General features: G+C 39.4%; 1 protein-coding gene and 2 non-coding genes across 3 annotated transcripts; 2 read left to right on the top strand and 1 right to left on the bottom strand.

Annotated features, from left to right (window-relative positions):
• Window positions 1-1,528: 1,528 nt before the first annotated feature.
• RASSF6 (Ras association domain family member 6) lies at window positions 1,529-50,217 on the bottom strand. Its single transcript, XM_042934007.1, has 11 exons — window positions 50,024-50,217; window positions 38,959-39,057; window positions 23,490-23,568; window positions 19,182-19,321; window positions 13,399-13,496; window positions 11,890-12,074; window positions 7,929-8,030; window positions 7,535-7,586; window positions 2,529-2,647; window positions 2,325-2,422; window positions 1,529-2,223 (listed from the first exon to the last, which is right to left on the bottom strand). The coding sequence occupies exons 1-11, from the start codon at window positions 50,215-50,217 to the stop codon at window positions 2,148-2,150; spliced, it is 1,242 nt and encodes a 413-aa protein (XP_042789941.1). The 3' UTR covers window positions 1,529-2,147.
• Window positions 50,218-58,592: 8,375 nt separating this feature from the next.
• LOC122218758 lies at window positions 58,593-58,695 on the top strand. Its single transcript, XR_006202090.1, has one exon. It is a non-coding gene; the product is annotated as a U6 spliceosomal RNA (small nuclear RNA).
• A 54,353-nt stretch (window positions 58,696-113,048) lies between these two features.
• On the top strand, window positions 113,049-113,150 carry LOC122218765. The gene has a single exon (XR_006202096.1). It is a non-coding gene; the product is annotated as a U6 spliceosomal RNA (small nuclear RNA).
• The last annotated feature ends 4,903 nt before the right edge of the window (window positions 113,151-118,053 follow it).

The raw sequence follows: 118,053 nt of genomic DNA, 5'->3' as shown, positions 1-118,053 counted from the left end.
GAGCGACCCAGACGCCCCACAGCTTAATTCTTTATATTAAACTTCTCCTGCTTAAATTACTGTGTTTCTGTCTCCTTGCTGGATACAGTTGATCACCATTAAGATACAAGTCTCCTCTCACAACACACCTAGTAGCTCTTTGTATTTCTTCTGTGATTTTACTTTTCATGTCTTTTTTCTTTTTTTCTATCCATGTCTTGGAATTTTTCTTACATATCCTGTAGACTTTCAATATATTAATGATTAATCTTTTGTCATTTAGGAAAGGCACTTGACACTATTTTAAATTTTTATAAGTATACTGAATTTTAACAATTTCATTTGCCCTACTTTAGCAAGATGAGACTTTTTCTGAATTTTAACAATTTCTTTTGCCCTACTTTAGGAAGATGAGATATTTTTCTTTTTTCTTTTTTTAAGTTTATTTATTTATTTTGAGAGAGACAGGGTATGTGAGCAGGAGAGGGACAGAGAGAGAGGGAGAGAGAGAGGATCCCAAGCAGGCTCTGTGCTACCAGCACAGAGCCTGACGCAGGGTCTAAACTCATGAACCGTGAGATCATGACCTGAGCTGAAACCAAGAGTCAGATGCTCAGGCACCCTGAGAACATAATTTCTTATTAACCGATAGCTGGAAAGATAATGATGCAAGCCTCTGTTTTCCTCAATAAAAGATTTCCTAGGACTCAAAGGTCACAGCACACTTTTACCTTCATTGAGTTTAGGTTTCGGTTTTGGTGACACTAGGAAGTAATAGCTTTGTCTAAAAATGTTTCATATTTTAATTTTGATAGTCTTCGAACTTGGGCTTGTTACATACAACTTTTTCCCTTAGTACATGTAATGTAATCAAACCAGGTAACACAATGCCTATGAGGAATGTGAAGGAAAGTGGTTTAGGGAATGGACCAATGTTGCATAAAATTCCATTTTAACATAGAGTTCACAAATAAAATCATAGGTGATACTTGTGGCATTACCAGTTTTTTGTCCCCCCTTTCTTCAAGTCAGTTTTAGCAGACTTTTAAGTATCTTGGGAGTTGTGGGATGAGTTGTCTTGGAGAAAAAGAGCAGAGCTCCAGATTCCCTGCCTATTTTTTGCTACAACAGTTGCGTTATCCTTTGTTTTCATCTGGCAACAAATGGTTATTGTGGATCAACAATGTCCTAACCCATTAAACGTATTAAGTCTCTGTGGTATACTTGTTTGGAAAAATAATGAAAACCAGTTTAACTGACTTTTTAAAAATGCTTAAGAACTCAGGGCACCTGGGTGGCTCAGTCAGTTAAGTGTCCGACTCTTGATTTTGGCTCAGATCATGATCTCAGGGTCATGAGCTGGGAGGCCCACACCAGGCTTTGTGCTGACTGTGGAGTCTGCTTGAGATTCTCTCCCTCTTCCTCTGCCCCTCCCCCCTACTTTCTCTCTCTCTCTCTAAAAAAAAAAAAAAAAAATGCTTAAAAATACTTTTTGAAAGTCATGAGAAGAACAGAAAAAAAAAAAAAAAGAAGAGTTCGGATTGAGGAAATTGCAATTTGGATTTCTTAACAGAAATCCAATCATCTTTTCTGTCCCAAAGGACAGATAGTTCTGAAGTTACAAATAGCCAAAAGCCACCAACCATATAGAGACAGCCCTGGGTTGCATGAAGAAGCTAGAGTTTGCACGGAGCTGAGAAACACCATCACTCACTATCAGACTCCTTTGTAGGGTAAGAGTGTGCTTCCTTTTTATTTCAAGAGCTGGCAGCTTTTACTTCTGAATCAGTTGTGAGAATCCGTTGATGATTTTTTAATTCTCTTGACAGTTCAAGCTGAAAGAAGTTTACCGTACATGATATCTGAAGACATCATTTAGATTCAAGTTCATGGAGTGGTTTACTATAAGAAAGTATTTTGGATACACAGTATCCAAGCGTGTTTCAGTTCCTGAAACAAATTCCAGCTCCTTTCAGTGCAACTGTGAAGCCTAGGTAAACTCATCACTTCAAAGGGAGACAAGCTTTTTCAACATTCAATTTTCCACAGATTCAAGTTCACAGACATTTGTATGAATGCAAGTATGGAATTTGTGCATTCATCAAATAGTAATATCCCTCTAATTTTGCTAAAGCGTTTCAGAGTTTCAGCAATTACAGCCTGGTCTGCTAAACGGTTGTCTCAGTTTTTACTACCCGTTTACTTTGGAGACATTTCATTATAATAGCCTTTTCTGTACTGAATCTGAAAAGGAGAAGGAGAAAAAGGGTATTAAAAATTGAACACAATTTGTGCGCTGAACCTCTTATAGGAATAGGCACCCAGCATACATACTCCCAACTTACTTTGTTATTGTTCTTTGAATCTCTCTTTTCTCTTCTTCATTTAATCTTTGAAGGATGGATTCCAGGAGAGGGAAATGAAAGTTAATGTACTGAGCCACCTGAAAAGGGAAACAAAACAAAACAAAACAAAAAAGAATGCAGATTCTGTGAGAGGTGCTGAGTCAGGAGGAAGCAAAGAGAGATTCAGGGTGACAGTATCCATACATCACTGCTAATTTCTTTTTCATCTTTATCCATGAGGAAAATGCGAGCATTCTCTTTGGAAGGTCCCTGCACGAGCCTATGCAGTAGCGGGACATCTGTCTTCTTTAGCCGCCTCCGCTCTACAAATGAAAACAGGAATCAACTATAGTTAGCAGTCCATCCTAGAGAAAAAGAAGAAAGACAAGTTGTCCACTCATTTTCTTTCTTTAGCTCACGTGGGGAGAAGACCTAAGAAGAACATACAACAGGAGGCACTCATTCAAAGGAGTAAATTAAAAGTAAAACCTTTAAAAGAACCCAAAGAGAACTTCTTTCTCTTGCTAGATCTTAAGGTTTGATTTATATCTCAGATAATTCAATCTTGCCTTTAGCTTGGATGTTCAGACAAATCTCCAGTGCCATTTATGCTTTTACCAAGCGACACACCTAAAAATTCTTCATCATTTGTCATTCATTCATTCATTCAACAAATATTTATTAATTCTTTCCTAGTTCAGTTAATGTATTTCCATCTTTCCAGTTGTTTAGGTCCAAAACTTTATAACTATCCTCAATTATCCCTTTGTTTCTCATCTCAATCAAATCCTTGGATCTTCCTTAAAAACTTGTTGAGAATGTCTTTCACATCACAGGTCAGTGTTTTTATTATTTCATTCATCTGTGGGCTTCATCCATGCCAAGATAATGAGATGAGAAAGGAAACAACTTCCAATTTGGTATATTCCAAGAATTTCAAATTTCCAAAAGTTATAAATACTCCCACTCACAAAAGCACTTCCAACTTTCTGTCAAAATAATTTCACATCTGTCATTTCATTTTTATCAGAATGAAGCACAAACAGAACACTGTGTCCTTACATTCGTCTCCTTTCCTCCTTTCTCAAATATTTTTTGAGTTCCTACTATGTGTCAGGCATTGTTCTCTGTGCTGGGCACCTTCTAAAACAAAGCAGAGTAAAATCCACTTACGAAACTTACGTTCTAGTGGAGGACACAGACAATAAGGAGGATAAACCAATAAAACATATCATGTATTAGTGATAAGTACTCAGAAGAAAAATAAAGCAAGGAGAGGGATAGAAAGTATGGGTCTGTGTAAATAGGTGTGTACAGGGGACAAGTATGCAATTATTGGTAGGGTGGCTGAGAAAGGCTTCACTGAAGATATAACATTTGAAAACAACCAGAAGCAGATGTGGTATGGAACCATGGAGCTCTCGGGGAGGTGTGTTCCAAACACAGTAAGTAAATAAGTAGAGCATCCTACAGGTCAGTGCATGCCTAATGCTATCAAAGAGCAGCAAGGGACCAGGGAAGCTAACATAAAGATGAGGAAAGGAATATTAAATGTTGAAGTGAACAGTACTGGGACCAGCATAAAGACTCTGGCTTTATTGTGGGAAGGGAGACCCCTGGAGGATGAGAAGTGATATGACATTGTCTGACTTCTATTGTTAAAGAACAATCTGTCTGGGTGGGGGAGAGGGGAAAATGGGTGATGGGCATTGAGGCACTTGTTGGGATGAGCACTGGGTGTTGTATTTAAGCCAATTTGACAATAAATTATAAGGAAAAAAAAGAACAATCTGTCTGCTATGTTGAAAGAGACTGAAAAGGGAAACGGGTAGACCAGTTAGTCCTTTCTACACTGTCATCTAGGAAATCAATTATGTCAGGCACTTAAAAGTTTCAAGAATCAGAACTGTGCTCATCCCCTGGATGGGACTTACCCCAGGAAAAAGTCAGTCATATTATCCGTTCTTGTTTCCACAGAGTCAGAGTTCATTGTTTTAATTCCTCCGCATTTCTGAGGCAAGGCTACAGCCCCGGTAATTTAGCTCATCTTAATAACATACTAGAATCCTCTTCTGACCTCTACATGTGGTATAACTGCCTCCTCTGTTTGTTGCGTTCTTAATATTCCAGAGCAAGGTTTCTTGCTTCATGAATTTGCTTCTGGGATAATTATTAAGAAATACATATTCCCAGACTGTTCCTAGATCTGGAGGGGTTTGGGAATCTGTATTTTAAATGAACTTCTCAGGTAATCCCGAAGTGCACTAGAATTTGAAAAACACTGTTATAGATCCTGGGCTTAGTAGATACGAGGTGTTAAAATGAACCTGCCTTTATTTTCCAGATTAATACCTAAACAGGTGCTATAGGTTCCATTCTTTTCTCTGTTCCTGATCCCTAAAAGGTGCTACTTAGGGTTATCTTCTGTTCTGGATTTTGTGTGCAAGCATTTTTGACACGAAAAACAAAATAAAACATGATTTTCACAGATAAAGTTTTAAAGAACTACAGTGTTGTGGTGAAAATAAACATTTTTTTTCTAATTATAAAAATAATTCAAGCTATCAGGGAGGGAAACGAGGGGGATATATGTACAAATTTTCAGTTATTATGTAAATAAATTCTGAGGATTTAATCTCCAGCTTGGTGACCAGAGTTAATAGTATGGTATTGTACATTTGATAGTTGCTGAGAGTAGATCGTAAGCATTCTCACACATACCCAAAAAGCCTTAATTATGTGATGTGAGGATATGTTAATTATCTTGATCTTGGTAATCATCCCATAATGTATATGTGTATCAGATCATCACATTGTACTTTCAATATAGCAATTATATTTGTCAGTTATTCCCAATTATTCCTCAATAAAGTTTAAAAAAAATTTTTTTTGATGTTTCATTTTTGAGAGAGAGAGACCAGACAGAGAGCAAGTGGGGAGGGGGTTGAGAGAGGGAGACACATAATCCGAAGCAGGCTCCAACGTGTCAGAGGGAGTGCAACGTGGGGCTCAAACTCAAAAACCACTAGATCAAGACCTGAGCAGGAGTCGGAGGGACACTTAACTCACTGAGCCACCTGGGTGCCCCTTCCCCAGTAAAGTCTTAAAAAACCACGTATGCTACTGGAATTGAAACTATGGGGAAAAGTAAAAGGCAGAAAGTAAAAATCACCTGGAATCCCAGAACCCTGAGACAATCAGCCTTACCCTCTGTGTGGCCAACCCTTCGTATATCTCTTTATGCACACACACAAACACACAATACGTACAGGTGGTCATGTCATACTTGCTATTTTTATCGCAGACATATTTAAAAAAAATGATTTACTTGTTGTTTTTGTTTTTCCTTCTGTGCTCCTCCTCCTTCCATCCTCTTTCCTGCATTGTCCTGACCCCCTAACGGGGTAAGTGGTGTCAGTGACTTCATATTTATCATTTCATACCTTTCTTCCTGATCATATGATCATATATACCCGTATATTTAAATAGGGGTTTGTAATTCCTCTAGAAAAATGGGATCATATGGTATACATTTTTAGTCATGTTGCATCTTTCATGTAATATATATTATGGAATCCCTTCCATTTAACTGGTATAATCTGACACATTCCATTTAATGGCTGCATAACCACTTATTCAATCATTCTTCTGTGATAGGTGACTTTGTCTTTAATTTTTTGTCATTATAAATAGCCTTGCACATAAATCTATAGGTACTGGTCCTTTTAGTTTTGTGGAATAGATTTTTAGCAGTGGCATTGCCAGGTTAAAGGGTACTTATACTGTAAATTTTAATAATATTGTTAGAATGAGTTCCAAAAAAGTAAAAACAGCCATATTTTCACCAAAACTGCATGAAAATACCCTTTTACCCTTCACCACACCACACATAGGTAGAATCCTTCAAAAACATTTCGCCAATCCGATAAATATGAGATAATATTGCGTTGTGGGTTCTATTTTCATTGAGTTGTCTTTGTTGTCACTTTGCTAGAACTATTTGATATTGTACGTATTAAATTTTTATCTGATATTTTTCATAATTTGCTGTTCCTATCTTTTACATTTTTATAAGTCTGTCTCTGCTTTTTATTTATTTAAAATTTTTAAACATTTTATTTATTTTTGAGAGACAGACAGAGTGTGAGTGGGGGAGGGTCAGAGGAGAGAGGGAGACACAGAATCTGAAGCAGACTCCAGGCTCTGAGCTGTCAGCACAGAGCCTGACGTGGGGCTCGAACCCATGAGCTGTGAGATCATGACCAGAGCTGAAGTCGGACGCTTAACCAACGGAGCCACCCAGGTGCCCTTGTCTCTGCTTTTTATTTTATACTTTTAGTTTTTTCCTAAACAATTAGAATATGAATATATACACACACCCTTAGAATTTTTAAACTTTATATTATATTTCTTACATTTAAGCTTTAAATTAATAAGGACTTTAATTTTGTATGTTTGAAGATCCGACTTCCATTTTCTTACAGTTTTCCTGGTATCAAAATGTATTATTTTATTCTGTTCAATTTCCAGCTCAAACATTCTGACACTTAAACTCTAACTGGAGATATTTCTACAATTTAATATATAATTTTTTTCAACTTAAGAGTTTTCAAAAAGATCATTTCACTATTGCCTTAGATTTTTCTCTAATCTCTCTTCCATCCTGTTCCCAGCACCCCACATATAGCCTCTTCCCAATGCCAACCTTTTACTCCCTACCACCAACTTCTGCATATTTTTCTCTACTGAGGAAGAGAGAACGCTCCTACAGTGTGTCAGACACTGTGTAAGAAAGAGGTAATAACAAGATCAGAGATAAATGGTATGCATTGATGACTGCAGTAAGAGCTAGAAGGAGAAGGGAAAGCCAAAAAGAAAGAGGTCCAGAAGTCAAGGACTTCAGTGTGTAACAATTCTTTGGAACTCTCCATAGACTCTCCCAGGCACTGACTGCCATTCAGGTAATTTGATGTCTGGCCAAAAAGCAAACTCTTTTGTATTATAAACTCTTCTAGGATATCTTATTCATAGGTTATCCACCTCTGAAACTGTGCAATATGAATAATCTTCTAAAATACCCTCCCCACTTTTCTTCTTCTTCCCTTCCTTCCCTTTCTTCCACAGAAAGAGGGTTAGCTGCTCTTGGGCCTCCCCTGTGGACAGAAAACTATAACACACTGGAATCATGTAAAAAGAGGGATCACGCTTACCTCCTGTTGCAAAAATAATGTAAAGTGCAAAATCCTGGGCACTATTTTCAATCTGTCAATGGAAAAAAAAATAAGCAGACATGAGTTCTTTCATATTTGATTGGTCATTGGCAGATGTTTTCTGAGCCAGCCAGGCCCCAAATCTGTATATTTTTCCTCACTTTTGTTATACACTTTTAGACAAGAATCCTTTTCTGCTCCCTGTTGAGAGAATAATATAATCTCTCAAGGCCCAATTATGAAAAGGTGTTATTCGTGAGAAAGAATTCTTCGGAAACGAACCATTTAATTTATATGTACATGTTCATAGGTCTTTTTCAGAAGAGTACATTTATGTACCTATAGTTAACTTATATACAAGACAGTTACAGCTCAGTTTAGTGATAAAGATTACCTTAAATTTTTGGAGAAGTTGCTCAATTACTTCTTCAGTTCTCATATTACTGTTTATTCTGACTTTAGTTTCTGATCCAAAGGCTGGAGTGAAAATTGATGTCTAGAAACAACAAGAAAAAAATATTGCCATGGAAATTCTTAAACTTACATCAAACTAACAAGAATCAATATGGTGAAACTGGCCTCCTTCTCCTTCTCCTTCTCCTACTTCTTTTTTGAGGAGCCCAATATTATATTATATTATATTATATTATATTATATTATATTATATTTTAATACTTTATTGTCAAGTTAGCTAACACACAGTGTACACAGTGTAGTCTTGGCCACCCCTCACCCCCATCAACCCTCAGTTTGTTCTCTGTATTTAAGAATCTTTTTGGTTTGCCTCCCTCTCTGTAACTTACTTTTCCTTCCCTTCCCTTTATGGTCATCTAAGTTTCTCAAATTGAGAGTGAAACATATGATATCTGTCTTTTTCTGACTGACTTATTTCACTTAGCATAATATCCTCCAGTTCATTCTTTTTGATTGATGAGTAGTATTCCATTGTGTGTTTGTGTGTGTGTGTGTGTGTGTGTGTGTGTGTGTGTACAACATCTTTATCCATTCATCAGTTAATGGAAGTTTGGGCTCTTTCCATAATTTGTCTGTTGTTGAAAGCATTGCTATGAACATTGGGGTACATGTGCCCCTGTGAATCAGCACTCCTGTATCCTTTGGGTGAATTCCTAGTAGTGCTATTGTTGGGTTGTAAGGTAGTTCTATTTTTAACTTTTTGAGGAACCTTCGCACTGTTTTCCAGAGCAGCTGCACCAGGTTGCATTGCCACCAACAGTGCAAGATGGTTCCCATTTCTCCACATCCTCGCTAGCATCTGTTGTTTCCTGAGTTGTTATTTTTAGTCACTCTGACCAGTGTGAGGGGGTATCTCAATGTGGTTTTGATTTGTATTTCCCCAATGATGAGTGATATTGAGCATCTGGTGAAACTGGCCTTCTTATGGGCAAAGAAAGAAAAATCACAAATTACCAATTTAAAAGTTTTGTTTTCTCGTGTTTTCTTTCTTTGTTGTTGGATACTATGCATCCTTTTAAGCAACTTTACATTGTTTCTAGAATTAAGTTAGGTAAGACATCATTTGAGGATGTTCAAAACATTTTCACTAGATAATCATACCATTCTTCAATGTGGTTCAAATATTTAAAATAAATTAACTATAACTAAGAACAAATAAAACGTAATATTAATAGTGTTCCAAGACTCTAGAAGAGGGGGGTGGTGGGTTCAGCAGACATGGAGATGGGTGGGTTCTGGGTGGCTCAATGGAATGTTAGATAGATGAGCCTTATATTGGGAAACCAGTAAATAAATGTCAAAATAAACACTAAAGTGCATATATGCACAGCACTTGTGTGAGTAGAAATATGGATATGGAAATAATTTTTCAAAGTAGATATATGGAGGCCGTCTGGAATAAACTCTTGCTAAGTATAAGAAAATTCAATGTTTGTGGACATTGTGAGGCATTGATGAATCACTCTGTGACACATAAGACCAGTGCTTATGAGTTCTGTGGAGCCCTGGAGAGCCATACGTTCATCTGGCACTAAGGCAAGGATATGTTACATATGTGGCTTGATGTTGTCTATAAGAAGAATCTTTATGGAGTTTGGCAACGGCACTAGATTAGGATTTAGGAGAACTGGATCATAGTGTCTTCTAACTCCAACTTTGTCAACTCACTTCACATTGAGGCCTAAAGAGGCCTCAAGGATTTCATTTGTAAAATAAGAGAGTGGGACTAGATGACCCCAAGAGCCCATCTAAAGTACCAACATACAATGAATTTGGAATCATGTTTTTCAGAGTTTTAGATTAGTTTTGTTGGCCAAAACACAAAATGAAATAAAATCGTCTATCCTTATTGCACGGATAGAAATATACCACAGGTCAAGTCAATAGTCATAACTTATATACAAATATCATAATCTAACCCTCTAAAATGAGTGTTATTCGTGTCCTAACAATATTGGTGTTCTCGTGGGGTATCATGATATAAAAACACATCTAATGACTCTATCAACTTAAACTCCTAGATGCCTCTCACTGCCCATCCATGGATAGAATGTTTTTTGGGTTTTTTTTTCCTGCTAGTTATTACAATGCAGCGACTGGCATCTGTATGAAATATGTGTAGTTCCAGCTTGATCTCTTTTAACGAATGACAATAAAGCTAATGTAAATTGAGTTCTTCCTTTGTGCCGGACGCTGTGCTAAGTGCTTAGCTCCCCTTATTCCATTTAGTCCCATCAACAACCTTGTAAAGTAGGAATGATAAAGGCTAAGAGATGGAGGTAGTTTTAAACTTTGCTCAGCAAGAATTTGAAATCAGGTTGTCAAGCTCCAGCACCCAAGCATTTAGCCACTACACCGTGCTGCCCACTTAGTGCCAATTTCATTCTTAGTACAGGGGTCCCATCTGGAAGCCGCTCATTTGGAACAATGTGGCTTTCACAGCCTTCTTTAACACAAATCACCCCACAAGATGATGACACGGCGTGATTCGGAGAAATAGAAACCAGGACAATTGGTCATTGCACATCTATGGGGGATTGTCAAAATTACTTTATGGCGAAGGGTAAATGCTTGAGCCAGGAAGATATCTAATTTGAACAAAGAATTCACGAAGGAGGTTTCTCCCCACCAGTCTCCAAAGGCACACTGTGGATATGCTCCCAAGGGTAGAGGAAGGAATAAGGTAGAAAGCCCTACAGGAAAAAAGCTTACGATGAATGAGTTAACATTTTGTATGAAAGGGCTTAGAATGGTACCTGGCACAGAGCAAGTGCTCTTTAAGTATTTATTAAATGAATGGATGAATAATTGCTGAAGTACCAGACAATGAAAAATTTGAGTTAAAAAAAAAAAAAAGACGACACATTGCCTACCTTCGGCAAAGTGAAATGTCTTACAAAAACTGTGGAAAAGAAACACATAAATTTAACACATTAAGTGAAAAATCAGAATAAAAATTATGTCAGAATAAAAATTATAAACAACTAATCCTTGCATAAAAAAATATGTGTATATGTACAAGACCTGGAAGGAGATGTTGACAAGATGAGAAGTTTGATTTATTGGAAGAATAGGTCTATGGAGTTTTTTCCCCTCTATTTAAATGTTAATGTTCAAATGTACTTTGAACCAATCTCCATCGTAGCATTTATATTATTCTAATGTCATTTGTCGATTACTGATTTCTTTGCCCAACACCTGAGCTCCATGCTGGCAGAGGCATCATCGGAATCATCTTCAGATCCCCAGTGTTTAGTACAGATCCTGCCACTTAGATAGGGCTCACTCATCACGGTGGTTAATAACGGTTCTGGAGTCAGACAAAGCTGGATTCAAGTTCCGATCTGCTACTTAAAAGTAATGTGACCTAAGACAAATTACTTAACCGCTGTGAACCTCAGTTAACTCATGTAAGGTAGGGAAAATAATGGTACCTGTTTCAAAGAATTGTTTTAGTGATTGATGAGATAATCCATCAAAATCCAATTTAAAACAGTTTAAAACCTAACACATAGAGAGTACCCAATAAATATTAAATACACTACCACTATTTTATTAGTACTATTTTTAATTGTAAGTTGAATTGAGTGGTGTTGTTAAAATAGACATCATTTTCGGGGGGCACCTGGGTGGCTCCGTCGGTTAAGCGTCCGACTTCAGCTCAGGTCATAATCTCGCGGTCCGTGAGTTAGAGCCCCGCGTCGGGCTCTGTGCTGACAGCTCGGAACCTGGAGCCTGTTTCAGATTCTGTGTCTCCCTCTCTCTGACCCTCCCCTGTTCATGCTCTGTCTCTCCCTGTCTCAAAAATAAATAAAACGTTAAAAAAAATAAAAAAAAAATAGACATCATTTTCAAATGACATTAGAGGAATCAAAACTCACTTCATGGTTATAGAAGTGCCCATTAATAGAGGCCCTATGCTTCTGTCTGTCTTTTCTGTCCATCATTGGAGGCTTCATCCTTTTTCTCACCAGGGTTGCTTCACTCATGGTTCGATAGAGCAATGGGGATTCTGGCTCTTCATCTGCATAAGCCTTCAGAGTGCTACTGGGATAAGATAAATAATCTAGGAAGAATAAAGATTATAAGGCCATATCATTTAGCTGCCTACCTCTTTGGGTGAATTTGTATATGTATTTAATAAGTAAATATGCAGCTAAGCAGTGAACTATAATGCATCAAACAGTGGGAAATAGTATTCCATTTAACCTCGGGATTTTAAAGAAGTTTCTATTGTAATTAGAGTACCAACCCATAGGCATGGGAGATTTCATTTTCTTCTAGCATTGGTGCTTTTGCAACTAGGTTTTTGTGGTATCTCTGGTGCCAAGACACCATAGAATTCCCTTAGAATTTAGAATTAGAAATCAGAATTCCCTTGGGTTTAGATGAGTGTTTTCAAAGGGCTAACTGGAAGGACCCTAATATAAAAGATGCCAAGAGCCATCACACAAAAATAAGGGAATCCTGGAAGGAGTATCATGGTTGTTATTGAATATGGGTTGCTACAGAGACAGCAGAGAAGACTGACTTGAGAAACGTTTGGAAAAAATAACTCAACATCGGAAGTTGTTGGTACATTCATGAAGGTAATGTCGGCAGGGTACTATTTTCAGTCTGAAGTCAGCTTGGTAATACGGCCACCCCAGAAACATGAACTCTGCTCCCAACCCCAGTCATCAGCTCCTCCTTGTATCTCTACATATTATATGAAAACCAAATCTATCTAAGATATATGACATCATACTGGACACTTATCAGAGTCTCAGTAAATGACAGCTAGTAATATTACAACTATCACATCATCATTATGACTACTGATGTCACATGCCATAGGAGCTGCCATTTACCATTGGTTTGTCATGTTTGATATGAATTCATTTGATGTTCAAGTTGATTTCTCTTTTTCAAATAAATGCTTGAAACAACTATTAAATATATTGACTCCAGTATATTTGCCTCTTTCTGGGAAGTGTTGTCACGCAAATATCCATTAACTAAGACATTCAGCTTCTAAAAAGATGTAGAATTTAATGTGAGGGGCTTGGTCTGATATAAAAAGCTGCTGAGTATAATAAATGATCCCAACTTTGGGGAAAATATTAAAGAATTTTATGTATACAAGTTTATTCAAACCATTAGCTTTCCCTAACCTAGTAAATCTAAGTGACTTGATGTAATTTTAAAAATCATCGTATTTTTATGTAGTAAAGTTCTTAAACATCACATGAGCACTGTAGTGACTTAAATTAGTATGATCCTAAGAGATTTTTTTTAACATAAGAGTTTTATTAAATAGTGGTGTGTAAACTGTTAAATTTCAGAGAAACGTTTAGGATTTGTGATTTACATAAAAAATGTCTCTCCATTAATAAAAGTTTGATACTGACCTTCTTGGGAATCTGTTCCTTTAGATGCTGGAATCTGGGTTCTGTCCAGCTCACTAATACGGTAAAGATCATCAAATTCCCCCCAGCGTGTCATTCCCCTGAAAAGTAATAAATCTTGTAAATGGCATCAATTCTATTCATAATAAGCCTTATGATGATTTTCAGATTTAGAGTATTAATATGATACTGAGGGACTATGGTAGGCATATCCTAAATTATAACAATTTTATGATATTATTAAAATTATATTTATACCGGGATGGTCAGTGGGTATTTTAAATAATTCCTGTACTGATTTTGAGCAAATCTGATATAATAATTGAGTAAACCCTGAAATACAAGGTTATATAGATTCTCTAAAATGTGTGTATGCAAATGGAATTAGTGGAAACCAACATAATCCATCATTACACAGATACCTTACAATGCTCTTAGGAGAGTTTAGATATAAAACTGTTCATTCTGCCAACATACTTTGAGTTCCTATTGTATTCAAAGCATTTTTGGGTAGAGTGGCTCTCAATAAGATGCGGTGCCTACGTTTAAGGCTCTTTACCACTAAGAATGCAATTTACAAAGGAGGAAAGTGTATGGGAGGCTTCTTTTCTAAAACATGATTTATATATAGGACACTAACAATTTTCAATGCATTCTAATAATTACAATACATAAAACTGGGCAGCTACTTATTTTTACCAGCTGGACCAACAGTCACTTTTACTTCATTTATCTGGTCTTAGCCACGTCACTTCTCTGTGTCCTTATCTATAAGATGGGGATGATAACAGTGTGAGGTTGCTGAGAAGATTAAGTGGGTTAATTTGTGTAAAATTCTTGAAATAGTGCCCAATACAGAGTAAGCACTCAGTATGTGTTCAAAGTTATCATTTTCATCGTCTTCTTCATCAGAGTCACCTGTATCCATTTCATGATGGGTGAAGAATCATTAGGGATCCAAGATATTCTTGGGTTTCTCTAGGTTAATGGATACTGTTATTGCTGGGATTGGTCTTATTCTTACTAAAAATCTCTTCCATAATGTCTGTTTTCCTTATGACCACAGACTGTAAGTGGTGGCATATGCTCTATCCAAATGTGACATTTGTAACATTGCTTCTATCCGAATGTCACTGGTGGCAACAATAACAAAAAATGCTTATTCAGACTACTGGTGGTGAATATGACAAACACGAGTATTTTCTCCTTGATCTTTGAATTCTTTTCGTGTCTTTTTACAACTTTTATGTCATTTGAGTCTCATAATAGTCTTATAATGTAAACAAGGTAATCTTAACATATTTGTTAGTTAATTTTTCAGTAAGCTCTACTATCCAGAACATAGCCAGTTAAAACACACGTAAGAAAAGTCCAAGAACTACAGGTAATAATAACTAACCCAAGGGAAACCTCTTCAGGTCCTGACTCAGATTCAAGTTATTCTTACGGTAGATAAAATTGCTCATCTTCCCCAATCGCTAGGAACTTAATTATCAAGAGGAAGCAGATGCTGTTATCACAGAAAGAGTGGTAGTCATGGGAAAAGCCCAATATCAATAAAAAGCAGAAACTAAAACGGCAAGGCAGCCTGATGCTATTTCATACGGGGGAAGATGAGAAAGCCCAAGAGTGCCTGGCCAGTGGTATTCTATAGATCCTTGGTAATCTTGGTAGACTGGACACTTGTCCTCACTTTCTTACAGTTTAGTGGCGTCACACAAATACAGGGGACAAACATGGCTCCATATATGAGTGTCTGGCCCTTTCCCCTCTCTACCCATCTTAGCAGAAAACACCAATTTTGAGCTCTGGATTGTGTAATTTGAAGAGTCACCCACGCGCAACTGTGCACATGGCTATGCTTGAGGGCAGTTAACCCGGAGTCGTTCAAAGAAAACTAGGTGGAACTTTATGCAACATCAAATAGTTTAACTTGCTCAAGCACAAGACTGTTAGCATTGCCCTGACCATGCTTCAGGATGTATACGTTGGTAAATTTAAACTGTGGGCAAGTTTTCAAATGAGTTGCAAAATAAAAAAGGAGGTAGTAATTTGATAGACAAACGGGATGTGGTTATTTTTCTACCTGCGCTGGGAGAAAAAAAAAAACCTACACTATAAATGTTATTCAAATGTACACCTGTCCAGTTTCTGCTCTTTATGTCATTCTGTCATGATTTGTACAAAATGTGCGAAAGCTGATTTTAGAAAGATTAAAAACAGCAATGAAAACTAGTGCAAGTAAACATAACCTCAATAAGGCTTGGTGGTTTTGTTTTGTTTTGTTTTAGGTTTTGAAAAAATTTCAAAACAAAATACTTGGACCAGATATGAGAGATCAAAGTACTTCCCACAGAATTGTTTCCATAAAGGATCTTAAGGGGTCACAGTTCAAACAGACTGATTTATATTTAAGCTTCTACCACTCCCCTTAAGCTAACTCAGTGTGACTCATTTCCAAGATAATTAAAACAAATTAGCATGACAAACTGATGATTCTCTCAATGGGTGAACAGAAAGACAAGATCACAGCCCTTCCTGCAGCTGAGTACACAACTTCCACGCCCGTCCTTTATTCTACACACACCCACTGAAGATACCACATGAGTGACCATGTGAGACCAAAGGTAGAAGTTCTGCACACAGGGGCTCCTGGGTGGCTCAGATGACTGAGCATCTGACTCTTGGTTTTTGGCTCGGGTCTTGATCTCACTGTTTATGAGTTCAAGCCCCCAGTCAGTCTCTGCACTCTGCGGAGCCTGCCTGGGACTGACTCTCTCTCTCTCTCTCTCTCTCTCTCTCAAAATAAATAAGTAAAACTTAAAAAAAAAATTAAAAAGTTCTGCACACAGAAACCCAGTATGAGAAAGGAGAGTTGAGGAGGGTTATAGAGTGAGGGAATAGTTCCTTTTCTTTTATTTTTTTAATGTTTATTTATTTTGAGAGAGAGCATGTGCATGTGCACACGTGGGAGGGGCAGAGAGAGAAAGAGAGAGAGAGAATCCCGGGCAGGCTCCACACTGTCAGTGCGGAGCCTGATGCAGGGCTCAATCTCACCATACTTGGGATCATACCTGAAGCCAAAATCAAGAGCTGGACACTTAAGCTACTAGGCCACCCAGGTGCCCCTAGTCCCTTTCTTTATATGATTTCATTCAAGGCTCAGAATTTAAATGAATGCTACCTTTAAGGATGGCAACCAGAGTGAAGGTGTCTAGGACCAGACTGAAACAAAGACAGGACCTTAGGTGGTTTTGCACCCCACTAGGGAACAGAGGCCAAGGAACAGCCACTCCAAATTATATGCACCTTCCCGCTGAGTGTTCAGCTGCTTCCCACGGAGGATTCTTGGCTAAGGAATCGTGACTGAATCTAATCTTGCTTTTGAGTGTGAGAGCAGTAGGATCTCTTTCTGATAATTCTCAACCTCCAGAAAGATCTGATACACCACAAGTGTGCCCTTCACTTCATATGTTCTCCTGGTAAGTTTCATTACTGTGGTAAAGGGCAAGCAAAGTTTTCTAGGGAATTCTTTCTCAACTTTAAACTAAGGGAGGTAATTCCTCTTTGGTTCACAGCAATGTGCTGATAAACAATGAAAACCACAGTTGGTGTCCATGGAAGGCACATCGTGAAAATATTAACTTTTAATCTGCCACAGTATATGGACGGGCATCAATATCACTTTGTCTACCTGGTCTCTTGAAACTTTTCCCCACAGTGAGGATTTTTAGGAACAAGTGTTTTGAATTTTAATTTGAAAAAATTAAAAATATCTTGGGGGTAGCTATTTTTTTTTAAAAAGACAATGTGATAATACAAGTACCTTACTGTATCTCCTTGACATCTTCCCTTAATGTGCCATACTTATTAAGTTTTCATGACTCAAATAATTAAATTGCATCAAAAGCAGCCGGCTGCTCAGAGAACTTTGCAATGAGTTTTTCGGCAATATGACTAATGATAGCTAATTTTGCCAAATTCATTTCTTGTGCAGTTATCTAAAACCAGAGCCCAGGGGTAATTTCTCCTTTTAAAGGATGCTCCTAGTCACTTAGAATCATCAGCCCCATCGGTCACCTAGGACCTGAAGGGGAGGGTTGCAGGGCTTCATTAGGCTGCCCAAGTCTGTGGTCCCCCTTCCGCTCTTCCACAAATACTGGACCCTTCGCCCATGGGCAACCCTTAGCCTGGATGGGAGACTAGTCAGAAGTGGTAGACAGAGGCAGTTTTCACAACAGAGCAGAGGTGATGTAACTACCAGGATCATGGGGGCTTTATTCAATTTTGTATTTCGACTCTCTTCATTCCAGGCAAACTGCTACACACCCCAATAACAGACGAATAAGGCATGCTCCGTACCCTGAAAACGCTCACAGGCCAGAGCACGAGGTGGGTGCATAAAAACACAATTAACGGCGTGTTTTGAAAAATTGCCAGTGCACCTAGGAGAGACTGTAGGGTCAGAAAAAGGCTTTCTGGAGAATGTGTTACCTGACCAGAGTCTCCTAGGACTGAGAGAGGGGAGTCAGGCAAACGATGTTGAAATGCAAGTAGACTTTCCAGGAGTCAGGAAAGTAAGAGACTGCATGGCATGTGTAGGGAATTAGGAAATGTTCAGAACTGCTGGATCATGTTTGAGAACATTGGCAAGGTGCAAATCATAGCGGGGCGTCCAGAGAAAAAGTGGGGCTTCCCTCAAGGCGATCCTTGGTTTTCCTTGCTTATAGCCCAAGATCAGATTGAGGAAAAGGTCCTGGCAGCTCTCTTTCCATCCCCTCTTCCTAGAACCCCAGCCCATCCAGTTATAGATGGCAGGATGGGAGAGAAGGCTCGGTCCTCCCACAGACGCACAACAGGGGGGAGGAGTCAGAAAGTTAAGGATTAAAAAGGAGGGAAAGTGGGGAGGAAGGAAGAAAAAAAGAAAAAAAATTACATGCACGAGTCCTTCTCAGAGTATTTATTTTTATAAAAATTGCAAAGGATAATGAAAAAAATCAGCCCAACTTAATGTATTCAAGGTACAGTTGCATAAACCCACACAGAGAACGGTTTCACATTGTTACTGAGCTCCAACTGCATTTTGTTGTGCCCTGTTGAACAAGATCAGGACAGTCAGGTGGAGCATAATTAAATCTCCTTTCTAGAAAGCAGGAAGAGCCCTCTGTTCCAAGGAAAAGAGAAATTTAAATTTTACCTCCCCTTTTGGTGACAAGGCCAGGCTAACGGGCTAATGAAATTTGTCTTTTCTAACGAAGAAATGCAATCTTCCAGGAGAGAAACAACACAGCAGAGAGGTAGACCTGAGGTCCAGCCCAGTCCTGCTACATGGTAATTAGACATTTTGCACAAATTACCGAAACCCTGAGAGCTCTGGGTTCTGAACACCTACTTCACAGAATTGCTGGGGATTAAATGAGATGGTGTTAGAAGCTTTAGAGCTCCCATCTTTAAGAGTGCACACAATAAATGTAAGTCAATATGAGGATGATCTAAGGAGTTAAAATGTGAAAGATAGGGGTGCCTGGGTGGCTCAGTCGGTTAAGCGTCTGACTTCAGCTTAGGTCATGATCTCGCTGTTTGTGAGTTTGAGCTCCGTGTCGGGCTCTGTGCTGACAGCTCAGAGCCTGGAGCCTGCTTCGGATTGTGTGCCTCCCTTTCTCTCTGCGCAACCCTCCCCCCCCCCCCCCCCCCCGCGCCGCCCGTTTGTACTCTGTCTCTCTCTCTTTCTCTCTCTTTCAAAAATAAATAAACATTAAAAAAAAAAAAAGTGAAAGATAGCTTACCTTTTGGGAAAGACATCTGGTGATTTCAACCTAGTAAAAGAAGGGATTTGTTTCTCATCTTGTATTTTTAGCTGTATAGGCCGTTTTACTCCCCAGAAAATGTCCAACATTCCTTCAACAATTAGTTTGCCATCTTCTGTCTGCAGAAGAAACCAATCATCTCAAACATTGTTTTTGTGTTATTTATAGAAGGTTAATCTTTTAACTGAAAATGGAGAGATCAAGTCTATAAGACATTTTAATAGATAAAAAGAAATTCCCCGATAAGGTTGTTTGGCTTTTCAATTTATCCTCAAAATAATTCAATTTTGGAAACATTCTTTTATTTTTGAAAACAGCTCTAACCAGTAAAGTAAGTCATAATGGTAATGATATGCCCACCAGAGGGCAGAGCATGTTAAAATGCTTTCTGAACTCCAGGATTCTTCAATGAGGTAGAAGTTTAATTCTAGTCAACGTAAAATTAAAGCAGAATTGAAAACTATACTAAACTAGAAATCAGAAGAATAGCTCTTCAGAGATTTAGTGGCTATTTGCTCATTTCTGAACAGGAAATTTTTAACTCACGAAATTATTATGCAGAATGAGTTAGAAATGTATGAACAACAGTGTAAAATGTATAACAGAAATTACATATTGGAAAAAATCAATAGCATTTGACTAATTTTTAAGTTGGAAATGTAACAAAAGAAGGAAATTCCATGCAAACACGGACTGTGAACACTTACTTATTCTGTGGGTGTAAATATTAATGCCAAAGCATAGTCGCATAGAATATATTTTCTAATCTATTTTTCGTTTGTATATGTAAAAGTCTTTCTGCTATTAAAGTAATGCTATCATTACAGAAATGATAACATAAAAAATGGTTTCAAAAAATACAGAAACCAAGAAAAATCACATTCCAACCATCCAATAATTACTATAACATCCAATAACTACTGTTCTTATGAAAAATCAATTATCAGAAAATGTAAAGGACTTGTTATTTGAGAGTGTAATGAACACTCCAGACTCTGGAACCGGATAGACCTGTGTTTGAACCTGGGCTCTGTCACTTCCTCACTGGGTGACCTTAGACAAGATGCTGAACACAGTTAAGCCTGCTGCTTCTGAAGAATGGACATCATTATAGTCCCTAACTCATAGGACCTGATATTTAATAAGCACTTCATAAATGTTGTTGCTTATTATTTCTTGGGCTGATAAACTAACTTCAGAGTCACTCCTGAAACAAAGTTATGCCCTTTCTCCCGCTTTTGAGTTCACATTTCAGATTACTGAGAGGTCAGGATACCCATCAGTTGTTTTGAACAACCAAACATAATTTGGTCTTTGAAATGGCAGCACATGATGCGGGTCCTACTTTTAGTTACCGATGTATAGCATCCCTTCTTTGTTTAATTATACTTCAACTGATCCCCTACATCAAAAACTCACAGAATAACTGCTTTTCTGAGATGATCGCATTCTTGCTTTCAAGAAGAAACACTCCAACTGTTATCAGGCAACGTTAGGTTTTCTCATGTAAGGAATATCAGAATATTTCTTTTCGAGACAGAGAGGAAGAGTGCACGTGAGCCCACGAGCAGGGGAGGGGCAGAGGGAAAGAGAGAATCTTAAGCAGGCTCCATGCACAGTGCCCAGACCGATGTGGGGCTTGATCTCACAACTGTGAGATCATGACCTGAGCTGAAATCAAGAGTCGGATGCTCAACCGACTGAGCCACCCAGGTGTCCCAGGAATACAAGAATATTTTTTTTAATTTCACAAAGCATCTCTTTATAGATGAACTAAATATGTCACCGAAGGCTTGTTTACACTAATATAATCTCATTGTCTAAATCCTTAGGCTTCTTCTCTTCTAGATCTATACCAGTATCCTTGGCAGTCTCTAAGATCCTTATATGCCATCTCTAAACTAATAGCTTCCAACTTTATATTTCTAGCCCAAACCTTCCCCCTAAACTCCAATCGTCTGACTGCCTTCCTGACATCAAACTTAAGATGCTCCTAATTAACTCTTGATCTTTCTCCCATGAATATTTTCCTCTCCAAGTCATTCTGTTCCCATCTGCGTAAATAGCAGCCTTATCCTTCCAGTTGCTCAGGCCAGGAATTTTAGAGCCACCTTTAATCTTTCTTTTGTACTCAACATCCGATGCAACAGCAAATCCTATGAGCTCCACCTTGAAAATATATCCCTAACGTGACTACTGTACTCACTATATCTATCCACTACCATGGTTCTGGTCCATGCCATTTCATTGTTTGCCTGGATTACTGCAGGAGTTTTCTTTCTCATTCTTCTCTTGGCCTTTCATATATTCCCCATAGCTAGAGAGATTCTTGTAAAGTGAATCCTTTCAGATAATGTCACTGTTCTGCCCAAAACTCCCTAGTGGCTTTCCATCTCATTCCAAGTACACGCTCCAGTCTTCACAACGATCTAAAGACCCAGACGCTCTGGTGCTTTCCTCCGCAGTTATTTCTCTAGCTGCATCGTCTACTAATTCCCCATTCCCACAAGCTTTCTGCTCCACTGGCTTCCCTGCTGTACTTCAACGACACTAGTTCAGCTCCGGCCCCTTGTTGGGGCTGCTGTCTCTGCCCGAATGTGCGTCCCAGAGGCTTCTGCAAGGTTTGCTTCTTCACATCTTTCAGAGTCTCAGGTCAAATGCTCCTCTTCCCCTTCCCCACTTAGATCCCTGAGCTCTCTTCCCTGCTTTGCTGTTGTCCCTGGCCCTTATTACCATTTGATATACTACATATTTCGTTTCTTGTCGGTGTGCTCTAGTGTAAGAAGCATCGAGGCAGGATATTATGTCCCATTTCTTCATTGCTTTATCTGCAGCTTTTACAACAGTGTCTGGCACATGGTAGGCAACCAATATTTGCTTAATTAACCAGAGATTAAGAAAGCTACATGTCGTCCTCCATATTGCCCCCTTTAACAGTGTCTATTAATGAAATTCAGTCAGAATGCTTTGAGAATTCTGGACTCTCACTTCATTGACCAGTGAGTAAAGTTGGAAAGGTTAAAGCAATCTGACAGTCTCACTGTGGACTTTACTTCACTTAATTAAAAAAAACAATTAAATGACTTTTGTATGGTAAATTGAACACTGATTTGCAGAATTGGGAAGAACATGCCTCACATTATATGTTCATAACATCAAAATTCGAACATTTTCCTCAAGGAAACAAACTTCTTCACATCGTGAACTTTGTAGAAACTTGAACTAAAATATAAATAGTCATTTTTTTAAAGTTTGGATTTTTTCTTAAATTATCTTTACAATGATATAGATTAGAGATCTAAGATATAGGATGATATTGAAATAATTTAAAATTAGGCCCATTTCTTTGTAAAGAGATTAGTTATTTCCTTTTTCTATTACATATGGGCAGGTAACTGAAATATTCAATCAAACTAACTCATTTAACTTCACTAGTAAAGGCCAGAGTGGCTAGTAAGTTTCTCTGTGTTCAACTGCAATTTTAAGTCAAACCACAGTGGCCTAAACTCAATGTTGTACCATCAAATGTGAAGATTTTAATAGGAGGTACAAAATTCCAATGTTCCTTACGGCCAGGAAGATACCGTAACGATGTGAAGCGAGTCCCATTAGAATGCAAGGCTAAGTGGAGAGATCTGTGGAGAACGAAGCATTCAAAGAAGGAGAAGAAAAGGAAGAAAGGAAAAGTCTAAGGCCAGTTTGCACTCCTAAAAATACTTTCTAGATTCAGGACTTTTCTGAAGTGTTTCTTTCACATTTTAAAATTTGTTATTATACCACAGTACACAGTCATTGGAATCTGATTCATCTTAACCACCAAATCAAACTATGTTACAGCCTGCGTCGTATTTATTCGAGCATTTCCCCATTGATATGGACTGAAGATACTCTCTCCATTACAAATGATGTCACCACGGGATAACACCACCTTCTCTATCTGTTCTGGCACATTTGCAAGAAAGTATTATAATAGCTTTCTAGTGGAACTGCTGTTCAAAATCTATTCATACACTGTTTTAAAACTAGAAAGTAAACAGGTCATTAAAATGATTTTTAAATGCTTTTCCTGTCCCCAAAGCTGCTTAAAAGGTCACATGTCCCAGGCCTGGGATTTGGTGATAGAGTCTAAATACGAAAGTCATGATCCAGTCAAAGATTCACCTGTTTTTCCAGACCACTTGTGCTGCTAGATTATAGACTCCAACCCATCCTGATTCCTTTATATAACCTCTATGGAATTTCTTTCTGTGAATTAAACTGTATTTTGCATTAGTTTCATGGGCTTACCTGTCCACATAAAATATGCAGGTTTTTCTGGTTCTCGTAAAAAATGTTATAGGTCTTCAATAAAGAGTTGAGTTGTTCCCTAAAAAAAGTTACATTTGGTTATACTCATGCCCTTGGACAGTAAAAGGCAATAATATTCATTCAGCTCGCAAAGGTATGAGATAGAAATGGCTCAATGGAATCCTTACTGTTCTGTGGTTTTACCTTAATGCAGGTCATTGAAAATGGAAGTCTTCCTGGGACATCGACAAATGCTGGAGGGGCTAATTCACAAATAAATCACCAAAGGAGGGAAAATGAGGGGAAAGTGGTGAGAAGACTGTTGGTTGACAGGAGACAGCCATAAAATAGAGATTTGGTTTCACATTTCTTTTTGGTTTTGCAACATTTAAGCAGCCTACATTAAGCACGTAGTATGTGCCTGACATTGTGTTTCCCACCAGCGGTATAGTCACAGTTCAGGAATGGTCACTGCTCCCGAGTTACTTTTCCTGTGAGGCAGCTGGGCTCGTGGGAATACTGGTTCCTGACACTCTTCTCTCCTCTCCCCTGCCACCACAGCCTACGATCCTTACCCTACCTAACCTAGTGGTCCAAGCCATCCTCTCATCCCTGGATTACTGCAACAGTCTCCTAAAAGCCTCCCTGATTCTGTAGTCTGTTGTAACAGTAGGTATTATTTTGGTGCAAATATGATCATCTCTCCTTGGCTCAAAACTCTCCAGTATCTTTTAAAAAATGTTTTTAAGATTATTTATTTATTTTGAGAGATAGTGAGAGCTGGGGATGGGCAGAGAGAGAGAGAGAGAGAGAGAGAGAGAGAGAGAATCCCAAGCAGGCTCCTCACTGTCAGCACAGAGCCTGATGTGGGACTTGAACTCACAAACTGTGAGATCACGACCTGAGTTGAAATCAAGAGCTGGACGTTCAACCGACTGAGTCACCCAGGTGCCCCTCTCCAATTATCTTTTCCTTATTCAGAATAAAAGCCAATAGCCTTCTGGTGACTTAAAAGGCCAGATGTGATTTGGTCTTCTGTTTCCCTTTGATCCATTTCCGACTATTCTTTCCTTCACTCACTACACTCTCTAGCCACTGGACTCTAATATTCCTTGAATATGTCAGACACATTCTCACCTCAGGACCTTTGCACTTGCTCATCCCCCTGTCTAGAATGAGCTCCCCTACCCTACCCCCACTGTCACACTGTTAGCACATTTTCTTTAACGTTTTACTCAGAAGTCCTTTTTACAAGGAGTCCTTCCTGACCACTTGATCTAAAGGTCTGCCTTCTCCCAACATTCCTATCCTGCTTTCTTATCTCTGCTCCTTAGTCACCATCTAACCTTACACGTATTTTACTTATTTGTCTTATATTCGGTCTCTCTCACCGGACCGCAGCTCCATGAGAATAGGTGTGTTTGTATATTTTGCTTGCGCTATGTTCCATGTGCCTGGAAGAGTGTTTGGCACATAGTAAGAACTCTATGAACACTGGTTGAGTGAAATGATCAGAGAAATTCTTATTACTAAAAATGGAAACATGCCAAATAAAGGGGGAAAAACATCTTTACATAAACAGTTTTATGGGGGATGGGGTGGGAAATCTCATATTAAATTTCCAAATATATCATTTGTTAAAATTCCTTCAATCTTCAATATCTGTTTCCCTCCCATAAGAATATTGGCTCCATGAGGGCAGCAATTTTGGTCTATTTTATTCATTACTGTCTTCCCAGTGCTAGAACAGAGACTTGATCAGAGTAGGCTCTTATTCAATAAAGATTTATTAAATGCTGAACGACAGAATTCATGTATATTGATTTTTATGCTTGATATCATGTAGACATACTCTTTCCATCTGACTTTGCAATTTTATTTTATTAAAAAAATTTTTTTAATGCTTATTTATTTTGAGAGAGAGTGTGAGCAGGGGAGGGGCAGACAGAGAGGGAGACACAGAATCTGAATCAGGCTCCAGGCTCTGACAGCCCCCAACGGGGGGGCTCGAACTCACGAACAAGGAGATCATGACCTGAGCCAAAGTTGGACACTCAACCAACTGAGCCGCCTAGGCGCCCCTCACTTTGTAACTTTAATACACAGATTTTCAAGGTTCAATACACTTCAGTTGCCACATTAAAAAAAAAAAAAAGTTCTACAGAATTCCTCCACGCTATGGTTCCATTTCCAACTGAGTTACTTTAGAATTTCAATGTTAATGAATATTTCTGTTCTAAATATCATTGCACACACAAGGGATTCGTTCCCTTGGAGTCATTACTGTGGGATATCTCCTAAAAATTATTGTACTGGTGAGGAGCATGAACACTTTTTATAGCTCTCATTATTGAGTGCTAGGGCAGCATATAGAAATTTCTGGTTCACTTGAGATGCAATTCCTGATATGCTGAGCTGTGAGGGTTGTTATTAAGGCAAATGAATTTTTATATAATCTTATTCCCTCAGCTTCTGTTTCTGATAAAATTGCATAATAGGATATGGTACAAATATCCTTCAAAGTATTTACCTAAGAATCATGTATAATTAGAAAGATATTCTCAGGGAACAAGCCACTTGGAAAATGTTTCTGTACCTGAACCGAACCTGACTAAATCTTCCTCTACAGAAATAAGTCTCCAGATGACCCAGGGAGTCAGCAAACTGCGGTCCTAGCTTGTCTGTTTTTATAAATAAAGTTTTATTATAATGTAGTCACACTGATTTGCTTGCTTCTTGTCTGTGGCTGCATTCCTGCTATAAATGCAGAGTTGAATAGTTGTGACAGAAACCATATGACCCACAAAGCCTAAAATATTTATTATCTGGCCCTTTACAGAGAGGGTCAGCCAACCTCCACCCCTCCCCAAGTATAACATAGGCTGTTGCTGAACACCACAGAAGTCATCCATATTTTTCTTACCATAGGCAGGATCATTCTGACCGAATATTAATGAGACTTTGAAGGATTCTGGGATAAAGTGAAGAATTAGACAAAAAAAACAAACAAACACAAAACCTCACAAGTTATGTAAACAACTATAGCAAAAGTGAATACATTGCAAATATTAAAGCACCATTACATTTGATTTGTATATCCCTTCCCAGAGGAACTTTTGAAGATGATTTTTTTGCTCATCTGATGGAACAGTGGGTCTAATAGAACGCTGGTAGTAATGAAACCCAGCCTGCAACATTGTGATCTTACGCGTTGGCACTGAAGGCACAAGGGCTTAAGAAGTTATTGTCAAGTCGATCACCTGTATCTGCAGACTGATTCAAACTGTGTCTTCCAACAGTGAACGGTCATTCTCTCATACAGTCATATAGTCACCGTGTGAGCTCCATCGAGGGCTTTCATTCATATTCTGAGGATGGGTGAGAGTTTCAAGGATAGATGCTTCCTACAGTGAACTTCGGAAGGGAGGGATTAAACATGAAGCGTGTGAGGAGCTTACCAGGCAAAAATACCTTTCACAAGGACATGTAGCTATTTCCATAGTTTTTGTGGAGGAAGCTCAGAGTGCCGGGATTCTAAGGGTAGAACATGTAAATGGGGAGTGGTGAGAATTGAATAGCTGAAGAAGCAGGCAGGAACCTCGTGAGCCATTTTAAGAAGTTTAACATTCGCCCTGCCAGCAGGGGGCAGCTACGGAAGGTTCTAGGCAAAAGAAAGACATGATGATAAGGGCCACTAGGGAACTTACAGAAGACAGATTTCAGGACAAGATGGAAACAGAAAGATGTTTGGGACTATTGGCAAACAGTACTGGGGTAGAGGTGCATGAGCAAGGCTGTGTTCTATGGAAATGGGGTCAAGTGTCCCGCATGTACAGAAGGGTCTGAAGTCTAGATGGGACCTATACATGATTTAGGACATCTAATCACTAAAGCGCTATCTAGGCAGTCCCTAGTCAGGAAAGGGGACAGGGATTTAATACACTCTGTGCCTTGTCAATGGTAATTATAATAGATTTTTCTGGGTCCATTTACATGTCACATATGGACCTTCCTTCCCCCATCAAAAAAGGAAACAGGCATCTGTGTACCTTTTCCTCTCAGCTGCCAAAAAAGCTCCCCACCCAGCCTAGATCAGACCACTTAGCAACTATTCAGCTGCCCTAACAAAGCTATAAAATGGGTGACAAGAAATAGATTCCACATGCAATCTTCTCAGTTTACAATTCTGTGATATTTAGAAGTCACAGAGATACCCAAGAAACAAACATCGAATAGCCTATACAGTTTATGTTTGATACCTAAAACAATGACTTTCTGAGAGCTTGGTTTTTTGGAACATGAAATACCGCATCATAATATATAACAAGGTGTGTGTGTGTTGTTTTTTTTTTTTAAATTTTTTTTTTTAACGTTTATTTATTTTTTTGAGACAGAGAGAGACAGAGCATGAATGGGGGAGGGTCAGAGAGAGGGAGACGCAGAATCTGAAACAGGCTCCAGGCTCTGAGCTGTCAGCACAGAGCCCGACGCGGGGCTCGAACTCACGGACCGTGAGATCATGACCTGAGCCGAAGTCGGCCGCTTAACCGACTGAGCCACCCAGGCGCCCCAAGGTTTGTGTTTTTTTTAAACCACACAGTAAATAATATGGATTAGTGTTTTTACAAAACTGAGGAATGGCAAACTTCCGTATAAACTGGACTTCCAACCTACATGAAGACATAGGATCATAAGCTTCCCAAGACGGAAGCTGGCACCGTCTGCTGGCTGGGCAGAAATCACATCTTGATAGTTGCTGGTGGACACCCAGAATTATTCACCGCAGCTCGTGAAGAGTGTCAGGCAGGAGAGACTTGATACAGGGGTGACAGGTGCAGGGGAACAATGCATAGGAGGGCCCCAGGCTCCTGTTCCTTTAAGGCTCCCAGGTTGGTTTTATGAGCAATAGTGGATCCAGAATTCACTGTAAAATGCTTAGGTGAACTTTGTACTTTGTGGCCCGAACTGCAGCTGCTCAGCAGATGGGAATTACCCACATAGTGACGTCTGCCATGAATAATGGACTTTGCAAGAAATGAGCTCCTCAATCTTATCATGCTACTGAGCTGGCCGGAAGAAACCATTTTTATTTGATCTTATAAAAGTGTAATATCCATGGACGTGGGACAGCATGACGGATGGAACGGAGTTACGCCCTGCATCCATAGACAGAATGGATGTCAAATATTAGTGGCAATAGAATTCTCTCTCTAGTTTCAGTAATGATTTGCAATGTAATTAAGTGGATATTCGATCCCTTTCCTGGCAACCAAAAACCCTGGCCCCCTCTTTGCTAAGTGATTCTGACTATTTGGACCCGATAAAGGCAAATGAGAAACACTGTTGTACAATGTAACCCAACACAAACTTCAGAGGCTACACATGACACAAACTAAACCAGAGAAAAACACAACCCAACTCAGCCACCAAAGGCATATTTGGCCACGGCTGAGCTTCCTGACTTTGTGTTACTTCTGCCTCCTGGAGACTTGTCGAAAAGTGTCCAGGCTCCAAATCCGGCCGACCCTGAAATGCATTGTGACAGCAGTATTAGAAACAACATCCTGCTGTGCATATTTCCATGTTTAAGGACAGGAGCCTAAATCATTTGAAAGAATATCTTCAAAGAGTTGAAAAATTTAGGCAGAATAAAAATGCTAACTTGCTGCCTTAAACATTTAGTTTTCCCCATAACACACATGGAGTTTGTTCATAATGTTAAATTCTAGCAATGAGATCAACAATTTCATGTTAGGTTACAAAACTGAATTTAAAACTTAATATGTTTTTAATAAAATAGTTATGAATTAAGCATGGAAAGGTAACAAATTGACCATTTTTCTGGGAAAAAAAGATTGTGACTTATTTTATGGGTCATAGTTCTGTATAGTTTCCAAACTTCATATAATAAGTGCATAATGCATTTATAATGTTGTCATAATTTTACTTCCAACAAAAATATAAAATAGGGGCACCTGGGTGACTCAGTTTGTTAAGCGTCCAACTTCGGCTCAGGTTATGATCTCAGGAGTTGTGAGTTCGAGCCCCGTGTCGGGCTCTGTGCCGACAGCTCAGAGCTTGGATCCTGCTTCAGATTCTGTTTCCCTCTCTCTCTCTGCCCCTCCCCCTGCTTGTACTCTGTCTGTCTCTCTCTCAAAAAATAAATAAACATTAAAAAAATTTAATATATATATATATATATATATATATATATATATATATATATAATATAAGCTCCTGTATGTTTTTGGAAAGGTGGAACCAGGAAATAGGAGGACAACAGAAAAGAATAAATGGAGACTTATCATTAAGCCCTATGCCAAGACAACCCATCATTCCATGTTACTGATATCCGCATGATGTCTGCAAGCAGAAGCAGAATTCTCTTAACCCGCTTTATCCTTCATTACTGTCAACTTGAATCCTGGAATTCAAATCGCAAACTTCTGCAACTGTTCTATAAGCGGCTACAGCTCTGGGTCTTTTTTTGCCTTTAGCCTCAGCTCCTGGCTCAAAGAAGAAAGAAGACTACCTTTCCACCTTTGCATAGAGACCTTCCTCAGCTGGCAAAGTAGGTTATTCACATTTCCATTGCAAATGAAGGGATTGGATTCCACAGTTTGAAAAGAGAGAAGTTGGGAAGAGGAAGGAGGGCTGTTTTGATCTGACTGCAGGAAAAATGCAAACCCTAACTGATCAGGGACCTCTGAATTTGTCTGCCTCTCCCGGCTTCCTTTGAGGAGGCTGCTCTTTTTGAAAAGGAAGGGCTTCTAACATTTTTAGTAATTCTGCTAAAATATCAGTAATTGTTGCTGGCGGTCAGGATGATGGTGCCCCTGACTTGTTTGCTTTGTTCTCCCAAACGGTTCTATCCTTAGACCTAACTCCCTCTTCAGAGCTGACAACCCACAATAAAAAGGGCCTGGGAGTTTCGTGAGCTCCACTAGTAATCTAATCAATACGATAGTACAGCCAGACCTGCCTCTCCTCCACCACACTCCCCCTCACTGCTTTTGGCCATATTGTGACTTTTGTATTTTCTGGGCATTCATCTTTTCTTGATAACGCCTGTAAAAAATGGCCCTGGAGCCATTAGTGGATAGACGTGTCAGTTTCTCTCGGGTCCTCAACCCCTAGAACTCAGCTAAGGGCAAAAGGGTTAAAGATTAAGGAGTAATTTCATGGTATTAAAAAGAAACTGGAAGTGATGGCTAGTTGGTAGATAACAAAACAAAGAAAAATGCCCAAAGTGTTTTCTTGAGGATGAAAACTCTACCCTTGAAGACAGGGGGTTTAGCTACTCAGAACAATGCCACTGGGCGTTGATAAGACATAAAAGAGGGGATAAGAAGGGAGAGGCAAAGGACTGTGCCATTTGTTCAAATACCGGTGCTTCTGAAGGAAACAAGAATGTGCTCCAGATCTGATAGCGGATTTTTGAGAGAATCCTTTCATAAGAGTAAATCTCAGTATTTGATATATTAACACACTGGCGTGTTTTCCAACAGCCTCAGACGAGGGAAGATACTTATCTATTCCCTTTTCCTCTATGGTTTGGCTTCCAAAGATTTTTATGAAAAAGATTAAAAAAAAAATTCACAACCTACTATATTCTAGTTGGCAGCTGCGAGGAGCTGCCTCCGTGTCAGACCTTGTTCTCTGCTGTCACTTGCAGCAGCTGAACCCTTATGGGCAGCCCGAGCAGTTTGTGGACAGGGAGGAAAGAATGAGGGAAGTCTGTGCTCTGTCTTCTTTGGCCGGAAACACAGAGAAATATGGCCTTTGGTTCACAGCCCTAACACTACTCACAAATCAGGACTGATGCTTCTATTTCTATTCCAAACCGAAGTAAGGACTTGAAACCACCTCCACTTTGATGAAATAGTCCGTTTTCTTGTTCTGGCCGAGTGTTTTGTCTTTTTAAAAAAATGTTTATTTATTATAAAATAAATATTTTAATAAATATTAACAAATATATTTATTAAATTTATTTAATAAATATAATTAATAAAAATAAATATTTATTATTTATTTTCAGAGACAGAGCGAAGAGGAGGGGCAGAGAGAGAGAATCTCAAGCAGGCTCTGCACTGTCAGCACAGAGCCTGACGTTGGGCTCAATCCCACGAACCTCGAGATCATGACTTGAGCCAAAAATCAAGAGTCAGATGCTCTTCCGACTGAGCTACCCAGGTGCCCCTTGCTGTAGCTGAGTGTTTGGAGAGAACAGGTACTGACTTATGTATAGTGGTAGCACTTTGAACCAGAGACCGTATTTACCTGTTTCCTTGCTTTCTCAGTTCCTGAGCCTGCCACATTCCTCACTTCTGTCCCCCTTTCCATCTCAAAGCCAGCAATGACCATGGAGTCATTCTCACCAGCCCCACTCTGACACAGACTCCCCTCACAGAGCCCCCTTCCTGTCTCATCTCTAAAGACCCTGGGGATCACATTGGGCCCATCTGAATAATCTCTCTATTTTAGGGTCAGCAGATTGGCAGCCTTAATTCCCTTTTGCCATGCAACTGTAAAATATTCACAGGTTCAGGGGAGTAGAATGTAGCCATCTCTGGGAGGCCATTAATATGCCTGTCACAGGATTTAAGAGTGGCTCCTCTCATATCATCTGAACACATAGGAGGCATCTTGTTAGAAATTAAAATCTGTATTTTAACCAAGATACCCAGGAAATCTGCATATATATTAAACTCAAGAGGAGCGCTGATGTAATCAGTTTGCCCTTAGATATGAAACAGTATTTAAGGGTAGCACATGTCAAAACACTGAGCTCCTAATTTAGTTCTTTGAAGTTTAGTTCCCATAGGAATGCATCATCAGCAAGAATTTGAGGGATTACTATATAATAGATGATGTAATAGATGCTAGCGATACGGCAAAGTATACAGTGAATGAGACCCCCTGCACTGATGGGACTTACATTCTGAGGGGGAGGAAGACAGAGGAAAACAAAAGAGCAAAATACACTAATTTTGGGGGCGTCTGGGTGGCTTAGTTGGTTGAGCGTCCAACTCTGGCTCAGGTTGTGATCTCACGGTCTGTGAGTTTGAGCCCTGCTTCGCGCTCTGTGCCGACAGCTCAGAGCCTGGAGCCTGTTTCGGATTCTGTGTCTCCCTCTCTCTCTCTGACCCTCCCCCACTCATGCTCTGTCTCTCTCTGTCTCAAAAAAATAAATAAATGTTAAAAAAAATTTTTTTTAAAGAAATACACTAATTTTACATAGGGATAAATGCTCTGAGAACAATAAAACAGGGTCATGTGACGGAGTGCATAGTGGAGGAAGTGTCAGCAAGGGTGATCAGGAGGCCCGCCATATTAAGCTGAAATCTCAATAATGGGAAAGAGCCAACCATGTGAAGAGTCAAGGAGACTGTCCCAAGCAAGAGATGCAATGCCCTGTATACAAGACTAAGCTTGGCATGTTTGAAGGAGAGAAAGAAGGGAAGAGTGGTTTCAGATGAGGTTCTAAAGGTCCTCCAGGCCAGATCTCTAGGGACAGGGAATGGAAGCAGGAAGCTGCTGCAGTTGTCCAGGCAAGAAATAATGGTGGCTTGGACTAGGTGGTGAGAATTGTTTGGATTCTGGAGGTGGAGCCAATTAGATTTGCTGTGGGGCTGGGTATAGAGATGAGGGAATGGCACAGCTGGGTTGGTATGTAGCTTATATTGGGGTCTTACTCTCCCATGAGTTAAACTTTCATTTCGTTTTTTTTTTTTTTTTTTTTTTTCTAATCCAAGTCTTATACATTTTTGTAAGCCAGTTGAAAAGTAAACACAAGTGTGCCACACAACTCTGGTCATTACTGGAGCACACACAGGCTGGCTGTAAAATAACACCCTTCATGTATGAACAGCTGGAGGCTTGTGTGCTTGTTGAGGATGACGACCTTGGCTCCACAGTCTGATGCCCCTTGTTCCCTAGGGATGAGGAAATGATCTATCTACTCTGTTAATTCATTAACAGCCTCTTGGACCATTAGGATTGTTAACAGAGTGCCTGAAACACAGCAGGTGGCCAGTGATCCTCGGGGCCAAGCACATGAGCATGAGCTGAAGACAGGAGCTCTCCTGACACACAGGCTCTTACCTCGTTCTTCTATGACGCTGCCATGACTTTGACCACTGATTCTCCTTACGTTTAAAACAATACAGGGGCACCTGGGTGGCTCAGTCGGTTAAGCGTCCGGCTTTGGCCCAGGTCATGATCTCGTGGTTCATGAGTTCGAGCCCCGCATTGGTCTCTGTGCTGACAGCTCAGAGCCTGGAGCCTGTTTCAGATTCTGTGTCTCCTTCTCTGTCTGCCCCTCACCTGCTCACACTCTGTGTCTGTCTGTCTGTCTGTCTCTCTCTCTCTCAAAAATAAAGAAAACATTTTAAAAAATTAAATAAAAATTTATATTAAGGGACCTCCTTGTTTTTCCTCTGGGTGTCCTCCATATACTCCACACTCTATACAGAGCATAGAGAACATGACATAGCATTTGCTGTGCTTAACATCTTTAAACGTCTTCCCATTGCTCTTGGGATAAAAACTACAAATCTTTATCACAGCAGGGGAGGTCCTGCTACGTCTCTTTAGCCTACTTTGAAGAGATGCATTTCCCTGTGTCTTGTACCTCACCCACACTGGGTCCCCTTCACTTGCTGGAACCCTGACCTCTCTCTGGCCATGAGGACTTCAGGCAGACTCCCTATGTCAGGAATGCTCTCCTGCTCACTTCCTTAAACTCGTTAGCTTCCTCCTTGGTCAGATATCGGGAGCCCCACCCCACCACCCCCGCCACTGTTTAGGCTAGTTCCTTATTCTCTAAAGGATCCCTTTCCTTCTGAACATCTGCGTCAGTTTGTTATCGATCAGGCCTTTAGACCTGAAGTTCTCAAAGTGTGATTCCCAGACCAGTAACATGGGCACCACCCGGGAACTTCGACATGGGAATGCTCACGCCAACCCAGACCCACTGAGTCACAAGCTGGGAGTGGGTCCTCAATCTTTAGTGTAGCAAGCCCTCCAGGTCATTCTAGTGAAGGCTCAAATCGGAGATCTGTAGCTCCAAGCAGCTCTTGTCTTTTTTTGCTCAAAATTCCATACCTCAGTTTCTAGCACAACTTCTGGCTTGTGGTGTGTTCCCAATAATTATTTGTTGAGGGAATAAAATATAGAAAATTAAACCCTGACCTATTTTTAGAGGGGAAAAAAAAAAAAAACCTTTACCAGTGCCACCACTTAACATATCCAGAAATTCAAGTAAATTCCATAAGTTAATATATTTCTAGTCTTTGAATTTTGATTTTATCAGATGCCTATTGAAATATTTTCAGTGTATCTTAGACAGATGGATGATCTGACCAAAGTGATAAAATAGGTAAATGTGGAATAAGTAAATTGGGTTGGGAATAACAGTCACATTAATATGCTTCGTGATTGTCAATGCTCATTGAAAAATATCCGATATAAGGAAAGCTTTAAAAAATGAACTTTTTGGGGTGCCTGGGTGGCTTGGTCGGTTAAGCATCCGACTTCGGCTCAGGTCATGATCTCACAGTCCGTGAGTTCGAGCCCGCGTGGGGCTCTGTGCTGACAGCTCAGAGCCTGGAGCCTGTTTTGGATTCTGTGTCTCCCTCTCTCTCTGCCCCTCCCCTGTTCATGCTCTGCCTCTCTCTGTCTCAAAAATAAATAAATGTTAAAAAAAAATTTTTAAAAAAATGAACTTTTTTCACATATCTGGGGGGACATTATTCACCTTTTTTTTGACATAGTAACTAATGTCATTAGTATATCCAATTTTTCATTATGAACATTTATGTTATTTTCATTAGGTTATCAAACCTCATAGTGGAAATGTTAAAATAAATTTTAAAAAACGATCTCCATGTAGAAAAAATTTCTCATTTTTAAAGGAGATGGTCCCAACCATGTCTTGAACTTTTTGTCCCTGACTTATTTTATTAAAAAAAAAAGTTTATTTATTTTTGAGAGAGAGAGAGAGCATGAGCAGGGGAGGGGCAGAGAGAGAGGGAGACACAGAATCGGAAGCAGGCTTCAGGCTCTGAGCTGTCAGCACAGAGCCCCATGTGGGGCTCAAACTCAGAGACTGTGATATCATGACCTGAGCCGAAGTTGGACGCTCAATCGACTGAGCCACCCAGACGCCCCCCTGACCTATTTTAAAATCCTGGTTCCTTAAAACAAATGTCAGGGAGCGCTCTCTTATCCTTTATTAAAGACAAGAGTTAAGAGTTAAGTGGCTGACCTTGGCTCAGGTCATGATCTCATAGTTTGTGAGTTTGAGCCCCGCATTGGGCTCTGTGTTGACGGCTCAGAGCCTGGAGCCTGCTTCGGATTCTGTGTCTCCCTCTCTCTCTGCCCCTCACCCACTTGCTCTCTCTCTCTCTCAAAAATAATAAGTAAACATTAAAAAGTTAAAAAAAGACAAGAGTCCAGTGGCCTTCAGGAGAGGGGTGTCCTCTTTATAAACCCACCTGCAGGGCACGCTGGGGCACGCAGTGTTTTATCCAGTTTCCTTGATTAGAGAAGACCCTGGCCATGGAAACTGGGCAAACATTGCCCTCTAGCTCTACTGGCCAGGTAGAAGCAGCCTGTGGAACATTGGCTCTTTGTGCTGAATTTGTGTTCAGAGGTGCAGGTGGCTGGTTCCTTTGTTTCAGCAAAGGGTGCCCGGCCAACATGCTTGGAAAGAGACACCGTGTGGAATAATGCACTTTCTGCTAAAATTTATTACATCATGCTCATTAAAATTATTTACTAAGGACAGGAATGCACACATGGCTTGTGGGCTGTGGGTAGCGCTGCAGCCCACAGGAGTGTGCATTGGGCTCCCCGAGGAGGAGACAAAGACGAAGGAATCCAGAGAATCAAATCTGATCTGCATTCTAAAACCGGATTTGAACTTTTTTCAAGTACTCTGGTTGGCATTTACTCACCTCTCAAGTGCCCTGATTTCAGCTTAGCACCTGAAAGTACTTTGAAAGCAACCATATATATATTTTTTCGAAACTCTGCTCACTTAGAATATTTACCATGTGAAGCAGCAGACCAGTGATGACCCCAGGCAATGAAAACGGCAACTGGAAACTTAGTCATCGGAGCGTGAAGCTGACTTATGCCAACGCCATTTACCCAGGGAAGTTTCTAAACTCAAAGAATCCTCATTCAGCAGTAAGACCTAAATGCTCCATTGCTGCTATGCTATTAATGTCACAACCTCTTATTTTATCGATCAAATGTAGCTCTCATGCAATGTGCTGAGGCCAAAATCTCCATTGAGTGGATTCTATTTCCCTATTCGTTTCCATTATTTTCACATGTTTTTGTGCAGGAAAATAAAAATCCCTAATAAGTTTGTAATTTCTGCCTTGTTCGCTGGAACAAAGCCTAGCGCAGAGTGGGAGCGGAATGATTACTCATCCAGTGACTAAATGAATGGAGGTGTCTGTCAGATTTGTGACATGTTGGATATCGGGGGTGGTCGGTGGTATTAATTTCTGACAAGTGTTTTGTACAGATTTCCCCGGGCTCTGGGATTTTGTTTATTTCAGGAGGTCAGAAGTTCTCGAACTTTAATCCTTTCCTCCTCTGAGCAGTGGTTCTTACACTTCAGTATGCATCAGAACTATCTGATTAACTGTCAAGGGGAGCCTGGGGTCTGCATTGTCAACAACTGTCTGATTGGGAGGTGGGCGGCCTGTGGACCACATTTTGAGAAGTGCTATCTTCAAGTCTGGCGTTTGTGTAAATGTAATAAAATTTTACTGGAGTTCCAGCTGATATGTAGACACCAGGGCCTGAAAGGGGCGCTGGGCTACAAAATATAAACTGTCAGTCCTCAATTTGGCCAATTTAAAATATGACATAAAATAAGGGTCTTCAGAATTGCAGACCTTTCCTTGGAAATATTCCCCCCCCGCCCCCGCCCCAAAAAAAGTGGTTTCATTCTCTTCCATCAAAATATCTGAGAATCTGATTTTTTTTTTTTTTAACCTCCACTACTGATACCTTGGCCCAAGGCACCATCATCCCTCCCCTGAACTTTCAGCTCCTTGATAATTTCTCTGCTTCCACTCTTATGCCCTCTTCGGCCACACTGATCCAGTCACCCAAATGCTCAATATCCTTCAATGGCTTCCCATCGGTGGGAAAGATGAAGTCCCACAACGGCCTACGAGATCCTGCGTGCTCTGGCCCATGATGTCAGGAGCCTTCGCTTCTGCTGTTCCTCCCACTTCGTTTACCCCAGCCTGGCTTCCTCCATCCATATAGGCATGCACCTGCCTCAGAGCTTGGTCTTGGCTGTCCCCTTTGCTCCCAGCCAGATACCTACACAACTGGCTTGCTCATCTCCTCCAGGCTTTTCCTCTAATGCTACCTTCTCACCGAGGTTTCCCTGGACATCATATATGAAATCATAACCCCCAGCTGTCCACCTCCAGCACTCATTATTCCCTTTCCCGCTTTATTTTATTCTTCCTACCTTTCAGTGTCTAATAATATATATATTGTTACTCATTTATCTTACACAGCAACTGCATCCCCCTTTGAGGAGGCCACCCCACAAGGCTAAAGGTTTTGTTCGGGCCATTGCTGAATGCTCAGGGTCCAGAATACCTGTCTTTGGGAAGCAGTTAATACATACTTGAGGAATGAATAGATGAATCCACTGTCTTTTACTTCACACCTTCTTCCCACCTCTTATATTTCATGTTTATCCTCCGTTCTGACTTTAATTCCATTGTTGACCATGTTTGTTCTCTCTGCTTTCCTGTGGCCCGATCCAGCATCAATTTATACCCACCACCTCCTATCATTTGTTTGGCTTTGTTTCTCTTCCCAGTGAGACATGGGTCATGTTTCAGGGCCAATTGTGCACGTGTGTGTGTGTGTGTGTGTTTTTCCCCGTCTTTTTTTCTCATCTGCTTTTGCTCCAACTCAGCCAGTTCAGTGCTCAGCTTTACTCTTAGAGTTTTCAAATTCCTGCTCAGTTATTCCCAAACCAATATAAGATGCTATTTGCTGTGTATAAGAAAACCGCTGTGGATGTTCTATATATTGCATAACCTAACATCAAGAGGGACACAGTGAAAATGAAGTGTGTCCTAAGGAGTAAGGGAGGGAGAGAAGAGGATGGGAAGGCCTGTTTTGAGCCCCTGGACCAATTCTTTGGATATCCAATTTATGAGGAGACTTAGATCCGTTAGTTAAGGCTGCTCCTGAGAATTCTGCCAACTATAGTGAAATTAGACCACTATTTATAAAATATGAGTGATTGTTCCATGAGAGGTTATGGGTTAGCAGTCTTTAGGACTAGTACTCACTGACTGCACTGTTGATTCATATTGATTTTGTGGTTCATTCATCATACTTAGAATGACAAAGTCCTGGGGCTTAATCCACCAATGATTGCTGAGTAGGATAACACATACAGGCATATAATTACCTGGTAATGAATGTCCTCTCATTGATGAAGATCCAGGAAGAGCACTGGTGAGCCATCATATTCAACTTTTCTCCTTTTTTGAGATCATCTGAGGATACCCTAAGACGTGAGGATAACATTAATGGTATACTCCTGTGATGCATTCATAAATTAGTTTCTGACTTAAATTGAAATGTTTTGCTTTGTCCCCGGTGAGTAAAAGTATTTGGGACAAGTTTTTAAGTAGTGTTTCTTCTACGGGCATGAGGGTTGGGAAGGGAAGGAAAGAGAAAGATTTTTTTTTTTTTTTTTTTTTTTTTTTTACCACGTGCCACAGATCTTATACTCTGTCTGTGAGCCACTTTCCAGATGTTATCTTACTCAATCCTCAGACCGTCCCAGCAGGGTGTGGATGTTATTACCTCTATTTCCAACACTTGGTAAGTAGTGGGACACATAATTTGAAACAAAGTCTGAATCTTGAAGGCCTCTAATTTTTTTTTCTTTTCACCAACATTGTTTTTGCATTTTGGAAAGGTTATACAAATTCCAATCTTTGATTTTCTATTAGTTGGCCCATTCCAAGATTCTTTTCAAAGATATATTTTTTTTTCTAAGAGAATTACTATTGAGGATAAGTGAGATGCCCTCCAAAATTTCAATTGTTAGAAAGTAGGTTCAGTTCAGCGTTTTAACTATAACACATTTTGAGTGAGTTTCTAAATGGCATCCTGTAAACCACCTTTTCATGACTTTTCACAAAGTGACTTGCTTGACAGCAAGTAATAATGTCTTGTTTTCTCTGCTCTTGCCCCCACTTGACCTTTATAAGTTTTAAGATGTTTAGGTGTTTTCCTGTTTTTGTTATCCATATGTGCTTCTGAGAAAAATTCATTTTATCTCTCATGATATAGTTCTCATTTGAAATTGAAAATTATATTCTTCATGTTCTTAGGGAAAATAGTAAAGGAAGAGGAACATATAATTTAATTTTAACAATCTCTGAATAAAGATGATAAAGAGGGCATATGAAGAAATACTAGATGGGCCAGAAGTATATAACTTCACTTCCAGTCTTCCCCTTGGTAATCAACTTGAGAGACTGACAACTATGGAATGGAGAGATAGGGAGAGAGAAAGGCCAACAGGATAGAAAGATATTTCTAAGAAAGCACAATACAAACCGCAATGTTGGCCCGTGTTAAATGCAAATGATTTGCAAATTTGTAAGTGAAACCCCGGGTCAAAATTGTGCTGATGATCACTTTACAGTTGATGGCTGTATTAGCTATGCTCCTGGTAATGAATGTATCCGGTATGGTTAAATTTGGCATAACTCCTGTCAGGAATTCTACTTCTGAATTTTTAGTATTTGATTTGGAACGCACTCTAAGGATTTTTTTCATTTTTCGATTTATCCACAGTTCTGGTACTACCAGGTTTTAGTGATTCAAAAGTTATGTTCCTGCTCGCTCTATAAATGCACAAGTGTGCTTGGGGTGTTTGAAACTGCTGTTTTTTTGGTTCAGATCTTACTTTTATTGAGAAGTATAAAAAAGAAAAAAAAAAGAAGAAGCTACATGAGGAACTTTGTCTGGAATAATAGTTTCTGAAGCCTTGCTGGTTTTACAGTTTCTAGTAAAATTTCCAGAAATTTATGAAAAAAAATTTAGATGTCTTGCTCTTATTACATTTTCAAGGAAATTTCCAGAAACTTGTGGAAAAAAATTTTCAGTCAGTTTTAAAGTTCTGCTTACTTGACAGCTCAGTGTTATTCTCTTTAAGAAGATACTAAAGTCCCAAAGGCTTCTACAATCCCCCTGCCCTACCAAAAGCATTTTACAATCATTGAAATTATTTTGGCAACATGGGAAGACAAGATAGGTAAAGTAGAAAAGAAATCCTGGATCAATGTTTGGAGATGTGCAGAAAAGAGGAAAATGTACCAAGTAAACTAAAAAACTACAGAATCAGTGGTCCAAGGCAAGGAAGGATTGGCCAGTTTGGTAAGTCTGTTTTTGGAGTATTTCTAGAATGAGTTCTCTCCTATATGGTTCTGCGCAAGGGAATACATTTCTTCTATTACAGCCACTCAACCCAAATTGACTGAACTGTGCCCCAGTCCTGCAAACACAATTTTAAGTTTCCAGGCATCTAAAATCAAGCTCTGACTCGCAAGTGTTGATTAAGTGTGATGTAACATCCTTCAAGTTTCCTTCAGGCTTTGGAAACCGTGGTCAGATGTGAATAACATCCTCCTTTATGTCTTCATCTAAATGGCATTCGGGTGTGACCAGAGATTTTAAATATAATGTTTTCCAGTCATTCCATTTTGCAGAAATTACATATTTAATTACTATTGCTTCAAGCCTATAGAATCATAGGGGATATAGCCAGGATAAAAGGCTAGGCTAGAGAGAAAAGTTCAATTTTTATTAAAAAAAAAAAAAAAAAAAAAAAAAAGAGGGCTAGGGACTTCCTCCTTTTACTTCCAAATTAGCTTAATTTGGTTGGAGTAAGGTGTTTGGAAGGTATTCATATCATCTTTCTCCAGGATAATAGCAATCCTCCCACCCACTGCCCAAAACAAAGAAAAAAGAAAAAAAGAAAAGAAAAGAAAAGAAGAAAAAAAAAAAAAAAGGAAAGCTATGTTCACAAATTCCCTGATGCATTATAGCACATTATTTGAAAATATATAATCTATTTGAAAGCTGTGAGCACATCTCACTGGGAACATTGTAATAGTCTCTAAGCTGAACGCCTGACTAATTCCCCTTTATGTTATTACTATCTGGACCATCACATCATCTTCTTGTTCACAAACTTTCCTGGGATTTCATTCTTAGCAAATATAGTCCAGGTCTCCTAACCTGACATTCAGGTTTTCTGCAATTCCACCAAACCATCTACTCTTCTAAACTTAAAATTGAAGATTTTTCTCAAATACCAGGCCTACTGGTCCAATGGCTCTCAAGCCATTGAGTCTCTTGTCACCAGTTAGTTCCCTCACACGAGAGGGCCCTCATCACCACAGGTTGATGTTCAGATTTTTGCTTCTTCCTAGTCTCTGCTCAAGTGGGACTTATCAAGTCTCTCCATAGTCTCTTATCTGCACTGCTCTGATGCCATTTTCTGCTTTTCACCTTGTATCATTGCTCTTGATTTATACCTTTTCTACTCCTATCTTCTTGCTGAAAGAACAGTGTTCCTCTAGTTGGGGATGTCATCTTCTTTGACAGCTCATCATTGGAAGGGGGTCTCTTGGAGGACTTGTGATGGAAGGGACAGAAGCTTAGCCATCAAGCAAATCAACTCTGTAAGTCAGAAGTTACATGGGTATTTTAGGCTGCCTTGCGAGAAAGATACAGCACGTTCCAGGAGCCCAACAGATCCCAGTTACTCATTCATAGGATTTGGTCTGGGCTGTTTCGTTATATAGCCCTTGCTCTTGCTTCTAAAACCTGAGTTTTGCCTCTAGGTGCTATCATTTGAATCACCCACAAAAAAGGTTATTGTTGCTCCCTACTGAGAATCCCCTAGTGGTAACCTCATCGTCCAAACACTGTCTTCTCCTGGATATCTATTATTTACCATTTATTCTTTTAATTTACCCCTCCCTGCACCTCTCCTCCCATGTTCCAATGGCCTATATCTTGACAAGTGGTTCATTTTCTCTCTGAGCAGCATTTGACAAGGTTGATTGTTTCCTGCTTTTGAACTCCCCCCCCCCCTTTTTTTTTCTTGAGGCTTTTGAGACAAAGCAGCAACCACAACAACCTTGCCTTGTTTCTTTGCTATTTCATGGGACTCCATGTTTTAGTCTCCTGTCCAGACTCCTCTGCACAATCACAGAATGCTGGTTAGTTCTACTAACCTATCCTCTCCTGTGTCCTCTTCTCTGTCTACACTTTCTTCCAGATAATCGAATCCATCTCTAACCCAACTTCCCTTCTGAGCTCCAGACCCATGTCACTACCTACTTAATCTGTGCTTGGAAGTCTAGAAGATATCTCCATACAAATGGCCCAGACAGGACCATGGACTTTCTTCAGTCTCCAGAATTCCCTCCCTGACAATTCTTTCCCATCTACCCAATTTGGCACCATAACTAAGACTCAGTTTTATCTTTTCCTCTTTCATTAGAACGAGATTCTAATTCAAAAGTAAATCCTACTAATTGTACCTCCAACATATCTATCACCTGAACTCAAAAGCTTCTATTTCCAATGCTACCACCCTGAGTCAAGCCATCATCATCATCACCACCTTAACTCCTGAATTTCTGCATCAGCCTCATGGCTAGTTTCCCAGCATCCACCAGTGACTAGTCTTCCATTCTCCACACAGAAGCTAGGATGATAATTTTATTTATTGTATTTATTTCTTATTTATTTTTATTTTATTTATTCCTTTTAAAGACTGAAATAAATCTCATCATCTGATGATTAAAAACTTGCAATGACTTCCAAGAATGAGATAGAATAAAATATAGCTTCCTTACGATTACCCACAGCATCCCATCAATCTCTTCAGTGTTCATTCCCTTCATTACTTTCCTCATTGATTACCTTTTGTCTACATTGGCCTTTTTGCTGATTTTCCATCACTCCCTAAGCTCATTCCCGTCTTGGGGATTTATACTTGCTACTCCTCCTACTTAGAACACCCTGCTCTTAGACTTCCACATCTGTTTTCCATCATGCTGATCGTGGGCCAAGTTTATCTCTTCATTCAGAGGCTTTCCCTAAGCAATTCTCAGTCAGCCACTACCACATGATTTCCATTTAGGTATGTAACAGTAATTGAAAGGATCTTATTTATTTACTTATCTGTCTTCCCCAACCACAACATGAACTTCTTTGGATCAGGGCTTTTTGTATTTATCTGTATACACCCAGCTCTTAGAATTTTGCCTGGAACATGCAAGGAATTCAATTCATATTTGCTGAGTGACTGACTAAATGTAGAATTGCAGATATGGCCTGATTAATTGGTATTTGTAAATCTTTCTTGACCTCATAGTTAACATGATAGCTTTGCTGAGATTAGAAGTTGGGTATATATTGAACTGAAGAATCACCAGTGGAAGTTTCTTACAATCACAAAGTGACATTGACAGTGATGGGCTGAAAATCACTGCAGGAACTTCCTGGTTGGCTTCCTATTTGTATTTATACAAAAATAGCTAAGGTGTCATTAAAGATACCAAACAATTGCTGTGGAATTATATTGTCAAACTGGTGAGCTATGCTAAAGCCAATCAGAAGATTTCAGGTGTGATTAAAGGATTTCAAAAGCACTTACATTATTCTCTGACCTTAGGAAGGAAGACAATTAAATGGAATTTATGGGGGAAAAAAACAGGATAAAATTTTTTGTTCATTGGCAATATATGCTAATTAAATAGGAATCATATTGGCCATATCTGAATCTAAAAATTGGCTCAACAAAATATTCAAACAGTCTAAATACCCGAAAGGTAAAAGTCTCATTTTATTATTAATTGCCAAGGTGAGAAATAGATCTGTGAATTCAAACAGTTTCCCCTCTCCAATCCCATTAATTATGACTCATAGTAATTTAAAACCTGGTAGGACATTTGTGAATATCTCCTAAATTATAGAGACTGGGTAGATTTAAGGATCTGAGCTAGTTACCTCAAAAACCTTAAGAGCAAGATAAGAGAGGTCATGATTAGCAGAGATGAGGATTTATGAAAAAAGGAAAAATGATAATTCTAGAAGCTTAGAGGTCTCATGTTGGACATTCACAATTTGCTTGGTAGGGCATAATAAACTATGCCTTGAGGAGGAAGGTAGTTGTTACAAATCTATGTACTTTACTGGGAGAGTGAATCACACAAGCTATCTGGTCCTCGGGCCAGAGTTTATTGACTTTGCGTATGAAATAAGATTATTATTGAATAAGTTTGGTTACTTATTTTTTCATTTTGTCCAGATAGGATGGAGCTCACAAGACAGGAAATTAGGTCAGTAATCAAGTCCTGGAGAAATAAACAGTCCTGGAAATACTAGATGGGTCTAAGCTCAGATGGGCCTAGGTGGCTCGACAGGGAAGGGCAGAGACTGAGAAAGCAAAGCAAAGCAGACAAGCAAGGTCTAAGCAAGCAGACAAGATCAGGAGCCTGAGAAGGCAGGAGCAGACAGCACCAGCTCACAGGCCACAGTGAGACCTGGGAGCATCAGAGAGCACCTGTGCTTTGCCTCCACCTGCTCTGTATCCTGCCTGTATCCTGCCTGTACCCCGCCAAGACATGTGCTTGCCTGGATTGGCCAGGTACCAGAAGGAGGCCAGAGGATGGGAGGTGAATCCCAGCCCCAATGAACTCAAATGGGCCAGTCACTTAAAGTACCTTCCTGTGGCCTATCATGGATTAAATGGCCACTTGTTTAACAAGTGGAAAATTTGATTCACTCCTTTGTATAGTAAACAAATGTTTCAGGAGTTCCCTCTCTGGGCTTGCCCCTGTGCTAGGCACAGGAAGCGTAGCCTACATCTGTGTCCGTAGCCCCTTATTCCTGGGATCACTGGTGCATGAGGTGCCGAACAGTCAGAATTTTACAATGAACTAAAAGAATATAGGTGCTAACTTCCCAACATTCCCCAGCCAAAGGATATTTTTCCTGCCTCTGAAATTACACAGCAAAATATCTGCAGCTTTCTAATTACTTACTGCTTTCTCTAACTAAATTTTACTTTAGTTAATTTGACTATTCCTTTAGAACAAGATTATGGATTATTTCGTTTTTGTACCTTCTAGAGTGAGTGTATATATGCAAGTATGTAGGTAAAAACATATATAAAAGAATGAATATATGCAATATATAGGGAGACATATTAAAATATTAACTATAAAGCTATATAAGCTATGAAATCATGAATGATAATTATTTTCTTTTTGATTCATATGTTCTTTCTAAATCATATACAAGGAACATATCTTACATAACACACACCATAAAAGTTACTAAGAAAAAAAAAAAGAATGGAAAGTAACACATTGGAATAGCAAATGTGTATTTAAATTATGAAGTAAGATTATATTCAGGGCAGTAAACATGAAGGTTTTTTTTTTTTTTTAATCATTGTTTTGGCCGGAAAAAGCAATGGAAAGTTACAAATATGTATTCAGTTCCAAAATAAAGTTTTTTCTCTAAACTCTGACCAGGAACCTTAAAGTTCAGAAGAACAGATCTATATACAATTATATGACTTCAAGGAAATGAGAAAAAAAATCTATAATTCTATCCATTATCCAGTTCTTAGTAAAACAGTACAAGAGTCCAGAGAAGTGTGGTTTCTGGGAAATATCCGGCTCTATCTTTCTAAAGAATTTGCCTCATTTGCAAAGATGGCAAAAGTGAGAAGCTGGCATATAAAAACTATCACTTTATTAAGTGATATTTATTACAGTTAAGAAATGCTTGTTTTGAAATGCATAACAATGTATCATAATGCTTGAATATAAGACGGGACTCAACAGGGTATGGATAAAAAACACCCAGGCTTCTATGTGAATATACCATTCCTGTCAGTCCCAGTGGAATCTCATTTGAAATGCCAACCTTTAATATTCTATTCCATATTGACAGGACATTAATGCACTGGCTTGACTGTCCCCAGAGCTCCCTCAAGGCACAGGAACTGTAACAGAAGCACATGGGTTTTCAGCCACTTCAGGACTCAAGGCATCTTGCCACCACTCAGTCTGGAAGGCAGCTGCTCAGTCTGCCAAAGGCATGTTCTGGAACTGCTGCTGTGGTACCATTCAAGGATTCTCTGCTTCATCTAGTTTCCAAGAGGAAATTCTAAGCTTGACTTCACAGGGACGGTGAATCATTGTTCTTGTTCTTATTTGTATGTTGGCTGCAGAGTGAGCACTTTCTACTCTTGAACCCCGTTTACTGGGCTCTGGGATGGTGACGGGGAAGTGGTCCTTTAGGTGATTAAGATTACACTGTCATCACTTAAAAGGGAGACATCGTCACGTTCCACTACTGAAAGCAGTGACATTAGTCTGCAATTTGAAATGATGTTATGAAGTGATATAATCACCGTATCTGATAGCTTTGAAAGACACAGATGAATTTCTGCAACAAAACCCAACCTTCTCTAACACTAGACCTTAGGGCAAAGAGAGAATATTCAGAAGTTCTTTCTCAGAGGTTGTATCTTTGATTGACCTATATTTGAAAAAAATTTTTTTTTAATCTAAACTTTAAAAAAATCATAATTCCAGTTAGCTAACATACAGTGTAATATTAGTTTCCGGTGTACAATATAGTGATTCACCACTTCTATACATCACCCAGGGCTCATCATGACAAGTGCTCTCCTTCATCCCTACCACCGATTCCCCCATCCCACCACCCCCCACCCCTCCGGTCACCAGCAGTTTGCCCTCTGTAGTTAAGAGTCTGTTTCTTGGTTTCTCCCTCTATTTTTTTTCCTTTGCTCATTTGTTTTGTTTCTTAAATTCCACATATGACTGAAATCACATGGTATTTGTCTTTCTCTGATGGACTTATTTTATTTAGCATTATACCCTCTAGTTCCATCCATGTCATTGCAAATGGCAAGATAAAAATGTAAACATTTATCTTATTTATTTATTTTTAATGTTTTTTAATGTTTATTTTTTTTGAGAAAGAGAGAGAGAGGAAGAGAGAGAGAGAGCAAGCTGAGGAGGGGCAGAGAGAGAGAAAGAATCCCAAGCAAGCTCCACACAGTCAGCATGGAGCCCAACATGGGGCTCGATCCCATGAATCATGAAATCATGACCTACATCGAAACCAAGAGTCAGACGCTTAACCGAATGAACCACCCAGGCATCCCCCAAATCTAAACTTTTATAGGAATCTCCTGTATCTCTATAAATCCTAAATTCCCTACCTTCAATGAATCTGTACAGGTAAATTGACTATTAGGACTAGATTTCCATTTCAGTGAAAAGTATAGGGTGCTTCTTATTTTAGGAAAAGTGAAAACAAGTATCAAATATGAAACTTTGAATTACATGCTAAAAAATATTATATATGTGTTACACTATCTTCCATATAATTGGGAAAGTTCATTTTTTCTTAGTCATTGCTGGTTATTTCTCTCTCTCTCGATGGACCAATACATTTAATAGTATATCTTAAAATGTTATTCATATTGGAGATAGTAGAGGAACATATGTACACTAAAATAGAGTTTAACTAGGAAGACTTAATCTAGTTATGTGGTTAGATAAATTAATCTCATATTAATCTCAAGTACAGTTAAGTAGATTTATCTCAGTTGGGGTTACTGTTTGTTTAAACATACAACATTACAAAATGTTAAATCAAATAATTTGGTTTAAGAAGTTCCAACCATATATATATTTGGCATAAAGTTATATTCTAAATAGGTTAGAATATTTTATAAGCTTTTAGCTATAAACACTAACACAATTAAGACCCAGAGGACAATAACATAGTAAAGCTCAGTTTGGTTGGCTTTAGAATTCTAGCAAATATCCAATTATAAGTACATTGGAGAATCTCAAATCTGCAGTTTGAAATAAGAATCCATCAAAACAATGATGATATTAAGCTGGGATCAACTGCAAACCATTTAAATGTATATTAATGTAATGAAAATATAAAATGTCATCAATGAAAATACGTTGCTAGTTGCAACTTCTAAGTTTGTTCCCTTCTTGAAATTACCAACATTAATATAAAACTAACAGCAACATTAACAAAAGTGCCCTTTAAATAAAATTTCATAAAGGTCACTTCCCTGTAATTTAAGTTCAGAGGTGAAGACCAACAAACACAGGTATTGTTCTTGTATGCTTCTGTCCATAAACACAAACGAAAGTCTATATCACTTCAATACAAACAATCCAATATGGGTGCTACCATGGTCTATTTTATCAAAGTCATTCAAGGGTTATCTGTCTTATAAAACTAAATGTCACAGGTTGCACAATCTGGGGTTGTGTGTAAGTCTCCTACTACAAAATTATATTTTCTGCTTAGAAATAACAGTTAAAATGAACGTGACTTTTCCAAAGCAAAAGTGATTGAGTAGCAGATAATTTTGAATTTGCCACTATGTACACTATTTGAAAAGGAGCAAGAAGCCAGATGATTTCATTGCTGTTCACAGAGGTAGTTCTTTGCCCACTGGCCATCCGCTCATGTGTCCGAGACCCATTCTCTGGAAACCAGTTAATCTTTACCACCTCCACACTGTCTGGTCTCCCCAGCTTAGCTCACCCTCCCTGATCTGGCCCTTTTGGCAGAACTGCTAATTTCTTAATCCTAACTGGAGGTACCACTTATAGGATGCTTGCTAAGTGTTTAATTCCCATCAAAGCCCCATTGGCATATCCTGTTATGGGGCTTGTTTTACAGATGACAAACTGAGGCTTGGCTAGGTTAAGTACTTGCTACAGGACAAACTAATAAGTGGCAAAGCCAGGATTTGAACTTAAGGCTCTCCTGCTTCAGAACTTGTATCCTTAACTCATGGGCTCCCATTTAATTATGCTTATTCATTCATTCATTGTTTGGTGAACTCTTAAATTATAGCAGAAATCGTTTTCAATTTTTGGAGGGATATGTCTCTGTAGCTCTGTAGTTTCTGAGTGGAAAGTTTAGCGGAACCCTCACTTAAAAGGACCTTTCAAGTCCGCTGATTCAAGAGAAAGGGGGATGTGAGGGTTAAGTGCAATTCCAGATAAAGCGCTCTTTGAGCTATTTCCCTTGAGGAAAGGGAGAAGGGCTTCAGTGGCCACACTTCAGTTCGTGCCTTTCCCTCCTCCCCACATGCTTACCTGCGTCAGGAAAGGGTATTCTGAAAACGATCAAAAAGGAAAAGCAATGTCTGAGTTTCAACTGGTCTGATGCATGCCTACATTCAACTTGGCTGCCCGTGGATGCCGCTTTCTAATAACGTGTCCTCAACCTGACCTGGGGCGGGGGGTGGATTAGAGGGGTTCTTTTCCCCAGGCCCATATGTCACCTGTTATTCACACCAGGAGAAGGCTTTTTACCAGGAGAAGGCTTTTTACCAGGAGAAGGCTTTTTACCTGAGTTGTTGAGCTGAACTTGCTCCGGAGAGTTTGTTCCCCTGCTCAGTCACAGATTCACCAATTCCGAGCGTCCTTTGGAAAGGCAGGGCTCCCTCACCTGTCCTGGAGGTCGGAGCCAAGTGTGGAGGAGGGGCGACCCGACGCCCCGTGCTGCTCAGCTCTGCACCTGGCAGTGCCCTCCGCAGGATCATCGAGCCCCAGGAGCTGTTAATTATTACCCCTTTTCGCCAGAGCAGGGACGTGTAAGAAACCTGAGCCACTCCCTTTACCTCAGTGCATGTTGGGAGTGTTTACTTTCTTTCTTAGGGGCAGCTGATAGGAACACTCCTTTGCTCCCTGACACACATCGTGAGAAGTGAATTGACATTACCCACTGAATTGGACTGACTCTAACCTCGACTCTGTGCCCAGATTACAGGTGAAGGGTCCCTAAGAAATGACACTACCTGGGAAGGAATGTCATTATTCACACGTCCTTCTTTTAAAAATGTTCGCTTTGAATTAGAAATGTCTCAGTTTTCTTTTCCTTGTTCTATTGCCAGCTCCTTCCCTGCCGGCACCTTTTCACCCAGACTAGTGGTTCTCACACCTCAGGGCACACCAGAACCACTTCTGTAACTCGCCGAACCCGCACGCCTTGCGCCTCCGCACCGGTGAGCCTCTCTGATCTAGTAGGTCTGGATAGACCGCAGGCACTGATACTTTTTTTTTTTTTAAGTTCCAAAGAAGAATCTTGTAAGTATCAACGTTCAAAAACTGTTGTAATGAAGTACAAGAGAGGAATTAAAGAGTTATTTAGTCATTAGGCTACTGACTGGAATTTGGGGACTTTGCTTTTCCTCAGTGCCTCCAATTTCAAAATGGGCACCAAAGACTTAGAGACCCTCCAATGACAGATACTGTGGAAATGCAAAGTGCTTTTATTTACACACACACACACACACACACACGCACACACACACACAAACTTTTTAGTATCATTGTTCATTTATGTTTCCCATGTAAAGCAACTATTGATAATTTTTTAAAAAAGTTATTTTACAAGTGTAAACCTTAGAGTCCTCAAAAGAATTTCAATATAATTCAACAATGAGTTCAGTAGGCACATTTGACCTCTGGTGTCCTTTGAATTCAAATGTCAAAGTCATAGACCATTTTTCTAGATTTACAGGTTACCTGTTTGATCAATGGAGTGTTTTAAGGATTGTGTATGTTCAAAAGGTCAGACAGTTTATCTGTTTAACTTGTGTGTGAAGGTCAGGAATGATGAGTTTTATCACGTTGGGGGGTTATTTTAATAAACTGAACAGAATCAAGCAAGGGGCTTATTAGATCACAGTCAAAGCTTCTATAACCTCGAATATGAGGTCAGTGTAAATTGGGATTACTTGTGGGTGTTAACTTGATTAGTTGGCCCCATAATCCCCTGCTGTATGGACTGACCTTTGAATGATGGCTAACGGGCCCCACAGTGTCTCTAGCCTACAGACTCCAGAACTTCTTTGTCTAAGTTTATGCTTCACCTTCACTGCCTGCACTCTTATGGGGATCATTTGCTTATTATCAGTATCAGGGCACCTTTGTTTTGCATTTTTTATCACAAGCATCCTTGAAGCCTTTATTCTGACTTCTGGTTTCCAACTAGTTACCTTTAGTTAGAGGCTCAGTGACTCCTTTTATTTTCGAGTACTTACCCTTCCATAAATATATACATTTTTTTGTTTTGTAATATAAAACATATATAGTTACACATGTGCAATGTGGAAAGTTGCAAATCACAGACATGTAGAAGAAAAAGTCACCCACGATCCCAACACTCAAATATATAAACAATTTGGTGTATGTCTTCATTGATGTAGTTTCTCTACAGGTACTTACCAAAATGCAATTAACTTTGGCTTGATGTTTTATAACCTGATTCTATCACATAAAACATATTATGAACTATCTACCATATGTCAGTCGGTTGTTTTTTTCCTGCAATGTGATTTTAACTAGCTGCACTATATTACACCATATAAGGTATTATTTAATCAGTTCTTTATTGTGAGAAATTTATATTACTGTAAACAAGACTGCAGTAAATGTTTATATACAGCAGCACACAACCGTGATCATGCCTTTTAGATACATTTCCAAAAATGAAACTGCCAACTCAGAGGGAATTGTGTATTTTTAAAGAATTTCTTTCCAAAAAATGTCAACTTTATACCCCTAGGATAACTCCTAGATTCTTCTCATTTTTTTATTTACCAATCAAGTCCTATTTTAAATATGTACATTATTGATTTTCTGTAAGATTAAATTCCTTCTATAGATTTACCCTGTATTTTTGCTTATTTTACTTACTGTATTCTTTGCTCATCTTTTCCATATTGATTTATTAGGCACATCAACTCTTCATCATATATGCTATGAATATATTTCACAAGTATTACTTGCCTTTTAATTTTGTTTATTGTAGATGTTTTTACATTCAAAAGGTTGAAAATTTCAGTATTCAATCTATTAATATTTTTCCTTTTCAGTTACATCTGTTAAAAAGCTTTCCTGTCCTTGAAGTATATAAGTATGCATATTTATTTTCTTCTAGCTTATTTATTTAGATATTATTCATATATTAAATTTAACATTCAACACATCTAGACTTTGTGATGTAAAACTGTGCTTTTTATTTATTTATTTATTTTTTGGTTTCAGGAGTACAATTTAGTGATTCATCATTTACATATAACACCCAGTGCTCATCCCAACAAGTGCCCTCCTTAATACCCATCACCCATTTAGCCCATCCCTACCTCCCCTCCAGCAACCCTCAGTTTGTTCTCTATATTTAAGAGTCTCTCATGGTTTGCCTTCCTCTCTGTTTTTACCTTATTTTATTTTTTCCTTCCTTTCCCATATTTTCATCTGTTTTGTTTCCTAAATTCCACATGAGTGAAATCATATGGTATTTGTCTTTCTCTGACTGACTTATTTCACTTAGCATAATACACATTGTTGCAAATGGCAAGATTTTATTCCTTTTTATCACCGGGTAATATTCCATTGTATATATATACCATGAATATATATGCCATATCTTTATCCATTCATCAATTGATGAGCATTTGGGCTCTTTCCATAATTTGGCTATTGTTGACAGTGCTGTTATACACATTGGGGTACATGTGCCCCTTCAAATCAGCATTTTTTGTGTCCTTTGGATAAAAACCTAGTAGTACAGTTGCTGGGTCATAGGTTAGTTCTATTTTTAACTTCTTGAGGAGCCTCCATATTGTTTTCTAGAGTGGCTGCACCAGTTTGCATTGCCACCAACAGTGCAGGAGGATTCCCCTTTCTCCATATCCTCGCCAACATCTGCTGTTGCCTGAGTTGTTAATGTTAGCCATTCTGACAGATGCGAGGTGCTATCTCATTGTGGTTTTGATTTGTATTTCCCTAGTGATGAGTGATGTTGAGTATATTTTCACGTGTCTGCTTGCCATCTGGATGACTTCTTTGGAAAAGTGTCTGTTCATATCTTTTGCCAATTTCCTCACTGGATTATTTGTTTTTTTGGGTGTTGAGTTTGATAAGTTCTTTATGGATTTTGGATACTAACCCTTTACTTACATGTCATTTGCAAATATCTTCTCCCATTGCCGTTTAGTTTTGCTGATTGTTTCCTTCACTGTGCAGAAGATTTTTATCTTCATGAGGTCCCAATAGTTTATTTTTGCTTTTGTTTCCCTGGCCTCCAGAGACATGTCTAGTAAGAAGTTGCTGTGGTCAAGGTCAAAGAGGTTGTTCTCTTCTCTAGGATTTTGATGGTTTCCTGTCTCACATGTAGGTCTTTATTCCATTTTGAATTTATTTTTGTGTATGGTGTAAGAAAGTGGTCCAGTTTCATTCTTCTGTAGGTCACTGTCCAGTTTTCCCAACACTATTTTTTGAAGAGACTGCCTTTTTTCCATTGGACATTCTTTCCTATCTTGTCAAAGATTAGTTGGCCATACATTTTTGGGTCCATTTCTGGGTTCTCTGTTCCATTGATCTATATTTCTGAAAAACCGTGATATTTAAATCTAACAATTTTTCTAAACTAGTAGTTTATTAACCAAGTAACATTTATTAAATAATATAGATTACAAACTCCACAAGGCAAGGACTATGTCTTATTCTCCATTTTATCCCCAAAATATAGCACAGTGACTGTCAGGCTCATGGTCGCTCAGGTCAAATGTTTAATAGTCACTTTTGACTCCTTTCTTTCCCTTCATCCACTCCCAGTAAATCAGCAAGTCCTGATGTTGTATCTTAGTCTCTGTATCTTCACTACCCCCTAAATTAGGCCAGGATCACTTCTTCCTCAAACACTGCAATGTCCTCCTAATTGGTCGTTGCCTTCACTCTTGTCTCACTATGTCCATTCTCCACCCGCAACCAGCAACATCTTCTACAGACAAAAATCAGATCACAATACTACCTCTGATTTCCTTTGCTGAAAACCTTTCTGCTGGTTGACCCCCACATCCAGGAGAAAATCTAAATCTGAACTCCTTTCCATGGCCTCAGAGGCCCCCGTGACCAAATTCTTCCCTATTTCTTTTACTTGATTGATTCTGTTTCCCTGGTCCTGACTCTATAGTTGCTGCTCTGGCTTGATTTTTGTTCCTGAAACAGACCAGGCCTCATTTCCTTTGCTCTTATCATTGTCTCTGTCAGAAAGCTCAGCTCTCAACACAGCTGGTTTCATTTTTCTGGTTTTTCTTATATGTTACCACCTCAGAGAGACCTTCCATGGCCATCATATCCTAATAAGGCCTCCAATATTTCTCTAACACAGTCCCTTATTTTATTGTCCTAATGGCAATTATCACCATCTGAATTCATTTTACTGTTTTATTACTGAGCATGTATTTATTGTTTTGGGTGATTTGTTTATTTTATGTCTCCTTTCATTAAAACTTTAGCTCTAAGAAAACGGGAACTTTGACCTCTGGGTTCATGGCTCTGTCTTCTGTGCCTAAAACAATGTTAGGCCCATGTCAGAAGTTTAAGAAACACTGGTAGAGGAACAAATAATAGTGGCTTAAAAAATACATGTTGAGTATATAAATACAAATCTACTTTTTTCCCAACTTGAAATGATACTTTTAGCAAGTATTAAGGTATATATATATTTTTAACACGAGTCTAGAATTTACGTTTCATTTCATTCATCTATGTAGCTATACTGGCATTAGTTTCTTATTATTCTAACTTTATGGTACAGCTTAATGTCTGGAAGTACAATTTGATCATCATTTTTTTTCTCAAATGTTCTCGATTAGTCTAGCCTTATAATACCATAAATAGCTGCTCACTATAGCATAATAATGATTTAGTTTATATTTTGTGATTTCACCATTAACCATTGTTGCTGGCAATTTCTCCTAGGCCAGCAGGTTCATCCATGTTATCAATTGACTTCAGGTCTAGGGGAGAAAGTCTCCTAAGAGGAGATAGTTTTCTTCGTTAATACCTTCTTTTAGGGTACTCAACTGAGTGCTAGATTGACTACAGGAATAGCTCTGCTTTGTTCATGCCTCCCTATATTCTTTGGAAGGATGTTTCTAAACTGGTTCTGGGTTTGGACATGTGACTTGCTTTGGTCAAAGGGTCAGTACCAAGTGATATAAGCAGAAAGTTGAAAATCAGCTGGGCCACGGGAGTTACTCTGTTGATTAAGCTTTGGTGGGCTCTTCAAGTCAGAACCACCATATGAACAAGGCTGGGCTAGCCTGTGGGATGAGGAGAGACCCTTGGCCCAGTTGCTCCATTACCATAGCTGACAGCCTAAAGGCAGAGCCACTAAGCTAATCTGCAGCTGACTAAAGACCCAGAAATGAGTGCAGCTGAGAACAGCAGAAACACCATCCAGCTGAGCCCAGCCCACATTGCCAACCCATAGAACTATGAGCTATTTCAATGGTGGTTGTGCTAAGCCACTAAGTTTTGAGGTGGTTTTTTTTAGAGTACAATCTAATGAATACATCTGGTGTGTTTTGTCATATACACAAATACAAACATGCATGCATGCCAATATATCATTAATTGAAAGTCGGAAGGAATACTTAGATTACGTTGTGTTTCTACTACAATTCTGTTGCAGGAATACAATGACCCATAGCAATAGAACAGAAAAGGAGGAAAAAAAAGAGATGTGGGTTATCATTAGGTTAGGTCATTTCCACAGACCACTATATCACTCCTGAAAAATATTTAGAGATGATTGTAACTTGAGGAAAATACACGAAGAACAAGAAATTACCTGATTCTAATACTGTGTGACCCAATTGCTGTGGGTCATTCTTATCAGTTTGTTTCGTGGCCTCACACCTCATTTTGTATCTGAAGCTGTACTTGAGGCCTATGCTAGGCACTAAGTGAAATAAAAAAGGAAGCAGCACAACTCTAAACATTGAAGGGACTCCCAGTAAAAACCAAACTGGATTGCCTTATTAAGGAAGCCAGCCATTCATAATGAGGCAACATGGTAAATTACTTTTCCAATATGTAATGCTTAAAATAAATATATTTAACAATTGGGAATTTTTACGTTCGAAATCTTAGTAAATTACAACAATGATAATATTAATTCTCTGGGAAAAATCCTGACGTTTGTCTTGAACTTGAGGAGTAAACCATCATTTCCTATTTAGATTAAGGAACATGTAATTTATTTCCTATGAAAACAAAGGCTTTCGAACTTTGATTTAAAAAAATAAAAATTTTTCTTTGTTGAGAAAGATAAGATAAGGGAGGAGAAATTCCCTTTTAAAATTCTTCCCAAAGTTTAATTAAGGCCATGCTATTTTTGATGATTGGGTCATTTAAAAACTTTTACATAGTTGATGAATTAAAACAATTTTTTTTTAATATTTATTCATTTTTGAGAGACAGAGAGAGACAGAGCATGAGTGGGGGACGGGAAGAGAGAGAGGAAGACACAGAATTCGAAACAGGCTCCAGGCTCTGAGCTGCCAGCACAGAACCTGACATGGGGCTCAAACTTATGAACCGTGAGATCATGACCTGAGTTGAAGTCAGATGCTTAACTGGCTGAGCCACTGGGCGCCCCATAGTTGATGAATTTTTAGAAAGGCTCACCCTCTGTTGTTGCATTGCAGGCTGAACAGTAACTTTTGAATCAGGCTATGATTCGTCTTCATGATGGGGATAAATGCCACACAACTGCGTTCACAACTTGAACGGTGAAAAATAATATTGAGAATGATCCAAATAATTTCTATTTATTTTTTATTTAAAAAAATTTTTTTAACGTTTATTTATTTTTGAGACAGAGAGAGACAGAGCATGAACAGGGGAGGGGCAGAGAGAGAGGGAGACACAGAATCTGAAACGGGCTCCAGGCTCTGAGCTGTCAGCACAGAGCCTGACATGGGGCTCGAACTCACGGACCGTGAGATCATGACCTGAGCTGAAGTCGTATGCTTAACCAACTGAGCCACCCAGGTGCCCCAATAATTTCTATTTCTAAGCACTTTTCCTCTTTAAGAGAAAGTTTCTCACTTTCAATAGACACTGTTTTTCAACAGTGTAATGGCCAGTGGAGAGAATTCAAATTACCCAGTCATTGAAAAACTGTTGTGTGCCAGGCAGATGCAGAGATGGCCACATAGAGATGCACAAGACAGTCTCTGCCCTCAAGAAGCCACAATCGTCAACATGGACATGGACCTCATTCAGTCTTCTCTGCCACAGGAGAGAAGCGATTTCAAAACACACATACTTTCAAAATTCAGTAACAGAAAGAAACCTAAGGCATGATGGTGTTTTGATAGATTTTAAGAGGTGGGAGCCTCAACATTTTTGTTTAACAGATAAATGTACTCTTTATTTTTTTATTTTTATTTTTGTAAGGTTTTTATTTATTCTTGGGAGAGAGAGACAGAGACAGAGGCAGAAGGTGAGTGGGGGAGCGGCAGAGAAAGAGGGAGCCACGGAATGCAAAGCAGGCTCCAGGCTCTGAGCTATCAGCACAGCACTTGAACCCACAAATCATGAGATCATGACCTGAGCAGAAGTTGAATGCTTAACCGACTGAGCCACCCAGATGCCCCATAAATGGACTCTTTAAAGGAATGGAGAGTCCTTTTCAAATGGAATAAGCAGTCATCATTCTCCCACTCCAAATGTTACTGCCTTTTAATATTGGTAATTGTGTATAAGCATAAAGACATCCAATAGAATGTGACAGTGATTGCTTTTTTCCTAAATATGGCAGTTAGTCAATTGGATTTGTATATCATTCTGTTTCTTCATTCCTTCTCCCCCCAGAGTATGCACACACACTTCACATTCTTCCAGTTTTGGAAAAAGATGAATAAAATAACTGCAATAGTAATAATAATAATAACACCATATAAGCAGTTAAGGTCAATGTTCTTACATCTCTGTATAAGCAGTGGAATGATACTGAAAGTCAAGTCACAGCCTGGACATTCTTTAATGGTGTATTGTAATAGTGACCATATTTCGAAAGAAAAACCATAACATTTGGTCTGCTTTCTGGGCAGAATCCATGAATTTAGGAATCTGCTAGGATTGGAACGATACAGAGAAGATTAGCATGGCCCCTGTGCAAGGATGACACACAAAATCATGAAGCATTCCATATTAAAAAAAAAAAAAGGAATTTGCTAGGAAATCAGGGACATATGAATGTTAAATAAGTAACACAGTTCTCATTTATTCAGACTGTGAGTGATGTGTTCTTGACCCCTGTCTGTATTATTGCTAAGGGACCACACTTTGGATAGCTCCCATCATCTCGCATATATCGAAACCACCCTGTTGCTTATAACACACACTTGACACAGCAGTCACATGTAGAAGTAACTAAGTGTGTGTATGTTTTTGTTTTTTTTTTTTCTCTTTTAGTTTTTCATTTAAAAGTTCTCATACTCTGGGGCACCTGGGTGGCTCAGTCAGTTAAGCGCCCGACTCTTGATTTCAGTTCAGGTTGTGATCTCACAGTTCGTGAGATAGAACCCCACATTGGGCTCCATGCTGACAGCACGGAACCTGCTTGGGATTCTCTCTCTCTCTTTCTCTCTCTCTCTCTCTCTCTCAAAATAAATTAACTGATTTTTAAAAAGTTCTCAAACTCTCACAACTGTTTTTCTATCCCCTGATAACTCTAGCTACATATGGTCATATATCTTAGGCATAGGTGCTTGTATAGTTTCAGAAAACAGGACGTGGTTGAGCTTATGTTGGCTGCACCCACTGTAAGTAGCTCCTGGAACATATCCTGTTTGCATCCTTCCCGGGACAAATTCCTGTGACATCAAGTAATTCACAACATACTGGTGGAGCAAGGTTAAACACTTTAGTAATGTAATTATGTATCTTCTGGGTAGTGTCTGTTTATTACTTAGAATAAAAAGGAGGGGCTATTAAAATACTCCTCTTTCTAACTATATATGCGTATGATGCCAGTTTTTGTCAATATCGTAGCAGGTTAAATGCAGAAACAGATAGGAGAATTAAATGCAGACACATAAAATTAAAATTTAATGACTGAAAATTGAAAGACTGAAAAAAAAAGACTTATTTCTATTAAGTTAGATAGAAAAGAGATTTGCCAACTACAAAACAGTGACATTTTCTTCAGTACATTTTTTGTTTGTTTGTTTGGGAAAATATAGCCATTTTTGATAACATAGAATTGACATGTAGTGAATTTATATTTTTAAATAAATTAACAGGTAAATTGATTTTTTTCTCAGTTTTAATTTCTAACACAGTAAACATCTATAAATATAATCTACGTAAGCCAAATTCTTTGGGGTTGTCAATAATGTGGAAAAATGTAAAGAGATTTCAAGTAACTAAAAACGTTGAGAATTGTTGGTTGGGAACAAAGAGATGCGTGGGACCTAGAATAGTACATTTGGGGAGTAATCAGCATTTAGCTGGTGATTGAAATATGAATGTGGAGGAAATTGGCCAGAAAAAGTTTATAAAGGGAACAGAAATGACTCACAAGAAAATGATGAGCTTTAGTTTCTTAACCTGTCCAAGTGTCCCTCACCTACAAAATGTGAATAGTGTTCTTTGCATTGTTGTAAATGGGTCAATGTTTGTAAAGCACTTGTTATGAAGAAGGTACATGATATTTACTTTCTATTTTTCTATCTTTTAATTAATTAATTAATTAATTAATTAATTATGTTTGAGAGAGGGAGAATGCACAAGCACATGAGCAGGGGAGGGGCAGAGAGAGAGGGAGGGAGAGAGCATCCTAAGCAGGCTCTGCTCATGTCAACCCAATGCAGGGTTTGATTTCATGTGAGATCATGACCTGAGCCAAAATCAAGAGTCGGGCACTTCACCGACTGAGCCACCAGGCGCCCCTGAATCTTTTATCTTTCTTAATTCGAATATAGAATTAGTTTCTTAGACATTTCCAATTGACCAGTCAAGCACTCCTAGTTTCCTTTACGCAGGAGCAAGTGTAGATGGGAAGCAAGCGGGGAGAGAAAGCTTGAGACAATGAAGGGAAAGGTAAGTGTAGCTTGTCATCTGCCCTTACTGTTTTCATATGGTTCAAGCAGCCCCTGCCTTTGAGATGACTGACTTTATTACTTCTTTTAAATTGGGTTCAAATGTTCTAGCTATTTTTTCAGTGTGGCAGAAAGAACAGAAAGACATTGGTATCAGATGTGATTTGAATTCTGCTTGTGCTCCGTACTGGTTGTGTGACCATGAGAAGTTACTCCACTTTTTGGAGCCCTAGTTTCCTACTCTGTACAATGAGAAGCTTGACAGAGACCTTGGGAGTCCTACTGTTCAAGGCCATGCAGGTGAAGTGCTATGTACCTTACACGTAATCGTTGCTTAGTAAGTGAAAACTATATTGCTGTTTGCTGAGACCCAAGCAGGAAAGGGCAAAGATCTCTAAAGCAAGAAACCGATACTTCCAAGACTGAAGTGCAGCATTAGAACTGAGAGATGGAACTAAAGGGAAAATGAAAGTAGATTGTGAATACTGAACAACAATTTTAGAAAAAAAAATTCATAGTTTGAAGGTTTTATTTTTCCACTGTGATTCAAACATCCGTTTTAATCCTTTCCAAAAGGAGAGACATGCGTACAAATCTGTATCATCTGTACCTATATCACATGTATCTATCTGTCCATCTATTCACTGAAGCGAGTACATGGACTGGCAGCCACTGAAATTCAGGGTGCGTTGGGCAGAGGGTAGGAAGAGTGGTTTCTATAGATGGATGGACAGACAACTATGACAGAAGAGAGGTGGAGAAGTCCCTGCAAATTCAAAAGCTGAAAGCATCTGCAATGTTATTCATACCAACACCCACATTTTGCAACTGTGGTTGTGCTGTGGTCTACTGGGCTCCATTTCCATGGAATCTCTATGTAGGTTATTCATTAAAGGCCAATTTATTTTCCTACAGTGCCATGAAAATGTTGGAGGTTGCACAGCACAGATAGAGACGGTTCAGGCTTTGGAGCCAGGAAGAAGTTGGTTTGACTCTTAGCCCTGTGAATTTGGGCAAATTAATTAATGCAACCTGTAGTACTGAGTGCCTACCATGTCCCTGGCATTGTACTAATTTCTTATGACATGATAATGAGCAAAGGCATCTATAATCCCCACTCTTATGGACCTCACAGTATCAAGTGGGAGACAGACATTCTTTAAAAATGACACTAATGAATATATGATTATACTCTGAGATAAGTTCTAAACTGCATTATAAGTCACAGGGTGGAGGAAATGGCATCCAATCAGAAGGAGCAGCCTATGCAAAAGATCTTTGGCGGAAAAGAGCAGGGAAAATTAAAAGACTGAAAAAAATTCAGGGTAGCTGGAGTGAAGACAGCCCGAGGGGGAATCAGAAGCTCCAGCTTCATTGTCTGTAAACTGAGGATAATAACACATAAGGTTATCTTATGGGTTAGTGAGAGCATGTGAGATGCCCAACCAATGGTGGCTATTCATTAAATTGTGGCTACAATTACAATTACGTAATTGTTGCAGAGATGAAGAGTTTTTTTTCAGTTGTGTAACATTTGATCAACTTCTCTAACATTTCAGTTGTGCTCACCCTTTACGACCAACCTGGCAGACACACTCATCCCGGTGCCTGCAATGCCCAGAAGACTTACAGTTTGGGGAGAAGTGTGGTATTTTCTTTTGGTCTTGGACTATGTAGATGCCTGTCAATGAGAGAAGGAATGTCAGGCAGCCATTGTTCAAAGGAAGGAAGGAAGAGGTCAAAGAAACCCAATGCTATAAATCTTTTTTTTTTTCTCCCTAGACTGTCTTGAAATGTGACATTCCATTCCCCTAATCTGTCATTTTTCTATCCTACAGGCAAAGGTCCCAACCCCCAATGTGTACCTGTAAGCAAAGATCTGAACAAGGAAGCTACTGCAGAAAAAGCTCTTTTAGCGGTATTAGAGAATTAAATTGAATTGCAGAATTAGGTAGCCTTGAGGATGCAGTATTATTTAGTTGTTTATTTGTTTGTTTGTTTGTTACATTTTCTACAATGAATTTTTGTAAGTCCTTTTTTAAAAGTTTATTTCTTTTTGAGAGAGAGAGAAAGAGAGAGAGAGAAGAGAGGATCTCAAGCAGCCTCCATGCTGTCAACGCTCAAACCCACGAACAGTGAGATCATGACCTGAGCTAAAATCAAGAATCAGATGCTTAACCCACTGAGCCACCCAGGTTCCCGTAAGTTTTTATTTAAATTCTAGTGAGTTAACATACAGTGTAATATTAGTTTCAAGTGTACAATGTAGTGATTCTACACTTCCATGCAATACCCGGGGCTCATCACAAGTGCCCTCCTTAATCCTCATCACCTGCTTAACACCCTCCCCCCACCCCACCTCCCCTCTGGTAACCATCAGTTTGTATTCTGTAATTAAGAGTCTCTTTCCTGATTGGCCTCTCTCTCTCTTTTTTTCCCCCTATGGTCATTTTTTTGTTTGTTTCTTAAATTCCACATACAGGTGAAATCATATGGTATTTGTCTTTTTCTGACTGACTTATTTTGTTTAGCGGAATACTCGCTCGCTCCATCCACGTGATTGCAAATGGCAAGATTTTATTCTTTTGATGGTTGAGTAATATTCCATTCTATAAATATCCCACATCTTCTTTATCCATTCGTCAAAGGACACTTGAGCTGTTTCCATAATTTGGCTATGGTTGGTAATGCTGCTGTGAACACTGAGGTGCATGTATACCTTTGAATGAGTATTTTTGTGTTCTTTGGGCAAATGCCTAGTAGCTCAATTGCTGGATCATCGAGGAGAAATGGATAAATTCCTAGAAACAAGTAAGCCACTGAAACTGAAACAGGAAGAAATAGAAAACTTGAACAGACTGATAACCAGCAAAGAAATTGAACCAGTAAAAACAACACAAAATGAAAACTCTCAGCCAACAAAAGTCCAGGACCAGATGGCTTCACAGGTAAATTCTACCAAACATTTAAAGAAAAGTTAGTACCTATTCTTCTCAAACTATTCCAAAGAACAGAAAAGGAAGGAAAACTTCCAAATTCATCCTATGAGGCCAGTATTACCCTGATACCAAAACCATAAAAAGACCCCACTAAAAAAGAGAACTACAAGCCAATATCCTTGATGAACATGGATGCAGATAGTCTCAGTAAAATACTAGCAAGCCTAATCCAACAATACATTAAATAAAATCATTCACCACGGTCAAGGGGGATTTATTCCTGGGTTGCAAAAGGTTCAATATTCACAAATCAATCAATGTGATAAACCACATTAATGAAATAAAGGATAAGAAGCATATGATCGTTTCAATAGATGCAGAAAAAGCATTTAACAAAGCACAACATTCATTCATGATGAAAACCCTCAATAGAGTAGTCTTAGAGGGGCTACACCTCAACAAAAGAAAGACTTTAAATGGAAAATCCACAGCTAATATCAGCCTCAATGGAGGGAAACTGAGAACTTTTCCTCTACAGTCAGAAACAAGAGAGTGATATCAACTCACACCACTGTTATTTAATATAGTACAATCCTCAGCAATCAGACAACAAAAGGAAATAAAAGGCATCCAAATCAGCAAGGAAGAAGTCAAACTCTCACGATTTGCAGATGCCATGAGACTCTACATAGAAAACCTGAAAGACGTCACTCAGAAATTGCTAGAGGTTCAGGCCCCCAGGAAGAGAGCACCTGCAGTCCAGGAATGGTAGCACTAACAGCCTAGATCCAAATTCCTCTCCATTCCTGACGTCTCTGCAATCTTAGCCTCCCCATCCCTAGAAACGGAATACTGATGAAAATAGTAATAGGTGTTTCACAAAGTTGTTGTCAGGATAAAATGAGTAAACACAGTGAATGTGCAAAGCCTTTAGGAAAGCTTTTGGCACAGAATAACTTTTCCCCCCAGTTTTATTGAGATATAGGTCACATGGAATGCTGTATATGCTTAAGGTGCACAACATAATGTTTACATACATTACATATGTATCACTTACATATATTGCGAAATAACTACCATATATATTTAGTCAGCATCCATCATCTCTTATAGAAAACAATAAAAAGAGAAAGCAAAAAATAAAAGAAAATATTTTTTTTCTTGAGATAAGAACTCTTAGGATTTACTCTCTTGTTTTCAGATAAATAGATAGATGATAGATAGATCTATATCTCCCAAAGCAGTGTTAGCTATGGTCATCATGTTGTACGTTTATATCCCTAGTACCTATTTATTTTATAACTGGAGGTTATACCACCTTCCTTCTATTCCTCCAAACTCCCCCTCTGCCTCACCTCTAGTAACTGCTAATCTTATCCCAATTTCTGTGACTTTGGTTTTGTTTGTTTGTTTTTAGATTCTACATAGAAGTGAGATCACCTAGTATGTGTCTTTCTCTCTCTTTTTTCATTTAGCTTAACGCCCTCAGATTCCATCCACGTTATCGCAAATGGCAGAATCTCCTTGTTTGTATATATACTGCAACTTGTTTATGCGATCATCCATCTATGAGCTTAAGTTGTTTCCATATCTTGGCTATGGTAAATAATGTTAGCGATTAATTTAACGCCCAAAGTAGTTGTCAGTTTTTGCGCCTCCCCCTTCCAACATATACACACGTGTACTCGTATACACATAAATATAAAGATAAATACACACATGAGGTTTTGATAATCTTGATGTCAAGCTGTGTATAATCTTCTTAGGGTGCTGTATACAATTAAAAGAGCTTTGGTGTTAATGAGTGTTCAATACTGCAGCTATCAAAGGCAGTGGACAAGAGGAAGAATGTTTTAATCCCCACAGCATCTTTCTAGGGACTAGTGTTGCTTCATCATAGCCAGTGCATGAGGTAGCAAGGAGGGGGGAAGATTACTGTTTGAGTAGCTCTTCTTCCGCTTCCTAATTTCATGTGTCAACATCAAACACGTCAATCCTACTGGCTGCCCCATCCCCTGGCATCAGCCCCAGCAAAATTAAGGCCTGGGAAAAATCGAAAGAAGATAGAAGGCAGGGAAGGGAGTTAAGAAGCTTGTTTCACTTGCAGGCAGTTAAGCATCTTGCATCCAGACCAGCGTTCTGCGACCAGGACTCAGGATGTGTTTCTGGGCTTCAGTTGCACAAGAAGGGACTAACACATCAGCACCTCCTTTCCAAATTCCACATCAGCTGTCATCCGAAGCAGTGGACTGGCTTTTTTAGCCTCAGGCTCCTGTGGGTACAGATCCCTGGAACCTGAAACTTAGGGGCTCACATTTCCATTGCAGTTTTAAAGCCAGAGGGTTCCCTGGTTCCTGTCCATCTCTCACTTTGAGTCTGGTTTTGTTGCCATTATTTTCTACAGCTGGGGAACTTGAAGCCACAGGAACCCATGATGTTGAACTCCTGATGTTGAAACTGCAGTTCCGGGCCACAAATCACCAGTTTCCCCTTTTACACATGTTACTATAGTTGACCCTTGAACAGGACAGGTTTGACATATGTGGGCCCAATTAGAGGCGGGGTTTTTTCAATAAATACAGTCCAGTACTATAAACATTTTTTTTCTGCCTTATGATTTTCTCAATGACATTTTCTTTCCTCCAGCTTATTGTAAGAATACAGGATATAATACATGTAGCTTACAAAATGTGTTAACTGACTGTTCATGTTATTGGTATGGCTTCTGGTCAACAGTGGGCTATTGGTAGTTAAGTTCTGGGGGAGTCAAAAGTGATACAAGGATTTTCAAACATGCAGGAGTTGGTGTCTCTAACCCCCACTTTGTTCAAGGGTCAACTGTATCTGACCTATTTATGGCCTGTTGCATTGCAAATTTGAACATATTTTCTTTGCTGTCACCAAAGAGTCACAATATTCCTGACTGACTTTGCTCTAATCATTTGACTGAACCCAGAAACCGCTGTAAGAGGAGATGTGGACACTCCCAAGGGGGTGAAATGTGGCTCAACATGGGGTAAATGGTAAACCCCATATTTCACGGCCATTTGTTCTCTAACTCAAGGGCGCCAGAACTCAGCCCCAGCAAAATCCCTTCTAAGTAAGGGCTTCTAGATTTCCCCAGGCTTGGGGAAGATTAGATTTCTCCTGACCCCTGGCTGCAACCATTTGAAGCCACACCCCTTTCACTGCCATTGCATTTCTGCTGGGACCAAGGCTGATGCCCAAGCCTGAGTGTTTTATCCTGAGGCTTCCCAAAATGTCACGTCTGGAGGGGCCAAAGTGGTGAATACATCTAGGAGGAGAGGCTTCCTGCTCCTGTCCTCCCCCCGTCACTAGCCTAAATTCTACTGTTCAGGTCCAGGCCTCAGAGAATCCTCCCTCTGAAGGCTGCCTCTCTTTCTCTGCCTCACTTGCAAATCTCAGGAACAAAGGAGAGACTTCCGGTTTCTTGTCTGGAATGTAAGGAGCTTAGATGTCACCGTTCTGCTAACAACAAGTAAAAATCTGAACTGACCAAAAATTTTTAAATCCGTAAGAGAGGGGGATTAGCGGGGCCAACTGCTCTCCGGAAAACAGGTAACCGTAGAGAATCACAACTCACCAGAAGAGAAACACAGGAGCAGAAAAGTCCAGGCAACCAGTGCTGGGGGTAAGAAAACCTGACCTGAAATTGCTGAATTGCTGGAGGCTCCTGTGGACAAGTCAGAGAGTTAAAAACTCCATGTGGGGCAAGGTGTGGGGGGGCATGCCTGGGTGGTTCCGGCCGTCCATTGAGTGTCCAACTTGGGCTCAAGTCATGATTTCACAGTGCATGAGTTTGAGCCCAGCGTCAGGTAGTGCAGAGCCTGCTTTGGATCTTCTGTCCCCCTCTCTCTCTGCCCCTCCCCCCCCCCCCAAATAAATAAACATTAAAGAAACTCCAGGGGGATCCATTATTGGTGGTGGAGGGGTCACTTATGTAAGTTTAACCTCACAAAATTTTTAAGACTATGATTAACGTGAGGACCTGGTAGAGCTCCTGGAGGTAAAACTCATATAACTAATATGCCGAGTAGGCAACATTGCAAGAGCAGAAGGGCCATGTCAGCAGAGAGGTGGGAATTCTAAGAAAGAATAAAAAAGAAACGCTGGGGATCCAACACACTGTAAGAGAAATGAAGAAAGCCTTGGATGGGCTCGTAGGTAAACTGTACATGACTGAGGAAGAAACTCTGAGCTTGCGGATAGGTCAGTAGAAACATCCCAAACGGAAAAACAAAGAGAAAAAAAAGGCTGAAAAAGACAGAATGGGATATCTAAGAACGGTGGGGCAAGTACGCATAATGCGAATACCCCAAGAAGAAGAAAGGGACAGAAAATCAGGAGCTATATTTGAAGCAAGAATGATTGAAAAATTCCCCTAAATTAATGTCAGACACCAAAACACACAGCCAGGAAGCTCAGAGAACACCAAGCAGGATAAATGCCAAAACTAGTATTTAAATTGCAGAAGATGACTAAAACTATTAAATGAAGCCAAAGGAAAAAACCTCTTACCTATAGAAGGGCAAAGAGAAGAATTACATCCAACTTCTCCTTGGAGCCCCAAAACATAAGAGAGTGGGGAGAGGTATTTAAAATGTCCTGAAAAATGAAGGGCACATGAGGCGCCTGGGTGGCTCAGTCGGTTAAGCACCTGACTTTGGCTCAGGTCCTGATCTCACTGCTCGTGGGTTCAAGCCCCGCGTCAGGCTCTGTGCTGAAAGCTCAGAGCCTAGAGTCTGCTTCCAGTTCTGTGTCTCCCTCTCTCTCTGCCCCTCTCCCACTCATGCTCTGTCTCTTTCTCTCAAAAATAAACATTAAAAAAAAATGAAGGGCACCTGGATAGTTCAGCTGAAAAAGCATCCAACTCTTGATTTTGGCTCAGGTTTGTGATCTTGTGGTTTGTGGGTCCAAGCCCTGCATTGGGCTCCATGCTGGCAGTGCGGAGCCTGCTTGGGATTCTCTCGCTCTCTCTTTCTCTCTGTCTCTCTCTGTTTCAAAATAAATAAACAAATTTTAAAAAGACGTCCTGAAGAGTGAAGTCTTTTTCTTTTTTCCTGTATTTCCTCAAATTTATTGATAAATTCTTCTCCCCCAGTACAACCCCCATTAAGTTAACTGCGGCTCTGTCTCCCAGTTGAGTAGATAAATTGAGACTACCTTGTGATTGAGCCACTGAGTCAATCACAATCAAATATATATACATTGGGAGTGTCCCAATGCACTGTGACAAGTGTCCATCACAGAGCAGCATGTAGGAAGACAGACCCTGTGCTCCCATGGGACTTACACTCTAGTAAGTTCAGATGGAAGTTGAAGGGTATAAAAGTAACCAACCAATGCGTTGAACCTATAGTAGTCTGATTTTTTTTCAGTAATTTCATAGTTTTCAATTTCAAAATTTTCATAATAAATTTTTAATGTAGAGTAGAAAGAATTTACAACAAATACCTAAATATTCACCACATAAATTCTGCAATTAACACTTTATTATACTTGTTTTTAAAATTGTATATCAATGTATCCATCCATCCATTCTTTATGATCATATTTTTAAAAACATATTTCCAAGTAAATTATAGAAATCAGTTTGTTTTACTCCTAAACTTTGTATGCATATCATTTTTATTAGCTAGAGTTCAATACTTGCATATGAACAAATATTGCTTCTTTTTGAGATGTAACTTACATACAGTGAAATGAACAAATCTTAAATGTTCCATTGGATGAGTTTTGATGAATGCATATACCAATGCGACCCAATCCTTTATCAAGAAACAGAAGTTACCGTTATATCAGAAAGTTCTCTCATTTGCCTTCCCAATTGATTCCTGCAGAGGTAACCCTTCAGAGGCAACTGCTGTTCTGATTTTTTCCCATACACATTAGTTTTGCCCATTCCATGTGGATGGAATCATACAGTGTGTAGTTTTCGTGTCTAACTTCTTTTACCTATTATCATTTCTGTAAGTTTCATTCAGGTAGTTGCCGTTTTCAGAGGCATGTTCCTTTTCATGACTGAGTGATAGTACAGTATATATACTGTTGTATATCCAGGTTGTTTATCCATTCTCCTACTACTGGACACCTGAACTATTTCCACTTTTAAACAATTATGAATGGAGTGGCTCTGAACAACCTTGTATAAGTTATAAGCTGGTTTTATAAAACTGTTCTTTTCTTCTCGTGACAACTGTAGTCTACATATATGGCTGACTTCTAACGTTATATCTCTAGCCTAAATCTGCCCCTCCACTACAGACTTTTTTTTTAATTTAAATTTTAGTTAGTTAACATAAAGTGCAATATTGGTTTCAGGATTAGAATTCAGCGTTTCGTCACTTACATACAACACCCAGTCCTCATCACCACAACTGCCCTCCTTAGAACCCATCAGCCATCTAGCCCATCTCCTACCCATCTCCCTCTGTCAACCCATAGTTTGTTCTCTATCATTAATAATCTTTTGTGGTTTGTTTCCCTCTCTTCTGTTTCCCCCCTTCCCATATGATCATCTGTTTTGTTTCTTAAATTCCACATATGAATGAAATCATATGGTATTTGTCTTTCTTTGACTTATATTACTTAGCATAATACATTCTAGCTCCATCCACATCATTGCAAATGGCAAGATTTCATTCTTTTTGAAAGCTGATGAATATTCCATCATGTATATATACCACATCTTCTTTCCAAATGCCAACTCAATGCCTCCACTTGGATTTTCAATAGGCATCTCAAATCTAATGTCTGGAAGCCAACTCCTGCTCGGCACCCACCCCAACTGCAATTTTTCAATCTTCAGTAAATGAAAAATCTATCCTTCCGATTATTCAAACCATAAAATACAGACATAGCCCCAACCTCTCTCTTCCATCATCCAGGCAATGGGCAAGTCCTATTTGTTCTATCTTCAGAATATATATAGAATGTTCCAACTATTAGCACCTCTTCTTATCATCTGGTCGGAGGCATTATTGTCTCACTCATGAATTTTGGAAAACCTAATAATTGTTCTCTTGCTTTCGTTCTGCTTCTCCCACATAGCCTATTCTTAGCACCATAGCCAAAGTGGTCCTCGTAGAGCACGTATTTTAGATCATACCATTCATGCTGTTTTAAAAAGCTCAACTGACTCCTTATTTCACTCAGAGTAAAAGTCCTGCAAATGTCTCTCAAGGCTCTGTGCAGTCTGGCTCTCCATGACACAACTGGCCATTTTCCTGTCCTTTCCACACTGCTCAGGTTTTTTGTTTTTTATTTTTTGTTTTTTGTTTAGTGACATTGGCCTCCTGGTGGTCCCTCAGTGTATTTGCAATCGCTGTTCCCTCTACCTGACCTACATTTCCCCAGAGGAGACACAGCATGCTGAATAGTCACCATCCTAGAGATTCCTTCTTTAACTACTTAAAATTGCAACCCCACCCCCACCCAGCACCACCTGTCTCCCTTCCCTGCATTATTTTTTCTACAGCACTTACTGATTTTCATTTTTCTGTTTGTGTATTGTTAATCTTCTTTCACTTGAATATAATCCTCATGAGGACAGGGATTTTCATCTCTTTTGTTCACTGCTGTAATCTTAGTGGTTCTAATTGTGCCTGGAACACAATAGACACTAACAAATATATGTTGGCAGATTAAAATTGACACATGAATGAATATGCTGATAATTATATTTACTTTAAAATTTTTTTAACATTTATTCATTTTTGAGAGACAGAGCATGAGTGGGGAAGGGGCAGAAAGAGAGAGGGAAACACAGAATCAGAAGCGGGCTCCAGGATCTGAGCTGTCAGCACAGAGCCCGACACGGGACTCGAACCCATGAACTGTGAGACCATGACCTGAGCCGAAGTCGGACGCTCAACCGACTGAGCCACCCAGGCACCCCAATATATTTACTTTAGACTACATTATTAGGTAAAAGACATGGTGCCAATTTTTAATAAGTCCTTATAGTATTGGGCCCTCTATTACAGAAGGGAGTGTCCTTCTGGTGATGGTGGATTATTTTGCAGTTTACCAAACATATACTGAAGCCCTTCTTGAGGCCTTAAGACATAAAGTTGAGTAGTATTCCCATCTATAAACTTGAACATCTCAGGAGAATACTATATTTTGGGGGAAACTTTTAGCCTAATAGGCAATATGCTCCAATAGAGAATTTTAAAAGGACTATTCCCCTTGAATCTTGACAAAGCAGAGCCCTTTTCTTCTTGTTTAGTTGCATGGAAGCCATTGACAAAATGGTGATATATTCCTTTCTTCTGCTTCAAAGTGGCATCAGTCTAAATGAGCATTTATGTGTATACAGGTGTTTTTAATAATTATGTCAGGGTCTGGGCAGTTTTCCAGGAAGGAAAATCTTTTTTACTAAAGAGCCTGTTTGGTTCACGAAGGAGAGGTCCAACCTTGCAGCACTGTCCACCCAAAAGCCGTGGGCCATAGGGAGTCAGGACAGTGACTCAAGTTGTTCAGGTTCTGCTGTCCCTGGAGCACTGGAGACAGGCAGCGCACTGGCTCTCCAACTTCAGTGCGCTTCAGAATCACCCAAGGACTTGTCAGAACACAGACTACGAGACCCCAGTCCCCGGGCTTCTGACTCAGTCCTTGGTGAAACCTGAGAACTTGCATTTTTAAACAAGTTCCTGGCTGGCTCAGGGATCAGACTTTGAAATACAGATTTGATGTCTGTTTGCTGCTCCTCTTTTCCCCGGCTGGATTTGTCTGCTGTGCCCAGGTCCAGGCTCCCTTGCTTCACATCCAGGGATGCTGCCGGTGGCTGAGGGACTGGAAGCAGTGGATGGAAATAAGCTCAGTCTCACTCTTCCTGCTGAGCTTTGCTTCTGTGACTATGAGAACTGACATCTCCCGCCCCTGGCAAATGGTGATGACTCCACAGACGCACCGGTACCGAAGAATTGATTTAGTTTCTTCATTAGTCCCTCAGATGAAGAAAGGGAGAAAACCAAGACCAGCAGGAGATTAAGCCACTGGTTGTGAAACTTTAATACACACATAAGACACTTATTCAAAATGCAGATTAGGGGCGCCTGGGTGGCTCAGTCGGTTGAGCTTCCGACTTTGGCTCAGGTCATGACCTCGCGGTCTCTGAGTTCGAGCCCCCCCGTGGGGTCTGTGCTGACAGGTGAGCACCTGGAGCCTGCTTCGGATTCTGTGTCTCCCTCTCTCTCTGCCCCTCCACCACTCATGGTCTGTCTGTCTCTCTTTCTCTCTCTGTCAAAAATAAAAATAAACATTAAAAAAATGTTAAAACAATGCAGATTCTCCGCTAATGCCACCATCACCACAGGGGTGCTGGTGTATGAGGTCTAAGGTAGCTTCAGAAACACTTGGGGTTCCTGGGGTGGCTCAGTCATTGGAGCATCTGACTTCAGCTCAGGTCATGATCTCACTGTCCGTGAGTTCGAGCCCTGCGTGGGGCTCTCTGCTGTCAGCACAGAGCTCACTTCAGATCTTCTATCCTCTCTCTGCCCGTCTCCCCCTCACATGTGTTCTCTCTCTCTCTCTCAAAAACAAAAAATGAAACATTTAAAAAAAAAAAGTAATAACATTTAAACTAACACCCAGATGATTCAATTATAGGTAATCAGGGGACCCACTTCCAGAAATATTTAATTAAATAGTCTTCCCAAGCTCACCCAATAATAGCACACATGCAATAGAATCATGTCTAGTTCACCGAACTATGTTCTTGAATGCCTACTCTGTGTAAGCAAAGTTCTAGGCCATGGTTCACAAGATTGATCGAATCACCCACGCACTTTCATGTATAACGTGATGTCTCTTCCTATCTTCCTCAATGAGCCTGATAAAGAATTCTGGAGATGAATTATGCTTTTTCTGTGCTTCAATTTCAGCCACTGATATTAACGAAAATGACAATCATGGGCATCAAGGATAGGCATCAACTTAAAAAGATAATAGCAAATAGCGTTTTCTCTAAGGCAATCCAATTAAATACCGTTAGAAACCCATACCATACGACACAATGTAACTTAATGCAATTCAGTATAATACAGTATAGTACAATACAGAAAAAAAAAAAAAAAAAAACCATGCAATGCAATACAGTGAAATGTCTCACTGCCCCTGCAGTGCAGTGAGGTTAGCGAGAGCCTCATCTTAGGTCTTGGGCTGCGGTGCCCTCTAGTGGCAGAAACTGAAATGCCTTTTTTTTTTTTTTTTTTTCTTTTGTGGCAGCCACAGCCGCATTTTCCATTGTATAACCTTCAACAAACATCCTGTTAGAAAGGAAAGGAGCTGGATTCCGGCTGCTTTATTCTACAGCAGAGGTCATGGATTCAGAGACTTACCTGAGCTGCCACCGGAGCTGGCGAAAAAGTAACTAATCGTGTTATCCATACAACAGATTGTTTTCCATACATTCTGTTGATTTGTGATGAATAGTAACTAGCCTTTTCGCCCCAGTCTGCAGACAGGAGACTGGAGTGGCAAATACAGGAGTGTGAGAAACCCTTAGAAGGATTAACATAATAGAAATATAAAAATGAAATATGTAATAGAACTTAACTGGTATAGAAAAGTCTGTATTCTCGAACATAAAGTCACCTTTTCTCCATGGTTGGACAGGCACTGCCTGTGCTTAGAGATAGCAAGGAGAAGTCAATGATTAAAATTCCTTATTTCACAAGATGTACATGCATAATTACAGTTCATTCAATTCATAGTTATTGAGCAACCACCATGTTTTAGGCTCAACTGAAACACACACACACACACACACACACACACACACACACACTAAGCCATTTCATCTGCATAGTAAACCCCTTTTCCTCCCATCCACATTTGCTGAGAATGATGGTACTTTTCTTGGTGCCAAACACTGTGTTAAGTACTAGTGGAGCTCAAAGTCATGGGCTGATTCGTTCATCTCCTTTGAGGGAATTTCATGTCCTGATTGGACATGAAATTATGTGGGATCCCATAGCAGTGGCTCACGCTCAGGGGATCCACTTGGGTGACTCTTGGCACTCTTTTGCCCAGTTTTGATGGTCAATAGACAAGTTTAGCAATCCTGGCTCGAGAAGGCCACAGTGATCAGGACTTTAGGCTCTGCAAGGACGAGTTTCTGGATCATGGCACCAGGAAGACTCAAAGTCAAGCTGAAGAGAAGGGTAATCTACAAGGGATAATGGAGAAGGGAGACAATATCAGTCAATCCCAAGACCATTTGCAGTTCAGGGAATGTAGTTCTTCCCACTTAATTTCTTCTCCCACATTTCTCCCAGGAAGAGAGACCCCTAAGATCCTGGAAGAGCTGCTTCCTGTAAGTACGTGAAGAAGTCCATCCCGGCAGTGCTGAGGGTCGACCACAGTAGACATGAGCTATGCCCCCAAATTCTCCTGCATTGCCCCAGTTACTGAGGTACTATGAGCAGATGGCCTGTAGCTCAGATCCTTCAGCGTTTGCCTCAGCTGTGGAGTCACCCCGCCAAGGTCATACCTTTCTGGACCCTTCCATTAAACCACTGGTTCCAGAACCAATGACTGATACGGTGGAGGTATAAAGACTCATTTGACTCAAAGCAGGATTACTCTGATGGACCATTGCAGCTCCAGTAATGATCGTTTAAGTTATGACTTAATAGACTAAAAGATTTAAATGCAAATTTACTTAAAGTTTCTGTTGTTGTTTGAAATTAGGATGCAATTAAATTTTAATTACCATAAAAAAACTTGATGATAGCATCTTAAGTATGTAGTTTTTCTTTTTTAAAATATGTTTCCCTACGGCCCATGCTTTGTAAACATTTCCACACACAGCATGGGCTATATGGGAACATGTATTTTGATACATGCTACAGCAATCTCCACGATCCTTTTGAAAAGCAATTAGGCCACAGGTGTCATCGGGAGGTATAAACATGGGCTTTGAGTTAGCAACACTGATCATGAAGCTTTATTCTACGTAGATATTCTTTAAAAAGAGAAAAATAACATATTTCTTGGGTATTTGTGGACTATTAAAAATTCTGCCCAGTTTTTCTTGGCATAAAATAATAATTCAGCTAATTTTGAAATTTTATGTTGACCCAGTCTAAACAATGTATCTAAATTTGAATGGTGAAGAGGAGAAATTTTACCAACTTGCTCTAATGAAAGTTGCTAGGTTGATAAAACAATTCCCTACTCACCTGCACGATAACTTTACAAATCTTTGGTCAGTCCCTTTGGATCTGTTTCTTTGTTTCTTGGGAAGATTTGCTTTATGTGATTAGATACTGGAAAACTTGTCTGGTTTTGAGAAAGAGAAAAGCTGCCCCTCACATCAGGAGCTGGCCTGGCACTCCCAATGAGACCGCAGTGTTCTCCTTTTGAAATAAAGGATTTCACAGAGCACCGACATCAGAGAAGCCACTCTGTGACCATGGTGGACGAAGACACAAATGAGAGCATTCCGTAACCACGTCTGTACACAGACAAAATCACAAACATGACTCAAGCCCCCCAAATGGTCCAACATCCCCCTATTCTGGCTACTCAGAGTGTTTGCTGCTTGGTTACAGTCTCAGGTGCTCCAGACTTCCCCAAGCCGGATAAGCTTTATTTACAGACCCAGTCATAGGATTGCCCCCTTCCTGACAACATGCAACCCAGACCAAAGCTCTGCTTCCCAGCCCTGTCCCCAAATGTCCTAACACAAGTGCTAGTTCTAACAGAAGTTTTCCCAAATGGCATTTTAGTGAGACACCCCTCCCCATGGTGCACTTTCTCTCTCAAAGAGCAACACATACCGCTTGCTGTGATGTCCTGCTGGGTTGGGGCAGGATAACTTCTTTACTTCACCTGTGAGTAGTTTCAATATAAACATTGGCTAGAATTGATCAATTGATCTTAAATCAAAAGATCAATTGATCTTAATCTAGACTTCCAGGTTAGCTTCTCTAATTTACATAGTATTTTCCTTCCTGATTTCCTCAACCTTCGGTACGCTTTTCTCCAGACAAGTAATAGGTCAACAACAATTCTGTTAAATGTTTGGCATTCTTCCTCCTCCCCCAATATTTTCATATATGCATGTAGGTGTATATATATAAATGCATAGCTATTTATATTTACATATTTCTCTCTTTACACAATTTTATGGAGAGATAACAATCCAGTTTGTGTTTGGCTAGGTGTACTTCTTGTCATTTCCTTGTACGTCACTTTGAAACTTTGAGGTTTCCTACTAACTTGAGCAGAGCTGATCCAGCCACCTGTGGGTAGGTAGAAAGATGCCCCCAGGAAACATGCAGAGAGGTAAATAGGATGTAGGTTGGAGAGGGGTCTGTTTTAATGGCAAGTGCTCTGGTACGGTATTAGATGCAATAGGAGGAAGTCAAATTTTGCAGCTGTCAGTAAGTAAGGTCAGTGGAGAGACTGAGTCATGCTCCATACATCTAATTCTTTGGATTCCTAAGGAAAACCTCATGGCGGAAATAGTTTTAAATGCAACGAGAAACAAGCGGTTGGGTCATGTTTTATTTCTCAACATCATTTCCTGTTCTTAGAAGGAAACGTACCTATGACTGATAACATTTCCTCCAAATTCTCAGAAAATGAGGCTTGTTTTCCTTGAGTTTGACATAAATTGTATTTCACACTGTTACACAAGTTGGTGAATGGTAATATGGTTGGCTCAGTGTGAATGTCTTTATTTTTATGAACCGATCATGATGAATTTCAAATTACACAATCTACACGAGCTGCCTGACAATAATCTTATCACTGCTTTGGTCTGGAGACAATTCTAGATCTTTTTGTTTTTTAATCTTCAAGAAGGTATCTACAACGAAGTCCTTACTAAAATATAGCATGTAGAAAGTAAATCCTTCTTCTAAAGTTATTTCAGGCACCAAACTATACAGTATCGGTATCTACATGTCAGTTAAGAACTTTCAGTTGCAAAACATCTGAGTAAATGAGACTTAATAATGTGGATTTATTAGCTCATGTAACTGAAAACCAAAGGAGGATCCAGCATCAGACATGTTTTAGGCAAGATCTTGGTTCTCTCTCTTCATTCTGGCTTTATCCTCAGCCACCATGTGACCCCACAGTCACAAAGATGGCTACCCGCAGCAACTGCTTCCTTGTCCATTTCCAGGGAAGAAGGTAGCACTTCTCACAATATCACATGATGTGTCCAGTTCTTCATTAAGGTTGAACCAAGGCACATTGATCATTGTTGCGAGGGGTATGAGACTATGCCAACTGACCATCACTTGGGGTTGGAAGTGAGTAGTCCGTTTTAACATTGTGCTTAATGCATGAATATTGCATGGTTACCACAGGTATTTCCTTAAAGGAAATCAGAGATCTGTTGGGCAGGGGAAAGAGAATAGATGCTGGTCTGGTCTATCTAGGTAGGACTTTCCATTTTAAACCTTATCCCTACAGGAAATGATATCTCCTTTTACCTATAGGTGGCAGTGTTGGGCTTAAAAACATGGGCTCTGGACTTGGGTTGCAGCCCTTCATTTCTTAGGTCCACCAGTTATAAGCAGTATGGTTTTATACAAGTCACTTAAGCTGTACACGCCTCAGCATCTTCATTTGCAAAATGAAATTAACAGAATCCTTCTTGCAGAGCTGATATGAGAATTCAATGGAATGATGCACAGACAGTACTTAGCATAGGGCTTGTTTTCTAAATACAGGGGACACTATATTTACATGTAAAATAGTTATTTGACGGACTCCTTATGGCATTGTTTTTATCTGCTTAGGCATCTGCGCGCTGCTCACGACATTTTGGAAAATTCTCTACCCATCCCAGGTCATTTTTGTCGGTTAATAAATTCACTTGAGGCAGACTCAATTCTTGGACCCTGAAACTAAAGAGTGCTCTGATCCTGAAGAAGTGACGCATTGAGGTACATTGTGGCATGAACGTTTAAAAAGAAGCCCCGCCAGGTGTTCCTGTGGGGAGAGTCCTTCGCAGGCTAAGTTATCATTCTTACACAGTTGAGAGCTGGGTGCCAGTATCATCTTCCTGGCCCTGTATCGTTTCTTATAGGGAAAATTGCCCCCATTAAGGCCCATACAGAGAAATCATGCTTTGATTATTCCTTCCTTACTTCCTTATGCTCAAGTAATTAGAAAGTTGAATATACTCACGTGGCAATAACGAAGTGATTCTCTTTTGGTCTGTAACGCTTTCATTTCGTTTGAATCGAGGCTAGAGGTGGGGTGGGGACAGTGGACAGCAGGGAGGAAGGAGGTGAAGTAACCCTGATTCCTTGTTTTCAGGCTCACCCAGTTGAGTGATAAAATCAGAGCTTGGACTGCACGCCTTTGGGAAATGTATGTAAACTCTGTAGTGTATGAAGAAGGTGAATTAGGAGCGATTGCATCAAATAACTCTTTGCTTTTTCAAAGTGATTTATCTTGTATATTTTCAGAAGTGATAAACTTGGTGAATTCGAAATAGGATTTATGTTCATACAAAAGCAATTAGATTAAGGGAAAGAACATCAACTCTGGAGACAGAAAGACCTGTCCTCAAATCCTGCCAGCGCCGTTCATCAGCTGTGCAACCTTGGAAAATGCCTTAATATCTCTGAGCCTCAGTTTCCAAAACTGTGAAAGAGGGACAATAGTATATTCTTTGTAGAGTTTATGGGATTATCAGAGGAATAGACATAGCTGTCTAGCACAGGGTGCAATAGATATGAAGAGCACAAAAATTATTCTTCTTTATAAAGATATATTGAACATGTACAGCTGTAAGGAAAGATCTACTACATGATGTAAATCACGCCTGCACTCAGAGTTCCCTGATTTCTTGTTGATGTCCTACATCTAATCACAAAGCTTTCTCCTGTCACAGGATCCCATGGCTGCAGGTCTAAGACTGAGAAACTTACATACTCCCTAGTGTCACTGAGGAGAACAAATAAGCTGGAATGGCTGCCATCAGCTCACCAAATCAGTCGTTCTCAGCCTTGGCTGCACATGGAAATCACTGGAAAACTTTAAAGAACTTCAGTGCACCGACTGGACCCTAGCACAACTAAATTAGAAGTTCTGAGGGTTGACCTAGCAGCAGTATTTTTTTAAAGCTCTGCAGAAAATTCAAAGTGCAGCCAAGGTGGAGAATCATTGCTCTAAGCCATTGGTTTTCAAACTGTAAAGTGCATACAAATCACTGGGTGTCTTATTAACTCATGGGTTCTGATCCTCTAGGTCTGGGCATGCTCAGTTCCGACATGCTCTTAGGCATTGCCAATGCTACTGATTCCAGGACCTCCAGAGCCAGAGCTACTGCAAGGCTCTGAGATGCTTATTTCTCTCTCTCTTCCTGCCACTGTCCAGTTCTGGAGAAGAAAAAAAAAAAGCCTTTTGTAAAACATACTTTCTGTTTCCCAGAAATTGCTTTTTTTCCCATTCAGTTTTGTTGAAATATAATTGACATAGAGTGCTATGTCAATTTAAGATGTTCAGCATAGTGACTTGACATACATCTATTACAAAGGGATTACCGCAATGTTTAGCTAACGTAACAGCACCTCATATGATTATAATTTCTTTTTCCTTGTGAGGAGAGCTTGCATGATTTGCTTTGTCAGCACTTTTTTTAAGTTTGTTTATTTATTTATTTATTTATTTATTTATTTATTTATTTATTGATAGTGATCTCTACAGCCAGTGTGGGGCTCGGACTCATGACCCTGAGATCAAGGATTGTATGGTCTTCCAACTGAACCAGCCAAGCACCCCTGCTCTCTTAACATTTTCAAATATACCACACAACAGTGTTAAATATGGTCATCATATGGTACATTACACCCCAGGACATATTTATCTCATAACTGGAAGTTTGAGCCTTTTGACCACCTTCACTCAATTCCTTTGTCCCCTGCACTCTGCCTCTGGTAACCACAAATCTGTTCTCTTTTTTCTGTGAATTTGCTTTTCTGGAGGTTCCATGTATAAGTGATATTATGCAGTATGGTAAAACCTTGGATTGTGAGTAACTTGTTCTGTGAGGGTTCCACCAAACAAGTATACATTTCTAATAAATTTTAACTTGATGAATGAGTGATATCTTCCAATGCGAGTAATATGTGATGCCCAGTGTCACATGATCACCACTGAGCCAATGGTTCTTGAAGTTCGCTTTGATATGCAAGTGCTTTGGGTCACAAGCATATTTCTGGAACTAATTATGCTCACAAACCAAGGTCTTCCTGTATTTGTCTTTCTTTGTCTGGCTTATTTCACTTAGCAGAATGCCCTCAAAGTCCATTCATGTTGTTGCAAATGGCAGATTTCATTCTTTTTTATGACTGAATAATATTCCATTACACACACACACACACACACACCTACATTTTCTTTATTTGTTCATCCATTAGTGGACACTAGAGTTCTTTTCATGCCCAGGCTAATGTAAATAATGCCGCAATGAACATGGTGAGGGGCATATATCTTCTTGAGTTAGCATTTTGTTTCTTTCAGATAAAGAAGTGGAACTGCTGGATCCTATGGTAGTTCTATTTTCTTTTCTTTTCTTTTTTTTTTTTAATTTTTTTTTTTTTTTTAGCGTTTAATTATTTTTGAGACAGGGAGAGACAAAGCATGAATGGGAGAGGGTCAGAGAGAGGGAGACACAGAATCTGAAACAGGCTCCAGGCTCTGAGCTGTCAGCACAGAGCCCAACGTGGGGCTCGAACTCACAGACCGCGAGATCATGACCTGGGCTGAAGTCAGCCGCTTAACCGACTGAGCCACCCAGGCGCCCCTGGTAGTTCTATTTTAAATTTAACTCCATAGTGTTTTCTATAGTGACTGTACCAATTTATATTCCCACCAACACTGCCTCAGGGCTCCCTTTCTCCACATCCTCACCAGCATTATCTCTGGTCTTTTGGGCAGTAGCCATTCTAACAGGCATGAGGTGATATTCCTGGTTTTGACTTGCATTCTCCCAGGTGGCGCTTCTTCTCCTGAGGCCACCGTCATCTTTATCCATGCCAGGAGAATGTTGTTCTTTCTCCAGGAGTATTTCGAATTGCCGTAGCCTTCTTAAATTAATTTTGATATGTGAGAAACATATACCTCTGTTTTCAGTTACAAGATGACTCAAAATTTGGTCAGGAAAAAGAAGTTGCTAAAGTATTTCACCTAATGTGGACAGCTTCAGACATTTATTTGATTGCTCTGGAAAGTTTTTAAAGAAGGTAATTTATGCATAACTAAAGATCAAGAAGAATGCTCATTCAGGCAATGTTCGTTTAGATTGAAAACTATCAACAGTTGTTGATACTTCTGACATTTGGATTTGAATACCTAAAGCAGTTTTTTTTTTTTTTTTAACATTTATTTATTTTTGAGACAGAGAGAGACAGAGCATGAACGGGGGAGGGGCAGAGAGAGAGGGAGACACAGAATCGGAAGCAGGCTCCAGGCTCTGAGCCATCAGCCCAGAGCCTGACGCGGGGCTCGAACTCACGGACCGAGAGATCGTGACCTGAGCCGAAGTCGGCCGCTCAACCGACTGAGCCACCCAGGCGCCCCCCTAAAGCAGTTTTAAACCGAACAGTCTTGTTCTGAATCTTTTAGCTAAACTCTACCGGTTAGAATGCTATTACCTGCCCTGCTGCTGACCTTGACTTAAGGCATAGAAGGCAGAAACTCCTGAACAAATTTGGCACTTGCCCAGTATACGGTACAGGGATATCCACTTTAGTGGTATGCCAGGGCAAGAACCAGGACATTTAATATTCATTTCTTCCTTTCTCAGTTTTTTACTTCTTCAGCCTGGCCTAGAGGACCAAGCCAATGGCTTTTGAATCGGGTATATCTGTGTTTGAAATCTCAGCCCTTCCTATTAGTTATCTTTGAGCCTGGGACAATGTACTTTGTGCATTTGTGTCAAAAATTATTTGGGGCGCCTGGGTGGCTCAGTAGGTTAAGCGTCCGACTTCAACTCAGGTCACGATCTCGCGGTCCGTGAGTTCGAGCCCCGCGTCGGGCTCTGGGCTGATGGCTCAGAGCCTGGAGCCTGTTTCTGATTCTGTGTCTCCCTCTCTCTCTGCCCCTCCCCCGTTCATGCTCTGTCTCTCTCTGTCTCAAAAATAAATAAACGTTAAAAAAAATTTTTTTTAATTATTTATTATGATTTCACATAACAGAAAGTCATAAAATGGTTGGTTGTAAGGGTGGCTCAACAGATTGATCGTGTTATTAAGGCTCTAGTGATCCTATCACATAGACAATGTCGACAAGATGGGGGTGGCACCCCCAGGTATCCTACTTGCACAGAACAATGTTCTTAGTAAAAAGAGAGTATATCTATCATATACTTCTATCTTAATAGAGAAGACAGTCCTTCCCAGGAGCCTTTCTAGTATATTGCTCTATCATCCAACTGCCCAGAAATAGGTCACAGGTCAACCCCTAAACCGATCAGTAGCAAAGGAAAATGGGATTGTCCTGTTGGATTAAGATCAATCATAATTCATCTCTGGGGGACAGAATTCACAGTGTCACATTGTGGAAAGTACACAGTCAAATCAGGATTTTCTCAGTAGGGGAGAAGGGGATAGGCTGTTGGACTAACAACCATTAGTCTCTATCACAAAATTCATAAATGCTCTTCTCTATTCAAACTATCTCTGAAGTAGGCAATACCCCTACTGAATACTTCTAATTTTCCTATTACCACACTTCAGGCAGTTTGGTAATGACTTTCCAGCTTGTTGTGAATGTACCAAATGGTGTTGGCTTTGTCAAATAACTCCTGAATTGTCATTGCTTGGCATATATAGATGCGGGATTAAGTTGTTTTTGTAGCACAAAGTCCTCTGTCTGTCCCAAGGTCGTTGGTGCCGATCAGTCCCAGAGTCCATAGCTGAAGGATATCAGTAGTGCTGGGAGTCAACTCATTCAGATCCTTAATCTCACTAACACCTATGTCTGAATCAGAGCAAGGCATAAGGGTGCAAGATTCACTATAACTTGTTTGGCTGGTTTTTATGAGTCAATGGATTAACTTTGAAAGTCAACTCATTTCTCTGTTTGATAAAGATGGAACCTATATGTAATACTAAAAATTTCTTGGAGCACCTGGCTGACTCAGTCAGTAGAGCATGTGACTCTTGATCTCCAGGTTGTGAGTTTGAGCCCTACGTTGGGTGTAGAGATTACTTAAAGAATAAAAATTTTAAAAAATAATATGCATTTCTTGAAAATTAAATACAGATATTTGAGGGAAGTTGGAGGGAAACAAGAATCAAGAATAGCTGCCAGTAAGGAACTTTAGAATATGATTTTCTGGAAGACATAGACCTATGACTTCTCTATCCTCAGTCCCTATCGGTCACCTGATGTGACACTTTACATTCTGTAGGGGGAAACTCCAGGGAAATTCATATATGACAGAGACCCTTCTTCCCTCCTGAAACATAAGCACAGCAGGCCAGAGGGGCATGTGCGTCAATCGGCAACTCTAGGTGGACATCCTGACCTAGGTGGACATCCTAGACAGTCTCTCAGTAGGAGGCTGTCCTGTGAGGCTGGCCATTTTGGCAGGCCCTGGCTGGGCCAGTCAGTTTGTGTTTTTCCAGTCATTCTCAGTCTGGGTCGCTCTTGCAGTATTTTCTGAGTGGAAGGCTAGAGCATGAACTTCTTCCCCTAGGGCTCCTATGACTAGGAGTTGTCTTGTGCTTGAAGCTGACATCTTGGGAATAATATTGAATTGGAGCATGAGGGTGAAGATCCCAGACTCTGAAGCTGTATTTTCCGAGTTTGAGTCCCAGCTCTGCCACTTGCAAGCTGTGTGGCCTCAGGTGAATTGCTGAACCTCTATTGGCCTCATTGGCTCACTTCCTCAGTTTTGTTATAGGGCTGTATTGAAGATGAAATGAGAACATTGTCTGCCACAGAGAAAACATTATGTAAGTGAGATTATCATCATTTGTGTCCATTCCAATTCAGACATACGTCAACATTTGCGATTTGTGTGGGGCCTGTACACCAGTGGCATCAACTTAGAAAATTGCTTGGCTACACAAAGTTGGTGCCAAAATAATCTGTATAATGACTAGACTGTAACCACCATTTTGCATCAATATTTCTGTTTTAACATTTCTTAAATATCTTTCTTATAATTTCTTTACTTTTGAGTTCATTAAAATTTTCAAGGGCTTGGCTTTCTTTATTAATGTCTTTACCCAATGCAGAAGTGCTACATGTTTGTCAAACCAAAAAATAGACTGTTTTCAAAATTAAAAAAAAAAAAAAAGACTGTTGAAAGACGAGCCCTTCACAGTATCACAACAAATAACTAACCAATTCCATCACAAGCCTCTGGTTTCAGAATAGTTAAATTCTAGGGCTGATTTCATTTTTAGTGAAATAATCTGGTGACCTTATCATATAATCACTCCATCTAACATCCATATGACTTTAGGATCCCTAAACTTTGTCACTGCCTTTCATCTTAAGGACGATTGTCTCCTAGGATTGCTAGTGGCTTAGCTGAAGACAGAAGTTGTGGTATTGAGGACCAATCCCTATTTAGAGATTAGGAAGACTCATGAACAGGTCATATGCAGTTAAGATGTTTTTTAACCAGTGAAATATCCAGTTGGCATTATTTAAATAACACAAGAGTTTCTGGTGATTAGAAACCGTGCAGCGATGGACAAAATGTTGGTGAAACATGGCAGAGTGTCCTGGTCTAAAAGAGAACATTCTGGTCAATTCTCTAGTCATTGAAAACATGCATCTACATTATGTTCTTGTAGGTGACTTACAATGGATTATCTCAGTGGGGCAGTGGGTTTGGCCCAGGTATACAGTGCAGCAGAGTCCTTGAATGGACTGGTTCTGGACGTGGACTCATTGGGATCAGATCAAAGCATTTACCTTGGGTGTGACCTCAGACTGGTTCCTTAACCTCTCTCAGGATGTATTTTCTTGTCCAGAGAATTGGCATAAACATAGTGCCAGCATCATTAGTTTACTTTGAGCATCCAGTTTGAGAAGGCTTATAAAGTGCTTTGCCCAGAGAATGTATGATAAGACCTCAGTGCATTTTAGCTGCTTTTTTTAGTATCGTTTGAAGATACTTCCCACCTTAACTTTGCATTAGTGAATAACATAACAATTAAAACAAGGTTCTTCCTGATTAACACCAAGTCCTGCTTTATTCAGGGAACTCTAATTTGTGTTTTGTTAAATGATTTTAGTACTCATAAGACCAGAGGTCCTGGAATTGGGAACTCATCCTATTTCTGTCAGAATCTGTGTGTCAGCTTGAGACCAGCTGTATCTTCATAGACTGTTTGTATCCAATGAGGCTACCTTTTCCCACTGCTTTTTTTTTTTTTTTTTGTAGGCCAAGGAATTATTGAGAAAACTGTCAACACAAGAAAGCAGGCACTTGGAAGGAGGAAGTGACTTGACAGAAGCCGTTTCTGTAGAATTCCTACTCTCTTCATCATAACCAGCTTTAATGAGCATTTACTATGTACTGGCATTGAGTTAGCACTTCACATGCATTATCTTGCTTAATCATCATAACAACCTTTTGGATTGGGACTTACATGATCTCATTTTCATATAAGGAAACTGAAGTAAAGAGAAGTATTTGTTCAGAGCCAGGGTGCACTGTTAACACTATACAATGTTGGATAGAAGGATTTTGTGTTGGAAAATTATTGTCCCTATGAGTCCTGTGGAGTGCATATATCTTTTGGAAAGGAAAAAATTAACTTCTTCTGAATTTGTCCCTTTTCTTTATTTCTACATGATCATTTCCTTTTATGAACTAACCAGCTGAATTTTTCGCAGTTGCCTACCTGTAGAAACTCTGGCCGACCTCAGAGGGCTGCCAGCTGGGTTCGAGACACTACAATTTTATGTTTTCATTTTTAGGAAACCACAGAGAGGTTACGACTCATGTCCAGCACTTTAATTAGTGATCTTACATACTGGACTTTGATAGGTTTACCCTGGAAGGTCATCCACCAGGCAAAGCTAAAGACCACACACACACACACACACACACACACACACAGAGAGAGACACATGTCGTAGATGTTGAGATTCATGTGAAAGAATTTCTATTATTGGGAAATATGGAGCAAACCTCTTTGTGGCATGTTGTGTCTGGATCCAGAAAGGATGTAAAGAGAGTGTGGGGTTCCATCCTGTACCATCCTTCCGTGTTCGTGTTTGCTGGGGTGGTAGTGGTAGTTATGCAGCAAATGGGCTGTGCTTTCGTAAGTTTGCTAACGTTGCTGTAATACTAAGTTACACAGGTCTTTTCAGAGCCTTTATATGGTAACGTTTGTGGTAAATTGCCATAAATTAAGGTACCTGTATGTCGCTAGAATGATTCTTATGAAGAATCTTGTAGGACTGCTTTCCTGTGGAACACACTTTGAGAAGCCCTGCTAAAAATGGCAAAGTGCATAGGCTCAGGGAAAGTCCAAGCTCTACCATTAGGTGCTGTGTAACTGGGAAAGTTAGGGAAACTCTCTGTACCTATTCTGTTCTTCATCAGTAAAATTAATAGAGTAATATACCTACTTCATAAAGTTTTACAAATAGGGTTTTGCTTAGCATTCAATAAATGTAACTTAATCAAGTTACAATTGAGTCTTTCAATTAAGTACTTAATTGAGTCAATCAATTAATTGAGTCAATCAATTAAGTACTTAATCAAGTACTTAATCAAGTAACTTAATCTTATTTTAATCTTACTCCCTGGTGGGAGGGGTGAGGTGGTAGGGTGGTGGGGGCCAAAAGTAAAAGCGAAAAACCGAACCTTGATCATCGCCTTGTGATAGGGCATGCCCAAGTATGTTACTGACCTCACAATGCAGCTAAAAATAACACTGAACTATGTAATCTAATCATCAAGGGCAACGAGACATACCTAATATAGTGACTGGGGTCCGTGCACACCTCTCTTAGCATACAGGAAGCTCACGTTAGAAGTCTGTGACTCTGAGTTCTCACGCCCTGGCAATTGCTTACTTAGGGCTCACATTTTCTTCCACGAGAAGGCCCTGTGGCAGGGCTGCCTCTGCAGGTCAACAACTGAAGACCTCCATCTTGGTTGCTCCTTCCTTTGGGAACTCGGCAAGCCAAGATCCAGACACTTCAGTTTTGAGCCATCAACCTTGCTCTTAGCCAGTTTCAGAAACAAAAGAAGACAGTCAAAGGATGTCAAACGGTTGGTTAAAAGGTTAAAAATTGTGGCCCATGAGATGATGAGGTGTGCATGGGATTGTAAATTGATAATGCCACCTCTTTTTCATTCCTGTGGCCGCCAGTATGGAATTGGTGGGGTGAGAACCTGCTCCTTTCTTTGAAGGAGTATTGGACTCTGGACAGACAAAAGCATTCCCCTTCAAAAATTATCTGCCTTCAAAATCATCTTCATAGCCTCAAACTCACTTTTCCCGCATAGTCCAAGCAAAATCTCATGTGTTATCACCAAAGTAAAAAGCAACAGTAATAGTCACTGTGGGGCTGAGGGCAAGGTGTGGCACTGTTTAAGTAAGGGGATCTTTAGTTAAGTAGGAAAGAGAGCCCAGCAAATCCCACTTCCCGAGCCATGGAGAAAGATGAGGGGTGGGAAGCCTCCAAACCCTCTCTCTAGGATGTGAATTTTAGCATTGGTCCTAAATGCATTGGTTTAGCACTGGATTTAAGCAGCATACATGATGCCAACCTGAAAGTATTCTAACCAGGTAAGTGAAATTAATCACCTAGAATTCTCAGGGCAGTGATGGAAAAAAGTGAGAAGAGGGGTGCCTGGGTAGCTCAGTCAGTTAAGCGCCCGACTCTTGATTTCAGCTCAGGTCGTGATCTCACGGTTGTGGGATTGATCCTCACATAAGTGAGTGTGGATCCTGCTTGGATTCTCTCTCTCCCTCTCTCTCTCTCTGCCTCTCCTCACCTCATACTCTCGAAAGAAAGAAAGAAAGAAAGGGAAAAGAAGAAGACCACAACAATAAATTGAAAGGTGAAAGTTGAAAAATATTTAAGAACAAAATTACTGACTTTGGAATTGATTATTTATTGGCGGTGAGGGAAAGTAGTCAAAGATAACTCTGTTTCTAACTGACATATTGAACTTAGGTTGTTGGCTGTCAATTCCCCAAAAGGCTAAAGAAAAACCTGTTAATCAAGCAATGCTAAGTTTATTACAATGTGACACAGTTTCAGTGACATCTCAAAATATTAAGGCAAGAACATTATAGAATTTCAAGGCCTGGCTAGGGAATTTTAAGGTACAGTTTACAAGGAGGAGGGTGGTAGGGATCAGTGGGCACACTGAGGCAAAATTCTTAAAGCAAGTCTTGATGAATAAGCTGTCTAACTGGCTTACAGTCTTAGCTTTCAGGAAAGAGTATTTCCTGGATCAAGAAGCTAAGTTGTTTTGCTTGGCACCAACATTGTTTAACAGGGATGGAGTAAGTGTGTGCAGTCCCGCTATTGTTTAATTTAGGGACAGGGAGTTCTCAAGATGTTCGTGGGGCCTTCAAGCAGATGAGTGCAACAGGCTGTCTAGAAACTGGGGGTAGCAATGGAAATAATGGCTTTGAGTCATCTGAATAGAACATACTTTCTGATACAAAGCAGCAACTCAATAAAATGTCAGATAAGACCTTCTTCAAGAATGTTCTCTATCCAAGTGCACTCAGGAAACTAAAAACCTATAAGTCCTCCCAAAATGTTAGTGACTTGCCATCTAAAACCAAGAGAGAAAGAGAAAGTAAACATCTTCTGCTCCCTTTCTCTTTATTTTCTTTAGGATCTGTCAAGCTAAGAAAGTACACAGCCTATTATTATTATTATTATTATTATTATTATTATTTTGGCCTCCAGCAAAGACTGAGAAAGAGAAGAATGCCTAAATAATTCCTAGAGTTTTGTTTTTTTTTTTAAGTATTTTTGAAACTCAAAGAGTTCATGAATCTGACCAGTTAAGCCAAATCAACCAAACCAAGGCTGGGAATATTTTTTAAAAGGCGGGGGGAGATTCATGTTACCTTATGTATCATCTACATTCCTGTCAGGGCCCTTCCCTTAAACTTAACTGCTGCTTTGTTATCAGAAAAATTGAGTGTCTAACATGCCTTGTAGCTATTTCCCCTAGAAAAATTACAGTTTTATGGTCAGAGCCAGAAAACAAGGAACAAAAGATCTTCTACATTGTCCATGATCTGTTAATTCCTCTTCTGAGAGGCAACTATCATCAAGCCTTTGGAAGGGATAAAATAAGAAAAGCCAGGTGGTAGAAAATGGTCTTGTCTTGACAATTTCTTTCTCTACCTGACCAGTGGTGTGGCTTCTTCTAAAGGATGATTAAATGTATTGAGTGCATTTAATCAATGCACTCAGCAAATGTCTGTTAGGCACTTACACTAAGCCAAGCATTGTTATCGGTGCTAGGATTCAGCAATGGGCAAATGGAAGTCCCCACTCTCATGGACCTTACTTTCTAGTCATGACACAAGCAAAGCATAGAAACAAATGAATATATTTACACGAAAACATATGTCAGGGGGTTATTAGGGATATGAAAAAAATATAGTGTATGAGTGGATAGAAACCAGCAGGGGAATAAAGAGAAGGGAGACTTCTTGGATAATGCCACATTTGAGCTGACACTTGAAGGAGGTGAGGGGGTGAGCCAGGCATGTATCTGGGGGAAGAGCAGTAAGTGCAAAGGCCCTTCAGCCATTCTGTGGGTATTAATGACATGGTAACGCAAGGAATTGTGCTCTTATTTCCACCTAAGTGGTAGTATCTGGTGGCAATACTTTTGGACTAGCCAGGGACCCGTAGAGAGTGCAGCCATGCAAGTGCCAGGCAGAAACCTGGATGGAGTGAAAAAGGGAAGAAGGAAGAGATCTCGAATTTGTAGAAGTATATACATCCAAGCACGCTCATTTGCAAATATCATGTACACTGTAAAACGGCTGTTTCTCCCACTCACCTGATTGTGCTATCCCAGATTTTAGACTCTCAGACTTGAGCGTGTTAATTCTCTGGGCTCTGACCACTGGCTGCAGCCTCCTCGTGGATACTTATTCTCCATTTTTTTTTTTTCTTTCAGTTGATCCAACCTTGGTGCAAAGAGTCTTTTTCTCTATGGACCAGCTCTGTTGTTCCAAGGCTTCCTTCACTTCTAAGCATTTAAGGTAAGTGAGGATTTGATGAATGTAAAGGTCTTGACTCCAGGATTACCATTTGGAAAGTTTAGGTTATCGACAGTGTCTTTCTCACCATTCCCCCTACTTCCCGCCAAACAAAAACAAAAACAAACAAACAAACACAAAAAACAAAAAACTCAATGTGTGTTCTTCAACAATAAGGGAAACCTGTTCCTACTTGTGAAAAAAAAAATCTGCAAAGTACAAGTCCTCAATGATGAGAAACTGCTCTCTGTGGTGGTGTCCAAGGTCAAGCTAATGTTTTCTACAAATCAGAATCTCAGTAAATACTGGTTGAACTGAACTGAAAACAGCTCATTTAGAAAAGTCGTGACATATTTACTGCTCTTTGTGCTGATATCATCAGTTGGAAGATGACATTTCTAGTGTTTCCAATAAAAACAGTTTCTTTAGAGATGATTTTAATGAGTTTCTCTTTACTAATACAATGTCTTCATTCTTCTGATAGCTCAATGCAGATATAATGTTAATCATTTATTGCCTAAGGAAAGCTTTACTGCAATGACTTTTTAATTTATTTTTTATTTTGTTTTTAGAGTTTAATGAAACCCAGAAGATCTCTATGCTTGCTTTATAGTCTGGAATGTGAGGCCCAGAGAAGTCATATAGGGGTTAGGAACAAAGTTCCTGATTCTGACGTTGGGATTTTTTTCCAGGACAACACTCTGCTTTTCATGGTTTCCCATTATTGGTTCATATTGCAGAAACACCTTCCCTTTTCTCAAGCAGCGACAATAGAGACAAAATACTCTGCAAGAAGACCTGGAGTCCTGTAGGCAACAGGTAAGTTCTTACTAGAACTGTGGGTCATAATTTAGCCCAAGACTGAGGCTAGATGGAGGAAGGTGTAAGGTGTTCCAAACAAATAGGTATTTCCAACAAACCAAAGGTGGTTGTTTTTCTTCCTCACTATATTTACTGTTCAGGTCATTTTTTTTTTTTTTTTGATTAAACTTGTTTTGTCATCACATAGAATTCTAGCAAATTTTCTACCTTAAGAATAACCTCATTGAAGGTGCACCTGGGTGGCTCAGTCAGTTGAACAACCGACTCTTGATTTTGGCTCAGGTCATGATCCCAGGGGTTGTGGGACCGAGTCCCACATGGGGCTCTCACTGAGAGTGGAGTCTGCTTAAGATTCTCTCTCCTTCTCCCCCTCTGCCATTCTCCCCAACTCATGCTCTTTCTCAGTCTCTAAAATAAAAAAAAAAAAGAATTAAAAAAAAGAATAACCTAATTGAAGCTCTCCAACAATTGTTCCATAGTCCTGTGGAATTATAGGATGACATCAGTTGATATTTTAAGCACAGTAGCCAACTTCTTTTCCTACTAGTCACAGAGAATGATTTTAGGTAGAGTTCATTATTCTGTTACTTGCCTTGGCTAATGAGATAGGGAAGTGCCTTGTGTGTTGGCCAATTATTTATCTGCAGACAAAAGGACACATCTTAGGTAAATAGAGATCTCTCTGCTCAAAAAACAAAGGAAACTGGTTTTAACTCATCACTTTGAGTGGAGTCTTAGCATGGGTAACTTTTAACATGTATGATTCACTCATAAAGAACAAATATACATCAAGAGCAAGGGTGACAAATCCCCCAGTCGTTAGGTGTGTCTCAGTCACAAATATATATATATATATATATATATATATATATATATATATATATAAAGTATATTCACTATTTTATATATAAAATTCAATGGATAATTATCTAAATCTCCAGCTCTCTTTCTCTTTTACTCTCTTTTAAAATCAAAAAGAAGTTTTGATGCATCAGATGGAAAGAGGCCTATGGCAACCGGGGGAGGTTCAGCACTGTGACAGTCATTACAGGGGGACGAATGTTTTGATTTCATTTTTGTCTCAGTCAAGTATAGTATATTGATAATTTTGCAAGCACAATGATTACTCCGCCCAAAACCTATGGTGGAAAAGAATGCTCACTAAAATAAAAGCAGGCAAAAGTATTTGCGTAATGGTCACACTAACCCAAATCAAGAGACGACTTCATTGAACTCTGCCTGTGTGCAGTTTGCATATGTCTCCTTTGGCAGGTATACTGGTCTCTCTCCCCCACCCCCCTCTTTATTTCATGTTGAACAATCCAGAGGAATTGTTCTATTTCTCCTTTGGCAGGTATACTGGTCTCTCTCTCTCTCTGTCTCTCTCTCTTTTTTTTAATTTCATATTGAGCAATCTGGAGTAATTGTTCTATTCCCTTTGATATGTTATTTCTTGATCTTAAAGAGTAAGAAGAAATTTTCCTCTGTCCAAAGTTCTTCTAGCTAGGCTAAGAATTAAATTTACATGAGATGGATTAACAGGCGAAAACAACCAAAGTTGTATTACGAACACACACAAAGGCCCAGTAATGAAATCAAGACCTAAAGAAATGACCAAGGTAAGTAGTTTTTATACTTTGTATACAAAGACAGTAAATCTGTGAAGAATTGACCTGTCCAAAGAAAACTTAAATTTGGGAGCTTCAAGTAATAAGAAATTCTAAGCAGAATTTGGGCTAATGTCACAGATTAGTACAAAGTAACAAGGTTTGTGTATATAGCCTTCTTAGCTCTAAATTTCCTACCTCGGGTGATAAGTATATCTCTTTCTTGTACCGGGAGGGTGTCTTTACATGACAGGTTTATTTCCTACTTCCAGGGGGGACAGGTTCTGAGTGTCCTTGTATACACTGTCTCTTAAGTAATTTTTTTAATTTTTTTTTTTTTTTTTTTTTTTTGAGAGCAAGAGAGACAGAGCATGAGTGGGTGAGGGGCAGACAGAGAGGGAAACACAGAATCTGAAGCAGGCTCCAGGCTCCGTGCTGTCGGCATAGAGCTCAATGCAGGGCTCCAATCCATTAATTGTGAGATCATGACCTGAGCTGAGCTCAACCAACTGAGCCACCCATGCTCCACAGGTAACTTTCACTTAAAATAAATCAATATGCCAAAATGGCACATTTTGAGCAGCCTTTCCATGACCCCTACAATCTTTCTTCTTATTAGTCTTTTTTACCCTTGTATTTTAGTCATCCTGATAAAAGGCAACAGAGGAAAAAAATGGACCAAAAAATTGCCAATACATTCTTTTAAAGAGGTTATGATGTGTCAGATGATTCTAGGACCCCCAGATATCAGTAATCTCTGCTTACCTAGAATTTACATGGGATTGGGAAGGGGCAGAACAATAAACAATGAATGATGAACACAATAATTATTTCACAGTGAGAGAGTTAGTTTAGTTTGGGTGTTCAGAATAAGCCTCTGTTAGATGGTGATGATATTTGAGCTGTGATTTGAGCCACACACAACTCTGGGACAGAGTTTTCCAGGAAAAGCATAAGACCCTAAGATAGTACTGAACTTGGCCTGTTTGAGTATCAGAAAAAAGCCTGGGCAGCTAGGGCAGAATGAGTGCCTCCTAAGAAGCAAAGATGGGCCTGAGTTTGAGCCTCTGAGAAGCTATGACAAAGAGTCATTATTTTATTCTAGTTATAGTGGGAAGTCATTGGAAGTTCTTAAGCAGAGCAGTAATTTGATTTGAATTTGTGTTTTTTAAATGATCACCCCAACTGTTGTATCCAGATAAGAGATGTTTGGATCCAGGTAGTAGCAGTGGAGATGAAGAGATGCAGACAAGTTTGAGATGCATTTTGAATATCAAAGGTGTATTATTGATGGATTAAATAACATTGTGACAGGAAAAAAAAGAAGAAATCAAAGATAAGTTCTCGGCTTTTGACTTGAGCAACTAAGTAGGTAACAGTACCATTTATCAACTTGAGGAAACCTTATGAATGAGCTGGTTTGTGGAGGGAGTATCAGGAGCTCTGTTTTGGCCATAAGATCCTACGGATATTTTAGCTTTTTTATTTGCATGACTGATGTATTGATCACTTGGGGAGAGCTGGACAAGAAGGAGATGAGTGTTAAGGGAGGAGGGGACACAGAAGCATGAGGAAGAGGATGCTCACTGTTGTGGTGGTTGTTGACTGCCACACTAGGCAATCGAGCCTTGGCTTTGCTGTGTGTACCTTCCTCTTCCTCTCTCATGCCCTCTCCAGACCATCTTTCTTCCTGAAAGAGGGACACTTTCCAGAAAAAGGAAAATAGCAATTGACTATACATTCTTTGTTTTGCAATCCTCATTTGTCATTGAAACCCGATCACACTTTTCTTCATTTTTCATTCTGGCTTTTACACTAAGGCTTCCTTGTCTATGAACTTCTGGGGTCACTGAGTCTAGGAATCAGGAAAAGAAAATATATAGTCTTATTGAACAATAGTTCAACACTTACCTCTTTGATATTTATATCTCAAGAAATATGAGTAATTCAAATGATTCATTTAAAGGAATGTTTTTTTTTAAACCATAAAGTAGCACTGAAAACAGATCATGTCAATGATTCCTTGTGTTTCACACATTCAGTTGCCAGCTAAATTTTAATCTTCAGAGGAATGTTACTTATAGTTACTATATAATATTTATGTTAATGACTATTATATTTTTAACTCTTTATTTTGAAATAGGTTAATAGGAAGTTGCAAGGATAGTACAAAGCAGTCCACTGTACCCCTCACCTAGTACCAACTATCATTTTAAAACTTCTAATATATTTGCCTTTAAGTAATTTGAAAGGGCAAAAGTTCTCATAAGTAATCAGATCGTTAGTGAAAAAAAGGTATATATTTGCACTTTTTAAAATATATATCCAAAATGGAATTAATGGGTCACAAGTATGCATATGTTAATTTTGGATTTTTAAATATAAAAGGCATATGTGTTCATTGGATAACATTTTAATAATAAAACCACAGAAAAAAAAGAAAAGAAGAGATATTTAAACTACCTATGACCCAAGAACTGATATGTAAGTAATACAAAAAAATTTTATGCATAAAAATTTATGTATAAAGTCTCCTTGTGTGGGTGAAGGAAGAATATTCCCAGAAGAGGGGCAAGCTTGTATAGAAGCCCGATGCAATAGAGAACATGTCACTTTGAAGAACTGAGGGAAGTTCAGTGTGTGTAGGTGTTAGAGTATAAGCAGACAGTGTGGAGAAGACTATGGTGAAGAGGGAGATGATGGATCAGGTTTGGATTGACTGGTCTGGTGAAAACCAGAAGCCACCCAATGGGTGTGTCCAAGAGACAGCAGATCGCAGTTCTTTCATTCAGGAGAGAGGTCTAGGTGAAAAATACAGATTGGGAGTTATTGGCAACTCAATAGTAACTTGAGTAAGGGAATTCTAATGAAAGAAGAAAGATGCAGAGAGAGAAACACCAATATTTTTAAAACACAGAAGAAAAAAGAGACAGCAAAATAAACTGATGCGGTTGTAGCCATAGAGAAAATACGGAATCGGAATTGTGTAATGTTGGGGAAGCCAAGGGAAAAAAGGTTTTCAAGAACAAGGGAGCAGGCAACAGGGTCAAGTACTCCTGAGTGGGCACATGGAAAGAAAAAAGAAAAAAAAGAAGTCTTAGATATGTCTACGTGCCTGCCCTACCTATTTTAATCACTATGAATGTTCACAGATCTCTAGAAATGTAAGGTTCTCAAATGCTGAGAACAGTTATACTTACCACTACATAGGTGGTGAGGATTTCAAGGATTTTCTTAGAAACAAGAGGTCAACAAGGTTTAGATACAGATTGTTTTCATGAGTAAAAACTGTTAGGAATTGTGGGACGATAGAAGGATGGTCTGGCTGGACCCAAAGCACAAGGGCAAGGGGCTAGAAAGAGGTGGGGTGCCTCTAAACCTCTGAATTCCTCTTGAAGCCAATTTAGAGGAAAAAAAGAATGGATAGACTTCTGAACTCGTTTCCTGGGAGTGACCACTAGCAGGAGATGAAAAGGAATGCCCATGTTAACACTTTACTTGAATGAGATTAAGGAGGTCAGAAGATTTCTTTCTGGGAGAGAAATCAAAGATGACTTTCAAGTTATCTCCTGACATTTTAGTCAAGTTGATTTGTGTGCTCTTATCATCAGTCATCCCTAGGAAGAAAAGAAACACACTGCTAATTCAGTGCTTTTCAGTGGTAATCAATACCAATGAGAGTGTTTTGGTGTATTACAATTTTATTTAGATAATGTTTTTGACTTGGTTCAAGCCAGAGTGTTAATGACCTAAAATGGGAACATTTCCCTGCCTCCTTTATGGTTTTATTCCCCACCCCCACCCCCACCCACCTCTTTTGATGTCTCCCAGCGAAGGAGCTAGAATCTCCCACTGCCTATTCCGAATATACATATATATTTTTTAAGGTATGAAAAACTAAAATACATAAGACAAAATAGGCCCAAGGCCCTTGGGCTTCTGGGCTGGGCTAGGCCTACTGGATTCTGCTATCAACCGCATGTTTGTTATTTCCTTCTTAACTGTACTTATTATTCTCTTTTGCTCAACTTTATAAACATATGTTGAGCAAAGCATCTTACTAAGCCATAATATGGAGGAACACAGATGAAAGACATGGTTTTCTCTTCTTTAAGAGCAAACAGTTCCATGATGCAGGGTCAAAGAACATCATATTTATCTCCATATTCCTGGCAACTAGTACATAGAAGGAGCTCAAAACATATTTGCTTAATAAACATGAGTGTTGCAGAGGTCAGGCACATATCCAAGTAACTTTAATACAGAACACTGTAACTCATGCTATGGCAGAAACATGAGCATTTCTGAACATATTTGTGGAAAACACTCAGATCTGAACATAGGCATAGCACACAATTAATCTACTTGATAGTAAGTAAATAAAATCAAAGATTTACATGAAGTGAAACTAAGATAACCTTGAGGTCATCTAAGACAAATTCTGGTTTCACAGCTCACTACCATGTATTGCACATAATGTAGGGCCTCAATTTGATTTTTATAAGCAAAATACATTTTAATCCACAATCTGGGGCATAGTTTGTTACTTCCGTCTGCTAAACATTTCATGTTTGCATGTTAAATTTGAAAAGCTGCTATTTGGCAGACGTCTGCATGCAATGTTTGATTTCATGTCTGAATATTGAATTATTCCATGGGAATTAAAGACATTCCTACAATGTAAGCATTTTGTATGCATTTGTTACTGAAATATAAGACTGGCTGTGGGGTGACTTCACTGAACAATCAACAGAAGCTAAACACTTAAAACCAACAGCACAATAATATGATTGTGTGTGATGGCTCTTTGAAAGGTTATATTTATGAGCCAGTATACTCTATTTTTTATAAAAGGCCAAGTGTCTTAAATTATGGACTTCTATAAAAGATGAAGTGTTGAGGTAATTTCAGATAATCCAATTAAGGTTAGAATTTCATTGATGTGATTTCAGAGAATCCAATTAGGAATAAAATGTCCCTTTCAAAGAAAAATTCTTAGGCAAGAAGGGTAATTCAACAAGTATTTCTATTAATTATTTTAGAATTGAAACCAGATTGAGGCAATGTTTTGTAGGAGAGGAGTGAGTGAAAGTCATTGCACAACTTGCCCTGTGCCAACCTGCCTCTGGCACCAGCATCGTGGTCTTTGGGAGCCTCTGCTTCTGTTTCTTCATCTGTTAAAGGAGGGAGTGGGATTAGAGCAGGTGTTTACAACCATTTAGGTCTAAACTTGTCCTTATTATAATAAATGTTATCTAAATTTCTAAAAATGAAATGCAGAAGCAATATAATCCCTTTGTACACATAATTGGGTGGAACTCAATATAATGTCCTGTCCATAATATAAGGCAGAAACAAAGAGAAATCAATTTATAATTAAATAATGTGTTTTATATAATGTTGAGGCATAGATACACTAGAAGACCTAATGAAGCAGACAGGTGCATGTACCTACTTATAATGAGTAAGTTCACATTTGAGGGAAGTAAGTGGTTTAGAAGACACTCCATGTAAGAAGTATACAGAAATGAAAACCCAGGAATCTGGATGTGGACACTAGAATAAAAAATAATGTTAGGTTAAGTGACAACAGAGCAGGCTGATTTGTAGGTAATAAAAGAAGAAAGGGAATGGAGAAAATAAGAGAGTATGACACTTCTTTGACAGTTTTATTTGCTGTTTCTTTGTAAAAATGTTTATTTAATCTTGATAGTTTTACTGCCAAATTTGGAAACAAAAAAGTGTTGGCAGAGTGAACAAATTACTAATTCAAATACCATGGGAGGGAAAGGGAATAGAGAGTGCTAAGGGACTGCTGCTTTTTAGGGTAGTCAGGAAACTTCTCTAAAGTTTTTGCATTTGCAAAGAGAACAGAAAGAAGGAAGGAAGATTATGCAAGGTAGAGAAAGACCCGGAGGGAATGCACTTAAAATGTGCAAGTGTCTATAAGAAGCCCAGTTTGAGAAGACTGCAGAAGAATCTGTAGGGCAAAGTACAGAAGTGGCAAAGGATGAGGTCAGAAAGGTGCCACAGAAGGAGATCATATAGGGATCAGAAGAACTTCTGAAGGGTGTCTGGCTGGCTCGGTCAGTGATTATGAGATCGAGCCCCACATTGGGTGTAGAGATTACTTAAAAATAAAATCTTAACTTTTATCTGAGATGGGAAGTCACTGGAGATATTGAGCTGAGAAGGAACATGATAAGACTTGTATTTTAACAAAAGTATTGTTTTCATTCATTCAGGATGAATATGTTCCAATTAAAAATATAGTGTAGGGTTATAATAGAAGTAAGTAGACCAATTAGACCGAGAGGAGGCTTTGACAGTACTCCAGGTGAGAGATGATGGTGGCCTGGATTTTAGTGGTAACAAAAGGGGAACTAAGAAATGTCTCAATCTTAGATATATGCTTCAGCAGGTTGGAGAATGGACTAAGTGTTTACTGAAATAGGAAGACTTAAGGAGAAACAGGGCCATGTGTAGGAGAGAAAGCAGGAGTTTAATTTTGAAAATGCCACCTTTGAGATGTTTTCTAGGCACTCAAATGGTGACTGCAAAGATGCAATTGGAAAAGGAGTATGGAGTTTAGAGAGAAGTCTGTCCTAGAGATATAAATTTTGGATTTATCAGTGTAAAGATGATATCTAAAGCAATGAGATTGCATAAGATTGTTAAGGGAGTGAATTCAGAGAGAAAAAAGAAATCAGAAAATGGGAGTCCTACAGTTAATGAAGTGGATCTATTCATGGAGATTCAGAAGGGTAGCACAGAAGTAGAAAGGGAATCAAGGGAGAGTGGTATCTTGGAAATCAAATGAAGAAACATACTTCCAGATCAGCTGCGTTTAGGGTTTCTGGTTGATTAAGACAAGGACTGATTGACAATTGGAATTAGTAATGGATGGGTCTTTGGTGTCTTTGATAAAAATTTCTTAATATAGAATAGTGAAGATGAAAGCCTTAATTGAGCTCAAAAGAGAAACAAAAGTTAAGACAGCTAAGTGTAGAGGTGCCTGGGTAGCCCAGTCAGTTGAACAACGGACTCTTGGTTTCACCTCAGGTTGTGATCTCATGGTCACAATGGAACCCCGAGTAGGGCTCCGAGCTGGGCATGGAGCCTGCTTATGATTCTCTTTCCCTGTCCCTCTGCCCCTCCCCTGCTCATGCTCACTCTCTCTCTCTCTCTCTCTCTCAAAAAAAAAAAAAAAAGACACCTAAGTGTAGATCCTCTTTTGAAGAATTATGCTGTAAGTGATGGTGAAGAGTAGAGCAGTACCCAGAGGAGGAAGGGAGGACAGAGAGTTTTTGCTTATATATATATATGTGTGTGTGTGTGTGTGTGTGTGTGATTTTTTAAGATGTAAGATTACAGAATTTATAGATGGGGATAATTTCCTAGAACAGTGCTGCTCAATAAAACTCTCACTAGGTAGAAATGTCCTATCATTTAAATCTGTGCTGTGCCATCTTATATGGTAACCACTAGTCACGTGTGGCTATTGAGCACTGGAAATGTGGCTAATGTGACTGAGGAACTGGGTTTGAAGTTGTATTTAATTGCAGTTAATTTAAATTTAAATAGTCGCACATGCTAATGCTGAATTTGGACAGCACAGGTCTAGAGAGAGGAAAGTTGGTGAAATAGAAGACGGGTCAATTGCTGTGGTGAGGACCTTGAAGAGCTGAAAGTGGAAGGGATCTCATACGTAGATATGGCAGCTGGCCTTGATAAATACATGGGCAGTTGATTCATTTTTTAAGTTTATTTATTTATTTTGTGTGTGAGAGAGAGAGAGAGAGAGAGAGCTTCTATGGGAGAGGCAGAGAGAGGGGGAGAGAGAGAATCCCAAGCAGACCCTTCACTATCAGCACAGAGACCTACACAAGGCTCGATCACAAGATCCAGAAGATCATGACCTGAGCTGAAATCAAGAGCTGGTTGCTAAACTGACTGAGCCATTCAGGCACCCCCACATTTCTTTTTTTTAAGTAAATAATATAAATTTGACCCTACTCTTTATTCGCCTAGAGTTTTAGGAGATTTTAATTTTAGCCATAAATGGGGCTTTCTTAATTTTTTCCACCTATCTCTCAGATACTTCAATGATCCCAGGAGACACATAAAAAAGAAAATATTTGAAGAATGTTCCTTTGGTCTTGCAATCCCTGAAGACAATTTTTCTAAGTCCACATGGTCTGTTTAAGTGAAGAGCTGCATGCTTGGAGCACAGATAAAGTAACCATGTTTGGAGCACAGAAATCTTTGCCAAGTTGGAAATTCCCAATCTTGTGTCTAACTTTCCTGGTGTAAAATACAACCATTTTCCCAGAGCCCTGTTACCTTTCTGGGCATCTGAGAGAAGTTCAGGATATTTATTCCTAGTGGAAACTCAAATCAGACTGCCTTTTCTAGTCTTGGATAATGTACCTTCTCTTCCCTTCATGTCTATTTCTTTTTAAAGATACTCTCCTCTCTCTTCTTCTCCATCAGGATTGCTAGGGTAACCTAAATTACTTTAAGCTTTTATTTTAAAAAGAAGGCTTTAGACATCTCCTTTAGATCCAACGAATTTAGAACTCCCCTGAGCTAAGAAGGAGAGATTTTTCTGCTTCACTGAGTTGTGTGTGATCTCACTATAATGGTACTTAGAATGAAGACAGACAACGGTATTTCTGGGAAAGAAAAACCTCCTAATTCATGGGTCTCACAACGCAAGCTTTATAACAAAGGGAAAATTTTTTATACTTTTGAATAGGCCCAAACAACTCCTTGGCTCTTAAGTTTCTTTGGTTCAACTCATTTTTAAGCCCCATGACCTGCCTTGAGGACAGCCCTGTCATATCCTCTGGGTCCTCTTCCTATGGTCTATGCAAGGAATAGGGATCTGGAATCCAACTTTACTGGTTTAATTTTATATCCACTTTCTCAAAGAAATTTCTGGAAATAAGAAGAAACTTTGTTGATTCCATATTTAGCAAATTTGTTTTTTATTGAGCCCATTCTAAACGGCTCAATAGAAAACATATTTCCAGAGCTTCTAAGGTTAAAAGCAGAAGTTTTTGTTTTTGGCATATTCATTCATTGTCCTAAGTGGTTTACTCTCTAGATAGTTCATATGATTTTTGGGACTTGTTTATTCTTTCTCCTTGGGGTAGCTCAGACATTTAGAAAAGTAGTCAGAATATATCAAACTAGAATATTAAGTAATATTTTATATGGTATTTTTAAAAAGTTTTATTGGGAAGGTATATAAACATATTGCCATATTTTGTATTTTCTTCTTATTCTTCCTCCTCCTCCTATTGTTGCTGCTGTTTCTTCTTCTTCTCTTCCTCCTTCTTCTAATCCCCTTCTCCTCCTCCTCTTCTTCCTCCTCCTCTTCCTTCTCCTCCCCCTTCTTCTTCTTCTTCTTCTTCTTCTTCTTCTTCTTCTTCTTCCTCTTGTAAGAGCATGATTGCTGAGAAGACAGAAAGTGGTTATGTGAGGGGGCAGAAGAAGAGCCTGGAAATAGGAAGAATGTTCTGAGGGTGATAGTAATATATTATTTCTTGATCTGGGTGGTGGTTACACATATGCTTATTCTATAATAATGATTTAAAGTATAGACATATACTTTATATATAAAGATAAGCATTTTTTTCGCTTCTGTGAATATGATAACTCTCACAATTTTTTTTAAAATTGAGGGAATACCATGGGAAAACCATGGTGAGAAAAGGTTTTTCACCTGCAGGGGAGAGACCTAAGAATGACCTGCCCTGGGTCAGGGTCACAGAATTCTGTGTATAAGTATTAATGTGTTTTTCAGTCATTAACCATGAAATTTTGCAGAAACCTTTCCAAATTGTCTGATTTTAAACCGAACTCTGGAGTTCTGGTGGTCTACACAGAAAGGTGTTGCTTCTGATCTCTCCTGCTATGGAGCCATGAAGAGCTAACTATCTACCTCCCTGTGGGGCTTTGAGGTCCATGTTTTAATCTACACCTTTCTTTCCTGCATGCCTTTAGCATCTCAGAAACAACTTGTCTGAAATAGAACTCCTCAGTAGCAGGATGAGCTTTAAAAAAATTTTTTTCCTCCTGAGATTAAGTTCATTTTGGCTGAGATGACAAAGGAAAACGGACCACGAGATTGTTAATCTGAGTAGTGTGAAGGATTTGATTGTCTTGCAGCTACCACTTCCCTCCAGCGCAGCTTTCCCTTTATTCCTCTGTGATTCAGCAGGGAGCAGTTGGAGATGAAGGGCTGGTAATGAGGCCAACAAGAAGAAACCCACTACAAGTTCTGAGAAAAGAGTATACAAGGACAAAGGGGCTTTGGGATAGGAGAAAACAGTAGGAGGAAAGGATATAAGGTCTCTCACCCAACTCTAAGGGAATGACCAACTGGGTGAACTAAACGTCAACTACTGTAACATTGCAACCAGAACAGAAATATATGACCAAGGCAGTGGAATAGGGGCCAGAAGCCACTTTGGACTCACAAGCTGTTCCCAACTTGTATTTTCTTTGTAATTATTTTAGCTCTTTGTCAGACTAACATTTAAGCCATGTTGGATAAGGACCACACTGTTCCCACATGTCTTCAATTGGGACACAGTCCTGGAGACTCCACATGTATTCAGTTTACTAACTCTGTAAACATATGGTAAACATCAAGCTTCTAAGGAGGGCTCTGAAAGCCATGATAAGACAGCTTTTTCTATCATGGAACTCACACTATGGATGAGGAAATGGGTCAGTAGATGAAGAAGGTGTCAGGTCTTATTCAGGCTCTAGGTTAGATCCTAGAGATGAAAGAAAGGAGTTCACATGGCCCCTTTGAGGAGTATACCTAGAAGTTAAAATAAGTAATCAAGGCAGAGAAAGAGTGTTGTATGTTATTTATAACTCTCTACAGAGAGTGTTGAACTTGGGGGAAGAGATTTAGAAAAGAATTCTAGAAAAAATAATTGAAAAGCTGAGTTTTGAAAATAACTAGTTATTATGATGACTTTACATTTTGTTATCTTTTTGAAAAAAGATTTCTTAATATTTTCTCCCCCTCTCACATCGTTCCTAGTATGGTATTTTGAACCCAGCAAGTACCTAATGAATTGGGAGAAGACCTTTGGGGGAAGGGACTAAGGTACAGCTTCAGTGGTTAAAGCTTCCAGATGAGACATTTATACCTGGGGTTTCAAGTTAAATTTCAAGGCAATTAATGAACATTTTAATTAATGTCACATTATGATAACATAGAACAGTGTGCCATGATAAGGAAAAATGAAAAATTATGGTCTTGTCTTTCGTGAATCCTCAATGGATCTTTAAAATGGCAACATGAAGGGGCGCCTGGGTGGCTCAGTCGGTTAAGCATCCGACTTTGGCTCAGGTCATGATCTCATAGTTTGTGAGTTCGAGCCTGAGCCCAGCGTCGGGCTCTGTGCTGACAGCTCGGAGCCAGGAGCCTGCTTCGGAATCTGTGTCTCCCTCTCTCTGCCCCTCCTCGACTTGTGCTCTGTTTCTCTCTTTCAAAAATGAATAAATGTAGAAAAAAAAGCTTCTTAAAATGGCAACATGAAGTAGACCCACTGTGTGATGATTTAGGAACTTAACTCATCACACTGACATTTGTTAAGTCACTTAATTTGGCTTTAAGAAAAAAATTACTATTGTTAATGTAGAGAACAAATCTGTATTTGTTCACTGAAGAGTTCTAAAGCATTGGAATTTCAACAGCAGGAAATTCATTTCCCGATGTGCACTTATCACTTAAGAGACATCAAATAGCTCATGAATTAATACGCCAACAGCTATTGTCATTCCTTCATGGGGGGCTTTCACCGTTGGGTTAAGAGGAGGCTGAGCACCCAATGCTGTTCATCCCATGTCTTGGGATATGTTTCTAAAGGTCTGACATTTGCATTAAATTTATAGGAGCAAATGTCATTGAATTAAGTGGAGAGGAATTGACATCATAGAATAAGGAGTCAGATGATGGTCCCAAGAGTGTCTACTGTGCTTAACCTTCATCTAAAACTTCTGTCTCACATGCACTGACTCAGGAAATGCTTCATGTTGTGTAGCTACTTGTCAGGCTTATGACTCAAGAAACTGAAGTATTAGCCAAATGAAACGTTGCACAATTCAGGCTGCTCACTCACAGCGCATACAATTTTAAATATAATTGTCTGCCAGCTTTGAGACCCTGAAGAGGAGCAGAAATGAAGTAAAAGGTGAAATATTCTGACTTTGCCTGTGAAGGGCAACAGGATGCCAGCAGAATCCGGTCATGCCGTTTCCCCCACTTCTAGTGAAATAGTAGACCCATGACAAATTTATGCAAATACAACATTTAAAATAATTTCTGGAAGGCAATTTCTTTTTCTTTTTGCCAAATCTTTCCTTTTTTGCCAAATCTTTCCTAATATGGCTTATATTAGTTTGTTTTAGAACCTAGCTCTTCCAATTTTTCCTACAAGCTCGGGCCATATTATGTTTATTTCACAGAAAGGCTAAGTCCCTACAAGGAGGGCTGGGAGTGAGAGGCCCTGAGGCAGGGAGATAGCACAAGACAGTTTCACTGCTATTCTAGTCTTTCTCTCCCACCCCTTCCAATCTCAGAATAGCTAGGGTTCACTAAAGGAATTGTATTTATCATCTAAACCTGGGAGTGGAGGTGCCTGGAACTGACAGTGAAATCGCATCTTTATTGCAACTCCCACTTGAAAAACTCTCTCCTCTTGTCTAACAGGATATGAACGTTGACTCCCTAAGTAAAAATGCAGTGGTCATTAATATATCAGAAGGAAGTTTCATGAAAATAAAATAAATACCCAGAAAAAGGAAGTCTTCTGCAAGAGGATATAGTCCCTTGGTCCTATAGGAGCTCCTGGGGGTCTTAAAGTGTTTCCAGGTGTCATTTACAGCTCTCGAGTTCCACCTGCCATACCGTATGAACACACTGCCCTTCGGGGGCTCTGTCCTCCACTTGCACTGTTCTCTACTGGGTGGCTCCATTTTTTTCTCCCTTAGCTTCTAGTTATCTACTTTCACCCACTCAGGCAGCTCTTGTGGTAGAGGATGTTTGTCCTAAGAATTTCTCCTTCCTGGACTCAACAGGGAAGGTGTTCTTTAACACCAACAAAGGACCTAGCAATGAAGTATTAAAAGATCAAAAATTTATTTCTCATGTGCTAGAGAACGTCCTAAACTGGTGAAGCATTCTGTATCCCCAAATTACCATATGCAGATTCCAAGTACAAATTCTCAGTGACCAGCTTTGGGCCCACTTTTATGGCTCCCACCCCATTTCTACTGGAAACACTGTTCCAAGCAACAACCAAAGAAAGTCTCCTTATTCTGGGGTAAGGTGTTCAATTATCCTAAGTGAAGATGGAGGGAGATAACACTTTACCAGTGGAAGGGTTCTAAAACATAATCTACCCCAACTCTTTCAATTTTGTTCAGAGCAAGGAGAGGTGCAGAGAGGTTGCTCATTAAGAGTTGCTTGTTGGTGGTAATCAGATCCTTAATTTCCACTCCCGGGCACTGTTAATTATACCATGATGTCTACTATGTTAACATTATTACAAGGGTCACAATAAAGTGCATTCAATCCAGCAAAAGGATATTAACTCCCCACCATGTACTACTATGGCTTACTCTGTGCTAATCAAAGAGCTAGGTGCTGGGTGCACCCACAAAGACCCTTCTTTCCTGGAGCTCAAAATTGCTGGAGAATAGATTGCAAGAAAAACACTGTTTGCATCATGGTTATGAACGTTAATTGTCACAGTGTACAATGAGATAATTTACACTGGAAATAGATAGCTGCAATGTTGTTCTGCAAACATTTGCACATGTTTGGCATCTGTGGCATTTCCAGTTTAAGACTTTCTGACTGTATGAGCACATGCTTAGGTCTTGCCATCCTGTTCTCTAGTTCTGAATTTGTGGCCACAAGAATCATAGCAGGAGCATGGGCTACATAGAAGGCATGCTGGAAAGGCAGTCACCAGAGGGACGACTACAAAATGCCAAAACAGGAAGTTACCCAACTGACTAGGAAAATTTGTTTTACATTAATTACTATTTTTTTTTACTTGCTAAGGAATCACACTGTCAGAGTTTCCTATGAATATTTCTGTATAAAAATTTCTGCTCTGAAAAACATTATCCAAAGGATACAAAAATACTAGTTCAAATGTACAGGCGCACACACCCAAATGTCCATCGACTGATGAATGGATAAAGATGTGGTATATATACTCAGCCATCAGAAAGAATGAAATCTCGCCATTTGCAACGTCATGGACACAACTAAAGTGTATTATACTAAGCGAAATAAGTCAGTCAGAGAAAGACAAATACCATATGATTTCACTCATGTGTGGAATTTAAGAAACAAAACAGATGGACATAGGGAAAGGGACAGAAAAATAAAATAAGGTAAAAACAGAGAAGAAGGCACATCATAAGAGACTCTTAACTATAGAGAACACACTGAGGGTTGCTGGAGGGAAGGTGGGCGGGGGGATGGGCTAAATGGGTGATCGGAATTAAGGAAGGCACTTGTTGGGATGAGCACTAAGTGTTATATGTAATTGATGAATCACTAAATTCTACTCCTGAACCAATACTGCACAATATGTTAATGAACTTGAATTTAAATAAAATCTTGGAAAGCTAAAAAAAGAAAAACATTAATTACAACATGAAATATAAATAAAGAAGCAGATGGGGAAACAGGGAAGAGACTCCCACAATGAGGTCACTGGCAGGTAAACTGTCTGTGGAGAGGCCTCCCCCTGACCTGGGTGAAAAAACCCTCTAACCCTCTGCTTCCTTTGCTTTTGAGCTCAACCTTTTTTGCTGTTCTTTGTTTTTCTTTAGCCAGCAGAATTCTGGCTAAATTACAGATTAGGATGCTGGCATTCTAGATTCTTTTAAAGGAAATGTTACCTGTGCCACTGTGTATAGACCAAATTGTCTGAATTCTTCTACAGAGGAATTGAGTCTATAAAAATGACTTGATAATTTAGACAAAATTAATTCCTGAAAGAGAAGTTATTTGTGTATTTAATACATGCCATGCTAGGTATTCTTTCCTCAAGAGGCAAGACCCAGCCCTTGCCCTAAAATGGTTAACAGTTTTGTTGGAAAGATACCATGAGATGGACAACTCCTGGTCAACTATGCTAAGTTTAAGAACAGTTCAGGGGGTACCTGGGTGGTTCAGTTGGTTAAGCTCCTGACTCTCAGTTTTGGCTCAGGTCATGATCTCATGGTTCATGGGTTCAAGCCCTGCATTGGGCTCTGTGCTGACAGTGAGGAGCCTGCTTGGGATTCTCTTTCTTCCTCTGTCTCTCCCCCTCTCCCGCATGCTCTCTTTCTCTTTCAAAAATAAATAAATAAACATGAAAAGAAAAGAGCAGTTCAGGTTGAGCACCACCACATCATGGCTGTCTGGGATTTCATGTGAAACCATAGTCAGAATCCCATTCATATATGAATGAAGGAGAATTATTCTCCATATGAAGGAGAATTCTCTCATTAAAACTATGTATATGGAACACTACTATGTGCCAAGTACTAATCTAGACAATTAGGACACCCCTGTCAACAAATCGACCTAATTCCCCACTCTCAGGGGAACTTACATTTTAGCAGAGGCTTTGCTAGTGACTTTGATAGACTCCATCAGGGCTCATATCCCATGAAGCTTCACAGTACCCATAATAGGCCAGGTGTCTACAACAAAGTGGGTGAGTCACCCGAACTACGTGGAAGATCCACCTTGAGAAAGTAAAGACCAGGGCAGGAAAGCATGTATGACTTCCTCTTGTAATTTAAAGTCTTGCCTTAAGTGTTTCTGTTGAAATTTTCTAAGCCAGAGTAATCATCCATAGACTGAGGGCACTTTCTATGAAACTGCTTGGTAAAGAATGGATCACCCTGGTATTGGTGTGTGAGAGTCCCTGTAGGAGGGATAGTGGGCGGGTGGCTGGGTGTTCCGCTGAGCCTGGGCCTGGGGATCTGGGCCCACCTTCTCAGCTCTGCACCTCAGCAGCTTTGCAAAAGACAGTCAGGTTCCCAGACTGTCAGACTCCAATGATCTAAATGCAAACAATTGGTAAACTGAATTGTTACACTGATGTGAGTGAGTATAATACACATATTGATGTCTAGATTATTGAATTTTGAGACTATAGTATGGCAAAGGTAACAAAAAGGGTGAAAATTCAAATATACATTGAGAATAGGCAATGTGGCTGGCTTTTTATGTGGATCTAGTGACTTACTTTTTATACCAATCTTTTAAAAAGACATTATTGGTTTATTTTATAGGTAAAATAGCTGAGACTTACAGGGCTACGTGGAGTCCCACAGGCCATGAGATCAAGGTCCATAGGAATAATGGCAATACTTTCATAACACCTTTGTTAACATACTGACTGTTCCTCACAACACTGTTGGGTGGGTACTCTTTTTAATCTCCATCTTATGAAGTACCTACTGAATGCAGAGGTTAAGTAGCTCACCCAAGATCCCAGACTGTTGTTAGTAGAACTGGGATTCAAATTTAAATCTCTAAAATTCATAGGCTCTTAACCATAATTCTAATCTGTCTCCCTGAGTAATTAATTTAATTACTAGGAACTAAATATGTGTGTAATTTTTTAAAGAAATTTTTCCGTATAATTAAAAAAATACATTTCAAGCTTTTACGAGTGTTCCAACTTTTCCACACGTCATTTTGTTTTTTTAGATGAAGTCTTAAAAAGAATGGAAATAGACTGTCCCATGTTATAATCACATAAGGAGGAAGATTTTCCAAGCACTGCTAAAAACTCTAACTCCATGAATTCTACAGTTCATAGATCTTTTCTTCCTAGAATTTAATTTCCGTGTTAAATTTAATTTGTCTATCATTGCCTCAAAGCATCAAGAATACGCAGAAACAACACCCAGGAAAAGTAGGGGATGTGGCATGTACAGCCTTGAGCTTGTTAGAGGGAGGGCAAGAACTGTGAGGAAAGAACTCTGGTCCTGTCCTTTCCTTTCTCTGCAGGAGAAATCTTGACATTTCTAAGAGGAGAGCCAGGAGCAGTTCCTAGTTCTCAGAACTGTTGGTCTGCTGATGAAAATGAGCATTTTTCATTTTGGACAAGTTATGTTGGAGATTCCTATCACTTCCCAAGTGAGACACCAGGTTGAGAGCTGGTTCTTCAAGTCCAGAGCTGCTTGGTGCCAAGGAGAACAAGCAAATGGACAGATAAATAAATATCAAAGGCTGATAGCTCAGGGTCAGAGAGCATGAAGAGGCAGAAAGAACTGCGTTTTAATCCTCACTCTGTTAGACCTTCACATGGTGATCTCAGGTGTTTAATCTCATTGAGCCTCAATTGCTACAATTGCAAAATGGGGATTTATTCAACAGACATGTACTGAATGCCTACAATGTGCCAGATGCTGTTGTAGGTACTGGATACAGCCCTGGACAAAACATGCAAAATTGTCACCCTTGTTGAATTTGTATTCTAGTGTAGGTGGGGGGAGCAATGTAGCGAGTCAAGTAATAAACCAATGAAAAAGTGAAATATATAGGATATCAAATGGTTATAAGTATCAAAGAGAAAAATCAGGGAAGGTGTGATGGACTATCCGCTGAGGGTAGAGTAGGGGAGCCAAGGATGTTGAGGGGTTAGACTTGTAAATAGGATGGTCAAGGAAGCCTTCACTGAGAAGCAAAGATTCTAAGGGAGGAGAAGAAGGGAGTCGTATAGATACCTGAGAGAGGCTGTTCCAGCAGATGGAAGAGCTACTGCAAAAGTTTTGAGGCAGGGACCTGCCTGGCGGGATTAAAATAACAACAATCAGGGTGGCTGAAATAGATTGCATGGAAATCAAGAGGGCACGGGGTCAATGGAGGGGTCAAGGTTTCAGACTGCACAACTGGAATAATGGAGCTTTCAGTTACAGAAATGAAAAATCTTGGGAAGGACCATACCTGATTTTGAACTGGTTAAGTCTGAGATTTCCAGTGCTGCCCAAGTGAGATGTCAAGAAGTCAGTTGGGTAGTCAAGTCTGGAGTCAGCAGAGGGGACCAGGCTGGACATATAAATGTGGGAGTTGTCAAGTATTAAAAACATTTCAAGTTAACAGAAGTGGGTCTAAGTAGAGAAGAGAAGAGGTCCAAGTTCTGAGGCTTGAGGTCTGCCAATGTTTAGTGGTCTCAGAAGAGCCAGCGACAGAGTAAGAGAGGTAGAGAAAAGTTAGGAAAGTGTTTTGTCCTGGAAGCCAGGGGAAGAAAGGAAGCTGAGGAGGAAGAGGAGAGTTGCTAGGTCAAATGCCATAGGTAAGTTAGTACTTTCTTCATAGCATAATGGCATCAAGTTAAATAAAAACAGTATTTGTACAACACAGCATAATGCTCATCACAACACCTGGCACAAAGAACCTAGTCCATGCTTTATTTCATTAAAAAAAAAATCTACTTGGACTTCCCAAAGTAAAATTTAATCCCATTCATAATTTCATGGAGATGTTTGATCTGCTAATAGAAAGCATGACTTTATATCTCCAAAGAGAGTGAAACTCTTAAAATGGGAGGAAATAAACTATTTCGTAGAGGTATTTCATGAAAAGTAATATAGATTCTCTTTTATCCATAAAATTTATACTTTAATAAATCATAAAACTGAGGTAGTAGATTTGATATACAGAATTTTGCTTCATAAATGAATTTTTTAGGATAATTTTTTAGCACAATTCATTTTATGTGTTAAAGAACAGCTAAAAGGAGGGAGAGATGAAAAGAAAATGGAATAAATAAGACAATCTTCATGCTTACTCTGCATAATACTCTGCCTGGTGCTTTATAAGTGCATCTTCTTCAATTGGCACATTCACCCTGCAGATTGAAAATGGCTCATCCCAAATAGTGGAAATGGAGTGCCCGAATGTCTCTGCAGTGGTGATACCTGCCAGACAAGGTGTGGGCTGTAAGGCTGGCCATACAAGTGTTTTCTCCAAATGCCAAGAACCATTTATACTAAGGGAGAAGCTGTATTATTTACACTGAAAAGTAAAATGACCGAAGGATGGAGATATGCATTTGTCCCCAGTGGTGTCTTTAGCCAACCAAAATTTTAGAATAATGTGAAGAAGTAAATGCAGAATCAGAATTTGCTATTTCTTCTGGCCTAAATCCTTCATTTCTTAGTTGAAGACAAGGAAGGCCAATGACTTTCTTCTGACAGGAAATGTTTTGAGAGTAATAGCAGATCTCTGCTTTGGGCTTGTGATGCCCATTCACAACACCTGTGAGCAGGTGAGCCCAGACTATCACAGAATGTACCCACCATGTGTCACCTGCAGACTGGATTTTCTGCGGAGTAGACTGTCAGAAATGGCCTTGAGGCCTTGCCTGTGGAGATGAATACAAAGATTGAACACAGATATTTTGAATAATCCTAGTAACTCATGGATTTAGTTTGCACAGGACACTGAGTTCTTCAAGGCCACCATTACTTAGTGGGGTTTTGTAAGCAGCTGTAAGATTGGATGCTTGTGTCCAATGGTGCTTACTATACTGCCTAGGACAGGAAGAGAGAGTGAACCCTGTTCTTGGGGCCTATACTGTATCACATGATAATTTAAGTACCTACTTTTTAACCCTCTATCCTTCTAAAATGTGGAGAGCGGAGAATATGTCTACAGTTGCCAAGATTGTAAGCCTCACCAACTGGTTTATGGTTAGTACACAATAAACATTTGCTGCATGAATGAGTTGTGCTTTATTTCACAGACCTGCCAACCCTCATGTCCATAATAGGCTATAGAGATGCCCACATACACTACTTTTAATGTCACCAATTTAGTGCTCACTTCGACAGCACATATATTAAAATTGGAATGATACAGAGAAGATTTGCATGGCCCCTGTGCAAGGATGACACATAAATTAACGTCACCAATTTAGACCAAGAGATAGAGAGATGTGAACAATTGCTCAGGAAAATGTAGAGCCACGTATTTTGAAATTCAGAATCTTCAAGTGGGGGAGATTGTTGAGCCCACTGAACTCCATGCTCTGTGAGAGCAGGAATTGTGTTTATCTCATTCACCGTTTCATCCAAGAGGCTTCATAGTACATGACCTATATTATTATTGTTAATGATTAAATTTTAAACTATCAAGTTATCACAAAAGGTACTTGGTGAATAGCAATGTTGAAAATGGACTGAATTGGTGTTAAATGCTAGAAGTAAAGGTACTCATGAGGGTCTTGTGATGTGTTCCACTGGATGAATCTCTAGTCATCATCTTTTTTGGTAACAAATAACTTCTTAGGGCTGAACACTCAGCAAACAACCAAGAAATATTATCCTAAGGTAGATTTTACTCAAAGAAAACAGATGTCAAAAAAATATCTTAAATTAATAGGAAACTGGCTGAGTCAATAGAACAGTTAATGTAAAAAATTGTGCTCAGAATCTGATTACCTAAAAAATTTGTATTTATTGTTATCTTGAACCTCTATGCCAAATGTTTTGAAAATGGTCTTGTGAAACTCTAGCTCTTTCGATAACATCTTGGAATGTTCAAATACCAAATCTTTGTTGAATTAAATGGTTTACATAGTGGTTGAGCAAAGGCTAAACTGTTTAGGCCTTTATATGAAATTAGTATTTTAATTTTCAATTATATCTGTATGGAAATATTCAAAATTAGAGCTGACAGTGGCCTCGCTGAGATGTAACAGGGTCCCTCAATGTTGAAGAAGCAGTGGTATCAATAAAGGTTTTCATCCCCAAGAACCATGTATGGGTATACTTTGTTATACCAGTGGTTTTCTTAGAGCTGTGATATCAGTTATGGGTAATAGTCCTGTAAGAACAGAAACAAATGATACACTTTATCGTTCCTTTTTCACTCGTGAATCAGGTTATGTCTGCTATTCAATTCTGTAAAGATAAAACAAATTAGCTTATTAATCTCATAAAGGCAGAGATTCTTAATTGTTATCTGGAACTAAAGAAAGGTCAGTAAAGACCCTCTACTTGGCCAAAATGCCAAACTGAGCTACCCTTCAGGTTGGATGCATGTAGTTAAAGGAAGCATATTTATTATTCTGAGTGAATTTGCTTTTGGAACTTTACCACCTTGTAACATGAAGAGGACTAAACGGAGATAATGATGCAAAATAATTGTCACTGTGCCTGGTTCAAATAGACACTTGGAAATCTTATTTCTGGCCCCACTCTCTCTTTTTCTTGCTTTACCTGTAGAGCCCTGAATCATGACTATTCAGCTACATTATGTCTGGGTATCAGGAGTGCTCAGCTCCCTGAAAGGAATGTCTTCAGATGTCTTCAGAAGATACCTAACTCTTACTCTTCTCTTCTTACTCTTCTTCTTCCTCTTACTCCTTCTTACTCTTCTTCCTTTACTCTTCTCCTTCTTCTTACTCTTCTTCTCTTACTCTTCTTCTTACTCTTCTTACTCTTCTTACTCTTACTCCTTCTCCCCATATCTCCTCTTCTTTCTTTACTCTAATTAGTTGAAAGTGGATTAGTTCCAACATGATAATAACTAGGTCACTAGGCAAAAAGTAACAGTGAAAGAAAGAAAGAAAGAAAGAAAGAAAGAAAGAAAGAAAGAAGAAAGAGAAGAGGGAGGGAGGGAAAGAGCAAAGGAAGGGAGGAGTAGGTGAGGGGAAGAAAGGAGGGAAGGAGGGAAGAAGGAAGGAAGGAAGGAAGGAAGGAAGGAAGGAAGGAAGGACCGACCCTATAATGTTATAGGCCATTGCTAACTTGTAATATTATAACTAAGATATCGAAGATGACCCTTTCCTTTTGCACTTTCTAGAACCCAGACCTAGATTAAGATGATCTTATTTCTATAATCAATATGCTTGTTCTAGGAATAGGAACAAGTAAGACATTTTGCTTCTCCAAAGTGATTCTTGGACAAAAAGTCTTCATAAGCCACCATCCCTAAAAGTAGTGTGGTCAGGTCCTGACTGAAAGTGTCAGGGTGACTTTGACCAGATGAGGCCGAGGCAACCTAATGACCCATTTCTGTCTCCTGTTAATAACCTCTCCTAAGTTCTTAGAAAGCTCTCTTTCCAAAAAAAGACTCTGTGTCAAACTTCCCATATTATCTTTAGGTTCCAGTTTGGGTTATTTTTCTGGATTTTGTTTTGGTTATCTATCGGTCTTTAGTGGCAACTCCAGGTTTTGATTTTGGTTTGAGATTTTTTTATCCTCTGGGTCCCAAATCTGACCCTCATTGTATTTCTGAACTTAGTGCTGTTAGGTCTTGGTTCCAGATATTTGTCTACTTGCTTTAGTTCCTGATTTCAGTTCTGACCTCTGCCTTTGGGAGGGAAATGTTTGTCTTTCAAATTTTCTTTATTACTCAAAATCCATTTAATTGTTTTCTTTTCCAAGAAGTCTTTCCCAATCCTCTCAATTAGAATAAACTTCTTTCTTCTTGGCTCCAGTTTTGTTTTGTTTTTTTGTTTTTTTGTTTTTTTGTTTTTTTTGTATCTCAAGCATTTCTCCACTTTCGCATTAAATGTGAAATTATCTTGAAAGCAAGGGTCTCCTTGCAAGTCCATGCTTATGCAATGCCCTAGCCAGAATAGCATTCTCAATTTACTGAATTTAGGTGTTGGCCATTCAACCATTGTCATGCCTTCTAGCGTCACAGTTCGAGTGCTGACTGTGGATGTCATCCAAAATAGAGCTGTAAGTCATAAGGCATATGAGAACAGACACGCTGAACATCAAGATTTGCATGGTCAAGCCCCAAACTTTCATTTCCAAGGAAATGAAAAACTGTTCTATGACATCAGACAAAGGACAGGACTCAAGTTTGGAATGAATTTCTGAGAAGATTTGAGATCGAGGTACATGCAGTCATGTACCTTGGATACATGGATAGAATGCCCATGGATATGTTTTCTAGTTCCCATAAAACAAAGATGAAGGGATATCAGCTGAAGTTGAGATTAACTGTAGAGAAATCTAAAAGAACTACCACTTTTCACAGTGAGTAATGCACTTAAGTCATTCTTCTAATTTACCACTTCTTAAGTGGTCTATATAAATTCACAACCGGCCTTGCAGTATTCTTCAGTAAACCAGCTGTGGTATGGTAGAAAGAAAACTTGATTGGAATCAGGCAGTCTGATTTAGGATCTGGCTTTCCATTACCAGATATGTGAGCATAGTAAAGTCACTTAAATGCTCTAATTCTCATTTTCCCTCTGCAAAATGGGATTATGGTAGATCCTACTGGTGCCTATCCCTATCCCCTTTTTCTTTCAGGCCATACACCCTTCCCTCAGCTGGTAGAAGTGCTGGCTGATAATGACTCATAGCTGTCCCCTTGCCATAAGAAATGCCCTTGTCCGCGGTGGTTTATACACCACTCCCTTCCTCTGATATTTCACAGCCAGTGAGTAGCTGGCATTGGTGATGAGGAGTAATAAGGTTAATCTCACAGAGTTGTTTGGATTAAATAAAATAGCATACATGAATATGCCTGGGATGATAAGTTAAGTATTAAAATTAAAAAAAGAAAAAAAGAAAAACTAGAACTAAGAAACTGTAGTCTTGTATGGTTAATTTGAAAGTTAGACTCATGATGTCAAGGAGTATAGTCATGACCTCTGACATTTTCTGGGTCAGAAGCCGGGGTGGAATGGTTGGCACATTTAAAAATGACAACATTTGTGTTCGCATACATGACACAATCTTTCTAAATCAGTAGAAGAAATGCAGCCTCATGGCAGTGCCAGTAACATGTGAGATAAAGAGGATGTTGCCCTCCGTGTCAGGCTGCCCTCCTTACCAACTTCCTAGCAAATTACATATATTCGTACTTTCAAATAAGTAGAATGTTTCACATAGCTCACTGCTACTCTTGACCCATTATGAGCAGATTTAAGATATAGTGTTATTCAGGTCTTCAAAAGAAGCAACTCAGTAATTCTTTCAGCAAATGATGGTGATAACAATTGTTCCATTTATTGAATGCCTATTGTGTGTGGATTACTCTTCATACACTCATCGCATTGGTCAATTTTTGGTTGTTATAATCACCCCAAATTTGCACACAAGGAACTAGAAATTCCTTTATTTAATGACTTCCTGAAGGTCACACCTTCAGAACAAGGGTTGGAAGCCAGGTTTATCTGACCATCCAGTGTGCTGATGGAAGCTGAATTAGGGCTGAAGCTGAATTAGGGCTGCGTGAAGAAAATCCATGTTTCTGTTTTTATTTTATAATTGGACCCAGGCCTAACCAGAATGTGGAAGAAGAGTAAGTATCATGGTATAAATTGCTCTTAGCTCAAATATTTACAAAGAACCGCCAAGGGGATTACTAAAGGAGGGCTATTGTTTATTGGTGAATCATAAATGAGAAATTGAGTGGCGCAATTATTTCATAAAATCTGAGAATGGAGGCTAACGTGAGGGATTGTTCCTAATACCCACATATTTGACAGCTTGGAAAATGATATCCTCCCAACCCTGTGTGCAAGATTGCTCAAATTTTCAGTGTCGCTGAGGGTACGTGGCTCAAAAGTAGAAAGAAGATGTGGCTAGTGATGGGTTTGGCAGACTTGGTAGCTGCAAAGATAAACACGAGCCACCAAGAGTGGGGATCAGGTTAACCTGAGTTGAGGAAACTAGATAAGAATGTTATTGCTAAACAGACATATTTCAAGTCTCCCATGAAATGTTTTTGGCACTATCTCCCTTTTCAATGAATGTTTTCCAAAATTGGTCACTGTTTAGAGGATGTTGACCATTTGCTCCTTCAGGGATGCTGTGCAGACAAGATGGTGCCTGCTAATTGTGAAATCTATT

Source organism: Panthera leo, chromosome B1 (assembly GCF_018350215.1).
Source record: "Panthera leo isolate Ple1 chromosome B1, P.leo_Ple1_pat1.1, whole genome shotgun sequence".
NCBI classification, from domain to species: Eukaryota; Metazoa; Chordata; class Mammalia; order Carnivora; family Felidae; genus Panthera; species Panthera leo.
This window is presented reverse-complemented; position numbering and strand designations above follow the sequence as displayed.

Excerpts from the sequence above, each read along its gene's own strand:
- RASSF6 (XM_042934007.1), bottom strand. The coding sequence starts at position 50,217 with ATGATCCTGCGGAGGGCACTGCCAGGTGCAGAGCTGAGCAGCACGGGG. Across the intron at positions 13,497-19,181 it reads CCAGATGTCTTTCCCAAAAG|GGGAATGACACGCTGGGGGG; the intron begins GTAAGCTATCTT and ends ATTACTTTTCAG. Across the intron at positions 2,648-7,534 it reads CATTATTTTTGCAACAGGAG|AGCGGAGGCGGCTAAAGAAG; the intron begins GTAAGCGTGATC and ends TTTCATTTGTAG.